The sequence below is a fragment of the Sminthopsis crassicaudata genome, chromosome 3, assembly GCF_048593235.1.
Source record: "Sminthopsis crassicaudata isolate SCR6 chromosome 3, ASM4859323v1, whole genome shotgun sequence".
Classification (NCBI taxonomy): Eukaryota; Metazoa; Chordata; class Mammalia; order Dasyuromorphia; family Dasyuridae; genus Sminthopsis; species Sminthopsis crassicaudata.
In genome coordinates, this window is record NC_133619.1 from 619733839 (window position 1) to 619856893 (window position 123055).

General features: G+C 42.9%; 1 protein-coding gene across 1 annotated transcript; it reads right to left on the reverse strand.

Annotated features, from left to right (window-relative positions):
• Window positions 1-41297: 41297 nt before the first annotated feature.
• DISP3 (dispatched RND transporter family member 3) lies at window positions 41298-116212 on the reverse strand. Its single transcript, XM_074306283.1, has 21 exons — window positions 115952-116212; window positions 80316-81393; window positions 78700-78919; window positions 75665-75801; window positions 71483-71617; window positions 68604-68764; window positions 67315-67454; window positions 63567-63715; window positions 62835-62996; window positions 62276-62437; window positions 58617-58730; window positions 56148-56284; window positions 54585-54766; window positions 51716-51846; window positions 51384-51556; window positions 48318-48444; window positions 47196-47341; window positions 44845-45004; window positions 44240-44353; window positions 43476-43642; window positions 41298-41758 (listed from the first exon to the last, which is right to left on the reverse strand). The coding sequence occupies exons 2-21, from the start codon at window positions 81388-81390 to the stop codon at window positions 41396-41398; spliced, it is 4155 nt and encodes a 1384-aa protein (XP_074162384.1). The 5' UTR covers window positions 81391-81393; window positions 115952-116212; the 3' UTR covers window positions 41298-41395.
• Between the last annotated feature and the right edge of the window lie 6843 nt (window positions 116213-123055).

Consider the following 123055-nt stretch of genomic DNA (forward strand, 5'->3'; position numbering starts at 1 on the left):
ACAAAATTAATAGGACCCTAGATTTAGAGTTGAAAGGTACCTCAGAGGCTATCAAGTTTAATTCCTTCGTTTTATAAGATGAGGAAACTGAGGCTAAGAGAGATTAAATGACTGCAAATATAGGAAGTGGCTGAATCAGGATTTGCACCCAGAGTTCCTGACTCCAGATCTTGTATGCTTTGCAGTATGCTATCCTGACATCTTTGATGACTCACTGACGCAGTGGGAACTTTACTAAAAGAAAAGGCAGCAATATTTGGTGAAAAGAATGCTGGATTTGGAGTCATAGGACCTGGTATTTGTGACCTTGGACAAGTCACTTAATTTGTCTGAAAAATGTGAGGATTGGATTAAATGACCAATCTAGACACAGGATCCTATGAATTTATAGATGAAAGGAAAGATTTCACAAATCACTAAAATATTCTTTGCAGCCCTTTTTGTGTGAGCAAAGAAACTAGAAACAAATCAGCTACCCAGCACTTTGGCTATTCATGATGGAAAATTATTGAATCCTAAGAAACTAGAAATATGAGAAACTCAGAGAAACTTCAGAATATTTGTTATGAAGTGGTATAGAGTAGGAAACCAAGATACCAGATGACTCTAATAATATAAATAAAAGCAACACAAAAAGGTGACTGAACTCAGAATAAATATTGAGGTCAATGATCGTGGATGCTTTCTGCATTGATTGATTTTTCTTGAATATTTTCCTTTACTACAAAAGGTTTTTCTTGGGGGAAGGGCTTATAGAGAAATCATCATGATATAAGAAGAGTAAAAGTATTAATGATGTCTTAAGTAACCCTTCTGTGCACAGAGACCTATGTATACCTTAGGAAAGGTAAAGGTTTTGTTAAGATACAGTCCCTGCCCTCATGGCGCTTCCAGTCTAAAATGGTAATAAAATATAAACACAGATACAATGCTAAGTAATAAGTAGGTTTGTTTATTTTTTTCATTAAGATCTGAGCCTAAAGAAATTGGAAACTGAATGGATGTCCATCAATTGGAGAATGGCTGGATAAATTGTGGTATATGAACGTTATGGAATATTATTGTTCTGTAAGAAATGACCAGCAGGATGATTTCAGAGAGGCCTGGAGAGACATAAATTGATGCTGAGTGAAATGAGCAGTACCAGGAGATCACTGTACACATCAACAAGATTAGACAAAGATCAATTCTGATGGACGTTACTCTTTTCAACAATGAGATGATTCAAGGCAGTTCTAATGATCTTGTGATGAAAAGAGTCATTTACACCCAGAGAGAGGACTGTGGGAACTGAGTATGGTTCACAACATAGCATTTTCACTCTTTTTGTTGTTGTTTTCTTGCATTTTATTTTCTTTCTCATTTTTTCCTTTTTGATTTGATTTTTCTTGTGCAGCAAGATAATTGTATAAATATATACGTATATATTGGATTTAACATTTTTAAACCATGTTTAACATATATTGGATTACTTGCTATCTAAAGGAAGGGAAGGGATGGGGAGAAGGGGAGAAATTGGAACACAGGGTTTGGCAAAGGTTAATGTTGAAAAATTATCCATGCATATCTTTTGATAATTAAAAAACTTTAATAAATAACTAAAATAAATAAAATATTCCAGATGAAAAAAAAGATCTGAGCCTAGTCATCATATTCTGTTCTATTCAATGGTGGAGTGACTAGGGTGATGGACTTTCCAGTATATCGATAGCAGGAATTGGACTCAAATCTTTTGACTTCTTGATGTGTGGTTGATTTGCCACAATCATTGTCATTATTGTCATTGTCACCACCACCACCACCACCACCACCACCACCACCATCACCAGTATGCATTTATTAAGCACCTACTGTGTGTCAGGCACTCTGTTGAGTTCTAACCTCAGGAGAGCCAAGGACAAAGACAAAAATATTGTTGCTATTTTTGAGCTCACATTCTAATGGAGGAGAGAGCTCTTTTTTAAATGGGTGAAGGAATTATGAAATAAAGTTCTACGTATGGTTGGGAAGGAAAAGCCCTCATCTGCTGGGAAATGGGGCATCAGGGAAGACTTCATGGTAGAAGTTACTTTGGATTGGGATTTTCATGCTGGGTAGTAATTCAACAAAGGGTTGAGGGGAAAGCAAGACACTTGGCAGTTAAAGGTTTCCCAAACTGCCTCCAACTTACAGGATAAAAGAAAGCAAACAAATGCAAACACATACCAAGGGGTATATATGCAAATATAAGCCAGCTTGCTATGTTCCTAAAGAAGGATGACACTAACAGCTCTTGAGTAATCCCGTATGGCTTCCTGTCTTATTCCCATTCCCATTCTCTGCAGTCTTTCTTTCTGGCTTTCTAGTGTATCAAGTAATCTTATTCCTAGGCATATCATCAAAGGGAGGCAGCAAGGTACAGTGATGTTAGAGTAAGAAAACCTGGGCTTTAATTAGGATTTTTGATATTATATATATGTAATTATATATCTTATATGTTATATTATATATAATTATATACAATATATAATATGACATTATATTATTCTATACCTGTGTGCCTTCCAACTCCCATCACTGTGCCTTTGCAATGAATGGCCATCCCCATGCCTATAATTCCCTCCCTCCTTATCTTTGTCTCTTTGAATCTCTGATTTCCTGTACTACCCAGATAAAATGCTCCTTATAGGAGGTATCTGATCTTCCCTCCCCCCAGAACTGATGCTCCTTTCCCAAATTTCTTTATATTTACTTTGTATAAATTTCTATATGGACATGTGTTCTCTCTTGATAGAATGTAAGATCTGTGATGACAAGATTGGTCTTTGTATCCCCAGTTCTTAGCATAGTGCTCTGCACATAAAAGATGCTTAATAAATGTGTGTGTGGGTTGGTTTACAGGGAACTGTGTCTAGTCTTGATGGAGCATAAAGGACACTCCCACAGCCTCATCTTAGTTTGGTCATTTATCATCTCTTATCTGAACTACTGTAATAACTTCCTAATGATCTCCTGGCCTCTATCCTTTTCTCTTTTTCCATTTTTGACAATTGTCTGGAAGGGAGGTGAAAGGTCAGAGTTATTTTGACTTGTATCTGGGTGCTGCACTGGATGGAGCACTGGGTCTGGAGCCACAAAGTCCTTTTTTTCAGTCATGTTTTACTCTTTGTGACCCCATTTGAGATTTTTCTTGGCAGAGATACTGAGTAGTTTGCATTCTTCCTCCAGATCATTTTACAGATGAGAAAACTGAAGAAAACAGGAAGAAATGACTTGTCCAAGGTCACACCTCAGAACTCATGAAGATGAGTCTTTTTGACTCTAGGCTGGCATTCTATCCCTGTACCACCTCACCGTCCTTAGGAATTTAGAGAACCTGAACTCTAATCTGGCCTCAGGCATTTGCTAGTTGTGTGACCCTAAGCAAGCACTCAACCTCTATTACACTGAGCTTTCTCAATTATAAAGCAGACATAATAATAGCACTTAGTTCCTAGGGCTGTTGTGAACATTAAATAATAAAATATTTGCACAATACATGGCACACAATAGGCACTTAATAAATGCACATTCTCTTCTATTTCCAATGAATGATTTAGAATACTCTTTCATATGGTTGTTAACAGTTCACAATTCTGTTGTGAATAATCTATTCCCATCCTTGATCTCAGTGAAATGAATTCTAAGAAACAAATGTAAAGTTTGTCATTAGGGTTCAAAGGATCATCTGCCAAAGGACAGGTGGTAGTTTCATGGCTAGAAAACAGTGCCTAAAGAAAAAAATCTAGCGTTTCAGTGGACTTTGAATAAACCAGAGGGAATATATCTTATTCCCCTCCTTGCAAGCTCAATATGAGCCAACCATGTGATCTGGTGACCCCAAATGTGAACCTTAGGTCACATTTCTTGGGACAAAGTGTCTAGGCAATAGTTTGCTGGCCCCAGAACTAGGTCATGGGTAGGAAATACAGAAAAGTAGATTTGAGCCTTATGTAAGGAGAACCTTTCTCACAATTAGGACTATGCGGAAATAGAATGGATAGCCTTGGGAAATATAGGGAGTCCTTTGCTGAAGGGTCCCCAAATGGAGCCAGATATCTACTTACTGAATAATTTGTGAGGGAGTTTCTGCTCAGATATGGGCTGGAGTAGGTGACTCCTGAGTTCCCTTCCAACTCTGAGATTCCTTGCTTTTCTTGGGGTCTCATCTTCCTCCTAAATGAGGAGGTTGGATGGGGCAACCTTCAAGGTCCCTGTCTATCCCTAAACCCTATGAACCTTTGTCAACAAAAATGACTTATAACTAGGAGGGGCTTGGGTACAACAGGAAAGGCACTGAAGCTGGAGTTAATAGGACATGCAGCCTACTTTTAATCTTGCTATGTGTAGAATCATGAACATTTCATCTCTCTAACCTCTAGTTTTCTGACTTGTAAAATGGGAGAGGTGGCCTTTAAAATGTCTTGAATTTCTATGATCCACCAATAATTTTATATTAATAAATGTTTGTGGAATTTATCTTTAAATTAATTGATAGTTGAGATTGTCTGTTTAATTGAGTATTAAGCAAGATTTGCCAGGATGGGGAGGGAGGTTATCTTTTTCTGCCTCTCTTGATCTATCTGGAGTTGACCCTTCTGAGGCTAAAAACAAGGGGGCTAGGATAGAGGCCCCTCATTGGGTATTTCATAAACAGGTGTATTTACAGGCTTTGGGGTAGGTTGGGAATCCCTTAAACAGATGCCTGGAGTCGATCTTTTACAAGAGAGAGAAGAACAGGGCTCATTTTCAACTTGTCGGAGCCCGTAAAATAAATTACAAAATAAAGCCCCTGATGACAGAATAATGAGCAATTCATTTGAAATGTAAAATAAATAGGTAAATCTCTGGGGAGTCGGCAGAATAAATGTCATCCGGATGACATTTGGTGATTAAATTAAACAGTAATGAACTCATGAGGAATGTGTTTGGGGATTGGCTTTTCTAGGTATGATGCTGCTCTAAGATGGAGGAATTGGAATTTTTCTTCTTAATGCCTTGGCCCTTGAAGGGACTTGGAGAGGCCTCCTTGGGGCTTTGATGTGGGGAAAATGAATGTCATCTGGGATGGATGTGTGTGTGTGTGTGTGTGTGTGTGTGTGTGTGTGTGTGTGTGGTGTGTTAGTTAATTATCCATACCACTCAAAGACTCAGGGAATGAGTAGAATTCATGTGAAGGGGTCATGTCCTTTTTTCCATTAAAAAAATTTCTCTACCATCTCTCATTCCATTACTACAGCTTCATTATTTTGGGTTTTCAGACTTTAGTCCCTTCCAAAAATCCTTTAAGGGATAGAATGGTGGCAGTCATCTGTTGGGGGTTTAATTGATAAAGTTGATCTTATCTAACTTCCTAATTTTACAAATGGGGAAACTGAGACTTACATAAGAAAAGTGATTTGTCCAAAGTTGAAGAGGTATAGAATAGCAAAACTGGGCCTAGTCAGCATTATCTTGCCTTAAAATTAAAGAGGCCAAAAACTTTGCCTTAGTGCCCTTCAATCTCTACTGAACTGTTTTCTCTTCCATTCTAGTGCCCATCTCTACCTCTATTCCTGTGAGGGGATCTTTTTGATAGCTAAAACCACCACTGGACCTAGGGTACTGAGATGCCCCTCTTGGCAGTAGAAACTTAGAGATTCTACCTCCCACATTACTCTTTCAAGAGTTATTTTCCTGAAATTTCCTTCAGGGTCTGAGATCTTCCGAATCTGGAACATCCAAAAACCTTTCAACCTTCTCAGTCTAAAATATTCCTCACAAGGCTCATCTCTTTCTTCCTTGGGTGAGGAAGGCCTCCATTTTGTGGAGGAGCCCAAGTCAGCCTTCATTCACCTCCTAGCTGTGTTCCTGACATTCACGGACTCTGATGCTGGGACATCCTCACCCTGAAACATCGAAACTTCCCTTTGGTCTTCTTACCCATATCCTCTTCACTCATGGCTACCTTTATCTGGCCCCTTGTTGCTTTGTTTATATATCTTCCGGGATTAGCACGATATCTGGTGCATATTAAGCACACAATAAATGCTTGTTTCTTTCCTTTCTCTTTCTACCTCCCCCAAAAGATTCACAATTCACTCCCCAAGAAACCCCCTTCCGAGATCTCTGTCCCTCTAATAAATATTGCCTCCTCAACCCCTCCTTCAAATCATCCTACCTCCCAGATGCCCATCATCCTACGATCCCTTCTCCCTCTGTTAGGAGTTTATGACCTGCTGTGTTTGGAAGCCAGAACCTTTGCCAGCTGCCACCAGAGAAATGATAATTATATTGAGGAGATGACATCTCCCTTTGGAATTTGCCCTGAATTTAAAGCCAAGGGGAGAGAGTGTAATTCAATTAAAGGGAAGCAGCAACTTCTAACGCAAGATATATAGTAATTGCCCCAGCAATCGAAGGGGGAGGAGAGCATCCCTCATGCTGCCTCATAAAATAAAACCATGTTCTCTAAGTAACTCGAACTCACAGGCTCACAGGAGTCCTTAAGCTGTACCATATTCCTGGAACCCAGATTTTGATGTCATCTCCTCCACTTAATTAACCTTGGGAAAGTTCACCAGTCTTATTCTCCTTGAAGAAGAGTGCAAAGTTCAGATCCTCATTTCAGAGACAAATGGGGTCCTTGAAGGACCTTAGACCTATTAGACACATTGTCATCCAATAGCTTGTCATTCCAGAGGTTGACATCTGTATCCCTATAAAGCATCTGCATTTGTTAGGAATTTACCTTGAATATGCTAACATATATCTCATAAGTGGGAAGAGTATGGAGTAGTGAAAGAAGGCCTGGATTTGGGGTCAGAACCTCTGGTTCTAGTCTTAGCCATGCCATTTATTAGATGTGTGAGCTTGAGCAAGTCACATAACTTGTGATAGTCTCAGTGTCCCCTTTAAAATAAGGGATCTGGACTAGATGGCTTTGGAAGATCCATTTTACTCTGACATTGGGTAATGATGCTCTGAAAATGGGATTCTAGATTTAGAGCTGACTTAGAAGTCATCATGTTTAAATTGTCATTGCATAGAGGAAACTGAGATCTACATAAGTTAAATGACTTCCCAAGGTCAACTGGTGATTCTAGATGCAATGTTCTTGCATTTGTTCTACGATTGGACTCTGGAGCAGGCTTCGCCATTAATTTGGTCTGCAAACTCCCATAGGTCATTCATCATCTTTGACTTCAGCTTCCCTACCTATAAAGTGACAATCAATACTCCCTCTCTTTCTCCCACTTTCTGTCTCTCAAGCTTGTAGTGAGACTCCAGTGACATATGGAAGGAAGAACATCGTGAAAGATAGAAAGTCAGGTGGGAGAGGGAAGATTCATAGTAGAGACAATTCTGGACTTGATACCAGAAAATTTAGGTTGAAATATGACTTTTAACCCTTCCAAGCTATGTGACCTAAATGAGTAACTTAACATCTCTTGGCTGCAGCTGATACATCAAATGGTGGTAAAAATACCTTTAGGACCAAGAATTGTACTTAGTGAAGAGATCCTATTTCCTAATTTCCCATGATTTAGTCATTTCTTCCTCAGGATCTCAACTTCTCTTTCTGCATAATGAGTATATTGATGGGGCAGGAGAGCTCTAAAATCATACCCTGCTCTGGGAGTGGCACCTGCCTGATTCTGTATGATTCAGAGAGTGAGGACAGGCTAGGTTGGATCGTCTATTCCCCGAATGATCTAGCTCAGGAAGGAGAAAAACCATAACGGAAGGGAACTGTCCTTGAATGTCCCGGCTTCTCAGGCCCATCAATTGTAGACTAGAAGAGCTTTATGTAAATAGGCACTTACCCAGCAGGGTTACTCTGTGTTTATAGACTCTGTTGCTTCAGAAACATGTCCTCCATAAAGTCACAATTAGCTGAATCCAGATTTATGAGTGCAATCTACCCGTGCCTGAATGCTACATCCTTCTTGGACTGGCTCTCCCGTGCTGTGAATGTTAGGAATTCACTAATTGGGCGGGAGTAGGGAGAAGGGATACCAGTCTGGAGTTTCCAGCTTTCTCTACTGCAGGTAGCCTTGCACATAGTAGTTGCTTAACAAATGCCTATAGGAATTTATCTGTTGAATTGAACCACCAAGGGGATTCTAACAGGTTTAGACTGACAGCTGAGGACTTTAATTTTATTGAGCTTGAATTGAGACCTGGAGAAGGGAAGTCACCTTTTCAAGGCAGCAGGAAGTAATTTGCATGTCAGGATACTTGAGTCTACAGCTGACTGTATCTCTAATTCACCAAATGACCTTGGGCCAGTTGGTCTGTCTCTCTCTGAGTTTCCATCTTGTTCGTCTGAATCCAAATCCAGTACTTTTCCCTGTAAGCCATGAGACTATACTCATGGCCCTAAGGCCATCAGCATCTTTGGGTAAATTATTTATGAACATCTTCTCCATTGCTTTATTGTGACATGAATGTGACTTTGGTTCTCAGCAGAATTCAAGGTTGGGCAGGCTCCACTAATCTGGCTAATAACTGGTGATAGACTGAATGAACACCTATTGTCTGTTCCTTGTCATTTAGGGTCCAGGCAAGCAAAGTTCAGAAGGGCTCAGCACCGGATGATTGGCCACCAGGAGATGCTTTTTGTTTTTAAAACTGTGGAGGAAAAGAAGTGAAGACAAAATGGCAGAGTAAAGACAGGGATTCACCTGAGCCTTCCCTCAAACCCAACAGATGCCTTTATGTAATGACTCTAACAAATTTTAGAGTGTCAGAACCCACAAAAAAGATAAAATGAAACAATTTTCCAATCTAAGACAGCTTAGAAGTCAGCAGAAAAAGTCTCTTGTACTTGGGTGACAGTGGAACACAGTGAAGCTTCATCAGCAGTCTCAGCCCTAGAAAACCAGGAGCAGGCTTTGGGAGCCACTCAATCAGCAGTAGCAGCGGCAGATGGCAAGGGGGTCAAACAACTGGTAAGAAGGAGATAACAGGAGGCTCTTTGCTAGGACGAGGCAGAACTCTGTGGCTTTGGCCATATTCATATATGGGCCACAGTTTTGGATCACAGATCCAAGGCAAGAAGGAGCACTAATGCATTAGAACAGAAGCAGGGACCCTCCTCACAGATCCAGGGAAGAAAACTCTCCAGATATTCTAGAACCAGAAGGTAAAATAGAAATTGAAAAAATATATATACTGTTCACCTCCTGAAAGAGATCCTAAAATGAAAACTCCTAGGAATATTATAGTCAAATATCAGAACTCCAGGTCAAGGAGAAAATGTTGCAAGCCTCCAGAAAGAAATAATTTAAGTATGGTACTGCCACAGTTGGGATAACCAAAATTTAGCACCTTCTATATTAAAGACCTGGAAGGCTTGGGAGAGTTAGGATTGCAATCAAAGATCACCTACTCCAAAAAGCTGAGTATAATCATTCAGGGGGAAAATAGATGTTCAATGAAATAGAGGATTTTCAAGCATTCCTGATGAAAAGATCAGAGAGGAATAGAAAATCTGACTTTCAGATACAAGACTAAATAAAGCATAAAAAGATAATCAGGAAAGAGAAATCACAAGGGACTTAATAAGGTAAATATGTTTACATTTCCATATGAGAATATAATACTGTAACTCATAAGAACTTTCTCATTATTAGGCAGTTAGAAAGAAAATATATACATGGGGACACATGTGGGGGTTGAATATGAAGGGATGATATCTAAAAATTAATGGTTGAGAGAGAAGAAAGGGAGGGGTAGAATGGCATAAAACTGTCTGAGATAAAAGAGGCAAGAAAAAGCTTTTACAGTTTAGGGAAAGAGATGGAAAAAAGGGGGAGTGAGTGAACCTTACTCTCCTCAGAATTGACTGGAAGAGGGAATAACACACACACACACACACACACACACACACACACACACACACACACACACAATTGGGTATAGAGACCTCTCTTACTCTACAGGAAAGTAGGCTGGAAAGATGATATGATCAGTGGGAAGACCAATAGAAGAAAGGTCATATTGGGGAAGGCGGTAGTCAGAAGGAAAACTTTTTTGAGGAGGGACAGGGCGAAAGGAGAGAAAATAAAATAAACCAGGGGGAAAATACAGTTAGCAAGAGCAAGTGTGAAAAGAATTTTGAAGCAAATTCTTCATTTCTTAAACATATTGGCAACTGAGTCAAATTTATAAAAGTAAGAATCATTCCCCAGTTGACAAATAATCAAAAGACATGAACAGTTTTCAGATGAAGTAATCTATAGTCATTAAAAAAATACTCTAGCTCACTATTGATTGAAGAAATGCAAATTTGAACAATTCTGAGGTATTACTTCATATCCATTAGATTGGCCAATAGGCCAGAAAAGGAAAATGATAAATGTTAGAGAGAATGTGGAAAAAGTGAGACAGTAATGCCTTGTTGGTGATATTGTGAACTGAGCCAACTGTTAAGTAAGAGTAATTTGGAATTATGCCCAAAGGACTATAAAATCATTCATATCCTTTGACTTCACAATCTCATCACAAAGCATGTATCCCCAAAGAGATTAAAAACAGGAAAAGGACCTATATGTACCAAAATATTTATAATAGATCTTTTTTGAGGGTGAAGAATTGAAAATTGACTGGACAAATTGTGCTGTGTAATTATGGCAGAATACTATTGTGCTATAAAAAATGGGAAGAAGGATGCTTTCAGAAAAACCTGGAAAGATTTCCACAAGTTCATGCAAACTGAATTGTACTGGGTACAAAGTAACAGCAATATTGCACAATGATCAGCTGTGAATGACTTGGCTATTCTCAGCTATACAGTGATCCAAGACAACTCTGAAGGACTTAAGATGAAAAATGCTACAAAAAAGAACTGATCGTGTCTGAATATGGATTGACATACTTTTTAAAACAATTTTTCTTGACTTTTTTTGGAGGTCTACATTTTGTTTCACAACCTGACTTTCATGGAAATGTTTTGCATGACTTCACATATATCTTCTCGTTGATGGAAATGGAATGAAGGAAGGGAGAGAATAAAAAAAAAGTAATGGAAAAAAACTATGGAGGGAAAAAGAATGCCATGGTGCAGTGGAAAGCAGGTGGGCAAACCACATCATCCTTAGGTCTCAGATGCCCTATCTGAAGAAAGAAAAAGTAAGACTAGATAACTTTAGTAAATAGAAGGTGAGTGCAGCATGGCTCAATAGGAGTTTCACTGAAAAAAGATCTAGGGGTTTTAGTAGATTGCTAACTAAAAATGATGAACAGCTAGGTTGTAGTGGCTAGAATGCTGAGCCTGGTCAGGGAGACTTGACTTCAGATTCAGGCTCAGACATTTACTAGCTGTATGACCCTGGGCAAGTCACTTCACTCTATTTGCCTCAGTTTCCTTATATATAAATTAACTAGAAAAGGAAATGATGAACCACTCTAGTGTCTTTGCCAAAAAAATCCCACAGGGTCATGAAGAGTCAGACGTGACTGAAAAACAACTGAAAAACAACAAAATGCTCAAATGAGTCACCGGTTGACTATGAAAAATTATAATTTTTTAAATTGTGAAACTCAATGATAGATTATAATAAGGCAGATAAATGGAGACAAATGGAGGTAATCATTTGACTTTGCTTTTTGCTTTAACACACTCCAATTCATCCTCAAGTAATTTTTCTTTTTTTTTTTGAGGCTGAGGTTAAGTGACTTGCCCAGGGTCCCACAGCTAGGAAGTGTTAAGTGTCTGAGACCAGATTTGAACTAGGGTCTTCTTGAATTCAGGGCTGGTGCTCTATCCACTGCACCACCTAGCTGCCCCATCAAGTGATTTTTCTAAAGCACTAATCTGGTCAAATTATTCTTTTATTTGGTAAAGTCTATGGTTTCATATTTAACATGTATTGGTCAACCTGCCATCTGGGGTTGGGGGGAAGGAGGGGAAAATTAGAACAAAAGATTTGGCAATTGTCAATGCTATAAAATTACCCATGCATTTATCTGGTAAATAAAAACTATATTTAAAAAAGCCTATGGTTTCCTACGGCCTCCAAAATTAAATATAAAGCCCTTTGTCTGATATTCCAAGCCTTTTACAACCTGGTCTCTTCCTACCCATCCAGTCTTCTTCCTATATTTTAATCCCCACCACATATTCCAGAATCCAGCTTTTCCAATCTCCTGTATATTCTTCATAAAACATTCCATATCTTGACCCTATGTCTTTCCCCAAATCTGTAATGTCCTCCCTGCTCCCGGTCAACTTCCTGACATTCTTCAAGACTCAGCTTTAAACCTTGGATTCTCAGAAGCTGTTTGAGAGACGTAATTTCTGGATAATTAATCATCTTATTAATCATGTGAGCAATAATTAATAAAAGGGGTCAGTGGTACTCTTGAATGACAAAGACAATTATGATGGTCTTTCTAGAGTATATATATATATATATATATATATATATATATATATATATATATATATATATATATATATGTATATGCCTTTGGATGAGAGGCTACTACTGGCAGGTGGTAATCAGCTCTGATTGGTTAACAATTAATGAGGAAATGATTAATTAAATGATAAATTATTGAGAGGTGGACCTGTTCTACTTCGGGGCTGCAGAACATGATGATGTCACTCATGAACAAAGAGAGATTATCTCAAGTCAGACCACCCCCAGGCTCAGGCAATCAAGCCTGAGTGGAACCCAATGGAGCAGAATTCACCTTAGATCAAATTCTTTGTAAGATTCTCTAGTTGGGTGGAGTCTCCTACCCAGGATCTAAAGGCTCGTACCACATTGTTCATGGGAACAATCTCATCCACCAACAATGTCCTTCAGAGACTGAATAACTTATAAGTTTCTGAAAAAAATTGCTGGTCCTAATTCAATAACTAATTATTACTGTAAGAGAGAAATAATAACCTCTCAGGACCTTATATGTACATAATTATTTACATATCTCCTCCTATTAGAATGTGATTACCTTGAAAACAAGGACTTTGTTTTTTACTTTCTTTTTTTACCCTTAGTGCCTACAACGGTGCTTGGAACAAAATACGAGTTTATTAAATGCTTGTTAGTTCATTGACTCATGACTGACATTTGTACTGAGGGAGAAAGTCAGAGCCTCAGCCAATGTCTGGTTCAATATTTCCACTGAGAAATGCACACAGGTGCAGAACTCTATGTGCTCCTAGGATGCTAAACAAGAAAACCTTGGGAAGAGCAGTGTTTCCAGCCCAGTAGCCTCTGATATCCCAGGAAGCAGGTCCCTTGGAGATGTAGCTTGGCGACGGCTCATACAGGTGCCACAGCTACCGGAGACCCAGAAAGAAAAGTTCTTGTCTCCAAAGTCCTTGTTGCTGTCAAATGATTCAGCATCAGAAAATGATGTGATTTTAAATGTGGAAATGACTCTAAAGAAGAGGCATTAACATCTGCTTTGCTGCTGCTCCCTAAGGATCATGGGATTTGTTTCATTTGACTTGCAAATGAAATCTTTCATATATATTGTCTTTCCCATTAGAAAGTGAGCTCCTAGAGAGTAGGGGACTGTCTTCCTTTTCTATTTGTATTCCTAGTGCTGACCCAGAGTTTGAAACATAATAAGCATTTAATAAATTCATTCGTTCATTTTCCCATTCATTCATTCATTTTTCCCCACACACTGCTTCCTATCCAGCCCCTCAAATACAATTGGCTCTTCAAACCAAAGCCCCTAACTTCACCACCTCCTGCCCCTACTCAATGCTTGTGTAAAAAGCATGGCTTTAACTATGGGAGCTACTCCCTTTTACCTTGAACAGGGATCTCCTTTCTTTCTCTTTTTGGCCTTATGGCTGCCTAGAAACGATTTCTGAACAATTCTTTTTGACACTTTACTGTGTGCCCTTGGACTAGCCACTTTGCGTTCATGGACTTCAATTTTCTCTCCTGTTTGTACTGTCAGCCAAGACCACTTGAGATGGTGTCTCTCTCCTCTCCTGGAACAAGACATTTGGAGTAGACTTGGATTGGGATAGACAGCAGGTTGGAGTAGATGTTTTATAATTGTTTCCAGTTGTTTGCCCACATGGTTTTGGAAAAACCCTTTTCTATTGACTGTGTAGCCAGAAGTGTCTTTATCTTCAAAAAGGTCCTCTTCTTCTTTGCTACTTTTTTTTCTCATTGTTTTCATCTATAATGATGTCTGGCATACAAGTGGTTTTCTAAAGTGGTGTCAAACATACAGCCTGAGAACAATATTCCCTGATTAAGATGTAATTGGGAAATATTTAACAAAATAAAATAAAATACAGATGATTTTAATATGTGATTTTCTAAAACAATATGGTGCCAAAACAACTATAAGCATATGTATACATATATTGTATTTAACATGTAGTTTAACATATTTAACATGTATTGGTCAACCTGCCATCTGGGGGAGGGCATGGGCGGAAGGAGGGGAAAAATTGGAACAAAAGGTTTTGCAATTGTTAATGCTGGAAAATTACCCATGCATATATCTGCTAAATAAAAAGCCATAATAATAAAAAACAACATGGTGCCAGCAGGTATCCTTATGCAGAGTTTAGCAGCCCCTGTTTCTATATGAGTTTGATAATGCTACTCTAAGGAGGAGTTAAGACTTAAGACCTATCCCTCTAAATCCAAATGATCCCCAAGAAATAGGGTCCTTGGACTTTTCATTCATTCTTTTCTATTCTTGGTGAAGAGGGTAGAATCTCTTACTTTGTTCCAAAATGAAAACAACAGAAATCTGGGAGTCAGAGTCTCACAGTTTTGGCAGGAATCACAGTATCAATGTTCCGAAGAACAAAGGAATCAAGTAAAGTCACTGAGCATTCATCAAGCACCTGCTATGTGTCAGGCGTTATACTAAATGCTGGGATCCTGAAGTAATCTTCTGCATCTGAGGAGAAGAAATCAGTTGGCAATAATTCTGCCTTTAGGACATGAACTTATTAATAACTAATGCAATGGAGAAACTGAGCTCAGTTATGAGCCTAATTCTGGATCACGACACCCCCAGAGAACAAAAGGGTATAGAGGGCCTCATCTCTTCAAAGTGTTTGGGGGAAATGTTTATATGTTTGTTCTTGCTCCATCTGTGAAGTAGAAATCCCTTATAAAAGCTACCTGGTGTTAAGTAACTGATTGGAACTGGGGTACAAGTCAAAGGCCTAATAATATAACTGGTGGGACTTTGAGTTAACAACATCACGGGATGAGAGCATCCTTGTTAAATATTAAATGGAGGAATTATATTAGATGGTCACTAATATTCCAGCTCTATATCTCTGGTCTCATGTAGGAAAGTTCAGGCTTGTTAGAAGGAGCAGCTTCCTAACAATCAGAGCTACTCCCAAAAAGATATACATTGCCTCAGCAGATGGTGAGCTCCCTTACACTAGAGATCTTCAGGCAAAAGCTACATGGTCACTTGTTGGGGATGCTAAAGATCCTGTGGAAGAGATTTTTATTTAGGTACAAGAGGATTGGATGGTGTTTGAGGAACTTCCCACTCTGAGATTCTATGGTCTTTTGACCTCTAAGATCCAGTTAGAAATTCATGACCCCAAGAATCCCCAAAGATCATCTACAAGGTTATACTTTCCATCATTAGGAAAAATGCCCATAATCCTTTGATTCTCAGCTCTTTGAGAAGGGTTGAATATGATTCAGCCGCTGTCAAGTTTATCTAATGCTTGTTTCCAATCTATTTGTTTTCCACATTAGACTGTCATTCATGAAAATAAGTTCCTTGAATTTACTGCTCCCAGTGTGAGACAAGTTTTTTTTTAAACTTCCAAAATCCCATCGAATGCTGACTGGGACTCAGAAAATCTGGGTTCAAACTTCCCTCAGACCCTCATTGTGTGAGTATGCAAATAAGATTACCTCCTTCAATGGCTCTTCCCTCTTCTGTAAAATGAGTGTAATAACATTTGGACGGTACAATGGATAGAGTGCAGGGCCTGGAGTCAAGGAGACTTATCTTCTTGAGTTCAGACCCAGCCTCAGACACTTACTAGCTGTGTGACCTTGGGCAAGCCACTCTATTCTGCTTCAGTTTCCTCATCTGTAAAATGAGCTGGAGAAGGAAATGATAAACTACTCCAGGATCTTTGCCAAGAAAAGCCCAAATGGGGTCATGAAAAATCAGACACGGCTGAAATGACTGAACGACAACAATAACAAAAAACATCTGTAGTTGCTCTCACAAAATCATTCTGAGACTCAAATGAAATTATGTATTGCAGGCTTTAACCCAGTATGCACACGTTACCATGGGGGAGGAATGCCCCCTCATTGCCACTGGCTTCTTTGCATTTCTTTTCAACGGTCTCCTCTCCCTCGGTCCATCCTGTGTGCTTTTGGAAAGCTAATGAAACCATATGGTTTCCTAAGACACCAGGTCTTGCCCAACCAGGACTTTTGGGCTAAGCTCACGTTGGCTTGGAGGGGAGGTGGAGGGGAAGAGGTGGGATAAAGCAAACGCCAATCACGTAGCTGGTTAGGAGGAAAATGAATGGCAGCTCCCTTATCTCTTAGAGTCCTTTTCATGCTCGAAATTCCCTGATCTTGTCCCAGATCTGCCATCGTTGGCTGCAGCTGAGCTGTCTCCCTCCTCCTCCTCCCGATAGGCAAAACATCAGCCTGTTGGCTTCAAAGTGGCCTTTCATGGAAGCAGGTGCTTCCCTAGGAACTCGAGGGGATTCTTTTGAGCAAATCACTGACTCTGAAAAAGTCCCTTCCCTTGTCTGAGCATCTGTTTCCTCATCTATAACATGGGGGGATAGGAACTGGGATACAAGATTTCTAAGGTTCCTTCCAGATTTTAACACTGTGATCAACCCTACAGAGAGTTATGTGTGTATGTATATGTGCGTATATATGTATGTGTTGTGTGAGAGAGACAGAGAGGGGGAGGGGAGGGAAGAAGAAAAAGAAGTACAGAGAAAGGAAGGGAAAGAGGGAGACAGAGATGGGAGAGGAGATACACAGAGAGAGAGAGAGAGAGAAGAGACAGACAGAGAGAGAAAGGGAGAGAGAGAGGGAAAGAGACAGACAGAGACAGAGAGACAGAGGAACAGAGAGAGACAGAGAGAAAGGAAAGCGAAAGGGAGAGGGAGAAAGAAAGGGAAAAAGGGAAAAGAGGCAGAGACAGAGAGAGAAAGGGAGAGAAAGATGAGAGAGGAAGTGAGAGAGAAAGAGACAGATAGAGGCAGAAAGACAGAGAGAAATAGAAAAAGAGATACAGAAAGGGAGAGAGAGAGGGAAAAAGAGGAAAGGAGAGAAACAGAGAGAAAGGGAGAGAGAGGGTAAGAGAGAGAAAGAGAGAGAGAAACAGAGGGAGAGGGAGGGAAGGAGAAAGAGAAGAAAGGAGGGAGGGAGGAAGGGGGGAGGGAGAGGTGGTGATGCTGGAGAGTGTTTCTTTTCTTAGGAAGGATGATTTGTTTTCCCTCCTTTCCCATGGAAAGGAACTAAACCACAGTAGTGATGATAGGGTTGGAGTAAATACAGAAAATGTGCTCAGGGCCTTCATTAGACTGCTGCTCCAGTGAATGAGGACTCCCTAGCGAGGGGAGTCAGCTCGGGACTGCTTGTCATTTACTCCCCATACACAATATTCCATTTTCCTTCTCTGTGGCTTTGCATGTGTCTGTCCTCCATACCAGGATACATGCTCTCCCTATCCCTGCCTCTTAGAATCCTTAGTGTCCTTCAATGTCCATCTCAGGTGCTCCCTCCTACGCACATTCTTTTGTGCAGACAGTCCTTATAATTTCATGGGCTTTCCTTCCAGCCATCCCTTGGGAGAAGTCAAGACAAATATTTTAATAAATATTGACGGTAAAATTGAGCATTTGTAGAGGGCTTCAAGGTATACAAAGCACTTTATGAATATTATCTCATTTAATCCTCACAACACCCCTGGGAAGTTGCTGGGAAAAAAACTGAGGCAGACAAAAATAACAATAACAACTAACATTTATATAGCACTTACTATGTTCTAATCACTTTACAATTATCATCTCCTTTGATTCTCACAACAGCCCTGGGAGGTAGTTGCTATTATTATCCCCACTTTATAGATGAGGAAACTGAGATAAACAGAGCATGTGATTTGTCTAGGGCTCTACAGCTAAGCAGTATGTGAAGCTGGATTTAATTTAAGGCTTCCTTACCCCAGGTCCAGCATTCTATCTAACTGTGCCTTCCTAAGATCTACAAAAGGGAAGTGTCTTGGCTACAGTAATAAGTAAATCATGGAGCTGAGACTCCACCTTAGGTCTTTTGACTGCAAGGGCAGTACCTAATCCACTAAATTATCTCTACAAATTATTCTCATTTGATTCTTACAACATTCTGGGGAGATATGCAGGTAATAAGGCTAAGAAGTGGCCCAGTTGAGGTTTGAATCCAGATTATCTGATTTCTAGCCTAGTGGACTTGCTTTTATATCACTGTTTGGATTTGGCAAAAACCAATGTAGCCTTCATTGTCTTTAAATCATATTAAGAGGCATTCTAAAAGGGATCTTGCTTTGCAAATGATTCCACAGAGGAGGTGAGGAACTCTCTCTAAATCACCTAGCAAGTTGGTAGCCTCCGGAATCATAATTCATGGTGTGCTCTCTGAGTTCAGAAATATCTGGGCAGGAGAAAAATCGAGGAGAGGGTAGAATAGAAGGGGAGTGAAGATGCAGAGCTGGAGGTGAATGAATCAAGTGGAGTAAAATTAAGGATGGCAGAAGCAAGTTGTATTTCTTTTTCCCTTATCCTCTTTCTTTCCCCCCTTTTTTCTTCCTTCACTCTCCCATCTCTCTTCTTTTTTCTTTCCCACACATTTCCCCCTCACTTCCATCTCTGCTCTTTTTTCTTTCCTCTATCTTCTTGTATTCTCTCCTTTTTTTCTGTCCTTGCATTCTTTCCTTCTCTCTTCCTTTTTCTGTCTCTCTACCTGCTCTCCCCTTTATCTTCTTTCACTTTCTTTCTACTGTCTTTTTCTTTTCTTTTCTCCCTTCTTAATTTCTTTTCCTTTTCTTTCTTTTCTCATAAAGAGCCTCCCTGGAAAATTGGGGTGTGCAATCACAGAGAAGGATGTAAAGACTGATGTTTTTCTGGGTATCTCTAGTGTTCCAATACTTCCCTAGATTATGTCTCTGTAGCCTGTGGAGCTGTTTGAAAAGACAAGAGCCTGTCTTGTAGATTTATATGTATGGGTGAGGTGTGATTTCCATAACAAATACATACCCATGATTCCTCTTTCCTATGAGGCACTGAAGATTCCTATGGAACACCTTCTAAATTATGACAGCCTCCTGGGTTCCCCTCCTTTTCTACATGCTAATGAGATGACAGATTCTTATTACATGCTGAATGGAGCAGCCCAGCAATGACAGAATTTGCCAGCCTTTGTGAAGGCTGGACCCAATCCATTCTGAGAGTCTGCATTGCAACTGTCAAGTCTCCATCTTTTCCAAATACCTACAAGTACCTGAGAGACTGAAAAAAGAGGCTCAGGTCAGAACAGTCCTTTGGGGTCACAGATCTGCTGTGCGGGAAACAGGGGTTTATTTGGAAATTTGGTGGGGAGATTGGAACCCTTGATCCAAAGAAAAGGATGCTGCTTTCTTGAACCCATAAAGCCTTTCCATTAAAGAAGAAAGAACTAAAAAGCTTTACAGGAGTTATCTATGTAATCCCTCTACCAGAGATAACATTAAGGATGCAGCAATGGATCAAGCATTGGCCTTTGAGTAAGGAGGACTTGAGTTCAAATCTAGCCTCAGACACTTAGTAAATGTGTGATCCTGGACAAGACACAACCCCAATTGCCTCAAAAAAGATTAAGGATGTGGGTAAGAACTAGAAAGCTTTACAAGAAGTTACTAATATGATCCTTCCACCAGAGATAACATTAAGGATGCAGCAGTGGATAAAGCACTGGCCCTGGAGTCAGGAAGACTTGAGTTCAAATCTAACCTCAGACACTTACTAAATGTGTGATCCTGGACAAGACACAACCCCAATTGCTTCAAAAAAGATTAAGAGTGTAAGTGCATGGCTCTGAGACATCTTAAATGCAGCATGTTTAAAACACCTCATGCATCATCTTCTGCAGGAAGCCTTTCTTGATCTTTCAACTGATAATGGCTATATTAAACTACTTTTTGCATATTTGAATTGATTCACTTTATATTTACAATTCAGATTTATACATTTACAATGTGATTTACAATATCATAAAGATATTGTTATGTGCATATTTATATCTATATATGTTTATGTGTAGTTCTCTCCCCAATTGTAACATAAGTTCATTATGAGTAAGGGATACTTTTTCATTCTTTGTACTTAAATTCCTAGTGCTTGGAACACAGTAGGCACTTAATAAATACTTTTTCATTGAATGATAGCATAATGTAGTGGAAAGAGCATTGGAATTAGAGTCAGAAGATCTAGATTTAAATCCCAATTTCAGATTTTTTTTAATCAATACATACAAGCTGTGTGACCTTGAACAGTCACTTATTTTTTCTGTCTTCGTTTTTTCTTCTGTAAAATGAGTGGATTGGCTTAGGTAACTTCTAAAGTTCCTTTTAGATCTGCATATTTGATTCTAAGTCACATTATTTTTCAGTCTCAGTTTCTTCATATATAAACAATGGTTATATTAACATTGTACTATTTAATTGAAGGACATTATGGGGGAAAACCTTTATAAACTTTAAAATATTATAAAAATGTGAATTCCTAAGATGAAAAGGTATAAGGCAATGTGCTCAAAAGAAGGCTTCAAGAAGAAACTCTGAGTGTCTGAGGGCAGAAGGTTCAGGTCCTGCCTCTGACATAAATTGTTTGTATAATCCTAGACAAAACCCTTAGCCAAGCAACTCTCTGAGATTCTAAGTCAGAGAACAAGTGCCTGGCTACAATCACATGGAGAGAGGAAGGGGGAGAGAGAGACAGAAACAGAGAGACAGAAAAGACACAAAGACAGAGTCAGAGAGAGACAGAGGCAGAAAGAAAGGGATGGAGGGAGGAACAGAGATAGAGAGAGAGAGAGATCACGTGATAAAAGTTCATAAAGTGTGGGGATTTTTAAAAGGTTGGTTCTATAGTTAGAGCCATGTGACCTCAGGGAAATAATTAATGAATTTCTTTGGTTCTGTTAAAAAAGAAAGAAAGAAAGAAAGAAAGAGAGAGAGAGAGAAAGAGAGGGAGGGAGGGAGAAAGAGAGGAAGGAAGGAAGGAAGGAAGGAAGGAAGGAAGGAAGGAAGGAAGGAAGGAAGGGAGGGAGGGAGGGAGGGAGGGAGGGAGGGAGGGAGGAAGGAAGGAAGGAAGGAAGAAAGAAAGAAAGAAAGAAAGAAAGAAAGAAAGAAAGAAAGAAAGAAAGAAAGAAAGAAAGAAAGGTAATTGAGTAATGACTTATGCTTTATGAATACTGGCTCCTTGTTATCCATTTCCTTTTTTTAAATGTTCTCACTGAGAGTGTATATGGATAACACTGGGCTGTATCCCCTCTGCTTAAGGCCCAATTCAATACATATGTTCTTATAGTGGATCAGTACCATCAGAAAGTATTAAGAAGTAAACAAATTCTTTAACAGGAAGCATTATTCAAATTAAGACAAATCTGAGATATCACTACACACCTGTCAGATTGGCTAGAATGACAGGGAAAGATAATGCAGAATGTTGGAGGGGATGTGGGAAAATTGGGACACTGATACATTGTTGGTGGAATTGTGAATACATCCAGCCATTCTGGAGAGTGATTTGGAACTATGGTCAAAGAATTATCAAACTGTGCATACCCTTTGACCCAGCAGTGTTGCTACTGGGTTTGTATCCCAAAGAGATTTTAAAGGAGGGCAAGTATGTGCAAGAATGTTTGTGTCAGCCCTCTTTGTAGTGGCCAGAAACTAGAAACTGAGTGGATGCCCTTCAATTGGAGAATGGCTGAATAAATTGTTGATATATGAATATTATGGAATATTACTGTTCTATACAAAATGATCAGCAGGATGATTTCAGAAAGGCCTGGAGAGATTTACATGAACTGATGCTGAGTGAAATGAGCAGGACCAGGAGATCATTATATATTTCAACAATAATACTATATTATGATCAATTCTAATGGACGTGGCCCTCTTCAAAGATGAGATGAACCAAATCCAATAGAGAAGTAATGAACTGAACCAGCTATACCCAGCGAAAGAGCTCTGGGAGATGACTACGAACCACTACATAGAATTCCCAATCCTTTTATTTTTGTCCGCCTACATTTTTTATTTCCTTTACAGGCTAATTATACACTGTTTCAAAGTCTGATTCTTTCTGTACAGCAAAATAGCTGTTTGGACATGTATACATATATTGTATTTAACTTATACTTTAATATATTTAACATATATTGGTCAACCTGCCATCTGGGGGAATGGGTGAGGGGAAGGAGGGGAAAAATTAGAACAAAAGGTTTTGCAATTGTCAATACTGAAAAATTACCTATGCATAAAATTTTTGTAAAAAAACAAAACAAGACAGGAAGCATTATCATGTCTTTAGAGCAAGAATCACAGAATCGTGGAGTCTTAGAGTTGAAAAAGAACCTCATAAATTTCATCTAATCAAGTTTTTAGCTGAACAAAAAGCTCCACTACAACAAACCTACAAAGTGATAGTCACCTTTTGCTTGAAGACCTCCTATGAGGGGAAAAGCTACCACTTCTTAAAACCTTTTATTATTTTCTGGAATAGCCCTAATTTGGGGGTTTCTCCCCTATATCAAGCCTACAAGTTACCTTCCTCCAATTGTCAATCAGCTTTCTAGTTTTGCTCTTTCGGTGTCAAACATAATAGATATAATCTTTCTTCCACATAGATGTGGAAGTTGAAGAACGCTATGAAGCTGACATCTGTCTTTTTTTTTCAAGGGGAAACTGAGGTGGGTTTGAACCCTGTCTCAGCCTACTATAGATGTGGAAATATGAGTTCAGTCAGCTTTAAGTCTTGTGGTCCTTCTGCTATTTCTAAAGGCAGTATACTGGTCACCTGGAAATTAATTTCCTGTACTGAACTAGGGTTGGAGAAGAGGAAAAGCAAAGTAAAATACTGGATTTGTTTACGGGTCATGACTGAATCACAGATTCAAAGCGGGAAGAGATTTAAGAGGGTATCTCATTCTAATCCCTCATCTTACATATGGTAAAACTTAAGGCCTAGAGAGATGTAACCACTGGCCCAAGGTCTTACAGGTGATAAATGATAGAGTCCAAATTTGAACGTCTTTTTGATCCAAATCGAGCTCTCTTTCCACTTCACCAACAGATCTTTTCGTCAGACATACATTTTTAATGCTGTCAGAATTTAATTTGTTATACAAAGCTGGAAGCAATAGAGTTTGTGTAAATAGCAAACCATGGGGAGATTGCTCTCCACAAATACGTACTGCCAACACAGTCTATTTCCACGCCATTTAATGCATGAGTCACCGTCCGTGGTTCTGAAATAAAAGAATCAGCCTGGAGGCTCTCCATCCAGGCCGGGATACCTCTGTCCGTGGTCCTGAATAGCAAATTCCTGGGGCTGCCAATCACCTGGCATTCCCACCCTACCATCCCTAATACTGTGCCCTACTGCCTCCAGGTCTTGCTGTAATGAAGGCATCTGGAAACCATCATGCAATAATATACTTCAATTTCTAATTTGACTTTCTTGGAAATACACCCTGAAGGTGTAGCTACAGCCACTTCAGTTCCTTCTTGGGAACAAAGGAAGGGGTCACGTGTGGTAGTGGAAAGAGCTAGGGGACTAGAATCAACACACCCACTATATCACCTTGGGTCTCAATTTCCTGCTCTGTGAATTGAGAGGGCTGGACTATATGTAATCCAAGTTCCTTCTAGTTCGGCTCTTTCTTTCTTTCTTTTTTTCCCCCTGGTCCCTTCCAATTCTAAAATCGATATCACATTGAGCCTATGAATGACTATTGAATGTTACTAGACACTAGTGTAATGATACCATTGATTACCTTAGTAATAAGGGGCATGGGGACCACCGCTTTCCCTGGCTAATTTTACAGAGGCCAAAGCATATCCATCTCCAGCCAATTCCCAGAAACCAGCTGCTTTTCAGGCTGGACCACAATTCAGCAATACTTAGCCCTACAACTTGCCCCTAGTCACCTATATTTCATTATTGTCTTTTCTACAAAGGGTATATCAATTTTGTTCTTCTTCAAGGGGAAAAAAAGAGGGAGGCAGTAGGTGCCTAAGGAGTGACTGATATATAATGATTTGAGGCTCAGGGATAGTGATGGCTGGTTTCAGTCAAGTAGGGCAGGAGGAGAGCTGTGGAAATGTTTACCATCAGTCTCCCGGGGTAGGGCTATCTTCATTCAAGTGGGCTTTTAGTTGTCTAGATGATCTCTGAGAGCAACTAAGCTGACCGTTTCTGCTGCAAGATTATTTTACAATGCCCATCAGCTAGCTGTCTTACCAGAGGTCACCCAGAAAGTGATTTCCAAATCTGCCCAGGCTGCAGATTCTCCTAGCTCCACAGCCATCAGCATTTTCTCACTCTATGCAGATCAATAGGACCTTCAGATGTGACCTCAAGTTCAATTATGGCTTCAATTATGGAATAAAGAGGCTGTTACAGCAAACCTACCTCTCATTAAAAACTCTGCTCTGGGGGCCTATGGGGCTGCTGCCAGGGGGAAATCATTAGCCCACTAATTGGAAATCAATTTAAAGTGCATTTGCTTAATTATATGAGCATTGTAAATTATCTATAAATTGTTAATTTAGTAGAATGTCACACCAGATTTTAGTTTTATTAATTGAATTTCCCAGGTGTGTGGATTTGGAATTGGGGAGGGATCTTTATTTTCTTTTCTCTGTCTCAAATTCTTTCTTACACTCTTGCCTTCTCTTCTTTCCCTTTCTCTTCTCAGGCTACCCATATCGTTCTTAGAACTGTTAATATATTTTTAGCCTATATCACAAGGAAGGAGGAGAGAAGTACTATATATTTATGATTTCCTCTCCTATAACTTCATTTCCTATGCTCAATCCCCATCTCCAGCCTCCCTTATAATTTCATCTCTATCTCCAACTCTGCCTTAAATCTATTTATAATTATATTCCAACAGGACCAGCCCTATTTTCAGACTTCTTCATTTCTGGATGTCCCCCATTCCACCCAGTAATCACCATGTTTGCCACATAATTCCATCCTTATAGAGTAGAAATGCCTTCAGTTTTCCTTTGTATTTCCAGTCTCATAGTTCAAATTTGTCCACAACTTTTCCTCTCTTTATTCTTCTTCCCTTTTTCTTTCATTCCTCCATTAATCTTAAAATATTACATCTTAACTCAAGAGAATATTTCTGATCTAATAATAACCTTCATTGTTATGTTGTAATATTGTTGGATAATATGATAGTGGGAAGGGAAACCATCAATATCTGGATCTAACTAATGGGTGTGTGGACAGCATATGATTGTGAAGCTCCTGGAAGAAGCATGTTTTGATTTCTTATGCTTCTAACTCTGTCTCTGGCCCTTAATTATCAAATTGTCTGCATTTCCACTCTCTGGGTCTCACTGTCCCTGTCTGCACCACACAATAATAAAAGTGGTCATTGTCAATTCCTTTTTTGGATCAGTGAGTTCAGAGTGACTAAATATAAGTGTTTTGAACATCTTCAAGGCATGAAGCCAGGTGAGTGAGTGCAGACAGTTGGCTAGGACAACTGTGAGATGACCCACGGGGAATGTGACATTGTTCTAGGTAATATTGATCAGTTTGAGGTGCTCTCCCCCATCACTGACAGGTTTGGTACCCAGGAGACTAGGATTCCCAGATTCATATTCAGGCCACAGTTGTTGCTTCTTGAAAGAACGAGAGAATTGATTAAGGATTCACTATATACTAAGCACTGTACTAAGCACTCAGGACACAAAAATCCAAGAGCAAAGTTCCTGCCCTCAAGGAGTTCATGTTCTAACAGATAAGACAACAAACAAAGGGAAGAGTAGCCAGGGAGGAGCAGTCTAGCATGGAAAGTTATGAAGATAGTGAGAAGAGCCAAAAGGGAGTAGGTTGACACTCATAATGAAAATGACCAGAAGGAAAATTCTCCAGGTCAATCCCAGAATCCTCCAATTATCAAAATCTGAATATCTGTGATCCATGAGTCAGGAAAGGAAGGGAGGTCTGGAGTAGAAAGAGCAAGTCAGAAATCTGGGTTTAAATGCTCGCTCTGCCATCCCCTGTGTGACCTGGGTCATATCACAACTTTTCTGAGCTTAGTTTTCTCCAAAATAAAATTAGGGGGATTGAATGAGATGATCTCTAAGATTTTTTTTTCTAGCTCTTAATCCAGTAAGCCTATAATTCTGGTCCAGGAATTTAGGACTAAAGACTCCTGGGAAAAGAATTCAAGTTGGAGAACAGAGAGAAAAGGATGAGTTCAAGAGATAATGTGGAGATATAAATGGCAAAATTTTGTAAATAAAGTCACATAAGCAAGTACATGGGAACAAGGACTGCATATTCTACATCAAAATTGGGGCTGGAAGAATTTTGCCTCTGGACAACTGAGATGACAGAGAATATCTTCCTTTCTTCCTTATTTTTCATCCACTTCTTTTATGTGGAAAAGTAAAGAGATGAAGATTATCTTGAATATACCATGCATGCTGATCTAGTCCAAAGTTCAATCGTTATCTTATGGATGATAGATACTCAACAAATATTATTGAATGAATGGACAAAGGGAGAAGATTTCCATTCATTCATTGATTAATATTTCATGGGGGCATATTTGATTATTTCTTTCTTAGTGAGGCAAAATGAAAATTTAAAGAAGTTAAATGTTTAGCAGATTGGAGGCTTCTGAGGTAGAAGGACCAAGATTCAAAGCGACCTCTGATATCCACTAGCTGTGTGACCCCCAGACAAGTCCCTTAATATCTTAAAGCTCCTTTTTACTTACCTAGAGCATTGGGCTTGTAGCTTCCTCTGTGGGGATAACAGTTGGATTGTGAGAAGCAAATGACATATTGTATGTAAAGTATATATATATAAATATATATTTTATATATAATATAAAGTATATATTATAAAGCCTTTATTCTTTTTAAAAAATAATATTTTTCCCCAGTTACATATTAAAATTTAAAAAAAAACATTAAAAAAGTTTTGAGTCCCAAATTGCAAGCCTTTTTGCTTTAATCATAGTTAGCTATTATTATCTGCAAATTTAAGAGTCTGCAGCTCAGGCTAGATATTTCCTAATTCCAACTGCTATTGCTTTTCCTCCTAAACTACCTTGTATCTAGCTATTTTAATACATTGGCATTTATTCACTTTATATTTATGCCATGTATACGCATATATGTCCTTATTGTCTCTACCAGGGGTTCTCAAACTACGGCCCCACCAGGTTATGGCAAATGGAGCTGAGGGGCGGAGACAGAGTGTGAGGTTTTGTTTTTATTATCGTCTGGCCCTCCAACAGTCTGAGGGACAGTGAAGTAGCCCCCTATTTAAAGTTTGAGGACCACTGATCTCTACCATTAGAATATAATTTCAGTGAGAGTAGCGATTATTTCCTTCTTTGTGCTTATATTCCAGTGCCTGGCATTCAGTAGGTGCTTAATAAATACTTCTTGATTGAGTAATTGAAAAATGCTTTCAATGGAGAGAGTAGTGGTAGTAGAGGGAAGAGCTGGTTTCTCATTTCCTGTCTCTGACTCAGGTCCTCTTGCTCCTGAAGACAAAAACGAATAGCTATATGACTCCAGCTTAATGACTACCATATATAAAAAGGCATTGGGATGTGGATATGGGAGAGTACATGGCATACAGCCAGGGGAAGGAGGCAACTCACCTCATCCAAGCATGGTCTCCTCACTGTATCTAGAGAATATTTAGAGAAAGGGGATAGCCCCTAAGGCCTGGAGAATCAACCTCCCATCCTGAAGCAGTCAAGCTATTGAAAAGTGGTCCCTCCTGATGGGTTAAGATTTTAGGGAAGCTTTAATTAGTTTCCCAAGGGTGGCATTTCCTTGAGTTCTGTGGAGATTGAATGCCAAATGGAATCTCTAGGGATGCTTAGAAGAAAGGGGAGCTGATTCTTCTCTCTCTCTCTCTCTCTCTCTCTCTCTCTCTCTCTCTCTCTCTCTCTCTCTCTCTGTCTCTGTCTCTCTGTCTCTCTCTCTCTGTCTCTGTCTCTCTGTCTCTGTCTCTCTGTCTCTCTCTCTCTGTCTCTCTCTGTCTCTCTCTGTCTCTCTCTCTGTCTCTCTCTCTGTCTTTCTCTTTCTCTTCTCTTTCTCTCTCTTTCTTCTCTCTCTCTCTGTCTGTCTCTGTCTCTCTGTCTCTCTCTCTCTGTCTGTCTCTGTCTCTCTGTCTCTCTCTCTCTGTCTCTCTCTGTCTCTCTCTCTGTCTTTCTCTTTCTCTCTCTCTCTCTCTCTCTCTCTCTCTCTGTCTCTGTCTCTGTCTCTCTGTCTCTCTCTCTGTCTCTGTCTCTCTGTCTCTCTCTGTCTCTCTCTGTCTCTCTCTCTGTCTTTCTCTTTCTCTTCTCTTTCTCTCTCTTTCTTCTCTCTCTCTCTCTCTCTCTCTCTCTCTCTCTCTCTCTCTCTCTCTCTCTCTCTCTCTCTCTCTCTCCCTGTCTCTTTCTCTTTCTCGTCTCTGTCTGTCTCTCTCTTATCCCCAACTTCTGCCTGGATCTGATATCATTGCCAGTCATGGCTGCTGGACTTTGAGAGAATTTGGCTCAGGAGTAAAGTATATGATCATAGGAAGTACCACTAAGGCCATCTCATTTTACAGATGATGGAATAAAGTGAGAAAAGTGAACAAGCTTGCTTGAGGTCAGTAAAGTGTCATGGGAATTCCTTAGGCTTCATTTATCAATCCACTACCAAGCATTTATTAAATGCTTACCATGTGCCAAACATTGAGGCAGACTTTAGGAAAACCAAGATAAAAAGGAAGTAGTTCCTGTCCTCAAGGAGATTATCTTCTTTAGGAGGAGAAATATACATATAAATACACACAAAATAAGTATAACAACTACCACCACTCCCCCCTCTCCTAGAGGGGACACTGGCAATTAGAGAGGAGGGAATCAGGAAAAACTTCCTAGGAGGTGGTACTTGAGCTGAGGTTCAAAGAAAGCTAGGGATTTTAAGGGATGGAGGTGAGGAGAAAGAGCATTCCAGGTTGCATAAAAGGACAGAAAATGGAATGTTGCATATAAGGAACACGAAAGAAGGCCACTTTAGCTGGATCATAGGAAGAGGAAAGAGAAGAGAAGGGAATTAACATTTATATGGTGACTATTATGTTCCAATCACTGTGGAATTATCTCATTTGATCCTCATAACAATCCTGGGAATAGGCACTGTTATTATCTCCATTTTCTAGTTGAGGAAACTGAGGTAAACAGAGATCAAGTAACTTGCTGTCATCTAGCTAGTAAGTGTCTGAGGCTGGATTTGAGCTCCTCTTCCTAACCTCAGGGACAGTGCTTTATCCATTTTGACATCAAGCTGCTGAAGGGAACTGATGGGGAACAAGCTTGGAGAGGTGGATTGGAGCTTTAGAGGGCAAAAGAAGTGTTTGTGTTTGATTCCCACAGAGAATAAACCTGTCTTCAGAAGCCCTGAGTGTCAGTGATTGGGGTGGAGTAGGGAGAGAACAACCAAAAAAGCAGAAGAGCAGAGTCAGACCTCATAAAAAACTTGGGTATTGTTCCTATCCCCCATAATCATGGGGACCTCAGTTTAGATCTCCCCTTCCTAGCCAGAATCACTCATGATATATTTTTAACACCCTCAAGCTCCACCTCAGATTTACTGATTCCTTACCCATCACTATTTCTGTCTTCTCACCATCCTTCTAAATGAGCAGAAGTTAGTCCATTATGGTGGAGACTGCTTCATATGTGAAATCAGGACACCTGGGTTTTGATTCTGGTCTCACCACTTCTACTTGATGGTCTATGCTCTTAGGGTTCTCCTGTTCTGATGTTCTGTATTCTCCAATTCCTCATCCCAGCTCTGGTTCTTCATTATTTCTATTTCATATGCCTTAGATCAGGGGTTCTCAAACTACGGCCTGTGGGCCAGATGCAGCCGCTGAGGACGTCTATGTGGCCTGCTGGGTTATGGCAAATGGGCTGAGGGGTGGAGACAGAGTGTGAGCTTTTGTTTGTACTGTAATCTGGCCCTCCAATAGTCTGAGGGACAGTGAACTGGCCCCCTATTTAAAAAGTTTGAGGACCACTGCCTTAGAGAGCCCAGCTCTCCATGTTTCAAGGTCACAGTTAATGATCATGAGTGCTAATGAGAGGGATGGGGGAGACCATCCCTGCAATGTATACATTTTTATGGCCTTTTGCTTCTTGTAACAAAAAATGCCCTAGGAGTAGTAGGAACTTTCTGGAGTTAAGGAGTAGTTTTGTATGTTAGAAAGCCAAGGTAGAATCCAAGTGTCTTGACTATTAATCCATTACACATGTCTACTACTATGTTATAAGATTAAGTCTCCAGACAGTTTGCCTTCAAGGAAGGCTGTAGAGCATAGAATATATGCATAGAAACCATTGTTAGAAGATGAGTTCTCTTGGTTTTGAGGTCATCATGATTGTAAGGGAGATTGTAAACCTATAGAACACACTCATGGAAAAATATGGACAATAACCTGTTTTGTTGAGATGTTGGGACATCTATGTCACCCAAATAATATTTTGTTTATCATCAGATTGTCTTCAGAATATGCACTCCCTTCAAAATCACATTTTGTCCTGATCCCAAAATACGATTCTACCATCCAAAATCGGTATAAGAACTCGGCTCTTAGAAGAGCTTTCTGGAACATACCCTCCCTTCCAGCAGACGCACTCCTTCCCACTGGAACACCTCCCTCTTCTCCTGGATGAACTCGTTTCTCTCTGCTTCTCAACAAAGAGCTGTCCTTATGTGAATTACACACCAGTACGTGTATGCCTGAGTTATATATTGGGTTTTCTTTTCTTATCTCCCTTTCCCATATTCCCCCTTGCTTGCAATAAAACTTTGCATTGAACTGATTACCATTGTTTAACATGTTATCCTCAGAACTCAAACCCATTCAGAGATTGTTTTCCTGACATCTCTGGCTGGTCTGTGAGCCCTTTCTGAATACATAAACTGGATATCCAGACAAGCACTTAACTTTTTGACAGCTGCATCCTACACTGGGGGAATATAGTACTTTGAGCTCAGCTGTGGAAATTAAGAGTCAGTGGGGGAACTCTACATCCTCCCAGGAGGGAATCCCTTATGCCAGAGGACTGTCTCAAAATAACCTCCATGAGAAAAGGCGATCTAGGAAAAGATCTATCTCTCCTTTCCTTCTTCCTCCAACACGGGACAATCACTGACCTCCATATTCTGGAACTATGCCTCAGTTGCTATGGATTAAGAGACAGATGGGGTGATTAATGATGAGCACGAACTTTCATTCTGGGGATAAAATATATTAATTAATCCAGGTATCCATTGTTTTGTTTTGTTTTGTTTTTTCATTCGCTAAGTCATTCCATTCCTTCATTTATTCGTTTACTTATCATTTATTTATTTGTGAGTTCGATCTCTGAACAGAAAGGATTTGAAGCTCTTTGTAAGACACAGCACAGCATAAAATAAGGCAACTTAAGAAAAAAAACCCAACCCCAAACAAAACCAATTAAAAAGAGCAGGGGAAGAGATGGTATCAGGTATCTGAGATGATTTAGTCATCGGGTACTGAATTTTCCTTTGGGTTTCCTGGCAGCTGAACCAGGGAGGAAAACAATAAGTTATGGAGTTCTCGTGGTCAGATAAAAGAAAGCACACAAATTCATCTGCAAAGGCAAGCTTTTTCCTGACTCTGACTTTCAGAAGGAATTTATCTGTGGGTCATATATAAAGGGATCCTGGGGAACATAATGCAGGCGATATCTGCAGAAGACAAAGGAGCATTGCTCAAGAGGTTGTGTCTGGTATCAATTCTGAAAGAAAGTGGAGGGTGTAACATTAATCTTAGCCTTGTGAAGGCATTTCTGCAGAGAGCTGAAATTACTTGGTCCAAGTTTCCTGGGCTCTACCTTAATATGAGGCAAGAGCCGAGAAACTGAGAAGGATGGCCAATTAATGTGTTCATTAGGCTGACTCTGAGATATCTTAAGAGAGCTGTGGTCAAGAGTTTGGATTTCAGTCAACTCAGGGCTCAACAACAGACATTTATGGCTGAATTCTCTGTCCGAGTCCTGAAGTGTCAATAGTCTGCGTTGCTGATTAAAAAGCAATCCATATGTCTGCAATGCCAGACGTGTGGCTGTTTTGCTGGGAAAGTCTAGGAGACTGCCTCCTACCCTTTCACAGATGGAGAGTCACCCCCCCCCCTTTGCCTAGATGTGGGCCACCGGAGAGGAGAGGAATATTTTCCTACTGAAGATCTGAATCCACTCCAAGTGCTTGGCCAAACACTTGATGGAGGTGCCAGAATTTTGCTTAAACGACAAAGAAGGGAGCGTCTCAAGCCCAAGCGTGTTGAAGAGTAGGTGTTACCAGTTGAACTACAGTGGTTCATTAGAGGGTTTCATCATGGCCTCTGTGGGATGGCTAGGATTAAGTAGGGCCTTTGGATGGGCCCACCAGGAGGAGGTATTAGTAAAATAAACCTCACTTTCTCCTCCCCCATGGTTGCCAAATGAATTGACCTGTTAGACGGGATCGTTAAGACATGTCCAATGTAACTGCTGGAGGGTGACTGCCAAATACAATGATTTGAGCTTCAGTCCAGTTGATACTAAGCTGCTTTTTCTGACAATTAGCCAACAGGCTTGCAGACATCTGCTCGGAGGCAGAGATAATAAAATCATGTACTCAGCAGAAAGGAAGATGCTCAATTTCCTGTTGGTTGTGGTGGGGTTGTGATATGGATCCATGTTGTCTAATAGCAACATGCTCCTGGAGACCCTGAGGTGGGGAAGGGAGATGATGGAGACTACAATTGTGGTGTCTCTCCCAGGAAGATGCTCGTGAGGAGCAAAAGAGATTTTGGTTGATGGCTAATCGATGGAAGGAGACTTGTGAAAAATCCGCCCCTATCTCCAGGCTTGTTAAGGAACATGACTAGTTAGAGTGTCGAATGTCAAAACTTTAGAAGTCTGACCTAGCGTATCATAGCTGGGAGGGCGCTTAGAACACAGAATATGAATTGCTCATGGGAGAGATAGTTAGGAAAAGGGGGAAGGAAGAGAAGACCTATTTTTTTGTCATTCTATCTCCAACAGTTAGCATAGTGCCTGTGCATTAACACAGTAACAGGCTCCACCTGAATGATTCTTGTTGAATGAATAAATGAGTGAGTGAGTGAATGGATCAAGTGTGAATCTTTTTCCAGCCCACCTTTCTATATTCTATCTCATGTCACTGCCCCTCACAAACTCTATGTTCTAGTGTCAGTTTTTCCCCAAACCCAGTCCCATCTTTGCCTTTGCATGAGCTGTCCCCCTTTTCTGGAATGTCCTCCTTCCTTTCCTCTAACCTCCTAGAGCTCCTGGTCCAAGGTTTACTTCTGTGCTGCCTTCTGCATGAGGATTTCCCCATTTCCTCCAAACATACCCTAAATTTATATATTCATGTTTTGTACTTACTCATCTACGTACCTGATATATTGCCAATGACTCCAACGCTGGTAGAATATAAACTCCTCGAGGGTAGAGGTTATTTTTGCCTTTAAATTTGGTGCCTGACACATTAAATATATATACACACACATTATTATTTGGTGCCTAACACATGGTGCTTAATAATTGATACTAAATATGGTTGTTGAAATAGAATTTATTTGAGAAAAAGATGGAGACAAAGGAAGAAAATAAGGTGGGAGAGAGAGAGATGAACAGTTTAATAGCTTGGGGACTATTGAAGAGTGAAGATAAGAAAAGCTGAAGAAATGATGTATACATATGTGAGAAGTAAGAAAAGGCCATTGACAACCACATGAAGTCTGATCACTCTGTCTTTTCATTCATTCATTTGCTCTTCTAATTTGTCCTTCCTTCCTTCCTTCTTTCCTCCTTCCTTCCTTCCTTCCCTCCTTTCTTCCTTTCTTTCCTCCTTCCTTCTTTCCTTCCCTTCCTCACTCCCTTCTTTCTTCCTTCTTTCCTTCCCTCCCTCCCTTCTTCCTTCTTCCTTCCTTCCTTCCTTCCTTCCTTCCTTCCTTCCTTCCTTCCTTCCTTCCTTCCTTCCTTCCTTCCTTCCTTCCTTCCTTCCTTCCTTCCTTCCTTCCTTCCTTCTTTCCATCCATCCATCCTTCCTTCCTTCCTTCCTTCCTTCCTTCCTTCTTTCTTTCTTACTTTCTTTCCTCCTTCCTTCCTTCCTTCCTTCCCCCTTCCCTCCCCATTTCTTCCTTAGTTGCTCAAAGAGAAAGATTTCCCAACACAGGTGGAAGCTTGGAGTGGGTGCTGCTTATTCCTATTAGAGATACCAGTTCCAAAAGGAGTACTTACCCCAGCATCACACAAAATATAGTAATGATGGCCAGGAGAACTTGCTCCTACAAGACCCCTTGAATTAAACTGTTTTGTAGGCAGCATGGGACAATAACACGAGCTGGCTCTGGAGGAAGCACACATGAGTTCACACTCTGTCCCTGTTACTTGTGGAGGCTTCCTGGATCCTGTAGGCTCAGACAGTCTTGAATAAATCTTTTCATCTCCCTAGGCCTCAGTTTCCTTATCTGTATAATGGGGGGGTAGTCTAGAGAGTCCCTAGAATCCCTGTGAGCTTCAGAAATATAAACGTATAGAGCCTAATGCACCCAGCTCCAGGGGACTGGGAGAGGAAAGGAAGTAAAAGGGGTTAGAGGATCCTGCCCACTAATTGTATGACTTCTTCTCTCTCTTCCCACTTAGCCCCTTGTCACTCCACCCCACTCTGTGGTAGCCTGTCAGCCTGATCCCTCCCTCCCCATTGGCAGTCCTGCCTGCTGGTAATGAATGCCATTTCATTAAGGTTGGGTGAAGATTCATTAAGACTGCAAGCTGTGCATTGGTGGTAAATAAGCATGAAGATTTTTGCCCTAGGAGTCAGTGTCTTCTTTCCAAAGGGCAGCCCTGCTCCCATTGGGGCACATTTCCTCAGAACAAATGCAGAAAATGAAGGAGGAAGCCCAGCTCGGAGCTTGGGCTTGACCTCCACAGCTGGCATTAACCCTCGGCTTCCTTTCCCTGGGAGAGCAATATAGTCTGTTTGACAAAGGATCATACATATATTCAAATCAGAGGATCATAAGTCAGAGCTGGAAGGGACCTGAGAGTTTAACTCATCCAACCCCCTCATTTTTCTTTTTTCAGAAAACCAAGAGCCTTGGTCACACACGTAGGAAGTGGCCAAGCTAGAATTTGAATCCTGATCTTGGTTTTATGCGTAGATCCTGTAAAAATCAAAGGACGATTTTTCTCTTCTGTCTCATGCTAAAATTAGAGTTCTGCTTTGGGGCTCAGACCCCAAAAGATTGAATGGCTTGCCCAAAGTTATCCAGTGTTGTAGCAGCCCGGCGCCATCTTGAAACGTCCCTGGGATTCAGTTTTTTAATCTGTCAAATGGCTAGATTCAACGGTCTCTCCCAGGCCTTCCAGATCTAGGGTTACGAGCCAATGATTTCATCATTCCAGGGGCTGTAGGCTCTAGCAGAGAATGGGCCAGATGAGTCCTGTGTTGGAACTTGGCAGCTGACGAGGCTCACCAAAAAGCTGGCTTTATTCCGGCTGAGTGCCTCCTTTTAGCTACTACTGGCTTCACCTAGAGAGAGCCCAGCCATTTCAGGGTAATCACTGAAACAACTCACCTCCCTTCCCTACTCCCTGACAAATGACTGGAGCTGGGGCAGGTTTCTGGGGAGAAGGAAACAAGGACTGGATGAGTTGAGCAGTTCTCTCCAACCGTATATTAATCAAATAGCATGCAAACTATATGCAAATGCAATGCAAATATGCCCACTATTAATGCCATGGTCTCAGGCATTTTTAAGTTTGGGATTTAGGTAGAGTTCCACTTTCCTAAGTATCTAATTTGTCACTTCAGTTTGATGGATTCCTTCATTCCTCTGTAGCCCTCCCTACTCCTGCCCCATCAATCTCCTTCCATTGCCCGAGGGATGATGGTCCAGGAGGTTGAGCTCTTCATAATACCTTTGACAGTTGGGTCTCCCTAAGCACAAATGTCTTTTCCCAGGCACCAAGTCCAAGGCCCTGGGGATTTTTAGTAGCTGGTAGCTTAGGAGGTGGACACTAGCCAATACCGGAGTCAGTTTTCAGATAAAAAATTCTTAAAAGTAACTATGACATTTTCATTTAGCAGCAATCTGGATCCAGTTCCTTCAGGGGTTTACTCTCGGGTTTCAGATAATATTGAAGAGTGAAAAGGAGATTTGGATTTGGAGGCAGAGATCCTACCTGTGGAAGTTTGGGCAAATCACTTCAACCCTTTGGGTCTGTTTTCTCATTAATAAAATGAGGTGGTGACATTCTATGATCCCTTTTAGCTCTAAACACATGTTTCTCTCTTCCTTTTATCTTCTTATAGTGGACACTAAACCTCCAGCTTGGGCGAGATAGGAAGACACAATTTCAAAAAATAAAATGAAATAAAATGAGAGGATAGAACTGGGCGGGCCCTAAAATTCCTTTCAGCTCTCTGCAAACAAACAAATTAATGAGCAAGCAAGCAAATAAAGAGAACCCTAGAGTTGGACTAGAATTTGGGGACCCCTGTTCAAATTATTCTCTTGATCTGTGACACCGGGTTTTGCGCCGTTTTATCCTTCCTTGGCTCTCCCCATTCTCCTTGAGAAATACATGGCTTGGACAAGCCTTTGAGTTTCTTTAGAATTCATCCTAAAATTCAGTGATATTTCCATTCCACGCTCCCTTTCCCCACGACTGGGAGTTGACTGTCTCTTACCCTTCCTTTCGACTCACTCCCCACCACCTCCGACTGGCTCCTTTTTTAGTCTGGGCTTTGTCCTTGGGATCATTTAATCCAGAGCTGGGAGGGACCCTAGCTCTGGTCTAGCCTCTTCCTTTGACATATGTGGAAACTGAGAGATGAAGTCACTTGTTCAAGGCCACAGGGAAAGGAGAAAGAAGGATGAAAAGGTCACAGAATTAGATGGGGGAGAAACCTTCAACCCCTTCATTTTTACAGAGCCGAAAACTAAAGTCTGATCCGGAGTGTTTTAAAATTTTTTAAAGGAACCAGCTAGCTGGTAAGGTGAATAGAGCTTGAGCCTGGAGTCAGGAAAACCTGAAGTCAAATCTGGCTTCATACACTTACTAGTTATTTGACCCCGGGCAAATCATCCCATTTACCTCAGTTTCCTTATCTGTAAAAATGAGTTGAAGAAGGAATGATAAACTACTCCAGTATCTTTGCCAAGAAAACCCCAAATGGGGTCAAGAAGAGTTGGACATGACTCAAATGACTGAACAACAAGCTTTTTTTTAAACAGGAAGGCCCAATGGGCATGGAGTGAGTTTATTTTTTCCCAGGGGCATCTCAAAGGAGCCCGGGAAGCTTCTGGCTGGAGAAGGCTGAGCTCACAGCAGGGACTGGGTGGTGACTCAGCAAAGACATTGATTGTGAAAGGAACACATCACACACACCCCCAATCTGGCCTGTTCCCTCCATCTGCCCACCACCAAGATGTTGCTGGGGAACAGGTGGGAGGATGAGTCAGTCCTGGGGGAGGCAGGAATGAGTAGGGCATTAACTGACCAATGTACTGCCTGTAGGGATCCATTTAATGAGTCACTCACATCCTTTTTTGCTCCGTCTCCTCTGTGATTGCCAGCTTAGAACTCTGCATTGGTGGGCCACAGAGGAGCTTATATGAGAAGAAAATCTTCAGGATGGTTAGTTCTAACTGTTGGGCTATCCCGGAGACCTTGTATGTTCTGCCAGCAAAGCAGCCTTCGCTGGGATGGGAATGAGGGACCGGGATGCTACAGCTTCGGTGATAGCAGTAAATCAGGAATTCCAGGATCCTAACCTTGCCTTGGACACTTATTAGCTGTCACCCTGAGCATGTAATTGAATACCCCAGGCCACGTTTTCCTTCTGTAAAATGGGGAATCATTTCATGGGGTTGCTGGGAGCACAAAGGAGCAGCCTGTAAAGTATTTTGCAAGTATCAGATGTCAGAAAGCAGGTGTCAGGAAGGTAAGAAGAGAAGGCCCACTGCAAGGTGATCCCCAAGGACACCTGCCCTCTCCCAGGTGAACATTAGTCCCATCAGCCTTCCTGCTACTCCCACCTCACCTTCTTCAGAATATTTTAGGGAGTCTGACGTTCATCCTGAAATTTCTTAGGCCATCTATAAAGTGGAGACGTGACGTGATAGCAGGTGGCTAGCTGGCATCTAAGCCAAGCTGACCTCCGACACTTAATGGCGGTGTGACTCTGGAAAGTTGCCCGAGGCGACTCAGAGGATAAATTGTGGAGAAGGTGGATTGGCAGAGGGAGTTCCCTACACATCAGTGACATCATGGATCTTGTCCCTGTCACTAAAATAGGCTTATCGATTGCTTTTCCTTCTGACATTTCTCTCACAGCTCATAAGGGAGCATAACTTTACAGATGAGGAAACTGAGACTTAGAGAGGGAAGATTACTAGCTGAACATGGCAGTCAGGATTTGAACTCAGCTTCCCTAATGCCAAACTCAATCTCTTTCCATTGTACCACACTGTCTCCCTGTGATTCACTTGTCCAGGGTCACTTAGATGGTAAGGGAGATAGCTATCTCTTGGTTATGTCTGCACAAGACCGTACCCTCCAATTCCTGTTCCCTTCAACTCCATGACTGTCATTCTCATTTGAATGAGGAGGGGAAAGGAGGAAGGCAATAAGCATTTGTTAATGCTTGCTTTGTGCCAGTTACTGGACTAAGTGCTTTACAGATATTATCTCATTTAATCCCCTCAGCTCTGTCAGGAGCTGTGATTCTGCATTCTACAGTTGAGGCAACTAAAGCAGACAGAGGGTAAGAGACTTCAGATCCCGGCTGGTAAATGTCTGAGGCTAGATTTTAATTCAGGTCATCCTGTCTCCAGGTCCCATGCTCTACTCACTGGGTCATCTAGCTGCCTCTAGGAGAGGATCTTGGGTCAGGAGTGCTAGGTCTGATGGGAGAAGAATCAGACACACACTTGAAAATAAGAATATATTGTAGCCTGACATAAGGCATTTCAACCTGAAGCCCCTTAAATGGAAGAGGCAGTACCCAGCTGCCATTTGCTAACATGACACTCTTGGGGCACAGTCTGACCATGTAATTCATTTGCTCAGTCATCTATGGGCAGCCACTGAAATAAAGTCCAGGCTCCTTTACTTACCGCTTGGGCCCTTGGAAAACTGACTCCAATCTTTCTTTGCAAGAAATTGCAAGATTTCTTTGCAATCTGCCCTCAAACAATCTGAGTACTAACCACACTAGAATACTTAATATTTTCCAGGGCATAATATTTTATCTCCCACCTCCATACCTTTGTATAGGCTGTTTACCGTGACTGGAAAATTCTTCCTTCCCACCTGATCCTCTTGGATTCCATGGGCCCTTTAAAAGCTCAGCTCAAGTGTCATCTCCTACAGGAAGCCTTTTCTGATTGCCACTTACTACTTTGAGAGTCACCCCAGAAATTACTTTGTATGGGGATAAAGAATGGATCTGTGATTTCCTAGGTATAAGGGATGCCCAAGTAAGGAAACTCTCTCTATTGATGCAATTTGTAGTCTTAAAGAGTATGGCTTAAGACAACTAAGAGGTTAAGTGATGTGCCCATAGTCTCTGTCTGTTTGTCTGTCTGTCTGTCTGTCTGTCTGTCTGTCTGTCTCTCTCTCTGTCTTTCTCTCTCTATCTTTCTCTCTGTCTCTGTCTCTGTCTCTGTCTCTCTCTCTCTGTCTCTCTCTCTCTCTCTGTCTCTGTCTCTCCCTCTTTCTTTCTTTATCTCTCTGTTTCTCTTTCTGTCTCCTCTATTTCTCTGTCTCTGTCTCTCTCTTGCATACATGTTATCACCCAATCCCTAGCCCTTTCCCCCAAAAGAAGGAGACTGTTGTGTCTATTTTCTCAGGACCTGGCACTAGCACTGGTGCTGGCATATAGTAGGTGCCTACTAAGTGCTTGTTGAATTGAACTGAACTGACTTGAATTTCTGCCATCCCATATTGCTGAAAGAGGCAATGTATAATGGAAAGAACACTGACTTGCGAGCCGGAGACCCTGGCTTTAAGTTTTGCTTCTCATCCTCACTATCAGTTTCCTGCCCTCTTCCCTTTGGCCTGGGTGGCTGAGCACTGCTTTTGCAGTTAATTATCTCCATTTAAAGAAAATGATGGAGTCATCGATGCTTAAAGTGTACTTGTTAATGATACTGGTCTGCAGTTCCATTTTGCTTTAATAAAAATCATTTGATCTGTGTGAGTGGGGGTGGGTGGGCCTTGATCTCTCCCCTGTAGTGACCACTGTTCTCTAACCCCCTCCTTCCAAAGCTATCTCAAGCTTAGGCCCTGGGGGTGGGCGCCAGAGAATGGGAGTGGAGAAAGGGCTCTGGATTCTTTTCTCGGGGAAAGGGAATTGATCCAAGGAGGATTGTGGTCAGGACTCTGGGACCATGAGACAGGGCCCTTAGGAGAGCCCGGAGAGGATGGGAAAGGGGAAGAGAGCATGCAATCCAGGAAGGGATCCTCTGGACTCGTATAATCAGGAACCCTTTAGGAAAAGGGGACAACCTGTGGTGGGGATAGAGGGGACAGTGTCTTGGGTGGGGAGTAGGGAGCCAAAAAGGATATTCCCCTTCCTGTTCCCTTATCCCTGCTGTGCTCTTTAAAAAAATAGGGAGAAGGGTGTCAGGGCCACTTCTACCCTAATGGCTCAGGAGCCTGAGGCCCTTTCCAACATCAGTGAAAGATCAAGAGTATAGCCTGAGGCACCCAGCCAGGAGAGGTCACTACTCAGGAGTGACCATCATCTGTCAACTGGGCTCCCATTTACCACTTTGTCCTCAGTTCTGTCCCTAGGCAGTGGAGGGGCCCTGTGCCCTTCCTCTGTTGTGTCTTGGACAGTGCTCAGTCTGGGGACCAAGGAAATAAAGAGTTCAGTGCCCTACTATGCAATAAAGTGCCTCCGGAGTCAAAAATCAGACTCCCTTTCCCATGCTTTCCCTTCCCCAGAGTCCCCACCCTCCCCTCTATCCCTCCCCCCACCCTGGTTTTTCCCTCAGGCAAAAAGTTTACAAAAAATGTCCCTCTTAAAAAAAATAAAGTCAGAATAAAGGAAAGAAAAGGTAGTGAACGTCCCAGGATTAGAGGTTGGTCCCACTGGGTAGGGGGATTTTGTATCCGTTTCTTAGAAGCAGAAGACAGATACCCAAGCCAAGGCTACCAGTCAAGAGTACAGCCCCAAGGGCTTTAAGGAAGGAAGTCCTGCTTCGGGTGAAGGAGCTGGGTGCCATGATACCCAGCAGGGCTGTGCTGACGGTAAGGGTGTAGAGAATGGAGACCCCTGTGTTGAGTGCGACGATCTTCCCAAATTTAGCAAAAGGGGCAATGATGCAGAAGAACAGGGGCACGGTGGCTATGACCGTGGTAACGGCACTTGAGACGATGGCCACCCCCACGTGCCGGACAGCCTCCAGCGTCCTCCACTGGCGCTGGGCACTTGGGTCCTGTCCAAAGACAAAAGAGAGATTGAGAGCGGTTTCAATCAGAAGATAACCTAGAACCTGTGGGATGCCCCAAATTCTAGGTTCATAGACTAACATAGTTAAAAGAGACCTTGGATTTATTTAATTTCATTTTATAGGTCGAAGGAAATTGAATCAGAGGTCAAATGACTTCAGGTCACACTGGCGTTAAGTTGCATGGTCAGGATTGAAAGTCTAGTTCTAGGTCTCCAAAGTCAGCATTCTTTTCACTGTAGCACATTTGGATTCCATGATGTAGATGGTGATCCTCCACAAGAAGTAAATCCTATGAATGGTGAACCAGGAAACACCTTAGTTGGGACGGCACTTAGCACTAGAATGGGCAGTGGCTGAAGGGAACTCCAGGATGGACAGCTGGGTCAGTGCCCTCTCCCACTTCACTCAACTACCCTCACCAATTCTGGAGTACCACTTAGTTGACAAAGTAATCTTCCCTGCCTTCACTCACTAAATTCCACTGGCTCCCTATTACCTTCAGAAAAAATGGTAAATGCTGGCATTTAAAACCCTTCCTACCCTTCCAGTCTTATACTTTACTCTTCTCCATAGGATCTATGATCCAGTTGTATGGCTTTCCTCATGGATGTCATCCATTTCCCATCTCCATGACTAGGATGAGCTCCTTCCCCATCTCTTTTTCCTAGCTTCCTTGATGCCTTCAAAACTCAGCTTAGCCTAGTTCAAGTGCCTTCCCTCTGTGATTTTTTTTTTTCCTTTTCTGTGTCCTCAAGGTGTCTGGCACATAGTAAATGCTTAATAAATGTTGGTTGACTAATTGCTTGCTTACATTGTTAGAGAAGTTTCCCAAATCTGATCCTATTTGTTGTCAGTCAGTCAAATAGCATTTATTAAGCTCCTGTTATATGCCAGGCACTATGTTAATCACTCAGGGCCCCCAGGTATTAGGCGGTGGGAAGCATAGAGGAAGAGTAAAGGAACCCTGTTATGATTGAAATGGAACAGAGCTTTAAAACAAAATACCAAACCAAGACAGATCCAGAACTCTTCAGAGGTCCAAACAAAACCCAGAATTCAGAATTAAAAAAGCAATGCTATTTCCCCAAGGACTCAGTGAAATTCCTCATGGAAGATATGTTTTCATTTATGTTCTCAGCCTTATGTTTTTCTTGGCTCTGTTCCCAAGTGCTCATTGCTAGGCCCTTCGAAAATATTCACCAACAAGATAATTCGTCTGCTGTTGTCTTTGAGCAATACCACCCTCCTCAGCTTTTAAACTCAATTTATGCTGCATGATGGAAATCCCAGCGGACTGGTCATCAAGACATGGGGTTCAAGGGTCAATTATACTATTTGTCAGTGTTAAGTTAGACATTTCCCTTGTATGGATTTCAGTTATCCATCTGCAAAATGGGAGTAATAATATTAGCACAACTTCTCTTTCATAATTGTTCTTGGATAAATGTTTTGTAAAGTCTGAAATACAATATAAACATATCATCATCATCATCGCTGTCCCTATTATGATTCTGGGGAGAGGGAAGCCATTAGAGTTTTGAGATCTGCTATCTTAATCCCTATTCATTAGGAAGATTGATTTAAAAGTAATCCTAGTAATCCAGAGCACTGATTCCAGCTAGTGGGTATTGGGGGATGGCACAGTGGATCCTAGGGTGAAATCTGATGCCCAATGAATGGGGTAGGGTAGGCAAGTTCTCACCTCAGCTGGGTGGAGGGGAAGGCTCTCTCCAGCCAACAGGTACCCTTCCACCAGATGTACACAGTAATCCACAGAGGAGCCAACAAGGATGGACAGAGATATGGCCTCCACAGCTCCCATCTCCCAGCCAGACCAGTACATGATGGTGACCACCAGGCAGACGATACCTGCAGAAAGAGTGAGATCATAGGCAGGAAAGAGTGGCTAAGGGGTGTTTTAAATTAAGTTTCCCTATGTACTATTGACTGGGATGGGGTCTGGCCTATTCAGGGCCAGCGTTACTGAATAGGTAAAATGGACAGGCAAGAGGTTCTCAGGGATAGATATGGCTTGAGAGGAAGGGAGGAAAAATGATGGTAATAGGAGTACAGCAAACAATTCAAAGGAGAGGCTAGAGGAAAGATTGGGCCCTTTGAGAGACAGAAACATAACAGAGCTTTAATTATCCAAGGGTTCATTAATCCTAATTACCTATCCAGAAATATCTATGAACCTATGAAAATACCTCTGAAAGCAGATAAAGGACTTTGAGCAATCCAAATAGTTTCCACAAAGTCCATTAACTTTGTAGTCATAGAAAAAAACCTGTTTACATAGTAACAGCTCAAGAACTCTTACTTTGCAAACATTTCTAATAAGTGTAGTGATTTCCCATTGAAAGGAAACTTATTAGAATCAACAAATTCAATGTAACATATTTAAAGTGCTCTGATAAGTCCCTATGGAGACCCCAGGAACTTCCTCTCCCTCCCCCATCCCCATACCTAGGATGCTCAGCAGCACAGGTAGCAGGAGCAGGATGTGGGTGGTAAACACGGCAACAGCAGCCACACAGATGAGCAATGAGAGGACTAGGCCGTATAGAGCACTCTGTACTCCTGAAATTAGGGGGGAAATGTTAATAAAAGTATCTCATCCCAGGCCACAAGTTGCAGCTATAATTTCACACTGGTCTAAGAGGTTAAAAGCCTTGTCCAACAACACACAGTTAGTAAAGACTAAATCTCAAGTCCATTTACATCTAGCCCAGCATGTGACCCAGGAAAAAAAAGTTCATTTAATAATCTGGACATAATTGTTTAGTTTCACTCCTATATATTTGGGGCTGCATTTAACATTTAGGCAAAGTCATAATGACTACTACCGTACTTAGAGAAGCCATCATGTCACCTTGGCCAGGGACGTCCAGCTGATCAGCAGCAGAACTGGGATTAAAACTGAGAAACTGATCTTCAGATGAGATCCCTCCCTCCCTCCACCAAAGCATAGCCATTCCCCCTTCAGGGTTTGAAGAGGCTGATGGGAAAATGAAGGAAAATGAAGATTGACAAAGAGCAGGTTTGAGGATTGGGAGTGGGGGGAATCTTACCTATGATTTCCATGAAGACTTGTTTCCAGTGTTCACAGGTTTGGAAGCCTCGGCGCAGGGCTGAGCCCTCTGGGGACAGCTGCAGTTGTTGCTGTAGGAAAGTCTCCCACTTGAGGTAGTCAGAGTATGTCTGGAAAGATGACTTGCCTTTGTAGGTAGTCTGCAGAAGACCAAGAGCTCTGTAACCCAAGGCTCTCTTAGACCGGCACGATTAGGGGGGTAGGCACGCCTATTATTCTCCACCCCATATGAACATGGAATCTCTTACCACCCCATGGGTCATAAATACTTATCCTTTACATCACAGTGGTTTAAGAGACAGGCACAGTAAAACACAAAATACAGGTATAAGAACATAGAATGTTAGAGGTTAGTACAGAAAATATTAGAGCTGAGAAGGGGGCTTAGAACCCAGGATGTCAGAGCTGGGAGGGCCCTTAAACATAAAATGACAAAACATTTTAGAGATTTAGAACATAAAACATAGAACATAGAGAACTTAGAACATAGGATCATCAGTTTTAGAGCCTAAAGCAGCCATAGAGATCATTTAGGTCAATCCCCAGATTTCACTGAGGAGGAAAACTGAGGCTCAGATTCTTGACATAACCTTAGCTTTTCTTCCAGCAAACCAATTGTTCCTGGCATCTCAACCCATGACTTTGTATCAATTTATTAACTTCCTTGCTATTCTCTGACTCAATCTACCTCTAGTAACCATTTCTTTGACTGCAAAGGACTCATCTGCTCCTCTACCAAGAATGTTTCTTGGAATCTCCCTGCCCCAGATAGATCCAGAGGGATTTTCAAGCCACTCCCAAACTCTGTATATCTAATGGCTATCAACCTGGAAGGGACCTTAAAATATTCAAGGCTAAAACACAGAATGAGGACCGAGGTCTCTCAACTTTGCCAGCAACTTGGACATGATCTTAGGCAAATCCTTTCTCTTTCTTGTAAGACAGCAAGAGTTCTATGACTTTGTTTTCTTCTTTGTAAAAATAAGCAAGTGAATTATACATCCCTTGCAGTCCCAGTCATCACATTTAATATTCTAAGGCCCCTTCCCAGCTCTGACATCCCAGGTTCTAAGGGCCCTCCCAGCTCTGACCTCCTAGATTCTAAGGGCCCTCCCAGCTCTGACCTCCTGTGTTCTAAAGGCCCTCCCAGCTCTGACATCCTGGGTTCTAAGGGCCCTCCCAGCTCTGACCTCCCGGGTTCTAAGGGCCCTCCCAGCTCTGACCTCCTAGATTCTAAGGGCCCTCCCAGCTCTGACCTCCTGTGTTCTAAGGGTCCTCCCAGCTCTGACATCCTGGGTTCTAAGGGCCCTCCCAGCTCTGACTCCCTGGGTTCTAAGGGCCCTCCCAGTTCTGACCTCCTAGATTCTAAGGGTCCTCCCAGCTCTGACCTCCCGGGTTCTAAGGGCCCTCCCAGCTCTGACCTCCTGTGTTCTAAGGGACCTCCTAGCTCTGACCTCCCGGGTTCTAAGGGCCCTCCCAGCTCTGACCTCCTGTGTTCTAAGGGTCCTCCCAGCTCTGACCTCCTGTGTTCTAAGGGACCTCCTAGCTCTGACCTCCCGGGTTCTAAGGGCCCTCCCAGCTCTGACCTCCTGTGTTCTAAGGGTCCTCCCAGCTCTGACCTCCTGGGTTCTAAGGGCCCTCCCAGCTCTGACCTCCTGTGTTCTAAGGGACCTCCTAGCTCTGACCTCCCGGGTTCTAAGGGCCCTCCCAGCTCTGACCTCCTGGGTTCTAAGGGCCCTCCCAGCTCTGACCTCCTGGGTTCTAAGGGCCCTCCCAGCTCTGACCTCCTGGGTTCTAAGGGCCCTCCCAGCTCTGACCTCCTAGATTCTAAGGGCCCTCCCAGCTCTGACCTCCCAGGTTCTAAGGGCCCTCCCAGCTCTGACATTCTGGATTCTAAGGGCCCTCCCATCTCTGACATCCCAGGTTCTAAGGGCCCTCCCAGCTCTGACCTCCTGGATTCTAAGGTTCCTCCCAGCTCTGACCTCCTAGATTCTAAGGGCCCTCCCAGCTCTGACATCCTGGGTTCTAAGATCCCTTCCAGCTCTGACCTCCTGGGTTCTAAGGGCCCTCCCAGTTCTGACATCCCACATTCTAAGGGCCCTCCCAGCTCTGACATTCTATATTCTAAGACCTCTCCCATCTCTGACATCCCGTGTTCTCAGAGTCCTCCAGGCTAGCAGGTCCTGCTCACTTAACCAAAGGACTCAGGGATTGGTCCTGCCATGGGGCAGCAAAAGAGAAGGGACAGTTTGCTGTGATTACAGGTTGCTCTCCAACATCCAGGAGTTGGTGCATGGATTATCAAAACCTCCATACTTCCCACTCCCTCACCGACTCGAAGGCCATGGAGATCCACTGTACTTTGCCCTCTCGCACGCCCACAGCCCCATGGGACAACTGCCCAGGGAGTAGGTTGGGCTCAGGAAGATTCTTGCACTCGGGGTGTAACATCTGTAGAAAGGTGGAGATGCTATAACCTAGAGAGAGAAGAAAGGAGACACCTCAGGAAACATCGAGACCATTGTACTAAGTGGGTGCAGCCCAGGAACGGCTTCTACCTCTGAGGGTCTGGGGGGAGGCCTCTCTTCCCCTACCCCTTATGTCCCAGGGACATGCTCCAAACACCTCTTCTTGTCATCCTCTTGGGAAATGTCTTCCATAGGATGTCTTACCATTCCATGGAGGAAGGGAGTTTCTTATTTCTTAGAATTACAGCATAGCGAATGGGAAGGGGCCTTAGGACATAAAATACCAGAACTGGGAGGGGTCTTGGGGCATAGAATGTTATTGCTGGGACCTTGGAACATGGAACTTAGAGGGACTTTAGAACATAGAATGTTAGAACTGGGAGGGACCTTAGATGATATCAGAGCTAGGAAGGACTTTAGAACAGGGAATATCAGAACTGGGAGGGCTCTTAGAATACAGGATGGTAGAGCTGAGAGGAGCAGCCTTAGAGTGTGGAATTTATAGCTGAGAGGGGAGAGGACCTTAGAACATGAAATGTCAGAATTTAGAGGGACTTTAGAACATAGAATGTTAGAACACAGGATGTCAGAGCCGTGGGAGGAGAGACATGGAAATTCAGAGACTGAGGATGACTTCAGGATCATGGAGCGTCCAACCCTATCATTTTATAGATGAGGGTCATAAGATCCCAGATCTAGAACTGGAAGGAATCTTGGAGGCCTTCTAGTCCCAATACTTCATTTTAGAAATTAGGACAATGAGATCCAGCAATTTTAAAGTTAAGTGATTTAGATCACACAGGTAACAAGCATCAAAGTCAAGATTTGGAAGTTGGTTCCCTGGAGATAGTTAGGCCCACCGAGGGATACAATCTGCTCAGTCACCCATAAATTACTGCAGGGCCAGGACCCCCTTACTGACTTTGATAATACTGTCCTTCTCCCCATCCTCATCCTGCAGGTCCAGGCCCGAGTCTTCACTCACCTGAGGGGAGGCACTGGGCCCCACCTGGCTTGACCAGCTCCGAGTTGTCCGCGATGGCTTTGCACAGTCGGCAGAGGTGCCCAATCTCTTTGAAGAGGTCAAAGCTGTCATCGTAGATAACGCTGCCCTTTCACAAGGAGACAGAAGCCAGCCAGGACCAATCACATGGGGCCAGACCAAATATTCTAACCATCAGGGGGCTTAGCCCTACTCCTTCCAAGAAGCCTACATTGACTGTTCCTGTCCTCCCAGTAACTTTCTCCGATCACCTAAGGGACTCACAAGATCACAGAATTTAGAGCTCGGTAAAGGCCCAGAGGTCATGGAGTGAGTCCGGCTCTTTCATGTTACAGATGAGGACAATACAAAGTCTGGATCCGAACCCAGATCCTTTGTCATTGAATGCTGCTCTCTTTCTATTGATCCTTGCTGACCCCAATGTGAGCTGGCCCTTACTCCCAGACTTTATCATGATTTCATGTGTCTGAATCTTATAAATTGGAGGCCCGACCATATCTTTCCTCTCTCTCCCTTCTCCTTCACCCACGCACTGGTCCATTGACCAGTATCCTAGATGAACAATAGACCCTCTACAAAAACTTAGAAGTCAATTAATTCAACTTGACCTGGTCCTTCCTGGAAATCCCTGGAGGTCAGTCAGTCAACAAGAATTATTTAAGTGCCTCTCATGTGTTAGGTACCACGCTACATGCTGGAGTGCAAAGAAAGGCAGAAACATGGTCCCTGCCCTCAGGGAGCTTACTGTCTAATGAGGGCGACATTTAGGGACACATATGGGGTAAGTGGAAAGAAAGAGGGACTGTTGTATTGCAAAGAGGGAGCTGCTCTTATGTGTGCTCAGGATCACTTGTGTTAATTGTGGCACCTCCCCCTCCACGCCACAGCTCATCCAGAAGCCTCATGTTCTTCCTGGAGTCCAGTACCCTCCGCCCATACTGCTTCTCCCTCTGCCTGAATGGCTCTTGCCAGAGCTTTCATTTCAGGAGGACATCCAGGCCAGCTTCATCCCATCTCCAGAGCTCCTTCTAAGCTGCCTTTATCACCTCCCTTTGCCCCATTTATGCTTCCTCTTGTGCATCATCTTCCCTTCCCACTTCCCTCACTAGAATGGAAGCTTCTTGAGGGCGAGACTGCCTTTTTTTCTGCTTGTATTTGTGTTCCCATTGCAAAGCACAAAGTCTGGAGTGTAGTAAAATGCTTGTAATGAATGCTCGGTGACCGACTGGGCTGCCCCTCTCTTCCCATTATCTCAGGGCGAAGGATGGGTGACAAAGCCCATACATCTCATTTCTGTCGCAATTTGCGAAGTGGTTTTCTTACAAGACAAATCATGCTTGCCTTTATTCTGGCGGCCCCTCTGTTCCTGCAAAGCTCTCCTTCTTTCCTCACTTCCCACTCCCAGAATGCCTTGTTTCCTTAAAAGTACGGCATTGACATATTAGAAACCTCTCTGGATTCTTCCCAGAGGTCAGTGCTCTGCCCCCTGACTTTATATTTACTCTGCATGTATATACTTATGTATTACCTGCTGCTTCCTGTGGGAGTTTGTCTCTTATTTTATCTTTTTTATTTATTTACTTGTTATCTCCTTCATTAAAATAGAAAGTAAGTCAGGCACATGGTTTTGTGGGATTTTTTTTGTATCCTCAGCATTAGGGAAGTGTCTGATACATGGTAATTGCTTATTAAATGCTTGTTGATTGAGGGATGGTTTGCCAACTTTCTTGATAAACCCAGCTGTTACTGCCGCACTTTTAATGTATATTTTGAATTTATCTCCCCAGCCTATATTCCAAAGAGATCTTAAGGGAGGGAAGGGACCCGCATGTGCAAAATTGTTTGTGGCAGCCCTTTTAGTAGAGGCAGGAAACTGGAAATTGAATGGATGCCCATCAATTGGAGAATGGTTGAATAAATTGTGGTATATGAATATTATGGAATATTTTTGTTCTATAAGAACCAATTAGCAGGATGAATACATAGAGGCCTGGAGAGACTTATATGAACTGATGCTGAGTTAAATGAGCAGGAGATCATTGTATATGGTAACAGCAAGATTATACGATGAGCAATTCTGATGGATGTGGCTCTTTCCAACAATGAGAGGATTCAGATCAATTCTAATGAGAACTACCTACACCCAGAGAGAGGACTGTGGGAACTGAGGATGCCTCATAACATAGCATTTTCACTTTCTGTTGTTGTTTACTTGCATTTTGTTTTCTTTCTCAATTTTTTCCCTTCTTGGTCTGATTTTTCTTGTGCAACAAGATAATTGTATAAATATGTATACATATAGTGGATTTAACATATACTTTAACATATTTAACATGTATTAGATTACTTGCTCTCTAGGGGAGGGGGGTGGAGGGAAGGAGGGAAAATTTGGAACATAAGGTTTTGCAAGGGTCAATATTGAAAAATTGCCCATGCATATGTTTTATAAATAAAAAGCTTTAGTCAAAAAATTGTCATCAAAAAAAAAGGATTTATTTCCCTGCATGCATCTTATTTTCCTCCAGTAATGTAAGCTCCTTGAGAGAAAGGCTATCTTCATTTTTTAACTTTGTACATCCACAAAAACAGGCACTTAATAAAGGCTCGTTTGAGGGATTGCTTTTGCCAGATAGATCATAAGCTCCTTGAGGACAGGGGATCTTTCATGTCACCTTTGATCTCCCAGATCTAGCAGAATGCCCGGCATTTTTGCTGAATGTGTTAGTTGACAATTTCTCTTTGTACAGGTGAGACAGCAAGAGCTGGTATGGTGGATCATGAGTCCAAGGACGTGATTTCAGATGCTGCCTCGGCTATTCCACTCTGAGAGCTTGGGTAAAATGCTAATGTGGCTCAATTCCTTCAGCTCTAAAATGGGTGTATTAGAGTGAACGACCTTTAAGGTCATCTCTAGGTCTAAAATTCCTAGATTCTCGAATTCAGTGCCCTTTTTACTATGTGATGCTGTTCTCAAGTTCCTGGAGCCACCTGTTCCCCGTTCCCCTTAACCAAAATATATGACCTCTGTCAGGTGGAGGGGCTGTGTACCATGTCTCCAATGACGTGGTTGTCCGAGTTCCTGGTACGGTTGACTCCAAGGATGCCAAAGACCACGAAGACCATTGCTCCTGTGTCCACCAGTGGGCGCACGGCAGGCTTTCCACAGCCAGTGTTCACACAGGGGTTGAAGCCTGAGGTTGCCGAGAGCCGGATCTTGGGGGCTGCCAGAGAGAAGGATGGAGAGGAAAATAATTGGCACAATGGGCTTCAGGATGCTTTCTGGGGGGAAAGTGATACTGTATCAGCCCCTCTCCAAAAAAACAAAAACAAAACCAAAAATCACACCACCGTTTCACCCTGTTGGACCGTCTAGAGCTCACCTTTCTCACTGGGTACATAGAGGAAGCCTTTGTTGGGGCCATCCGGGCTAGAGCTGAGAAGGCAGCCTGGAGGTGCCGCACATACACGCCCATGAAAGGGTGGCTTGTGGGACTGGGCAAAGTACAACTTCCTGCAAGGGCAAGAGAGTCAAGAGTGTTGATGAGAGAAGGTAAGCACTGAGATACTGGGCAGAGCATTTCATAGAGAAGACCTTAGCAGGACAGCACAGGAGGGATCACCCAGAGAATTTAAAAATACCTGAAAGGTTTTGTCATCTGAGAAGGAATCCTAGGGAGACAATGTGACCTAATGGTAAGAGCTTTCACCATCTTTGAAATCTTTTAAAAAAAAAAGCCATCTAGCTCAAAAAAACAACCTAGCTTTTGGCTGTAAATTGTGGCTCTGCATCCTGTAATTTGTGTGACCTTGGGAGCAAATCACTTAATCTGTCTAACCTTCGGTACCCTCAAGCATAAAATGAGGGGGTTGGTCTGGTTGACCCTAAAGGTCTTTCCAGCTCTTACATTCTAAATAGATGATTAAGTGCTAAAGTTTAAATGTGGCCTGAAGCCCACGTATGTGTGGGGAGGAGGGGAAGGAGACTGATAAAATCCTGAGCTGGTGCTAGGCTTATTATTGTTTCTAATTTCCCACATTCATATAATTAACATACTTCTATAACTCTTGAGGTTCATAAGGCTTTTTCTTCACAACAATCCCTTAAGGTAGACAATAAATTATTACTGACCCCATTTTATAGATGAAGAAACTGAGACTCAGGGTTGAAGTGACAAACCTCTGTTTGGAACCAGAATTTAAACCTAGAACTGTTGATTTTCAAGTCCAGAATCTTCACCTTCACAGCACAATGCCTCTCTAGTTCTCTTTCATTTCTTCCTACCCAAGTCCCTTGACCTCCTCACCCAAGATGCTTCAAGCAAAATAGGGCATTCTGTTGCCATAGCATCCATCCCCCTGCTTCCAGAAAGCACCGTGGGCCAGGCTGGTACTCTGCCCACACTGGTATCTAATATTCACTGGAGTGGAACGATTTCCATAGAGTGAGCATCCATCGTCTGGTTAAACCCCAGGGAGGGGATGAGGATTTGGAAGGGGAGACAATGCTGACAATTACAGCAATGATGATGTCATCCCCAGCATCCCAACGGCTGGTGGATTGAAGATTCTTGTAGCCTACAGAGATGAGCTCACCTCTCAATACTCTTATTCTATTACAAAAAGCCAAATTTTATCCTCCTCTGCAAAGGTCCAAAGAGAATTAGACACAAAAGGATAATAATAGGGTCATGGACCATTACTCACAGGGTCATAGATTATTTGGAGCTGGAATAGATCTCAGAGGACAGTCAGTTCAACCCCCCCTCATTTTTTTTTATTGTTCTTCAGTCATTTCAGTTATGTCCGACTTCATGATTCCATTTGGGGTTTTCTTGGCAGATATACTTCTCTAGCTCGTTTGACAAATGAAGAAACTGAGGCAAACAGGTGAGGTGACTTGGCAAGGGAGACACAGCTAAAAAGTGTCTGAGGCCAGATTTGAACTCATGAAGATGAGACTTCCTAACTCTAGACCAAGGACTCTATCCGCTATGGTGCCCCCTAGTTGTCTTCATCTTACACATATGGAAACTGAGATTTAGGGAAATTAAGTGATTTGCTTAAACATCAGGGGGTAGGATCTGAATCCATGATTTCTGACTCTATTTTACCTTCCTAAATTAGGAGGAAAAGAAGAGAAAACACTAATATTTCTCTTTCTTTGATGGTCTGCTGTGTTTTCATTGGTATTATCTATCAATGCAACTTAGCTTTTGCTCTGTAGCTAATTGTCTTAGAGACCTATCTGGGGCACTCAGTGATTTAATGATTAGCCCAGAGTCCTGCAGTCAATAAATATCAGTACTGGGATTTGAACCAAGAGCTTGCTCTCTCCAAGGCCAGCTTGGTTCCATCATTTCCAGCAGCTCCATAACAACAGATGACTTTGAGTAAAGCTGATTGACATGAGCAATAGGGAACCTTTCCCGTGTTTGCGAACACAGAGATGTGAATGATGATGGTAATAATGTTTTGGTGCCTGTCAATAATGATAGCAATAACTGACAGTCATATAGTACTCTAAGATTTGCCAAGCATTTTATATACATTATCTCATTGAAGCTTCACAACAACTCATGCGGTAAGTTCTTTTATGATCTCCATTTTTATAGATGAAAACCCAAAAGGTAAACCGAGGCTCTGAGGTTCAGGTACTGTGGCGTTGCGGAGAAGATGCTAAATTAGAAGCAGAGGATCTGGATTCCAATTCTGGCTCTGCTCTAGGTAGACACTTATGTGACTTTAGGCAAGTCTTTAAGCCTCTTTGTGCCTCAGTTCCCTTATTTGTAAAATGAGGGTGTTGAAATAGATGACCTCTGAAGTCTATAACTCCCTGCTATAAATCTATGACTATGTGATCCTAAATGATTTATCCAAGGTCAGAAAGCTAGCAAGTATCTCTTGAGCTGGGAATTGAGACTAGGTCATTGAATTATAGATTTAAGGGACCTTATGGAAGTCATCATTTTAATTCCAACTTTTTATAGATGAGGAAACTGAGGCACAGGGAGATTGTAGGGTTGATCATATCACTATTGAAATCATGTTTTTTCTGACTCTTAAGTACAGCATCTCTCCATCACAATCCCCAGTTTAGCTCAGAAGTGCCATCAGGGTCCTCGATCCCAGGATCTTTGACATTAATAGCCCGGCCCGGTGCCCCTCCAACTATCCCAGTCTTCACGGAGGGCTCAGCAGACTGGGAGAGATCCCGGCCCATCGGCAACACTGAGGCCTTTGTCATATTACCGGGTTCGCTGCTGTTCCTTGGCTGCCACATAAAAGCTGAAGTCAAACTTCCAGCCCCTCTTAGCATCGCAGGCCAGAGACGTCATCATCCATTTCCGGAGGCTCGTCTGCTGGAGCAGCCCTACTGTAGACATACAAGCGGTCAGCTTCTTGGTGAAGTTACCGTAAGGCACTCTATATACCTAAGCAGTGAATTAACAAAAACAAGACACGTAACTCCAGGGGCCATCCCAGCCCCGGCCCCTTCCCCCTCTCGGCCTCTGTAATCCGTCTTTCCATTGCCCACTAGACATCCTTTCCTATAGGTTTCCAAGATCCCTCCCAAATGACTTTTCATCTATTTTATATTTATTTCAATGTATACATCTTGTTTTCCTCCAATAGAATATAGGCTTCTTGAGGGCAGGGGATGTTTGTTTTTTCTCTCTATTCCCCTGATGTGAGGAAATGCTTCCTGGATCCTCCAAGACCTCGGGACCCCCTGCCCCATCTCAGCCCAGCATAAAGTCCCCAATTTTTGGTAAATTCAAATGGGGCCATTGCTTTGAGGAGAAAGAAAGCAAACAGAGAAGACAGGGCTGTAATTCCCTAATATGGGCAGGCAGTGAGGGAGATGGCAATATAATTAGTTCCATTAATTCTTCTCTAATCTTTTGACAAAAGTAGAAAACTAGAGCACAATTGAAATTTATAGTATTTTCATGTTTGAAAAGAGATTTGCATTCAGCTTCTTGTCTGAGCCTCCAAATAGCCCTGGGAGATAAGTACCTCCAAGTATTCTCCCCATTGTACAGATGAGGGAACAAGGGTTCAGAGAAATGCAATGATTGACCCATGACCACACAGCTAATAAAGACCAAAAGGGAAATTTGGATTCCAAGGCCACTACTCATATAACCCATGATGAAATGTCATCTCTTAAGACCAATTAGATGGGGAAATCAGGAGAGAGAAGATTTGAGTCTTGAGTCTGGGCTCAACTGAAATCTGAGGCTTTTCTGGACCTCAGTTTCCTCATCTGTAAGATGGGGATGATGATAATCATTGCCCTGCCTTTCTCAGAGATATCCTGAGGAACCATTGGGATTATGTTGACTGAAAGGACAAGGAAAGAAAAACCTAATTTATAATTTTTAGAGGCAGTGAGGGTTAAGTGACTTGCCCAAGGTCACACAGCAATAAGTATCTGAGACTAAATTTGCACTCAGATTCTCCTGACTCTAGGACTACTGCACCCCCCGGTATAATTTGTAATTATTATAAAATGAGGTCCTAAAAGGATAAAATCCAACTATATTCCCCCAAGGGGTTGGATCATTCATCTAAAACAAGAAGAGACCTCGGAGATCACCAAGTTTAACTCTCTCACTTGCAGGTAAAGAAACTGAGGGCCCAAGATCACATCAATGTCAAGCAGCAAAACTAGGGTTTGAATTCAGGTCTCTTAATTCCATATTCCAGCTCTTGCCACCGCACCACAAGAGGGCAGTACAGCGGATAAATGTGCTCAGTAGTTTAGCTTGAGCTCAGCAGTCCAGGACACCCAGACTGAGAAGGACTCACCTGGAAGGAGGGCACCTCCCCATCCCCAGGGGACACCGTCTGCCATGGCGCAGGGAGGCTGGCGTTGAGAGAAAACCTGTAGATGGCTGGTCTGCCCTTGCTCTTGGCCTTGGAAACATAAACGGTGCCCTGGGGTTCTGAGGGACATAGAAGAGAAGGGTTAGGAAAAGAAGGCATTTGTGGACATTCCCTCCCTCCAATCCCTGTATTTTTGACCTTTGATGCCAGGAGGGTCTCTCAACCTTATTCAAAGGACTTCAGATTTAGAGGTGAGAGTGCCCCAGCCACCACATTGATTCCCCTCCCGCCTCTGCACTTGACTCCAGACTTTTCCACCTTAATTAATTCCATTAATTCTTCTCTAACTTTTGACAAAAGTAGACAAGCTCCTAAACTGTAAGCTTCCTGAGAGTAGGGACTTGGTCATATTTGACTTCACTATCCCCAAGGCAGAGGCCAGGACCTTCATAGATGAAGGTTTTGCTGCAAGTCACAAAATTTAGAAAGAAGCCCGGGAATCGTCTCGTTCAGCCCTTTCGTCCTGCAGTGGACTTGGACAAGAGCTCCTGTTTCGTTTTTGGTTTTGTGTCACCAGTTCTAACGTGACTCTTTGTACATAGCAGATGTTTCATAAATGCTTGTGGACTTAATTGATGTGGGAAGGAGAAAATAACTCGTAAGGTCATACGGGAAGTAAACCATAAGAGATGAAATTCAAACACAGGTCCTGGGTCCTTTAATGTCAGATACAATGCCATTTCTATTATGTTATGTTGTAATGATTTTGTCCTGGGACCATTTATAACCTTTGTTTGTATCTCCCTCAAGTGTTTATTCTGTATGATAACAACAACTTACATTTAGCTATATGTATAATGCCTTAGGGTTGACAAAGTTTTTTTGTTTTCTGAGGCAATTGGGGTTAAGTGACTTGCCCAGGGTCTCACAGTCAGGAAGTGTTAAGTGTCTGAGGTCAAATTTGAACTCAGATGCTCCTGACTTCAGGACTATCTACTGCACCCACTAGCTGCCTGATTACAAAGTTCTTTAGGCAACTATGTACCTTAACCCCCTACTACTAAGAAGGTAGGACTGATATCTAATCTAATTTGGAAAAAAAAATATCTCCCTTCCCCTAGGAGTGCTCTACAAAGTGGGTGTTTTTTTTAATTTTTTAATTTTACAGATTAAATCAAATTAATAAATGTATTAAGCTGTGCTCATGATTCGGTGAGAATGTCCTTACTTTTAATGCACCAGCTATCCTTTAGGCTCATCTAGGTCAGTGCATCTGCCTGAGGCTGGAGTTGATCAGAGTGTTTTTGAAGATGCTCTTATGTGGTGAGAGCCCAGGACTGTTTTCCCAGCTCCTGTCTCAGGTTGTCAGGGCTTGGCTTTCCCCACACCAGTAAGATTATTTTCCCACTGGGAAAATTAATTGCCCTGAGCTCTAGGAACCTCGGTCTGCTCAGATTCACACCAATACTGTTTGGAGGTAACAGGTTCCTCCTGTGCTGAAAAATCTAACCATCTAACCCAACATCCTCAATTACAAAAGAGGAAACTATGGTTTAGACCAGTGAAGTGACTTCTCCAAAGTTACAGAAGCAATAAGTGGCAGAGGTAGGATTTGAATCCAGTTCCTCAGACTCCAAGAATAGCACTGGCTTTGTTGTACCGGGTGCATGGGCCTGCTGATCAATCTGGTGCTACCCCACTTTTCCAGCCTTATCTCACATTATTCCTTTCCATCACCCCATCAAGCAGCATTTGTTTATTAAGCCTCTTATATTATCGATTTTTACTATCTTACATTTAAGCGGCCATCCCAAGAACATTTAGGGTTGGTGCTCTGTCCTCAAGGATTTAATATACGTTCTACTGGAGGAGGATTCTTTTCTTTTTACACAGAAACTGTATTTTTCCTATCAACTTGGCTTTGTTTTTACTGTTTCTCCTAGCTGAAATGTCCTTTCTGTCTCTTTACCCACTGAACACCTACTATCTTTTAAAAACTCAATTCAAAAGCCTCCTCTTCCAAGAAGCTTTCTCGGATCCTCCCAGATATTCATGGCTGCCATGAATCTCCAGCAATGCTTAATCCCACCTTTTTGGTATAGCTAGCATGTGATTATGGTGCATTGTGGTTAACCAGATTTGGGGTTTATTCCCTTAGCAGTCAGTAAGCCACATGAAGACAGTGAATCTGTCTTTTCTAAATTTTGACTCTTCTCTAGCACTGAGCATGGTTCTATAATTACAGAACGAGCATGAAGTAAAACATTTTTAAATAATGAAAGAATGAATGAATGAAAGGAGGTGAAAGGAAAGAAGGAGGGAGGGAAAAATGGGGGGGAGAGAGGAAGGATGGGGGTGGGAGAAATGGAGGGAGAGAGGAAGACAGACCCAATAAGCTCTCTATTTCTTTCCCCCTCCAATTCTCCTTCCCCTAGATCCTCCCATACTGACCCTGTTGGGTGGCTTCACTCCGGCTACCCCAGGCAGGTCCAGAACCCCTTTTCTTCTTCTCCAGAGATGTCCGGATGTTGTTCTGAAGGCTATGGGGCTTTTCCTGAAACAGACCTGTCCCCCAAGCTGAGTCAGGGAGGGAAAGACTCATCTCACCTGGAGGGAAGGGATGGAGTGGGGCAGAATGGGACTACATCAAGGGAGCCTCAGGAGAATGCTCGAGGAGAAATCTTGGGTCACTATGTCCCACTGTAAGGTCAGGAATCTGAAAACAGTCATACCGAGCTGAAATATAGTCAGGGTGTGAGCAAGTGAGACCTGAGGATATGAGAAGGAAGAGCCCTGAGGATTTCAGCTTCCTCTCCAATTCCACTAAAGCCACAGTGCCAGATTTAAAATCACATTATCAGCATGTCAGAGCTGGGAGGGCCCTTAGAACCCAGGATGTCAGAGCTGGAAGGGCCTTTAGAACCCAGGAGGTCAGAGCTGGGAGGGCCCTTAGAACCCGGGAGGTCAGAGCTGGGAGGGCCCTTAGAACCCAGGAGGTCAGAGCTGGGAGGGCCCTTAGAACCCAGGAGGTCAGAGCTGGAAGGGCCCTTAGAACCCAGGAGGTCAGAGCTGGGAGGGCCCTTAGAACCCAGGATGTCAGAGCTGGGAGGGCCCTTAGAACCCAGGAGGTCAGAGCTGGGAAGGCCCTTAGAACCCAGGAGGTCAGAGCTGGAAGGGCCCTTAGAACCCAGGAGGTCAGAGCCGGGAGGGCCCTTAGAACCCAGGAGGTCAGAGCCGGGAGGGCCCTTAGAACCCAGGAGGTCAGAGCTGGGAGGGCCCTTAGAACCCAGGAGGTCAGAGCCGGGAGGGCCCTTAGAACCCAGGAGGTCAGAGCCGGGAGGGCCCTTAGAACCCAGGAGGTCAGAGCCGGGAGGGCCCTTAGAACCCAGGAGGTCAGAGCCGGGAGGGCCCTTAGAACCCAGGAGGTCAGAGCCGGGAGGGCCCTTAGAACCCAGGAGGTCAGAGCCGGGAGGGCCCTTAGAACCCAGGAGGTCAGAGCCGGGAGGGCCCTTAGAACCCAGGAGGTCAGAGCCGGGAGGGCCCTTAGAACCCAGGAGGTCAGAGCCGGGAGGGCCCTTAGAACCCAGGAGGTCAGAGCCGGGAGGGCCCTTAGAACCCAGGAGGTCAGAGCCGGGAGGGCCCTTAGAACCCAGGAGGTCAGAGCCGGGAGGGCCCTTAGAACCCAGGAGGTCAGAGCTGGAAGGGCCCTTAGAACCCAGGAGGTCAGAGCTGGGAGGGCCCTTAGAACCCAGGAGGTCAGAGCTGGGAGGGCCCTTAGAACCCAGGGTGTCAGAGCTGGGAGGGCCCTTAGAACCCAGGAGGTCAGAGCTGGGAGGGCCCTTAGAACCCAGGAGGTCAGAGCTGGGAGGGCCCTTAGAACCCAGGAGGTCAGAGCTGGGAGGGCCCTTAGAACCCAGGGTGTCAGAGCTAGGAGGGCCCTTAGAACACAGCATGTCAGAGCTAGGAGGGCCCTTAGAACCCAGGAGGTCAGAGCTGGGAGGGCCCTTAGAACCCAGGGTGTCAGAGCTGGGAGGGCCCTTAGAACCCGGGAGGTCAGAGCTGGGAGAGCCCTTAGAACACTGGAGGTCAGAGCTGGGAAGGCCCTTAGAACCCAGGATGTCAGAGCTGGGAAGGCCCTTAGAACACAGGAGGTCAGAGCTGGGAGAGGGCTTAGAACACAGAATATCAGAATTGGAAGGAGTCTCAGAAATCCAATCAAAAATTTTCATTTTATAGAAGAAATAATCAAAGAATTGAGAAGGAAACATCATAAGCTGAGTTAGTAGAAAAGGCTGGACTAGAATCTTTCTCTTCACTTCCAGTTTTAGGCTCTCTTATCCTTCACACACACACACACACACACACACACACACACACACACACACACACACACACACACAGTGCTTCCTTGAAATAGTCTAGTATAAAGCTGAAAGGAACCTCAGAGAACACTCCCTTCATTTACAGATGAGGAAACTGAAGCCCAAGGAGGTGAAGAGATTTACCCAGTAGTCAGAAAGGACATGTCAGAGGTGAGACTCGAACTCAGAAGTTTGGACTACAACTTTTACCTCCTAAATTCCCAGTAAATACTCTAGTCCCCTAACAATGTGAATTTAAAGCTAGTGTCTGGTATTCCCTCATTGATCTAAGCAAGCCACTTCCTGTCCCTGGAAGTTTCCTTCTCTGAAAGGGAGGAGGGTGGACTCCATGGGCTCTGAAGTCCCTTGCAGCTCTGCATCTGGGGTCTTCTGAATAGTGAATACAAGGAAGATGGGGGGAGCTCTGCAGAGAAGCAGAGGCAGCATTTGATATTTAGCATCCAGAAACCTAAATCCTACTAATTGTAACAGACACACATGATGCATTCAGGGGTTTGCAAGTTTTCACACACTATTTCACTGGAGCTTCCTAATAATCCTCTGAAGCAAAGACTCCCATTTTGAGTAAGACAATTGGGGTTGAACGACTTGTCCAGAATAAGTGTCTATGTTTGGATTCGCACTCAGGTCCTACTGTCTCCAAGGTCAGTGATCTATTCACTGCTCCACCTTGGTGCCCTGCCCCCGTTCTACAGATGAAAATATTGAGATCAAAGTTGCTGCTTCAAAGTCACACAGTAGGGATCAAACTGCCATCTTCCTACCACACTGTCTCTCTCCCGGCCCTAGGCCTATTCCTGGCAAGCAACATTTTGTTAGCATTTTGTCCAGCTTTGACATAAGAGCTCGTGCCGCTTCTGACGTCTCTTGTGAGAACGCAAGCAATGGCTGGAATTAAGTCTAATCCCCGGGAGCTAGCTGGATGTCTGAAGGCATCAGGGACTCCCTGAACACTGACAGCAATTAAAAAGGTGGTTCTCTCAGGCTGGTGTTCCAAAGCACTTGGAATGGTGCTTCCCTAATGTGTGAAGACCAGGTTAATCTGAGCAAAGCCATCATTAAAATGAGGGTCATTTTAATGACAGTTAGATTTCCTCTTGAGCCTTCTAAGCCCTTGGGGAACTGTGTGATATTGCAGAAGTACCCTAACCTGAGCTTCAATGTCCTCCCCCACAAAATGAGGGAGTTGGGCTATAAGGAGCGATAACATGCTGGCATTCTACAACCAGCTCTAGTAGAGACTCTCGGGCTTCTATCACTGATGGAGAAGTGGAGACTCCCAGAGAGGCAGGGCCCCCCATCTGGCCCATCTCTGCCCCCGATTTGCCATTAAAGAAACTGGCAGAATGGTAATGGCGGAGTGAGAATCTGAATTCAGGTTCTTTGTGACTTACTCAACGTCCATGAAGACTCCAACCCAAGTACCCGGTCCTGTTGGCTCACGGATTGTATTATAATAGTAATTATTGTCATTGATAATAATATTTACACAAAGATCTGTCATTTGTAAGGCACTTTTTGGTTTATAAAGCATTTTTTCACTGTCAAACCTATGAGGTGGCCAGCATTCCCATTTTGCAGAAATGAAATCTGAGGTTCAGGGAAGGATAACTGTTTTCTGGGTAGTTACATCAGAGCTAGGACCCTGGCAGGAAGCTTGTACAAAAGATACAGCAGGAAGGCCCAGATGACCATGTTCTTCTGCCCCAGGCCTCCTAGTATTCTCACCTGAACAGGTGACACACGAGATGCCTTCAGCACTTAGGTTGTACTTGAGGTCCAGCAGCACCTGGATATTGGTGTCCGGTCGGAAAAGGAGGGGTGCTCGGCTGGCCGGCCGGAGCCGGCTAGCGAAATAGAGGGACAGGATGAGGACAGTGACAAAGAGCCCTGCAACGAGAGGCCATCTTAGGAGGTAGGTCTGGGCCCCACGTTCCCTCCTATCCTTGGAGAGCCTCATCTTCCACCACCCTAAAGGGACTGGGAAGGGGTCCTGAAGGCAGTCCTGTAGAGAGCGGCTTACTCCAGCCCGAGGGCAGACCGTCTGGGACAAAGAGCTGAGTTTACTGGGTGAAGCTTTCCCAGAAGCTCTGAGTGACTGGTGCCATTTTGTATGACATGTAAGTGAGTAGGGCAGAGAGTGGAAGTGGGAAAAAATGTCAATTACCCTACAGTCTAGGGGACCAAAATCCAAAGAGTCAATGGGATCCCCTACTGACCCACCTGTGAACTAGACTTAAGTGTGATGGAGGGAGCTCAGAAGGAGCAGGGCAGGGGCCCTGCTTACCCACAATGACCCAGCGGCTCTTCACGGCTGACCACAGTACCCAGTGGTGGAGAAGTTCTTGCAGCTGAGTGATGAGCTGGCCTCGGCTGCTCTTCTCCAGGGGAAGCTGTAGGTTCTCAGGGAGCACAGACACAAGGGGGACATCCCCCATCTCCAGGGTGACTGATGAAGCAAAGGAGACAGCTTTCTCTGAATGAAAGCCATGAGGAAAGGGGGAGGGATCATACCTGCAGAGCACTTGGGCAACAGGGCAGAATGTCTAGGGATTCCTCTCTATCTTAAAGGAACAGCCTGGGTAGAGGTCATGCCCCTGGTTTCTAAGCATGTATCCTTCTGCCTATGGGTGGGATCCCAAAAGAAGGGATAGCTTCTCTGAATGAAAGCCATGAGGAAAGGGGGAAGGGTCATACCTGCAGAGCACCTGGGCAACAGGGCAGAATGTCTAGGGATTCTTCTCTGATCTTAGAGGAACAGCCCAGGTAGAGGTCGTGCCCCTGGTTTCTAAGAATATACCCTTCTGCCTGTGGGTTAGAGTCCCAAGAGAAGGGGAATGTTTCACTGCAGCCTCCCAGCATGACTGATGGAGATTCCAAATAATCTGATAGTCTTTCCGGGTCCCAAGGAGTCATCTTATTCAATTTCCTGCTGCCACATAAATCAGTTCAGAAACTAGGATATCTGTTGAAGAAGAGGGTAGGGAAGGCAGCAAGGGACTGGGGAGAGGTATCTCACCTGGCTCCTCCTCCACATTCAACAGTGGGATATCATCATCCAGGTAGGGCATAGGACCCTGGGCTGGGCCGACCCCTGCTGGCTCCGGATTGATGAACAGGCCATTGGAGAGATGGAATGAGCTCTTCCGGACACATTTCTGGTGGCAGCTATGAAGGAAAGACCCGTATGGTCACTCTGTTCCCTGTGGGCTCGGGGAGGGCTGGGTCGAGATCCACCTCAGCCATCACACTGGGCTTTTTCTTAGCTTTCTCAGCACAGATTCTCACTAAAACTAAGTACTCATGGTAGAGCTGGGAATTGATCCAGCCATTCTGAATAGCAATTTAGAACCATGCCCAGAATGTTACCAAGTCATGCATATAATGTGATAGCAGCTATATCATTACTAGACCTATACCATAAAGAAATCAAAGAAGGAGGAAAGATAAAAAAATATTTATAGTACCTTTTTATGGTGACAAAGAACTAGAATCTAAGGAGGAGCCCGTCGATTAGGGAATGGCTGAACAAATTATAATGGAATGGAAGAGAACTGTGTTGTAAGAAATCAAATTTGGAATGAATGAAAGTTTCAGGGGAAATTGAAAAGACCTCTATGAACTGATGCACAGTGAAGTGAGCAGAACCAAGAGAACAATTAACTCAATGACAACAATGTCATAGAGAAAATGACTTGGAAGACTTTATAATCTGAGAAATCACGAGATGAAACATGTCACCTATCTCCTGCCAGAGAGACCATGGCTTTCAAATGCAGAATGAAATATAACTTTATGGATAAGGTCAAGGTGGGAACTTATTTGTTTATTTTTTTAATTATTTGATTGAGGGGTAGTGGGAGAGAGGAATAATAAATTCTTGTGAAATAAATTTTACAAAATAAACAAAGCCCATCTCAAAGAAAGTGAAGAATGAGCAATGGATCAGGATAAAGGAGGCCTGAGTCTCTTCTGGCCTTCTGATCCCCATCACTAGCTCTACCCTTAATCACTTACATTTGGTGTGATCTTGGGCAGGTCACCTCAACCTGCCTGAGTTTCAGCTTCCTCAGATGAGAAGAAATTTGAGCAAGGGGGCAGCTAAATGATGCAACAGATAGAGCACCAGCACTGAAGTCAGAAGGACCTGAATTCAAATCTGACCTCAGACACATAGCAACACTTCCTGGCTGTTACCCTGGGCAAGTCACTTATTCCCCGATTGCCTCATGAAAATTAAAAAAAATAAGATATTTGGGCAAAATAATCTCCAAGATACCTTCTAATTCTGATAATCTCTATTCTACAGTCCTTCCCAGGTCAACATCCTTGTTCTAAGGGCCCTCCCAGCTCTGACATCCCGGGTTCTAAGGGCCCTCCCAGCTCTGACCTCCTGGGTTCTAAGGGCCCTCCCAGCTCTGACATCCCGGGTTCTAAGGGCCCTCCCAGCTCTGACCTCCCGGGTTCTAAGGGCCCTCCCAGCTCTGACCTCCTGGGTTCTAAGGGCCCTCCCAGCTCTGACATCCTGGGTTCTAAGGGCCTTCCCAGCTCTGACCTCCTGGGTTCTAAGGGCCCTCCCAGCTCTGACCTCCTGGGTTCTAAGGGCCCTCCCGGCTCTGACATCCTGGGTTCTAAGGGCCCTCCCAGCTCTGACCTCCTGTGTTCTAAAGCCCCTCCAAGCTCTGATATTTTATATTCTAAGGGCGTTCCTAGTTCTGATATCCTGTGTTTTAATGCTCGCTCTCAATTCTGACATACCATGCTCTAACACTCCTCCCAGCTCTAACATTCCATCTTCTAAGAGCCCTCCCAGCTCTGACATCCCATGTTCTAAGGGCCCTCCTAGCTCTGATATGCTGTGTTCTAATGCCCCCTCCCAGCTCTGACATCCCATGTTCTAAGGGCCCTCCTAGCTCTGATATCCTGTGTTCTAATGCCCCCTCCCAGCTCTGACATTCTATGTTCTAAGGACTTTCTCTCCTAGTTCTGACATTCTATATGCTAAGGTTCTTCCCAGGCTTTATGATTTATGAGTTAGCTGGCCTTTGTGTCCACTGCCTTACTTCTCTTGGGCTCAGTCAAAGCTTCCTTTCCATGGCAAATTGAGAAAACACTCTTGTGCTGTAAGAAATCAAACCAACAAGACTTGCCCTAGGGTTTCTCATTTTTTGCATCTTTTCTGATGCTTTATATTTATTCTCATAATATAGGCAGGTTGTAAATTAGATTGTAAACTCCCTGAGGGCAGGGACTATTCAGTTTTTGCCTTTGTATTCCTAGTACTTGGCACAATGCCTGGCACATGGGGAATGCCCAACAAATATTTTTTGATGCCCAAGATCCAACAGGTTTTATGTGTCCCCCAAGGCAAATGAACACGGGGTGGGCACACAGCTGGGGCTTTGTAAAAGCTTCATTAAAATGCCCAGACAGAGTCAGAGATGCAGCAAATCCATCAAAAGGGGAGAACACTTGTGGTTATTTGAAGAAGTGGGTGTCCTCGTACCTTCCAGTCCATTAACATTTATTAAGACTTATCTTGCGTAAGGCACTGGGAATACAAAACGAAAATAAATAATCTCTTCCCTTGAAAAGCTTATATTCATGTAGACATGATACAATATCATATGTACATTTATAAGTAAATACAAAATGCAAATGTAAAATACAATGTTGTTGAAATAAATACAAGGTTACTAATTTCAAGAAGCAGAGACATCTAACATCTGGGCAGCCCTAGAGAGGTCACATATAGGGAGAGGCAAATGAAAGGGCTTTGAAAAATATAGGGCTTCTGCAAAGTGGAGAATGCACTCTGGTTAGGAAAGGCTGCCTGCACAAAGGCATGGAGGCAGGGGACAGACAGCAGTCTAGTTTGATGAGAAGAAAGTGTGACATATATTGTATCTAGGATATACCATAACATATTTAACATGTATAAGACTGCCTGCCATCTAGGGGAGGGGGTGGAGGGTGGGAAGGGAAAAGTCGGAACAGAAGTGAGTGCAAGGGATAATAGTGTAAAAAAAATACCCATGCATATGTTCTGTTGATAAAAAAAGTTATAATAAAATTATTTTAAAAATAAAAAAAAATCAAAGAAGAAGAAGAAAGAAGAGGAAGAGGAAGAAGAGGAAGAAGAAGAAGAAGAAAAAGAAGAAGGAGGAGGAGGAGGAGGAGGAGGAGGAGGAGGAGGAGGAGGAGAAGAAGAAGAAGAAGAAGAAGAAGAAGAAGAAGAAGAAGAAGAAGAAGAAGAAGAAGAAGAAGAAGAAGAAGAAGAAGAAGAAGAAGAAGAAGAAGAAGAAGAAGAAGAAGAAGAAGAAGAAGAAGAAGAAGAAGAAGAAGAAGAAGAAGAAGAAGAAGAAGAAGAAAGAGGAGGATGAGGAGCAGGAGAAGGAGAAGAAGAAGAAAGTGTGAGTGAAAGCCTCCAGGGAATACTATAGTGCACAGAGCACAGAGACTAGAGTTAGGAAGACTTGAGTTCAAATATAGCCCCAGATACTTCTAGTTGAATTGATCTTTATTTCTCTCTGTCTCATTTTCCTTACCTGTAAAATGGGGATAATACTAGCACCTACCTCCAAAAGTAGTGAAAAATAAATGAGATAATAATTGTGAAATACTTAGCTTCGTGCCTGGCACATAGTAGGCACTCTATAAATGTCGTCATCATCATCATCATCATCATCATCATCATCATCATCATCATCATCATCATCATCATCACTGTTGTTCAGTTTCATTGTTGCTGTTCACCATGAGCTCACCTTGTCTGGCAGGAGCTCTCCAGTGGGGCTACGTAGAGGTTCCAGATTCCCAGGGCAGCAGGCATGGTGAAGAGCACCGCCAGCCAACAGCAGGACACAATGAGGGACATGAACAAGCCAAAATCATGAACGGCTGGGATCTGCAATGAGAAGGGGGACCACTTAGACTTCAGTCTTAGGGAGGCTCCCTCTTCATTCAAACCTGCCCCTAAATAGAAGGTAGGCAGTCAAAGGGCAGAATCCTCTGATGTGGAACATCTTCTGCAGTCCCGCAGCCCAGCCTCCAGCTCCCCTCCCTTTGGCAGACTGGGTCTCGGTACTGAGACCCAGCATTCTCAGCAACTGGGAGGGCAACAAGTCCAACCCAACAAAGTTGACAAAGTCAAGCAGTCACCTCCAAGAAAAGGGACCCCCCTCCCCAGCCTCCAGGACAGCCAATTCCTGTTTCAAATGCCTTTAATCATTAGGAAGGGTTTTTCTACCTGACATTAAGTGTAATCTGTCTCTCTACAACTTCCATCCATTCCTCATTTTTCTGTTCTCTAGAGTCAATCAAAATGAAGCTAATCCCCCATTCTCACAAGAGCCCTTCAGATAATTGAAGAAAGTGATCGTGTTTCTTCTAAGTCTTCTCTCTTTTGGACCAAATATGAATGACTCCCCCAAAAGATCCTCATATGGGCAGTGCTGGTGACCTTCTCCACACTCTTCAGCTTATCCATAATGACTTATAAAATGTGGCTTCCAGAACTGAGTCCAAAGTTCCAGACTCATTCTGAGCAGGGTAAAGTACAGCAAGACTATCACCTCTCTATGTCCTGGATGCTCTGTCTTTCTGAATCATAATAGTTAAGGGTGTCCTTGGCTATATCCTAACAACAATCATGCATATGGAGCTACATCATGCCAGTGTAGCCCAGATACCCTTGGCCCTAGAAGAAATGTGATAAAATGGTCTAGCAAGATAAAAATAGAGAAAGAAGGCAAAGTAAATTTCATAGAAACTAGAGGCAAGGTGGGGAATAGAATGTTCAAAGACTAAACAGTGGGAATGTAAACAGTGGGAATGTTGGCTCCTATAGCTAGTGGGGAGGTCAGGGTGGATACGGAGAAGAGGGAAGGTCAATTTAGGGGGCCATGGATGACACACCCACAAATATAAGGAAGTCCAGGATCTCAGCAGATCCTAATGGTAGAGATGGCTTTCAGAGTTCAGGGAGGGTGTGTGAATGCTCAGTCTAGGGCATAGTCTAAGGGTTTCTATCCGGGGAGGAGCATAGGCCACTCACCTGGGAGAAGATGTTGGCTGCATAGGCAGCAGCAGTGGTCAGAGAAGTGAAGAAAGTGGCTTTGCCCGCCGTCTGGATGGTGTGGATCATACGTAGTTGTGGATCCTCCAGGTGGGTGGCCTGGCGGTAGGTGTTGATGAAGACAAAAACATCATCCACACCTACAGGAGGTAGTCCAGGCAAGGCAGGGATTAGAGGCACTTTTATTTATACATATATACATATATATATGTATATATATATACATATATATGTATATATGTACATATACAATACATATATAATATATATAATTTTAAAAAATAGATATTGTTTTATGAATCTTGTTGGGAGAGGAAAATCAGAGCAAAAGGGAAAAACCATAGAAGAGGGGAAAAAACAAACAAAAAAGACGTGAACATAGCATGAGTTAATTTCCATTCAATCTCCTTAGTTCTTTTTCTGGATACAGATGGCATTTTTTGTCCAAAGACTATTGGAATTGCTTTGGATCATTGAACCACTGAGAAGAACCAAGTCTTTCACAGTTGATCATTGTACATTCTTGCTGTTATTGTGTACAGTGTATTCCTGGTCCTGCTTGTTTCATTCAGCATCAATTCATGTAAATCTTTCCAGGCTTTTCTAAAATCACCTTGTTTATCATTTTTTTTATAGAACAATAATATTCCATTATCTTCATATACCACAACTTATCCAGTCTTTCCTCATTTGGTAAGCATTTACTCATTTTCCAATTCTTTGCTACTACAACAGGAGCTGCTACAAATTTTTTTTTTTGCATATGTGGGTCCTTTTCCCTCCTTTATGATTTCCTTAAGATACAGACCCAGTAATGGCACTGCTTTTATAGCCCTTTGGGATAGTTCCAGATTGATCTCCAAAATGGTTGGATCATTTCACAACTCCATCAAAAATGCACTAGTGTCCCAGTTTTCCCACATTCCCTCCAACATTTATCATTATCTTTTCCTGTCATCTTAATCAATCTGTAAGATGGTATCTTAAGAGTTGTTTTAATTTGCATTTCTCTAGTGATTTAGAGCATTTTTTCATATAATTATAGATGTTTTTTATTTCTTCATCTGAAAATTGTCTGCTCATATCTTTTGAGCATTTATCAATCGAGGAATGATTTGTACTCTTATAAGTTTGACACAATTCTTTACATATTTTAGAAACAAGACCTTTATCAGAAACATTTGATTCTTTTCCAGCTTTGGACTTCCTTTTTAATCTTGTTTCTTTTGGTTTTGTTTGTGTAAAACCTTTTTAACTTAATATAATCAAATCTGTCCATTTTGACTTTCATAATGTTCTCTAGTTCTTCTTTATTCATAAATTCTTCCTTTCTCCAAAGTTCTGATAGGTAAATTATCTCTTGCTCTTCTAATTTGTTTATGGTATCATCCTTTATGCCCAAATTATGTACCCATTTTGACATTATTTTGGTATGGGGTGTGAGATTTGGATCTATGCTGAGTTTCAGACATCTTATTTTCCATTTTTCCCAGCAATTTTTGTCAAATCGTTTAGTTCTTATTCCAGAAGCTGGATTTTGGACTATAGGCCTTGATTATTGTGTCATGTACATCTAATTTATTCCACTGATCTACCATTGCATTTCTTAGCAGTATCAAATGATTTTGATGACCGCTGATTTACAATATAGTTTTAGATTTGGTATTGCTCAACCACCAGCCTTTGTATTTTTTTTCATTAATTCCCTTGATATTCTTCACCTTTTGTTCTTCCATATGAATTTTGATGTTATTTTTTCTAGTTCAATAAAATAATTTTTGGCAGTTTGATTGGTATGGCACTGAATAAGTAGACAAATTAAGGCAGAATTGTCATTTTTATTATATCAGTTTGGCCTACTCATGAGCAATTAATTTTCTCCAGTTGTTTAGATCTGACTTTATTTGAGAAGTAATTGTATTCATATAGTTCTTGGGTTTGTCTTGGCAGGTATTTTATTTTGTCTACAGTTATTTTAAATGGAATTTTTCTTTCTATCTCTTGCTGATGGGTTTTGTCAGCAATATATAGAAATGTTGATGATTCGTGTGGGTTTATTTTATATCCTGCAACTTTGCTAAAGCTGTGAATTATTTTGAGTAGTTTTCGGACAATTTTCTAGGATTCGCTAAGTATTTCTTCATATCATCTCCAATAGTTTTATTTTTTCATTGCCTATTCTAATTCCTTTAAATTATTTTTCTTTTCTTATTGCTAAAGCCAATGGCTGTTGCAATCTCTTTGCTTATATTTTATTAAACATTTTTGAATCAATATTCATTAGGGAGATTGATCTGTAATTTTCTTTCTCTATTTTGTCTCTTCCTGGTTTAGGTATCAGTGTCATATTTGTGTCATAGAAGAAATTTAGCAGGTCTCCTTCTTTACCTACTTTTCCAAGTAGTTTACAAGCATAGGAATTAATTGTTCTTTAAATGTTTGGTAGAATTAATTTGTGGATCCATCTGGCCCTGGAGATTTTTTCTAGGTAGTTCATTAATGGCTTGTTCAATTTCTTTTTCTAAAGTGGGATTCCATCCACACCTATCGGTGGCAGTCTAGGCAAGACAGGGGTTAGTGGCACTCTGGAAGAAAAGACATTTGCCTCAGTTGACAGAATTGGGAAGCCTGGGAACATTAGGTTCATCTTTACATTTACACCTTGATCTGATTTGGGCTTTTAGGACTGTTCTCTACCATTAAAACCATAATCACCTAATTTACCCAGCATGTTCCTGCTTCTGTCTGATAAAGATGCAAGGAGAAGACAGCATCAGACCCTACATTTCCTACCCAGCAGTTCACAGAAAGAAGTGCAATGGATATGAAGTCATCCACAACAGCCTGAGCCAACTCACCTATACCCACGATGACAAAAGCAGCCACCCCATTGAGGATGCCCAGGTACTGGATTCCAAAAACAACATGGTAGAGGAACAAGGCAACCAGGCAGCTCAGGCCAATGCTGGCGATTCCAAAGAAAGACAGGAACACTGTATGACAAGGCAGAGAAGAAGAGGTGGGGTGATATTTCTTAGCAAAAGAAAGGAGGACTAACTACTGGGCAGATTCTCAACCCACTATGTTTCCATGGGCACCAAAGATAAGATGTTAACTTACAGAGAGCTGATCCCAACTAAATATGGATCATAAAACATCTGAGTGTGAAGGAAATATAACCAACCATTGATTATTCCTCTAGTAGAGTAATAGCCCAAATAATCCCACACCCATCTTAGTTAGACTATATTAGTCAATGCATTATTATTATTATTATTATTATATTTTTCATCATTCCTAATGGGAAACAGATAGAAACAGCCCTGGTAACAAGTCCCTAACTTGCTATTATTCTGATTTTTAATTTAATGTTCTATGGACTAGATTGACAAAAGATTGCTTTCTGTACCTCAATATGAGTTTTAGGAATATAAACTCATCTCCATTCATGGCTTTCAGATATTCAATAATTCTTAAATTATCTCTCCTTAATTTCTTTTCTTCTTTGAGTGTATTCTTTTCTCAATACATAGTTAGGGCCAATGTTCTTGACCACTCCTCTTCACCTTGGATTTGAGACCTGGCACTGGATTGTGAGTGGCAGGTGTTCCTACATTCAGCTTGCTCAGAAATCCCTGGAGATCTCTTTTCTGTTTTTTCCTGAGTAATGCAACATTCCCCAACATAGTACTCTGTCAAAACCCATCTCCAGTGTCTGTAGCCTCTCTGTCTGTCTCCCTAAGCTAAATTAGTCTGAAAAAAAATAATTTGCTGTGACTTCTTGGCTTTTCCAATCAGAATTCAATCTGAGGCATTCTCTAGATCTTTGCTGAAGATGGAGAGAACTAGATTCTAATGCTTCCTCTCATTCTGCCATCTTGGCTTTGCCCTGCAAGCTCATTTCTATTGGCTTCCTGATTTTATCCTTGATAGCAGACAGGATGATCAAGAGAACATGCACTCATGCTGTTCTCAGAAGGTCCTGATTTGTTCTTCGAGGTCTCTATATTTTTAAAACTTCTCATTGTAAGTAGCTTGGGAATTATGAGAATTTGGTATGGCACACTTATTAAAAATGCTGCACTTAAGTTTTTATGGATCAATGTTCTATCTGGCCAATTGGGGGCAACATATCAGTCTGTGATAATGGCACGGTTCCAGTCCAGTTTATTGGCTGAGTTCTGTTTAGTGGCTGAATTAAAGCTATTTTGAGGTTTATATTTATAGTTCAAAGCTTTGTCATCTGTTTGTCTGTGAAAGATATCGAGCTTTTGTTTTATAATTCTAGGTACCTGCTCATGCCTCGCAAGGTTTTTGTTAAGTGCTAAATGTTTACAGCCTCAGTGATGTGTTATAGTTTCTATTGTTTCCCTGCATCAATTGCATCAATCTACATTGATCAGTATGCCTGATCAGTATGCTTCTTAGAGATAATCCTTCTGTAATTTCTACTGCCAGTGGACTGTTCCTGAATTGCTATCATAAGCTTCTCTAGTTCCACAAACAAATCCGCGTGACTCAGTCATTTGTTCCACGCTTCTTTGGTGACACATTGTTGGCTGAGTTCATGCAGATGTTGCCCGTGGAGGGCCTGTTGATTCCACTCTTGGATCTTAGCCATTTCCCAGTCTCCATCTGGAGGTGAGCTGCTCTCAGTAACATCTGACAAATCCAATGGGAGGTACCTTTTATCAGCCTTCAGGATTGCCTGGTGAACAGATAGCTGTTTGTTCCACAAGAGTTTCTGCAGGCTTATTCTTTCAAAAAACCTATTTATCATGGGCTCTGAGTGACTATCAATCCTCTTTCTCCTTTTTTTGGCAAGAAACGGTTTATCTTTCTATAGTTGGCTTAGGGTGATAAGCTCTGTGTTTTGCTAATACTGTATGGATTTTTATTAGGATACTTTTATCATTAGCATTATTACCACTATCCTTCATATTATAATTTGATCCAGATTCATAACTGCACTGTTAGAGAGAACTTAGGATGAGGAATACAGATGAACAACTATTCTTCACTGTTACAGAGAGGATTGGGCCACTGAAAGATTAAATGACTTACAAATAAGTGTCAAAGATTGGACTTAAACCCAGGTCCTGTTGATGATAGGGTTGGATTTCTACATAATACACCATCTATAGTGTCATCAGTAATCATTACTCATTGTTTTGTTATGTCATCATAATTCCCTTTTTATAACAGTATGATTTAGTAGGTAACTAAGCAGCACAGTGAGTAGAACACTATGATAGAAGTGGATAGAACAGTGATTAAAGTCAGGAAGACCTGAATTCAAATTGGGCCTCAGACCCATACTTACTAGCTGTGGGATCCTGTGCAAGTCACTTGACTTCTGTTTGCCTGAGTTTCTTATTTGTAAAATGAGTATAATAGTAGTACCTACCTCCCCGGGCTGTTGTGATGATCAAATGAGAAAATAATTATGAAATGCTTGATACGGAACCTGGCACACAGTAAGCACTAAATAAGTGTTAATTATTATTATTATTGTTGTTAATTATTTTTATTATTATTATCATCAACATCATCATCAAAGGTTTAAAGGCAATGCTCTACAAACCTTAGGGGAAGTACCCAATATCACAAAGCACCTTCTTCTCAGGTAGGTAATGAAAATATTATTATCTTTACTTTTTTTACAAAAGGAAATTCAAATCTAGATCTTCCTATGACTTTCCTGCATGCTACACTGCTTCTCAATTGAGATATCCATTAAGTTTGGGGGTAATAACATCTGATTTGGACTGCAGTTCAATCGCAGTCTACCAGGGCCCCAGGTATATGGGAACCTGGAGAAAGTATGAGAGTAGAAAAGTGTCCACAGATAATCTACACGGTGAATAATCCCAAAGCAGATAATGAACAGTTCCTGGAAAGTGATATGGGAATGGAATAACAAATGGTCTATGAGATCTCAAATGGCACAGTGGATAGAGAGGGCCGAGACGGGGGTCTGGAAGATCTCAATTCAAACATGGCCTCAGATATTAGCTGTGTGATCATAGACACGTCGTTTTATCTAAGTGCCCTTAAACATTATTAAGTCAGAAAATTTGCCGGAACTGGAAGGTTTCATTTTTTAAGACATAGAATGTCAGGGATCTCAGAACTTAGAATTTTAAATCTGGAAAGAAATTCAGAACATAGGATGGCAGAGCTAGAAGGAACTCTGTAGTCATAGACTGTAGGAGCTGGAAGGGTCTTTACTTAAAACATAAAATGGCAGAATTTTAGGGCTGGAAAGGACTTTAGAACCATCTCACTTCACAGAGGCTCTGGGATTTGGGCAGAAGGAGTGAAGTGATGAGGAGAAATCTTTAAAATAACTCATGTTTCTCAAGTACTTTAAGATTTGTGAAGTGTTTTCTTGTACCTTCACAAAATAGGTAATGGCAGACAGCATGATTATCTATATTTTACAGATGAGGAACTTGGGCAATCTGGCCAGTGCTCACACAGCAGGGAAGGGGCCAGAAAATCTGGGATTTGAACCTCAATTTGCTCCAAGTGAAATATTCTTTTTGTTATAACATGCTGGTTCTCTTAACGTTTTTGAGAAGTCATGGGGAACAATCATATTCTTCCCTGTTGGAGTCCCCATTAGAGACAGAATCTCCATACAGTTTTTTTATTTATTTTTATTTCATTATTTATTTATCATTTATAATAATAATGATTTAAATATATCATCTAGTTTAACCCTCAAATGTGTATAGTAGGTGTTATTATTCTCATTTGACAAATGAGGAAAATTGGGCATTAATATGGTAATTTGCCCAGGATCATTGAGCTAATATGTGTCAAAAGTGAAATTGGAACTCAGATTTTCCTGACTTCAAACCCAATATCCTATCTTCCATGCCGTGTTGCCGGCCCAATTATTTGATCCATTTCAGTTATCGATGAAAGGAGATTAAATCCAGAAGTAAGTAAACTTTGTAGATCAGAAGGGATGTTCTGTTACTTGTGACCAGATGGTGGAAGGGGAAGGGGAGGTGGGTAAAGGTAAATTCTACCTGAGCAGGAGGTGAGGATGTAGACCAGGGCAGCAATGCAGCTGCTGCTGATGAAGGCCAGGAGCATGTCATTGTTGAAGGTCCTTCGTACCTCATAGTCAAAAAGATCTGTGCCTCCATACAGGACTTGGACTTTGCTGGAGGGGGAAAAGAAAGCAGAACTTGGAACCAACTGACCATCATTACATGGAAGAGCTCAACCAGTTATCCTCCATCACAGAGAACCAGGGAATCGCCCCCTTCTTCACAAGCCATAGCCACCCCACACCTTCCTCTTCCTTCTCCTCCAGCTCCCCATTCCCCTTTCTTTCTACTTTTGGAATTTTAATCAAATTAACTGCCATTGTTCCTGGAAAGGATGTGCCGATCTAGTCTTTATGACTCCAACAACTGTATAACTTTCAAACTATAATGCCCCATCTTGGTCACCATCCCCTATGCATGTTGCCTTTCCTTTTACAATGTAATCTCCTTGAGAAGAAAAACTGTTTCCACTTTTTTACTTGTATCTTTAGAACTTAGGACAGTGCTCAGAACATAGCAAGTGCTCAGTAAATGCATTTCCCTTCCTTCCTTCCTTCTTTCATTTCTTCTTTCTTTCCTTCTTTCCTACCTTCCTTTTATCTTCTCCTCCCTCCTTCCTATCTTCTCCTCTTCTTTCCATCTTTTCTTCCCTTCCTTCATTCTAAACTCCCTCCCTCCTTCCTTTCTTCCTTTCATTTATGAGGGCCACAGATTTAGATTGGACATTGATCTCTCCCTTATATATTTTTCCCTTATGATTTAACCATAGAAAAACTTTTTTCCCAAACTGAATTCTCCCCATCCGACATCTACTGATTCGCACACCTTAACTAGCTTATGAACAACAACAGCAATAAAAAATTCAGGGCACTTTTAGACAGATAGCAAAGTTTGTGGATTTGTCTAGGCTGTTCTCCGTATCTGGGAAAACCTCTCACATTTTTCTGCCTCTAAATAATCTTCATTTTCTTCAGGCCCAATTCAAGGTGCTGCCTTTTCCAGGAAGCCTTCCCTGATCCCCTTCATTAGAAGCCATCTCTTTTTCCTTGAATCTCTCAGACCTCTTTATCTGAGTTCACCTTTACCCCCTCTTCATGCACTCACTGCTCATGTCACAGTTAGTTGCATGTGGCTTGTTTTCCCACATTGCAGTGTAAGCTCACTGAGATCAAGGACTTTGTCATATTCATTTTTATATCTCCATAGTACGAAGCACAGAACCTTATATTTAATAGATGCTTAATCAGTATTTGATGAATGGATGAAGTTTTGAATCACTGCTCACTGCTTCCCTACATTAGCATGAAATGTGAAGAATTAATTATAATTTTCCATCATCCAGAAAAATAGGGTAAATAGACATTTCAAATACAGGGGTGAAGATACCCCAGAAAACCTTAGATAGGAGCTCCCTGAGACCAATGGGCCTGTAGCTATACCTTTTGGACGTTTGGGAAGCAGAAGAGCTTTGTCCCCTGATAAAGCCTTTTATGTACCATCCTAGGAAGGGGATCAGAAAGTGTTTCACTCATTCAATCAATCAATAAACACATTAACTGTCTATAATGTGCAAGAGAACACAGGGAAAAATCCAAAACAATCCTTGCTCTCTGGGGGTTTATATTCTCCTGGGATTCTGGATGTAGAGCTGCAGGTACTTTAAAGATCAGTTAGTCCATCCCTCTCACTTTATATATGAGAAACAGAGTCCCAGAGAAGGAAAATGAAGGCTTCCGATGGACATTAAACTGCACAGCTGGATTTAGAACCCAGGACTGCTCACTCTTATGCAAACACTCTTCCTCCTATCCCTCCTATCTCCTAATAACAGGATAGATGAAGAGGTATTAGTGAGTGAAGATGATGAGAATAAAGAAGAGGAAGTCATGGAGGTAAGGGAATGGGCTAGATCATAGGACCATAAGTCCTATGGAAAGGACCCCAAAAGTCATCCATTTCCATCCCCTTTTACTTTAGAGATGAGCAGACAGAGAGCCAGAGAGATCAAATATGTAAGGTCATCTGGATAGCAGGTAGATTTGAACCCAGAACCCGTGACCCCAGATCTATTGGGGCCACATGAGCCATCCCTTCTGGTTTACTGCTTCTAACGGCCCTGAAAAGGAAGAGAGGATATGGGGTGGGATGAGGCACTTCTGAGCTATCCTAGAAACTCTAGGGAAAAATGAAGGGAAAGGAGAAAAGAAGGAGGAGGGAGAAGATCCAGTAAATTATCTCCCTTGTCTTCCCCTTGTCTATGGATGGACATTAATGGAGTTCTTGTGTCTGTAAACAATCCAGTAACCTCCACGGCCAATTCTACCTGGAATCTTAATCATTGCTGGTTCTAAGAGGGAGTGACAGGGGCCTGGCCTGGACCCATCCAGAGCCTCCGTTGTGTGATTTAGCAGTCCCAGCAGAGGTCTTTCTGGATAATTAAAGCACACAACAGTAATCCACCACACTCATTCATTCATTCCTGCTGTCAGGCCGGCCTTTCTCCTTACCCTAGCTGAGGATGCCATTCCTGACATTTCCATCCCTGGGGCCATCTTGCGGTTACCCAGAGACAGAAGGGAGGGCAATGGAGCTGATACCCGAGATCCTAAAAAAAAGTGATGTTTGTGGTGGGGGGTGGGAGTGAGGGTTCAAGGTTCTTTGTGGTCTGCTGTCTTCAGTTGTCAGTCAATAACTAATTTCTAGTCACTTATTAGGTACCAGGTACAATGCTAAACACTGGCAGTACTATCACCCCACTCCATATACTTTCTCCCACTTCAGGGCTGTTAGAAGCAAGGATGGTCCATGTGGCCAAGACCGGATTTGTCTCAGGAGGTAGCACTCCATTCCAACCCCCAATGAGACTTGGTATTCATGTTCAGGTATGGGTTCACGACCTCTGAGTCCCTTCCAGCCTTGCTGATAGCAGGGACTAGAATCTCTTCCCTGGGGTCCCAGCATCCTCCACATTCCTTCTCCCACCCCTAGATCCCTAGGATAGCACCTCTCACCTTGTAGACTGCTTGGCTAACATAGCGACGTAGGTGACCACGAAGCTCTGAAACTTGGTCCTCTGTTCTTCCCAGCGGTCTTCCACAGAATAGTAATTGGGAAGAGGGGCTCCAAACAGGATCTCACTTCGGAGGAGGGAGCTCTTTAGGTTCTCAGCTGACAGACCCTCATCCACGTACCAGTAGAATTCTGGGTGAGTCATGGCCAGCTCTAGGGAACCTGGAAGAACAGGGAGACATATGAAGCTAGGACTTGCCCCAGACCTCTCTTCCTCTGCCTTTGGACTTTACTCAGGATTGTGGTACAGGGCTAAAAACCCTCACTGTGGAGTCAGAGGACCTGTCTCTGAGGCACATCGTGTGACTTTTAGCAAATCATATGATCTCCATGGACCTCAGTTTCCTCATCTGTAAAATTGGAGGATTGGCCCAGCTGGCCTCTGTACCTATGACCCTCTCTCTGCCCTGGCTATACCAGGGACTAACTTGCTATTGGCCCCATGGTGTCCCTCATCTTCTCTGTGGGTCATGCAGATGGAGGGACTTCTAGTGCTTTAGAGATTGGTCCAGTCCCTTCATTTTGTAGGGGAGAAAACTCAGATCCAGATGGGAAGTGATTTGTCCAAGGTCACACAATTAGTAGTCAACCTGTTTCTCGTCTCCTCAGACATAGACTCTACCACTGGCTTAGTCTAATGATCCCTCCAAGTCCCAGACCCTCTCCCTCCCCACTTTCTCTCTCCCTCCTTTTCTTTGTTTCTTTTTTCCCACTTTTCTTTCTCCTTATCTCTTTTTCCCTTTCTTTCTCTCTCTTCCTGTCTCTGTTTTTCTCTCTGTTTCTCTCCCTCCTTCCCCATTCCTTTTCTCTCTCCTTTTTCTCTCCTTTTTTCTCTCTGTCTCTGTCTCTTCTTTACCCATCTCTTTCATCCCCCTTTTTTCCTCTCTTTATACATCTCTCCCTCTTTCCTCCCCACTCTTGCCCATAGAGGGATGGTTTAAGGATGACCAGATCTTTAGGATGTCACCTCCAAAATCCAGGGAGTGTCCCTCCATGTATTCACAAGCACTTGGAATCAGATGACTACCTAGAATTCTTTAATCCAACCCAACCTCTTCCCTTTTAAGTTAAAGACTGTTCTGGATTTGGAGTAAAAACAATTGGGCTCAAATCTGGGCTCATACACCCATAATTTTGGACAAATTACTTCATCTAACCTGAACACACACTATTGTGTGTCTCTGGGCCAGTCACATAGCTATTTAGTACTTCAGGCAACTTTCTAAGATTCTAAATTTCAAGGAACTGCTCTCCCTGCCTTGGTAGAGTAACTACCTGCCCCTGAGGGAGGTTCCCACACTGATGAAGTCTAGGTCCATTTAACAACAACAACAGCAATCCCATAAAATATTTCTTGGGATAAGAACCATATATGTTCTTTCCTGGGGCTTCAGACTCTACCACACCCACCCCCTGCCTCCAGTCCCCCCCCCTTTAGTTCTTACTCCTCCTTCCCCATCTCCTCCCTTCCCTATCTTTTAGCTCCCATGGACCATCCCCGTCTCCAGTGCTTCTTGCAGTTCCCTTCCTGCTTCTCACATCTTAAAAGGTTCCTTACCTCGAATGTCTGCAAGGTCCTGGCCCATCCCATCGTAGTAGATTTTGCCCCCTCTCTCTGTGGGGAAGAAGTAGGTCATCAAAGAGCTGGGTGGGGAACAGTAAGAGTAGGAGCCCAGAGGCAGATCCTTGAGGACCTCATGAGGCTTCCAACAGAACTCCCGGAAGCCAGGATGGTCCATAATCTTTCTTTCAATCTCATGGATGGTGACCAGCCGCTCTGTGGTGAAGATGTTCCTCTCTGTATCACCCCGGGCCAGAAAGATGAGCTCAATACGCCAGTGAGCGTGGGTCTGGGTATTGGCACTCACATAAGCCCGAGAGTAGTCCCAGTGAGAGGTGCCCCTCCGGAGTCTCCCACTCTGATTGGACAGGGACACCCCAAGGGGTATGGGATCAGGAGGCCGTCTTTGGTCTGGTGCGAATCTCAAGGCGCCTGGAGCGTCACTCCGATGGCATCCGCTCTGATTGGTGGCGACTTCCTTCTGGGGTCCTGCGTTCCGATCGGCCACCAGGCTCTCCTGCCAGATTTGGTGTCCAGGGCGATGGGACGCGGGGATTGCCCTTCGGAGACGGGCGGCGGGTCGGGAGCTGTTTGCAAGATGGAGCTGCTGCAGCTGCTCAGAGATGAGTCGCTGTAGGGTCTCCGAAGTGAAGTCGGCCAAGTCGCGCCGATTGCGACCCCAGGAACCAAACTGGGACTTCAGGGCCAGGGCCAGGGCGTCAAAGCGTTGGGACGCTTCGTGGTTGCGGATCTCAAAGGCATTGTATGAGATATCGATGTCCAGGGCTGGGTAATGCAAAAACATGATGGCTGCTAGCGCCGTCGGGATGGCACAGCCGAGGAAGAGGACGAGCCCTGCGCAATATGGGTTGGTGAAGGCCCAGCCCAAGATGTTCCAGAACCCAGAGGCTGGGGGCAAGGTGTGTGGGACGCTGGAACTCCAGCAGCATTGCCTCCTCATCCCGGGACCCGGCTCTTGCTTCTGGGATCCCACAGGGGTTTCTCCTTCTGCCTCCTCTTCTTCCTCATCCAGCCAAGCCTCTTGCAATAGTGGATCGTCCTCCATGTCCATGGTCTGTACAAACGAGAAGTGAGATTGGAGGAAGATCTGAAATTGGGACTAGTGGCTGGCTAGCTAACTAAAGAGATACCAAAGTCTCCAGCATCTTTCCTGGACACTGGGCACTGCCCTTCTACCCACCCCCTTCTCAGGAAAATGAACAATAAGAACACATTTACCTCTCTGGCCCCACTTTACTCGTCTGTAAAGTGAGAAGGTTGGACTTTTCCATCTCTAAGATCCCTTCTGCCTTAAAATCTTTAACCTTAGGATCCTCAGTTCCCAAAAATAGCTTTCTTCTCCCAAAGCCCTTTGCCCACTTTGAATTACTGTGATATAGCAAACATACTCAAAAATGGATCTGAAGTCAAAATATGTGAGTTTGAATCCAAGTCTTGTATCTGCGAGTCTGAGATGTCAGAGTTGGGAAAGACCTCAGGGGACTGTGAGTGCAACCCATAGAATCTCCACTGGTCTATCTCATGAGAAGTAATCCAGGTTCTACTTGAGGATCTTCGGGGAAGGGGAATGATGGCTCTTCTCTAGCTGGACAGCTTGTTCTACTTACACATGTTGTTTATTCAATCATGTCTAACTCTTTGTGACCCCATTTGGAGTCTTCTTGGCAGAGATGTTGGAGTGGTTTGCCATTTCCTTCTCCAGCTCATTCTATAGATTGGGAAACTGAGGCAAAGAGTGACTTGCTTAGTGTCACAAAGCTAGGAAATGTCTGAGGCTAGATTTGAACTCATGATGATGAGTTTCCTGACGTCGGTACCCATAGTGCTCTATGCATTATGGCACTCCCTAGCTTCCACCATTTTCTACTTCTTATACAGGTCTAATTATTAGAAAGTTTTTCATTTAAATTGCCCTCTTTGCAACTTGGACTAATTCCTGGTTCTGCCTCCTGGAGTCAAGCAAAGAAGCTCTGATCCTTCCACATAACAAATCTGAAGAAGTCACCTTATCTTCTCAAAGTTCTCCTTAGAATGAGCCTCCTGTGGCATGAATATAAGGCCCTTCACTGAACTCCCCTGAACACACAACTTTGGATTCTTTTGACAAGGGCCGACGACAGTGGATGAGGGATCTTGGGATCTCTGGAGAGCCATTCACACTTTGGAAATCAGCAAATGCTGCAGATCAGAGTTTGGCTTATTGTTGTATTGATTATTCAGATTTAGGAAAGAGATAGAGAAAATGATGAAACTTAAAATTGTGTCACGGGCACGTTGGTTTTCTGAGACTCTTAAATATGTCTAGCACACATTGGGTCTATTGTCTTTTTATTCCTAGAAGCTAGCCCCGACTTAATTCAACGCATGATCACATGATATCTATGTCTATATCTCATGTTACACTCATGAGGACCATTTCCAGTCATCCCAATGTATATCTAGCCACTGGACCCAGATGGTTCTGGTGACTTTGCACAGCCCTCCCTCACTTAAAACCAATTCCCATATCATGGAGTCACCTCCCTGATTCTTTGAGAATAAAGGACGAACAACAACTTTTGAGTCATAGTGAGCTTGTGTCCCACAAGACTCCCAGATCTTTCTCAGTCCAAACTGAGCCATCTTATACTCGAGAGGCTAGCTCTTGAACCCATGGTAAAAAATAATCCCTGTTAGATTTCATCTTACTAGATTCAGTCCAGTGTTTTGTCTTTTTTTTTTTTTTTCTATTGAGATTGCCTTGGATGCTGACTGTCTCCCAGTGTGTCAGCTCTCTATCCCTCCTGGCTTGCCTTCTATTTCTCTACTGCAGAACAAGGGGCTTATGTTCCTTCTTCATCTAGATCTCTGATGGCTCTATTTCCAGGTTCTATGATCTCTTTTGATCCTTCAGCAGCTGTATGAGTTCCTCTAGGAGTCAGGCAGGAAAGTACAAGGGGAGCAAAGAGGGCACGGGTGAGCAGGCCCCCAGAGGGAGAAAGGAGAGGAGAACAGAGAGCAGCAACATTGGATCCCCCCAATTTACCAGGGCTAATTCAGAATCTACCCAGGGACCACTGGGCATCCAGGGCCCTGCTCTCCCCCACCCAGCCTGCCCTTCTTTTGGATGAAAATGAGCCATTATCGAGTTAGAGTGTGAGGCAGCGAGATGAGGAAGCTAATTACACCAGACCTGACTAATTAATGCTGACTTTCCGATTAAAATTCTCCAGTGTGCTTCATTTCAATTAGATGTTCCCTTTCTAGGGAAAGGAGGCAGCTGATGGGGAGCGTGTGGGGAGAGTCAAAGAAACGAAGAAAGGGCTTAAGAAGGAGAGAGAAAGATTAAGGACTTAAGAGGGGAAGAGAGGAAAGGCAAGACTGAGAAAGGGAGAGAGGATTTGAGTGGAGGAGATGAGAAAGCTTGAAAGAAGGATGGAGAATAAGAAAGACATGAATAGGCAGAGTGGAAGAGAGTCTGAGAGGAAGGGCACATGAGAGGTTAGAGAATTTTTGGCAAGAGAGAGAGAAAGAAAGATTTCAAGACACTGAGAAGGGGGAGAGAAAGGGAGAACGAGAGAGATGGAGTGACAGAGGCCCAGAGAGAAAAGGAAAAGTAGGAAGGGAGAGAGAGAAAGAGAGAGAAACAGAGAGGGACAGATACAGAGAGGAGAAGAGAGACAAAGAGAGAATAAAAGGAGAGGGGAGACAGAAACAGAGAGTGGAGAGAGAGACAGAGATGAGGAGGAGAAACATATAAAGAGACAGAGACAGACAAAGACAGAGACAGAGAGAAAGACAAAGACAAAAACAGAGATAGAGATAGAGAGATAGAGGCAAAGAAACAGAAAGAAGAGAGGAGGGACAGAGATAACAAAAGAGGCCAGGAGAGACAGAAACAGAGAACCAGAGAGAAAGAGAGAGAAGAGAAAATATGGAGTCAGAGACAAACAAAGACACAGAGAGATAGAGAGAAACAGAGAAAGAAAGACAGAGAGAGAGAGGGAAGAAAGACAGAGAGAAATAGAGACAGTGAGACAGAGAGAGAGCTAGAGATGGAGGCATAGAAACAGAGACACAGAGGAGAGGAGAGACAGAGAGAAGAAAAGAGAGGAGAGACAGAGACAAAGACAGAGAGAGAGGAGAGAAGGAAAGAGAGGAACAGAGACAGAGACACAAAGAGAGACAGAAACAGAGACACACAGACAGAAAAAAACAGAGAGAGAGAGACAGAGAGAGACAGAGGCAGAAAGAATTGAATTGGCAGAGTAGAAAGACACAGGAGATGAAAGGAAAGAAGGGAAGAGGAGAGGAGACGAGAGATAGAGAATGTAAAAACCCACCAAATGAGCAGAAAACTTGAAAGGAGAGGACTGGAAGGAGAAAGGAAAAGATTTCTGTAATATACAATATTCCTATGGACAAAATCATTAATCTTCATATTTAATACCTTTAGGCAAGGCTTTCAAGGAGGAGGTTAACTGTTGGGAAACCCCCTTGCTAGTCTAAATATTCTTAATAGTCTAAAAAGCCGCCTCTTTCAAAGCAGCCCCTTGCTCTCCTTGTGGGGGAAATCAAACGTGTTGGGGGGTAGCTACATGACAAATGCTGCCCAGACCACAGTGGTTAGACACATCCTTGGGAGGAGGGGGCACGGGAAGGAGGAGGAAACCACTTCCCTAACCAGCATCCTCCACAGGCTCCAGCAGGGGCTTGTAGTCCTTTGGTCTGTCTTGCTTCACTGGATGACAGTGGAGGTTCCCTACCCCAGCTTTCTACTCACCTGTCTAGTTGGGACCTTTGCACCTCCCAGCACCATGTTCCTTGGTATCAATATATGCAATAAAACTCATAGGTGTATAAAGTTTTATGGTTAAACCCAATCAATCAGCAGGCCTTTATTAAGCACCTACTGTGTCCCTCTCAAGTGGGTACTATGTACCAAGGTACATGTGTGTGCAGTAAAACTAATAGGTGTATAAAGTTTTATGGTTAAACCCAATCAATCAGCAGGCCTTTATTAATCACCTACTGTGTCTCTCTCAGGTGGGTACCATGTATCAAGGTACTATGTGTGTGCAGTAAAATTCATAGTTGTGTAAAGTTTTATGGTTAAATCTAATCATCAGCAGGCCTTTATTAAACACCTACTGTGTCCCTCTCTCCATTAGATACTCAAGATATAAAGACAAAAATTATTCGGTCATTGTTCTCCTCAAGGCACTTACAGTTTATTGGGAGAAAATACACATATTCATAAGTAGAAAACTGATAACAGTAATTTGAAAGGATTACAAGTATTTCTCAGCCTCGGTTTCCTCATCTGTAAAATGATGATAACAATAATATCTCTCCAACAAAGCTCTGTGAGAATCAAGTGAGATAACATAAAGCACTTTGTAAAGCTTAGAGTGTTATATAAATACTATTATTATTATTATTATTATTATTATTATTATTATTATTATTATTATTATTATTATTATTATTTCAGTTAGGAAAGGTATTGAGCTGAGCCTTGAAAGGAGCTCAGGATTCTAAGAGGCAGAGGTGAGGGAGAACGCACCAAACATGGAGGACAGCTGAAGCAAAGGGATGAAGATGGAAGGTGGAACATTGTGTGCAAGAAACAGCAGAAGGACCAATCTGTCTGGACCAAAGAGCACATGAAGGGGAATTGTGTATAGTTAACGCAGAAAGGAAGGGAGGAGCCATGTTGTAGAGAGCTTTACCTTCCAAACAGGAAATTTTATTCAATCCTATAACTACTAGGAAGCTACTGGAGTTTATTGAGCAGAGGAGGGACATGATCAGATGTGGAACACTCTAGCATTTGTAAGGACAATGCATTGGAGTGAGGGAGAGATCTGAGCCAGGGAGACCTTTTCATTCTAACAACAATCTTACAAGGTCAATGGGAAAGATGTCATTGCCCTAATTTTATGAATAACTCCTCCTCCTCTCCCTCCCCTGTCTTCCCCCTCCTCCTCCTCCTCCCTTTTTTCTTCTTCCTCCCTTTCCTCTTTTTCCTTCTCCTCCTTCTCTTCTTCTTCCTCCTCCTCCCCTTCTTCTTTCTCTTTCTCCTTTTCTCTTCTTTCTATTCCTCCTCTTCTTCTTCTTCTTCTTCCTCTTCCTCTTGTCATTATTCTTCTCCTCCTTCTCTTCTTCCTTTCTTTTTTCCTCCCCTTCCCCTCTCCCTCCATTTTGTCTTTCTCTCCTCCCCCCTCTTCCATCTTCCTCCTCCTTCCACTTTTAAACTGACACCAAAATTGCCCTTTGTTAGTAAAGTACTTCTCATAACATTATATTTATCCTCACAACAATCATGTCAACAACCCATAGGTATTTTTATCCCCATTCTGTGGATGAAGAAACTGAAAAGAGATAACAGCTAGTGTCAGTCAGAAGTGGGATTAGAACTCAGGCCTCTCTTTACTATGCGTCTAGCAGTCTATTACATCATTCTGAATCTCTTACAGATAAAGAAACTGAGGTGTTAAAGCTTTATTTCACCTAAGAGAAGTAGCAGAAATACTATTGAGCTTAGCGTTAAGAAGACCTGAATTCAAATCCTACTTCAGAGACATATTAGGTTGTGTGATCTGGATAAGCCACTTAACCTTTCTCAGCCTCAGTTTCCTCATCTGTAAAATAGGCTGTTGTGAAAATCAATTGAGATAATATAAAACACTTCACAAAACTTAAAGTATAATATAAATGCTATTATTATGATGATTTCAATTAGGTGTTCTTCTAGGGAAGGGAGAAAGAAAACTGCTGAAAAAGAGAAGCGGGAAGAAGAGATGGGTTTATAGAATGTAGATTGGAAGATACTTCAGAATCCATCCAATCCAGTCATTTTTAAACAGTTGAGATAACTGGGATTCAAATGATGAAGTGATGGGACCAAAAAATTCAAACCCAGATCCTATTCTCGCTATTACATTAAAGATCATGGAGGTAATACATATCAGGGCTAAAACCTATTTCTTCTGACTCCTGCTTCTGAGTTTAGGCAGAAGTTGGTCAAATATGTCAGACTGCAGAAAATAGGAAGAAGTTGTGGAAACTTCATCCTGGCAGTAGTGGATTATTAGGAACCTGGAGTAGATATGGTAGCAGGATGGGGGCAAGGGGATAAAATCCAGGTTTTTATGGGTACTTTTCCCCACCCCTCCCATCACTGCCTTTCTCTTCCCAAGGTCCTCTGAACATTGGCTCCAATATTCTGCTTTCCAATCCCCCCTTCAAACAGCAGCAAACTTTCTATCTTCCTTGGGTCTACCATGGCCTTGTTGAGCAACCAAGGGAGAAACCCACACTCCTATTCATCTTTTAGCAAAGCCCTCTCTTTCTTAGGACATTGAACTCAGAAGGAAATCAGTAGGAAACCCACTTCAAATGTTTGCTAGTTGTGTGACCAATGACAAGTCAACTCATGGCACCCCATTATATTATGTTTCTAGCATGGGCCTTAGTACTGTTGGCTTCCATACTAAATTACTGTAATGATTAAATGAGAATTATGTGTTTTGAAAATCTTAAAGTACTATGTAAAAGCTATCAATTATTATTAGTAGAATACATATAGTAGTTGTTTATTATAATATTTGTTGAATAATAATAGTAATAACTAGCATTTATATAGTGCTTTAATGTTTGGAAAGCACTTTAAAAAGGTATCTTATTTTTTGTTCACAAGAGCCCTAGAAAATAAATGCTAGTTATTAGTTTCCTATTTTAAGATCAGGAAACTGAGGCATTAACTTGCACAAAATCAAACAGATAATAAATATGTAAGACAGGATTTGAGGAGCAGCAAAGTGGCGCAGTGGATAGAGTACCAGCCTTGAATTCAGGAGGACCCGAGTTCAAATCTGGTCTCAGACACTTCCTAGCTGTGTGACTCTGGGCAAGTCACTTAACCCCAGTCTCAGGAAAAAAAATACAGGATTTGAATTCAGGAATTTCTGATTCCAATGCTCTAGCCACTATGCTATATTCTATAGTGCTATTTAAAGCTTGTGAAGCATTTAACATACACTGTTTCACCCCCATGGGGACTAATAAAGGTATTATTTTTCTTTTACAGATCCTCATAGATTCAGAGAAGTTACCTGCCCAGAAGCAAACAAATAGTAGGTGGCAGAGGCAGGATTTGAATCCTCATCTTCTTGTCTACACTCTTTGAACTTGAAACTCTATACTGCTTAATGAAATCATAGAAGCAAATTATAACACACATTGATTCATACGTGAAAATTTCCAAAGCACTCTTTTTATAACAACCTTGTGATAATGCAAATGCTATTATTAACACTTTACAGATGAGGAAACTGAGGCTGAGAGAGGTAAGCTAAAGCTGACATTTGAACCTGTAGGGTTTTTGACACTAACTCCAGTCCCATTATACTGTGCTTCTTATTTCATTCTATATGGGAAGCCATGGGGATCTTGGGGCTTAGGGAGGAGTTGTGGGGAGACTCCCCCAAAGGAAAAAACACACCAAAAGAAGATGAGGTCATATTTTAAAAGCAGAGTCCTGGGCCCAGACAACCCCATTTGTGTTTAGGCTTCCTGGCCCAGCAGGCAAGACACACCACAGAGAGGCTGGTTTGTTTTTCTTGCTCTTAAAATGACAAGAATTGATTAGTGTAATGCAGCAACAGAGGGACCCAAACAGGACTAAGTGATGCCTGCTGCTGTGTGTTTAAACACTGAGGCTGAAAGCAATTGGGGATTACTTGAAAAGAGGGGTGGGCTCGAGAAGCAGAGGAGATTTTGAGGGGGGCAGAGAAAGAACAGCGCTCCCTTAGATTCTGCTCTTACCAGCCAATTTTTCCCTCCCCTCAGACTCTCTGAGGTATGTAGCATTGAACAGGGTCAGCACTTGGTAGCTTTGTGACTTTAGGCAAAGTGCTCCTAATACTTCAGTTTCTCTATCTGTAAAATTAATATAATCACCCTGATCCTGCATATCCAATTATTTTGAGGGTTTCACAAATCTCAGAGCAGGAGAAACAGAGTTGTTCTAGGTTAATAAAAAGAACACTGGATTTTGCATGAGGAGATCTGCCACTCTTGGGAGAGTGAACCCCAGGTTTGTGGGGAAGGAGTCTTGCTGTTACTTTGCTTGCTCTTAAACTTCAATAAAGGCTTTTGCTTTGAGCTAATTGTGCCCTCCGGCTGACTATTGGAAAGTGAACACATAGGTGGGGGTTTATGAGCTGCAGCTTTAAGGGAATCAGAAGCACAGAACCTGGGGTAGTTCTCTCCTGTGTAGTGTAGGACTCATCCTGTGAGGTGTTTCCTCACCTGGAAAATGAGAAGATGACATATTGGGGAATGGCTGCATAAACAGTAGGATGTGTACATAATGGAAAACTATATACCAGGAACCCAAAGAAACACAGGGCAATCTGTATGAAGCGATGAAGGGTAAAAAACTATAATAATAAACTAGAAAAATAATATACAAAAGGACAACATCAATAAATTGAGGCAGGTAGGTAGGTGGTGCAGTGGATAAAGTGTTGGACCCAGAATCAGGTAGATCTGAGTTCAAATTCAGCCTTGGACACTAGTAATAGCAGTGGGATTTTGAGCAAGTGACTAAATCTCTTTCTGCCTCAGTTTCTCCATCTGTAAAATGAGGGGATTAAACTCCGTGGCTTCTCAGATCCCTTCCAACTCTAAATTTATCATTCTAAAATTGACTAAAAGCACTTTTCTTTGTTACAAGAGTGAGTAATTTCCAGAAACGACTTGCGTAGAAACAAAACTACATCACTAAAACTTATTTTTAAAGTGATTTTTAAAAGAGAGTGGGCTGGAATAAATCTTTCCAACAGAAGATCTTTAAACTGCCTCTTTGATCTTTGTCTATTTCCAATACTCTTCCCTAGGTTTTAGAATGGTCTGGTGGGGGATGGAGGAGGTGATCTTTGGAGATCGCTCCAGGCTCAATAATTCAGAAGATGAGCAGATGGATTTCAGGTTGGGAAGACAACCAGGTAGGTGGGAAGTCCTGCAGCCTTTATAAAACCAAGGCTCTGTTTAGATGGTCATTCTCTTGAACAGAGACCTTCAGAACAGTTCTTCATTCCCACCCTGCTTCTAGCTCCTCAGCTGGCCCTGTTTACAAGTTTCTACTTCTCTAAAAGGAAAAAATTACTGAATCCCTCATCTGCCCCACCTTCCCTGGCCAGACTATTAAAATGCAATCAGCAAAATCACATTAGGCATGCAGATTCTAACTTAAAATACATATCTACACACACACACACACACACACACACACACACACACACACACACACTCAAGTAATTTAACAGTAATTAAGAGCTAATCACCAGCATCTAAGAAGCAAAAGCTGCTATCTCTTGGTTTAGCTTTGGTCCTAGGGAAATGTATTTCATGAAGTCACAGAATCTCTTTATTAGATAAAAGCTCAGAAGTCATTTAATTCATTGCATATCTAACCAGGTATCCCTTTTACAATATCTTTGACCATTTCTTGAAGACTTCTAATGATGGGGAACTCACTACCTTACCTCATGTAAATCTCTTTACCATTGGCTTGGGAATCTCAAGATACACTAATTTGAGTTGACAACAACTGTTTTTGTATGAAAGAGCTCCTTTTAGGTCAGAGACTTCTGCCGGCAGAGGATGTTGCTTCTATTTCAAATTTCTTGGAAATGTTTCTACATTTTTTTGTGTGAATTTTCTCTGTGAGGCTAGTGAACTAAGGTCCCAAGAGAGGTTAGGTTGGGAGATAGGATCGTGCAAAAGGAAGGACACAATTCTGTTATCTCTGTGACCCTGAAAAATCATTTAACTTCTCTTTGTTTCACTTTCCTCATATGTCACATGAGGGGGTTGTCCTGGATGATCTCTAATCTATGATCATTTGGTGTACAAGCTGCCCAGCAGGTGGAGAGATTAATTTAGAAATTCTCAGCCCATCAGACCATTTCACATGTCTCTATCCTAAATCACAGGACAGCAGAGCTGGAAGGGTTTCTGGAAGCCACCTATTCTAACCCATATTCAAATGATAATTCCTTGTAGTGGCCATCCAGCTTTTGTCTGACAATCTCCAGTGATGGAGAACATGCCCTGTCTTTTGAAGCAGCCCATTAAACTCTGGATATCTCTCATTGTTGAGAAGTTATTCCCGATATTATCAAAATTTGCAAAATTACGCCCATTGATCTCAGACCTCTTCATTGGAGGAGTATTTGTATGAGCAGTGATGATGCAAAGGGTCACTTCTCTAAGTCTGCCTCATCCTGGGTATAGCCACTGGCATGGAAAATCCTGCCATCATCCCCAACTGTTTTCCATGCAATGATCTCGAAGCACTGTTTCAAGCAAAGTACTGGCTCTGGAGTCAGAATCCTGCCTCTGAAAATTTATACCTCTATGACCTTAGACAAGTCATTTAGCCTATGGTCCAATGATTCCATCGTGTGCCTACAGGCTGGAGGAACATTAAGAAACTCATGATAAAGACGGAGTGAGGTCATGCTAATCACAGTCTGAATCAGTGAAAAAGCTAAGGAGGAAAAAGGCAATTTCAGAACCCTGGCCAGCAGCCAGCCAGCTCTGAAAACTAGGATACCTAACCTGGAAAGCCAGACTTCACAAAAAATGTGGTGTTTTTAAGTTCATGTTTCTTGTGAGGACATTTGTTTACTGTACTACAGCTCCAGTCTGCTCTCCTGAGGACCCTGCACCAGAGGGATCCAAATCAGCAACTCAGCAGGAGGAATCTCTTAGTGTCCAAATGGCACTATCCAAAGGAAATCAGAGAAGGGATGTGAATGGGGCTGTACACCAGGCTTCAATATGGAAGAAATTAGGGTTAACTTATTCAGGTGCTTCTGGAATCACCGGCCTATCCCCCTCAGACACAAAGGCACAAAACTTCAGGAGGGGACTTCCCGGGCACCAAATTAGCGCATGAGCAAAAATCCCAGGAAGAAGTCAGTAAGGGAGCCAGAAACCCCATCTTACCAGCATTAGAACTGGAAAGAACCTTTTATCCTAACAACTCTCATTTATCGACTGTTTTAAGATTTATGAGATAACCTTGTGACACAGAGGATGCAAAGATGACCATCTCTGTTTTCCTGATAATAAAATTAAGAGAGATTAAGTACTTCCCCATGACCACATAACCAGAAATATTGGAACTCAAACCCAAATATCCGGACCACAGAGCTCCTTCTACAATCTCTTTTATTGTTGTTGTTATTTGGTCATTTTTTCTTCATAACTCTATCTGGAATTTTCTTGGCAAAGATACTGAAATGGTTTGCCATTTTTTTTTTCTCCAGGCCATTTTACAGATGAGAAAACTGAGGCAAACAGGGTTAAGTGACTTGCATAAGCTACCAAGTACCTGAGACTAGATTTGAAGAGGATCTTAAAAGGTAGACAGTCCAAGGTGGCATGTAGAACTGGACATGGGAAGTCAGATGCTTAGAACATTGAAGATCATCTCTGAAGGGATCCATAGGATTTAGAATGTTATAATCAAAGGATCTTAACAGTGGGATCTAAAAACTGCAGCTTGAGATCCATGCAGCCCCTTTTTTTTAATCTCATATTTTTTCCTTTTTATTTTTCAAATAAGGTTTTATTGTCTTTAAAACCTTGGAATATGGGAAGTCAGAACCCAATAAGATCTTAGAACACTGTAGGTCATATCTGAAAGAAACCTTAGAAGAAAACAATGCCAGAGCTGGAGAGGATTTTGGAAGCATTGTCATAGGAGCTGGGAGGGACCTTAGAACATAATGTCAGAATTGAGAGGAACTGGAAAGCAAATATCAGGGTTGGAACATAGAATATTCAAGCTGCAAGGCATTTCCTAGCACATGCGGTCCAACCCCCTCATTGTACTAATGAAAAGTCTAGATGAGATCTCAAAGACATGGGAGCCCTTGGAGGGATTTGGGGAGGAAACAGATGAAGGAGGCTAGCTTCCCAGTGCTGACAGCTGGTGAAGAGACTGTGGGCCTCTGACTTGTAAGCCTAACAGCTCAATAAATACCAGACAAACAAGCATTTTGAGGGTCAATATGTCAAGCAAGTCCATTTTCCAACCAGGGCAATGGCAACCCAAACAACAACAAAAATAACCAATGCCCACGATCCTGTTCTGCATGCTTTGTGCTCAATTCATTTCTCTGAAGAATACACGAGTATCTGCTTTATCCTTCCAATACTGGGAAGAAGATTTCACAGGATCAGGGGAGATTTAGAGCTGAAAGGGATACTAGCGCATCTAGATTCCATAAATGAGGATATTGAAACTGCAGGTCACACAGACAATTGAGGGAAATAACTGAATTCGGTCTTCTAATAAGGAATTGAATCCTCTTTCTGCTAGACCAGATTCCAATTTCCCTCAGAGTGGACAAGACTTGGGACCAAAGGATAGAAGAAACTCTGAGAAGTCACTGAGTCCAAGCTCTAGTTTGTAGATAAGCGTAATATATTATGTGATTGAATGAGAAGAGCGTTGAATTTAGTATCAGATGTTGTGGGTTTTAAGTTCTGCATCTTATTAGTTGGGTAAATTCAGGCAAGTAATTTAACCCCTGTGTCTCAGTTTGCTTATCTGAAAATTTAGAGGGTTGGACCAGATGATATCTAAGGTCATCTAGAATCCTACAACTCAAACCCAAGACTTTCCATTATAAAACCAATGTGCCTTCCATTATATTACCCAACTACCCTAATCTCTATGGACCTTGAGTACCCACCCTCTCAAATTAGGGTTTAGACTGGACAATCTCTAGGACTCCTTCTAGTGTAATATTCTTAGATTTTGTTTTTCCAAATCTATAGTAGATAAGAGAGCAGTGAATAGAGAACTGGATCTGGAGTCAGGAAGATCCATTTTTTCGAGTTCAAATCCAGCCTTAGACACTCACTAGCTGTGTAACCTCAGGTAAGTCACTCCACCCTGCTTGTCTCGGTTTTCTTAACCTGTCAAATGAGCTGGAAAAGGAAATGGCCAACAAATCCAATATTTTGGTCAAGAAAATCCTAAATAGTCATAAAGGGTTGAACATGACTGAAAGTTACTGAATAATAATGAAGGGGAGGTTTAGCTTGGCAAGATTTGGGAGCACATGGACTCTTCAAGTGTTTGAAGGGCTGACATCTAGAAGAGGGTTTTGACTTGTTTTGTCTGGTCTCAGAGAATGAAAGTAGGACCAGTGGGCGAAAGTTGCTGAGAGGCAGATGTGAGCTCAATGAAAGTAAAACATTTCCAAGCAAATAGAGATGTCTCAAGGTAGAATGCACTGTCTTGGGAAAAATTAGATTTCCATCACCAGACACTTTCAAGAGGTGATTCAGGGGGCAGCTCCTTCTACAGAATGTAGGAGGAAAGGAGGAAAAGGACTATTTTATGCTTCAAATGCAAGTAGTAGGAAATTAATATGTGCTCATTGGTTGGTTGAAGTAGTGAAAAAAGGTATGGGCTGGGCAAGATGATTTCTAAGTTTTTTCCTGACTCTTAAGATTTTATGAATGAACCTCCCCCCCCCCCCAGGTCATCATATTCCTGATTACTATATGATGCTAGATAACAATTAGATCTGTCTCTAATTACTAAGGACTACTTTGGAATCAAGCTAGGACGACCTTCCCATTGTAGAGATCCAGGTACAATCCCAAAAGGCCAGCCCCTATGGACATTTTCCAGTGGTTCATGTCATTATTATTTATATACTTCTCTTTTAAAAGGAAATTCACATTTCTTCACCAGCTATTTCTTTTTTTTCCCAAAGGCTTACAAGTAATTTTCCTATGAGGGAGCTTCATCTTGTGGGCAAGTTGTTTCAGATGGTTTGAGACAGATCTTTAATTTGGGGGAAGAGGGGGAATCTGCTAAGACCTTAATCACTTAACAAGGACATACTAGAATTAGAATTTGAATCCCATCAATCATCAAGCATTTATTATGCTCTCACTGTATGCTAGGCATTATATGAAATGCTGGGGATAGAAAAAATTCAAAACAGTCCCTGCCCTCGAGGAATCTCCTTTTTAGGGAGATACACAAGATACTTACAGAACAGATGCAAGGAAATCTTGGAGAGGCTAGCAGATGGGGCCTCCTGAAAAAGATGACTTAGGGCAGAGATTTCCAAGAAGCTGAGGGTTCTAAAAGGCAAGAATCGGTAGTGGGGAAGCATTTGGGCATGAGGAGCAGATAATGCAAAGGCAAGAACCGGAGCAACATGGGTGAGGCATAAATAGGAAGTAGACCAGTGTGGCTGGTCCATGGAGAATAATATATAACAAGACCGGAAAGAGAGAAAGAGCAAGATCTGTGAAGAGCTCTATTGTGCTAGGTGCTAGTGATGAAAGCACAGAGCTAGGGTCCTTTCCAGTGAACCACACTGCTTCCGAGCAAAGTCAGGTAACTTCAACTGGCTTTGTGAAGTGGAGCCCTGGGTTTAATCATTCTGGTCCATAAAGCAGAGGAGGCCCAGCCTAGGCCCGGTAGAGCGATCAGGCCAGGCAGCCAGCACTCTAAATGAGCCCACAGATTGCTTGGTTAATAAAAAATAAAAAAAATAAAAAAAGATCCCTAGAATATATGACCAATAACTATGGCTATAAAAGCCAAATTGGATTCCTTCCTGGAAGATGAGCTCTGGGCCCCATCTCTCTCCTCCCACTGAGGATTAACAGATATGTAAAACATTGCTGCACCAAGACTGCTCTGGCCAAGCCTATCTATGAGCAGAGATGGTGGGGAAAGGAACAAGCCTCTGAGTCTGGAATGGCTTCAAGTTCTAGACTGGTTTCAGGCCACTACCTCTGTGTCACCCTGGCCAATTCACTTCTGGTCTAGTTTTAACTTTTATATGAAAGGGGTGGACCAGAGAGTCTCCAAAAGCACCTCCGGTGTTCAAAGGGCCCTCCCAGCCCAAAACATTGTGTGTTCTAAAGACCTTCTGAACCCTGCTATTCTCTGTTCTAAAAGTTCTGCTAGTTCTGACATCCTGTATTCTAAGGACCCTCCCAGCCCAAACATTCTGTGTTCTAAAGACCTTCTGAGCCCTGCTATTCTCTGTTCTAAAAGTTCTGCTAGTTCTGACATCCTGTATTCTAAGGACCCTCCCAGCCCAAACATTCTGTGTTCTAAAGACCTTCTGAACCCTGCTATTCTCTGTTCTAAAAGTTCTGCTAGTTCTGACATCCTGTATTCTAAGGACCCTCCCAGCCCAAACATTCTGTGTTCTAAAGACCTTCTGAGCCCTGCCAGTCTCTGTTCTAAAAGTTCCACTAATGCTGACATTCTGTGTTCTGAAAGTTCTAGATCCGACATCCTGTGTTCTAAGGCCCCTTTCAGCTCTGACATTCTGTGTCCTAAGGGCTCTGACATTGTGCGTTCTAAAAAAAATCCTTCTAATCCTCTTTTTCTTCTAAAGCCCCTTTCAGTTCTAATATTCCATGTTCCAAAAGCTCTTGAAGTTCCAGTATTCTATCTTATAAATCTCTTTCCGGTACTGACATTATTCTGTTTTAAAACAAAAGTCCCTCCCAGCTCTCTGGCATGCTTTGTTCTAAGATCCCCTTCCAGCTCTGCCCTTGTATGACCCTGAGGTTCTAGAACAAGCATCAGCCCTCTGCCTCCATAGATTTGCTTCAGGACTGCTCCTGACTAGAAAGGACACTGATATGGAGGAAGGGTGGTGTCGGTGGGATGCTGAACTGGGAATGACGTCTGGGTAATCAGAGTTGGAGATGGCACCATCCTGCTGCCCTTTCAGAGCCTGGACACCTGCTGCCCAAACCATCCAAGCAGAAACTGCATTAAAACCTCCACACGGCTCAATAAGCAGAGACTTTCATTGTAGCCAAGAAGTAAAGGGGGGGCTCCTCACGGCTGGCATTCCAGAGATTTAGCCCAGTGTGTACATGTGTCTGGAAGAGCTTGGGACAGAAGAGTGCTGGGAAGGAAAGGCTAGTTCCACACTGACTTGAGCTGGAAACATCAAGGCAGAGCATGAGGCTGATGGCAGCCTCTGAAGCCTCTTGAGCTCAGATCAGAAACAATGAAGAAGCCTAGGAGGCCTGGGAGCAGAAAGGGAAAGAGAGGTATCCCCTCTCCATCAGTCACTGAAGGAATTATTTCAGCAGGATGTGCAATGACTCCTTCGGAGAATAATGGCCTGGGGACTCAGATCACTAGTTCCTAATCCCAGCTCTGCCACTAACTCACTTTGAGACAAGGCAAGTAGACAGGATCATGAATCTTAGTTTCCTCATCTGTAAAATGGGAACAGTAGCTCCTGGCCCATCTACATCATGAAGATATTGTAAGGATCAAGTGAGATAAGTCAGGAGGAAAGATTTTGAAACCTAAGTAGCTTTTTTATTTTGTTTTGTTTTAAAAACTGGGTCTCTTTATTTTACCAAGGTTGGATGAAAGCTTTGACCTCCTTTATTTTGAAACTGGATGACTCTAAAGGGGATGGTTTTCCCTTTACAGGCAATTCAGTGGTCCCCGCTCCCAGCACCTCACCATATAAAGTCTGAACTTAGTGCAGATGAGGTTAGAACTCCTGAGCTCAAGAGATCCATCAGCTTCAGCCTCATCCTACCTGGGATTTACAAGCATGGGTTTTTCCAGGCCCAGGCCAGTGAAAACTAGGAAATATTAAATAGACTAGATGAAGTTGTCTTCTTAGGAATACTAATATCTTGAGATATCTTTGAGATGCAAATAAAATTCAGATGGAGAGAAGAGACAAAGGGGTTGAGATGGGATTCATAGGAGAATTCACAAAAGAGAACAAGAAGAATAAAAGGAAAAGAAATATATGGAAGAAGAGACTGTGACGAGAAGGAGACAATAATGGGGAAGGAAGAGAAGGAATGATATAGAAAGGATGAAGGCAGAGAAAATGGTGATAGGAGAAGAGAGAGATAGAGACAATACATGTGTTAAGGGTGGAAGGAGGTTTACTACCTGTGTAACTCTGGAGCAACCAGGGAGCACCATAGTGCACAGAGCACCAGGCCTGAAGTCAGAAAGCTCACCTTCCTGAGTTCAAATCCAGCCTCGGATACTTACTGGCTGTGTGACCCTAGGCAAGTCACTTCTCCCTGCTTGCCTCAGTTTCCTCATCCGTCAAATGAGTTGGAGAAGAGAATGGCCAACCCCTTTGGTATCTTTCCCAATAAAGAGTTGGATATGACTGAAAGTGATTAAACTTTTAGCCATGAAAGCTAAAGTGAAACAGTCCCTACCCTCAAGGAGCTTACATTCTGGTGGTGGAGACAAGACGGATGCGCATGTATATGGGTAGATACAAAAGCCATAAAAAGAAGGGAATCTTGGAGGACAAGATATTGGCAGTTGAGGAGACCAAGAAAGGTCTCATGGAGAAGATGGCATTGGAGCTAAGTCTTAAAGGAAGTGAGGAAAGGAAGATGGAAGAAGACATTAGACATATCATAATTTTGCTTCATTTATCCTCATGAGAAAGGTGGGGGGATGCTTCAAGTAGGAAGAAGGTAGGCTGACTAGACTAATCCTACACAAAGTGATTGGAGAAAATTGTTGGAGAATCCATTTGTCATTCCTACTTCTGATCTCTAAGCTTAGTCCTACCAGCTCTGAGCTGGAAATAGAGTATTTTCTAACTAAAAGAACCGGTTCCCTACCTTAGCTGGTTCACGCAGAGGAAGGAGGATGGGTAAAAAACGTTTATCACTTGGCTAAGGAGAAAAGGAAAGGATGAGCAATCCAGGTCATGACAGTGAAGGGTATGGATAAGCTACCCTTGGTCCGCATTAGCCTAACAGTGGATGGAGATTGGCCCAGTTGCCTGTCATAATGATGACGATGATGATAAAGCTTGACAGCTATGAACTTCAGAGACCCAGTGGCAAATCTTGAAACAATTCCACTCCAATTCTTACTTTCAGAGTAGGGATAAAAGCCAAAAAGTACTCAAGATATAAAAAAATCTTATTGCAGTTCAAAGTCAATTTGGAGACCTTCACCCCATCCTCAGTCTCAGGGTAATAGAATCATGTGTTTGGGAGCCTGAGAGAATAGCTGCACACTTAGTCCTTTGCACGTGGAAATCCTGTCCCATCTGGGGAACTATTGGTGAGTCAGAATCAGAGTGTCAGATGAAGGAAGGCTCTTAGAACAGAAAAGGCCAAAGTGGAAACATAGCATAGAATGTGAGCAATAGAAGGAGCCTTAGAAAACAGATCTGAACTGATGCTGAGTGATATGAGCAGAACCGGGAGATCACTATAACTTCAACAATGATACTGTATGAGGATGTATTCTGATGGAAGTGTGTATCTTCAACATAGAGAAGAGCTAACTCAGTTCCAATTGATCAATGATGGACAGAATCAGCTACACCCAGAAAAGGAACACTGTGTAAACTGTGAGCATTTTTTGTTTTTCTTCCCTGGTTATTTTTACTTTGTGAATCCAATTCTTCCTGTGCAACAAGAAATTCGGTTCTATACACATATATCTAGGATATACTATAACACATTTAACATGTATGGGAATGCCTGCCATCTAGGGGAGGGGGTGGAGGGAAGGAGGGAAAATTTGGAACAGAAGTGAGTGCAAGGGATAATGTAAAAAATTACCCATGCATATGTAGTCAAAAAAGTTATAATTATAAAATTAATTTAAAAAAAAGAAAAACAAACAAAAAGAAAACAGATCTGAATGGGGAGTGGTCTTCAACCAGCCTATTAGATTTGGAAAAGACATTAGAAAATATCTAGTCAATACCATAGTACAGGGAAGGAAACTGAGATTCAGAGAAGGAGCTAATTTGCTCCAGAACTCGAGTCCTTCCCAGACTTGTATGTCATCTTCCCACGTAAGGTCATAGATGCACATCAGAAGCGACGATACTTGCTTCCACAGCCACACGCCCTCCCCTAAGCTGCAGAGGCCTCTGGGGGCCTATGGAACCGGACTGGCAGAGATCAGGGGAGAGAAGGGCCAGGGTGTCAGCAGAGAGCACCGGGGGCCTAGGAGAGGGAGCCAAACCCTTGATTGCCTGGGCGGGGGACAGCCTGAATCTCCAGCAACATCAGTCAGCCCTTTATGGGCAGGACTGCGACTCCTTTACAACTCAGCTATAAAGCTGGGCTGGGAGCTGGAACTCATCGAGCCAGGAGCCGGTGATTTGAAAGCCGATTGAAAATGGGGAGAGGGAGGGAGAAGGCTGGCAGTGGAAGGGGGACATTTCAAGGTTTGGGTTGTTTGTCATCTTGGAGGAGGGAGCCAGGCTGCCTGTTCAGAAGTCTAGCTTCACTCATTCTCCGAGCTCGGGGCTCCCTCCCCATCTCCCACCTCACCACACAGGCTTGTTCCATCACTCAGGCTAGAGCCCCTGGAAAGCCCACTGCCCCAGTCTTCCTGGCTGGTGGAAGGGAGATAAGCTACTGGGCAAAGAGGAAGATGGGTAAAGGAAGGGAGCGATGGGGAAGAGGAAGAAAAGTTGGGGGAGGAAGTGAGAAGGGGAGGGAAAGCCCAGGATGTTTTGCAAATAGCCTCCATGGAGAGAGAAATCATCCACTTAATCTAGGGGGAAAGGGGGAGGAGAAAGCAAATTGATTCCTATTAAAATATCACTAAAGACAAAGCTGGCAGGAAACAGCTTTCTGCCACACAAAAGGAAGCCATACATTTGACAATACCTTTTATCTAGAGATCTTCAGGCTCATCTCTGGCTTTAATTAATGACTCTGGCCCTGGGAGTTTGGGAAGGAAACACTGGGAGTTCCCTCTACCTCTTCCCTCCTACCCCAACTGGAAAGATCCTTTAGGCTTCTTAAATGGAGACAAATTAAACTAAGGTTGAGAGAGATCAGCACCCCCCCATCACTCCCCACTCCAACCTCCCACCCTCAATCCCTTTCTTCTCCAACACAAAGGAACACCTGGTTGCAAGGTATTATTTTAATGGGAAAATTTCTCTTGAAATTGGGCACTTTCTGGTCAGCATGCTAGAGCAGCCCTGGCTACCCTTTTCAGTGCTCTCTTAAACCCAATGATTGAGTCATAGAACATGGAATGGCAGTGCTTGGAGAAGACTTTGGGACCCAGAGATTGTCAGATCTGGGGGGACCTTTAGAACATAGAACTGAAGTCACCTTAGAACACAGAATGTCAGAAGAGAACTGGGGCATGGAATGTCAGAGACTGCAGTACAGAACCTCAGAGTTGGGAGGAGACTTAGAATATATATTAGAACTAGAAAAAGCTTTGGAACAGGGAATGTCAGAGCTAGAAAGAGAACTTGGAACATGAAATATTGGTACTGGAGAGACTTCGGACTCTTGTAGTCCAACCCATTCCCCTTTTTTTTTGAGAATAGCAAAAATGGCCTTCAAGGTTCACACAGCTACTAAGTGTCTGAGGGCAGATGGGAACTCGGGAAGATGAGTCTTCCTCACTCCAGGCCTGACACTTTATCCACTGCCTATCAGGGCAGCTATGGCGGTGTATTAGATAGAGTTCTAGACCTCCAGTCAGCAAGACTCATCTTCCTGAGTTCCCATCTGGACTCATTTACTAGCTGGGTGACCCTGGGTAAGGCATTTCACCCGGGTGCCTCAGCTTCCTCCTCTGTAAAATGAATTGCAGAAGGAAATGACCAACCGCTCCAGGATCTTTGCCAAGAAAACCCCAAATGGGATTATGAAGAATCAGACATGACTGAAAACAACATGGCTGAAATGAAACGATTTAACCCCATGCATGATGGAGGTTAGGGAGAGAGGTAGGGCCAGAACCCAGGTGTCAGATTCAGTCCATTATCCCAGGCTGCCAACAGGGATAGGGGAGAGGATGCTGAGGGCACAGGTCAGGCAACCAGTGAGGAGACATAGGTCTGGCTGTTACAGCTGGTGCTGAGACTGCTGGCAAAGACAGCAGCCAAGAGAATGGAGTAATTAGCTTCCCTGCCTCCCAACACCTGTACCCCCCTCCCCGCTCCTCACTCCCTACATCTGCTCAGTAGACACTGCATGCAGACATTGCCCTTTCCTGGCAGAGTGCTGGGAGCCCTCTTGCCTGCCTGCCCGTTTCTGTCCTTCTATTTCAGCACCCCATCCCCAGATGTAGTCCTGTTCTCCCAAAGCAGGGATGTGGACTTGGCCCTTTTCCTGCCTCCTACCAGAGCATAACTCTGATTTCAGGGCAGAGAGATAAAGGAAGGGAAGAGGGGGAAGGGCAGTATAGGCAAGAATAGGATTCTTCTATCATGTTACTAGTAGCTCCAGCCCCGGCTCCATCACTGTTTGTTTGTTTTTTTTTTTTTTGTTTTTTTTTTTTTTTTTGTTTTGTAACTGTTAAGTGACTTGCCCAGGGTCACACAGCTAGGAAGGGTTAAGTGTCTGAGACAGATTTGAACTCTGGTCCTCCTGAATTCAAGGCTGGTGCTCTATCCACTGTGCCACCTAGCTGCCCCCCATCACTGGTTTTTAGTGTTAACAATTTAAAGGGTTTTTTTAGGGTTTTTTTGCTGAGGCAATTGGGGTTAAGTGACTTGCCCAGGGTCACACAGCTAGAAAATGTTAAGTGTCAGAGGTCGGATTTGAACTCAGATCCTCCTGACTTCAGGGATGGTGCTCTCTCTGCTGCGCTACCTAGCTGCCCCTAAAGTTATTTTTAAAAAACATTTTTCCACCCTGACTTCCCACCTATGGTTTACTGGGCCAGGTCCATAAGATTCAGTCAGCCCAGGGGGCTGCAGGGAAGTGGAAGGGATGGGGATGACTATGAAGGTGATTCACCAATACCTGTACAATGTGCTTGCTAAATAATATGCTCTTCTCCTATCTCACAGTAAATCACTACAGATCTCTAGGTCATTGTCCTCCTAGAAGATCTGAAAGCGGTCTGGAATACACCTGTTCTTGGTGCTCTTTTTCTCTTCTTCCTCACCTTCTTTCTTAAAATTCCCATCCATCTTCTAGACCCCAAATCAAATGGCACTCTTTCCAGGAAACCTTTCCTGACTCCTACCAAGCTAGCAGTAATGGCTTTCCCCAAAAATTTCCCATAGCACATTGCACTTACATAATACCATATATTACAGTCAACTGGGATGATGTTCTAACCCTCTACTAGACTACAAAGTGAGGCTGTGCTGGAGCCAGGAGCCGAATGTGAAATTTCTAACTAAGGTCTTGACACTCAGAAGTTGGCAAATGTTATAAATCAGAGTTTTATTTATCATTTTGTCAATTGTCTAGAATTAAGAAATTGGTGAAGATGAAGAATATAGATTAAATTTAAAAGTATGTCCCACAGGCATCCCTCTGCCGGCAAGAGTCAGTTGGAAGCAGCATTCACTGGCTGAGCACAAGCCTCATGAGGGTAAAGCTTTATCTGACCTTGACACCTCCCTCTGGACCTGATCCTGAGCTCTGTACATGTTAGTATTTGGGGGGTTATGTCACTGCTTTTTTGGCCCACATTTTTCTCATGCACTAAGCTGAATGGCCTGGATGATTGACATCTGTCTGACAATTCATCCTTTCTGATTGTCTTTCTAAGGGGATGGAGGGGGTGAGTGTTGCACTCCAACCATCAACATCCCATTGATTCTTCTTCCTTCATCTCAAAGTTGGGAATCTGGTGTGGGGGTGAAGGCTATAGTCTCTGTCTCTCTCTTTCTATTTCCTTGTCAGTCTCTGTTTCTGTCTGTCTTTCTCCTAAGTCTCTCTTCCTGTCTCTTCCTCCCTATCTTTCTCTGTCTTTCTCCTTCCTATGTTTCTATTTTTCTGTTTCTCTGTCTCTATTTCTCCCTCTTTTTCTCCTTTCTATGTCCCTTATCTCTCTCTTTGTCATTCTCTGTCTCCCCCCTTTCTTTTTCTCCTTCCTTTCTCTTTTTCTCCATCTTCATCTGTCTCTCCATCTCTGTGTCTATATGTCTCAGTTTGTCTCTTCTTCCTCTGTCTCTGCATCTCTCTGAATGTTTTTCTCTCTCTCCTTTCTGTCTCTTATCTCTCTATCTTTGTCATTCTCTGTCTCCCCCCTTTCTTTTTCTCCTTCCTTTCTCTTTTTCTCCATCTCCATCTCTGTCTCTCTCTCTCTCTCTCTCAGTTTCTGTCTCTCCATCTCTCTGAATGTTTCTCTCTATCTCCTTTCTGTCTCTTATCTCTCTATCTTTGTCATTCTCTGTCTCCCCCCTTTCTTTTTCTCCTTCCTTTCTCTTTTTCTCCATCTCCATCTCTGTCTCTCTCTCTCTCTCAGTTTCTGTCTCTGCATCTCTCTGAATGTTTTCCTCTCTCTCCTTTCTGTCTCTTATCTCTCTATCTTTGTCATTCTCTGTCTCCCCCCTTTCTTTTTCTCCTTCCTTTCTCTTTTTCTCCATCTCCATCTCTGTGTCTCTCTCTCAGTTTCTGTCTCTCCATCTCTCTGAATGTTTCTCTCTATCTCCTTTCTCTGTCTCTCTCCATGTGCCCCCTTCCCATCTGCCTCCTCTCAAACTCCTCTCTTTGTGTCTCTGTCCCTCCCACTTGCAGATTGTACGTATTCCCCCAGTCAACTGTAAACCCCTTGAGGACAGGGGCTTTTTTCACATGGGCTTCGGAGTACTTAATTACCAGCTGACAAATGCTTCTGTCAATGGGGCAAACATGTGCCGGCATTTCCCAGCATGACAAATCCGTGCCGAACACCAGTTGTACCAGCTGCTTAAAAGGGGGGTGGGGGAAGAATACTCTGCCCCCTCCCTGCACTGATTCCCATCTGCAGTCCGATTCCTCTCCAGCTCAGCCTAACATCTGAAAGAGAAACCAAACCTAAGATATCATTGGAGTGAAGCCCCAAGAAAGAAACCTTTAATCTTCTAAAGAATTCCTTTCATTTGCCAGTTTCTCACGTGATCCTGATCAAGAGAAAAACAAGTCCCAGCTGTGTCTACACCATAACAAATCATTGCAGTGAAAAAGACAAAACATCTGCAGGAAAAGCCTTAAGTACAAGTCAATCAGCCAGATGTTTGCCTTAGAGAACACTAGACACCCGGATGCTCAGAGGCAGTCAGGTAACTCACAAAATTCTTTTATCAATTTCTGTCCAGATGTTCTCAATTTTTATTCATAACCCCATCATCTTGGGGTCCAGCTTCACAATATGGAAAGTCTATCAGCTTGATCTCTTCCCAGAATCTGCACCCTAATCTAGCATCTCCAAACCTTTGCCGGAGCCATCTGTCCCCTACGCCTGAAATGCCCTCTCTGCTCATTCTGCTCTTTAGAATACCCAGAATTCCTAGAAACAGCGTAGATACCATATAGGAAGGCTTTCCTTTCCTTTCTTCTAAAAACATCATCTTTATTCATTCGCTCATCTTCTCCTTCTCTTTGGTAAGCTCTTTAAAGGCAGAGCTGGGTTTATTGTTTGGTTTTGTTGGTCTTTGTATTTTCAGTGCCTAGAACAGGGCTTTGAACAAAATCAGTGCTTATTAAATGCATGTCAGATTCGATCAATGACCAGTTCAGTCACCGAATCGGGACAAAATAGAAAACCGGCAATCATGAGTTAGTCAGATCAGAAGAATGAGATAGGATTCAGGCATCTATCTGGCAGGAAGCCTAGGTCAGCTATTTATTATCTGGCACGATTTTGAATTTTCCACTCTCTGGGTCTCAGTTTTTCCACTCTAAAAGATGAAAGATTTCAAACTAGATGGCATCTAAGATATCTTTTAGCTCTAACACTATATAACTTACTCTTTGATCCAGGTGCGAGGAAGAAGCACAAATATGGGGTTTAATGGTCTGCATATTCCTAATAAACTTATTTGTATCCTGAAGTGCAATCATCTGTAGTGATGTTTTATTTTCTTCCTAGATTATAAGCTCCCTGAAGGCAGGAGCTGTACTATCTCCAATTGTATATCTCCTACAGAGCCCAGAATTGTGCTTACTAGACTCATGAAAAGGTAGTTAGGTGGAGCCATAGTTCACAGAAAGCTGTGAAAACTCATCTTCCTGGGTTCAAATCTGACCTCAGACATTGGTTGTTTCACCCTGGGCAAGTCACTTCACCCTCTTTGCCTCAGTTTCTTCATCTGTCAAATGAGGTAGAGAAGGAAATGGCAAGCAGTTATAATATCTTTGCCAAGAAAACTCCAAATAGGGATACAAAGTGTTAGACATGACTGAAAAATGACAGAAAATGATTATAGGTCTAGGATGTTTTTCCCTATTATGAGCCACCTGTTGGACCCACAGAGCAAGTACATCCAGAATGAGCCAAGAGGGTGGAAGGGGACACTTTATTGGTCCAAAAGCTTCTCAGCCCCAAGCTTAAAGGGAGATCTATTTGAAAGAAAAAAAAATAAGACTGGTAAATAATGAAAAACTGGTATACACTTGAAGCAATGAAATACTGGCTGAAGTACTGGATAGAGTGCCAGACTTGGAGGATATATTCAATTCCTATCTCTGACACTTACCAGTTCAGTTGTATGACCCTAGTCACTTAATGTCTAGGAAGACTCTTTAGGATTTAGTTATTAAATCAAAAATGCATCTCCATCGGTGTAGATAGTGGGAATTCCTCTTGTGATAAAATCGCATATCCAGGTATTTGTGTATTTTTTTCAACATGCACTAAATTAGAGGCCACGCTCTAAAGGGACAGGATTGGACTCAAGGATTTCCAGGGTCTCTTCCATTTCTTAACACTGAATTACCTGACTTCTATGATCTAGGATTGGGGGAAATTGCATCTCATATTCAGGCCAACTTAAATCTTGCATACTTCTCAGTATCTCTTAATCTTCCAGTCAAGGAGGGAATCCAAGCATATACCCAGTGGCTCTAGAAAACCCCATTTTCCAGAAGTGGTCAAGACCTGAGACATATTCACCCTCCCTAGAGGAGAGAAAATAAAAACATTTTCTTTCCTTAATGGGAACCACTTGCAGTTTGCCCATAATTTCCCCTCTATTAACGAGGTTTGGCAAAGTGTGTAAACTCCTTGTGCCAGCTTGAGCCTGATGCCTTAAGGCAGATGGCTGGGAGTAAATGTGCCTTCCCCACATATCTCCTCCACCCCACCCTCAAATTCCCCCTCAGAGAAACTGCAAGGACAACAAGGACTCCCGGGGTCCCCTTGAATGGCAGTTCCCTGGGCAGATTTCCTCCTATCACCTGTATGGGCTCAGTTTGAGCTACTTCATGCAATTCCAGTTCAACCCCAAATTGACCTGAATATGAGATGCGATTTCCCCCCAATCCTAGATCATAGAAGTCAGATAATTCAGTGTTAAGAAATGGAAGAGACCCTGAAAACCCTTTAGTCCAATCCTCTCCCTTTATAGTGTGGCCTCTAATTGGAATGATTTTTAGTGCATTTTCTTGTATCTTTTTCCCCACTCCAATCCAAGAATTTTGCCCCTTTTCTATTTCCAGGATACAGGTTAGGCCAGAGATTAGAGAACTTAGAACGAGAAGAAGACTTAGAAATTATCTGGTATAACCTTTCATTTTACACAAGGGGAAACTGAAGATCACTGAGTATATGTGATTTGTCTGAGGTCCTAAGACAACTATGTAGCAGCCGATAACAGAACTGGGCTTTATCTCAAGATCTGTTCTCTGCCATATGTTTTCTCTATTTCCAATGGGGCATTGGGAGACCTATTAAAGGTAGCAGCACTCCCTTTCTAGTGTTAAAATCTCTCTTCCAAGTTCATTTGGACTGTCCTCCATTCAGGCTGACATGGCTCCTACTGGCCTTCCAACCCAGTTTAAAAATCCCAACCTAGGTGACATCTTTGTTCATTCTAGCCAGAAATGCTCATTTTCTCCTCTGATTTCCAGTATCACTATCTCTGTACATTCAAATGACCCTTGTCAAATAATGCTTTGATTCATTGATTGTATACAGAAAAACCCTGGGTTCAAATTCTGTATTTTGGGCACTCATTAGCTGTGTGATCTTGGACAAGTCACTTTATTTACCGTCAGTTTCCTCATCTGTGAAACAGGGATAATAATAGCTGTAATGCTCAAATAAGAGAGCCCATGGAAAGTGATGGAGTACAATGGAAAGTGATGGAGTACACTGTGAACCTGAATTTATCTCCAAACCTTCACTATATTCTACCTAATGATCTTGGCTCTGTTCCTTAAGTTTCAGTTTCTTCATCTGTAAATAACCTCTAAGATTTCCTTTAGCTCTAGACCTTCTAGGGTTCTTCACCTAAGATATATAAGCTTTTTTCATTGATAATTGTATTTTAATGTAGTAGAATTCTATTTTATTTTGTATTTTCTTTAATGCATTTTAAGATCTCCTGCAAAGAAGGTCTACAGGTTTCCCTGGAGCACCAGAGGGGATCATGATATAAAAAAAGATCATGAACCCCTCCCTTCGGTCTCTAATCCAATGTTTTACAAACAATAAATCCCCATATTCTTATTACCACCATTCCTTACTCTCTCCCTTGTACCCTACAGTAGACTAAAAGCTTCCTAGTATCAAGGACAGATTTTCCCCTTTATATCTCCAGGGCTTAGCACAGTGCCTAGGACATAACGAGTATTTAATAAAGACTGATTGGATTGAACTTAGTTTTATACATGTCATATGCCCCCACCTCCTTCAACCTCTCCAAAGCTAAGTTTTCTTACCTATAAAATGAATGGATTGGATTTTATTATCATTCAATGATTTTCAGTCATATCTGACTCTTTGTGACACTTTGTGGCATTTTCTTAGCAAAGACACTAGAGTGGTTGGCCATTTCCTTCTCCAGGTTCATTTTACAGATAAGGAAACTGAGGCAAACAGAGCAAAATGGTCACACAGCTAAGAAATGTCTGAGACCAGAGTTGAACTCAGGCCTTTCTGACTCTGTTGAGCTGTTGCCAATGGGGTGATTTCAATTTGCTTCACACTCCCATGATTCCTACCCCAACAATAGAATGTAAGCTTAATGAGGCAGGGATGTTTGGATTTGAATCTTTATCCTCATATATAGTATGTTGATTGAATTTAGTGGCAGATAATCAATATTTGTTGACTAGGATTGAACGGCCCTTTGTCCAGAACTCATCTCCTCTAGGGAGGATGAAGAACCCAAGGCCCAGAGTATAGGATGCTGGAACCAAATCCCACTGCACTCTAGGGCCTCAGTTATCTACTCCTCTAAAGAGCTAAGGGACAAACACTCTTGCCAAGACAAGAAAAAGGGCTCCTATTCCCTGGAAGGCTGGGGAAGCTGAGCCTCTTCTGATGAGGATGATTCTTAGGAAACCCACCTGATAAATCAAACATACCAATCCAGGGAACTCCATAAATATTCATCAAATGGCTGAATAAGGGAATACCTGTCTAGCCCTTCACTCTGCTCGGATATCTGGCCTCTTTCCCCGGGGGGAGGAGCACAGGGAAGAATACCCCCCACACCCTTTCCATTCCTCTCTTCTCATTCTGTATGAATAGCAGAATGATTATTTGCTCGGCTGCTTTAAACAGATTTTAAAAAAAGCAGTTTCTTCCCTCCCCGTCTTGGTCCTGAAGCACATTCCCTCTTGAAAACAAAGAGTCAGTGTAGGGATCTTGCCCTGCTTCTCTCCCAGGAAACGTGGCTCCCGTGGGTGGGATCCACTGACCCTGCTTCCTTCCAGGGTAACAGCAGTGCTCAGGAGGCATCTTTCTGCCTGACTCAGCCCATACTGGGAAGTAGGTTCTGGGAGCTTGGATCATAGCATGGTAGATGGGGGAGGGACATTGCCCTCCTTCCCCCAGGAAAGGACTGATCTTCTGACCTCTGCCAGGCAACTGGCAAACGAGCCCGAGCTGACTCCCTGTGAAATGGCACTTGAAGAAAACATGCATATTTGGGAGTTGTTGCATGTTTCTCTTTCGAACGGATGCTATTCTCTTTATTTCTTTTCCCTGACAAACCCTGCCTATGCTTTAGCGCCTCAGAATCCAGACCAGGAGGCTATTTTGACAGATTCTGACACCTCCCCTGGCAGGCAAAATACTCCGATTAGAGGAGGGGGAGAGAGGAAGAAGAGTTTTCAGATGACAAGTCCTTCTCTTTGATCCTGAGACTTGGGTCTTTAGGACAACCGGACAGCTTCAGCCTTTCAGGAAAACACTTTGTATATAATAAGCCTTTAAATGCAATAGCAATGTCAGAAATTTCTGTTATGACAGTATCCCCATATGCAGAGGGTGGAGGGTCCAGAAAGGAAGGCAAGAGGAATCCCAGCTATATTCTCCAGTATAGGAAGGTGAGTCAGTCTTGCAAATCAGTCTCCCAGTTTCTGTAGAGGTAACCTCTGACCTCTGAGAGGAAAGGAGAGCTTCACAATATCATGGGTCCAAATAATCCTTGGCAATTTACTAAACTCTAATAAGAATAGTATACAATGATTTAAGATTTTCAAAACCTTATTTCATTATTATTTATTATCTCATTTGATCCTCTCAAGAATCTATGATATAAATGCTATTATTATCCCCAGTTTACAGATGAAAAAAACTGAGGCTGAAAGAGGTAAACTGACTTGGCAAGAGTCATGCAGTGACCTCGGTTCTCTAAGGTTGGATTTAAAGTCAAAACCTCTTGATGCCAAATTTAACACCCTTTCCACTGTCCAACATTATTTCTAGATAGAAGTTCTTCACTTCTTTTATATCATGGATTGCTTTGGAAATCTGCAGAAGGCTCTAGATCTCTTATCAGAATGTTCTCAAATACATACAGTAAGATACAGAGGATTAGACAGGAAGTCGATTGTATTGACACAAAAATGTAATTTTTGGAGTTTTTTAATGTTATTTTTAAATTTAAGTTTACAGATTCCCTGAAATCATGGCTTTAGATTGTGTGTTTATTAGGGGGAGGAAAAGAAGAGGAAAAAAAGGGCAATGGCCTTTGAGACAGGATTCAAGACTTCATGCTCTTTAAAGTCAGAGCTGTTATCCTGCTTCTACCTGGGAAGCTTCCTTTGGGCACAAACACTGGGCCACTTAACTACCTATGAGACCTAGGTATGCCGCTTCATTTCTCTTCTTACTTTCCTCATTTGTAAAAATGAAAAGGTTGGACTCCATGGCCTCCAAGGTCCCCTTCCCAACATTAAATCAAAACCCTCTGAGATAAATTGGGGAAGGGAGGGAGAAATATGAGTAGTCACCACTTGCCCCCCTACTAAAGGCTTAGATCCTTCACACAGTAGTCTCTTAACTGTTTGTTAAACTGAATTGTTTATTTAATTGTTTAGTCTCCCCTGAATGCCAAAACATCCTATTCTCCCCCCCAAAAAAAATCCTACCCCCATCTCTGGTATTAATCACATGCCAATCAGGATTTAAACTGGGCAGGAAACAAATCAGCATCTTAGGAAATGGTCAGAACACAGATCCTAGGAGTAGAGAAGTAGATATGGCTTTAAGTGCCATATGGTTTATTTCCCCCATTTTACAAATGTGGAAATTGAATCTTATAAGTGCTAAATGATAATCTGCTATTTCTGTCCATTGAGGCACAGGGGAGTCATTGTCTGGGCTATAGTACAAGCCCGAATCTGTCTTTGATGGGATTCAAAAGTCAGGATACTTAGGTTCAAATCCCTGATCATTCATAGATATTATCAGTGTGACCTTGGGCCTCAGTTTCCTTATATGTGACAGGGATAGCCAGATGGATTCTAGTTCTAAATCAATGTTCCCTTAAATATAACTTTCCTAGTTTCCTATTTCCTCACATATAATGCAGAACTATATTTTCTTATACCAAGGGAGTATCAATAGTGGTAAAAAGTCCTAAGGCCTTTGCAGATTCACTGGGGTAGAATCCAATTCTTCACCCCAAGATTGAGTTCCACCCTTAAGCTAGGAACCATCTGCAAAGCTCTAAGAAGCAGAATATCCCTGAGAGGAGCCTTGAGAAATCACAAAATCCAGTCTCTTCCTTTTCCAGATGAGAAAGCTGAGACCCTCAGAGGGGATGTTCCCCCCAAGGTTAGTGTGAAAGCCCAAATTATAACCCAGATTTCCTGATTTACAATCAAGCAGCATTATTAGAGGTGACATTTGTAGCTAGGTTTCTGGTTTTGGAAGATAAGGAAAGATGAGATGGGGTTGTAAGCAAGGGACAAGGTGGGCTGAGGGAAGCAGAGTATTTGATAACATGTTTAAAAAACAAACAAACAAACAAAAAAACCTAAGCACAAAATCCTAATCCTAGGAGGGATGTTACTCACTGAAATTCCAGGCACCTCCCAACCCCGGGTTTCCTCCCTACAATGAGGGTGGAAATTCAGCTTCTCAGTATCTGGGATGACTTATTCATCTAAAGCGATCTCCTAGTAGGCAGGGAATGTCAGCTGTGGGTTTCATACCACCCCATATCCCATGCTTCTCAGGGGGAACTGGAGCTGCTGCTGAGAGTGTGTTAAGTGGGCTGGTGAAAGGTGGGGAGGGTGGAAACAGGATGTGTCACTTAAATTAAGAGAAACTCCCCTTATGATCCCAAGCTTGGGAACAGAGGCAAGGAAGCCTGGAATAAGAATGGCCCTGTCCCTCATAAGTCAAAGATAGGCAGAGAGAGAGAGAGACAGAGACAGAGAGGGACAGACAGACAGACTACAGAGACAGAGAGAGAAACACACAGACAGAGACAGACAGACAGAGATAGAGAGAGACACACAGAGAAACACACACACACAGACAGAGAGAGAGGGAGGAAGGGAAGGAGAGAGACAGACAGAGAGACACAGAGAGACAGAGACAGAGAGACACAGAAAGAAACACAGAGGAATAAGAATATATAAAGGGAAAAGATTGCAGGGGGAAATGTAGAAAGAAGTGGAGGAGATTTTTAGGGGAGAGACAGAGACATGGACACAAAAGAGACAGAGGAGAATGAAGGGATGCTGATTTTAACACGAGGTTATTTGGAGGTGGATGGAGGTTTAAGAAGGGATAAGAGATAGATGCTAATAAGAATGGAGAAAGAGAATGTAGAAAAGGAAGCACTAAGTTCAAATTTAATCTGGCACAGCAATGTGGGAGATAGCCTAACAGTAAGTAGGAGCCACAGCAGCCCCATAGTCACCCAGATTGAGCTTTGTTCTCTAAGTGGCCTTAATGCTGGAAAAGTAGAGGCAGAGGGGACTCCTGACTCTCTCCTCCTCCTCTCTCTCTCTCTCTCTCTCTCTCTCTCTCTCTCTCTCCTCTTTGTCTCTCTGTGGTCTGTCTTTGTGTATGTCTCTGTCTGTCTCTGTCTCTCTGTCTCACTCTCTCTATCTCTCTCTCTGTCTCCTGTCTCCTTCTCTCTCTCTGTCTCTCTGTCTCTCTGTCCTCTCTCTCTGTCTCTCTGTCTCTCTCTGTCTCTCTGTCTCTCTGTCCTCTGTCTCTCTCTGTCTATCTCTGTCTCTCTCTCTCTCTGTCTCTCTCTGTCTCTCTCTGTCTCTCTCTCTCTCTCTGTCTCTCTCTCTGTCCTCTCTCTCTCTCTGTCTCTCTCTCTCTGTCTCTGACTCTCTGTCTCTGTCTCTCTCTGTCTCTCTGTCTCTGTCTCTGTCTCTGCTCTCTCTCTCCTCTCTGTCTCTCTCTCGTCTCTCTCTCTCTCTCTGTCTCTCTCTCGTCTCTCTCTCTCTCTCTCTCTCTGTCTCCTTCTCTCTCTCTGTCTCTCTGTCTCTCTGTCTCTCTGTCTCTCTCTCTGTCTCTCTGTCTCTCTCTGTCTCTCTGTCTCTCTGTCTCTGTCCTCTCTCTGTCTCTCTCTCTGTCTCTCTCTCTCTCTGTCTCTCTCTGTCTCTCTCTCTGTCTCTCTCTCTGTCTCTCTCTCTCTCTCTCTGTCTCTCTGTCTCTCTCTCTCTGTCTCTCTCTCTCTCTCTCTCTCTCTCTCTCTCTCTCTCTGTCTCTCTCTCTCTCTCTCTCTCTCTCTCTGTCTCTCTCTGTCTCTCTCTCTCTGTCTCTCTCTCTCTCTCTCTCTCTCTCTCTCTCTCTCTCTGTCTCTCTCTCTCTCTGTCTCTCTCTCTGTCTCTGTCCTCTATCTCTCTCTATCTGTCTCTCTCTGTCTCTCTCTCTCTCTCTGTCTCTCTCTGTCTCTCTCTCTCTCTCTCTCTCTCTCTCTCTCTCTCTCTCTCTCTCTCTCTCTCTGTCTCTCTCTCTCTCTGTCTTCTCTCTCTCTCTCTCTCATCTGACACAATGCTCTTCCTCCATTCCCACCGCCTCCTCAGATAAGGAGCCGGCCCCTGACCAGAAGCCAGGTACAACACGATCCGCGCACACGCGTGTATGTCGGGGGAGGCAGGTGCGGGCAGGAGAGAGGCCCCGAACACACATGCGCTCCAGGCACTTGGATGTGCATGTGAGTGAATGGGTTTCTCGGAGAACATGCATGAATCCGCTGATCAGTCTTCCACCCTCACCGTGGCTCCCTCCGGCCGTGTAGCCATCCCCACGCCCCTCGCCGCCGTGCAAGTTAAAGCCGGAGTTGGGGTCGGGAGGCGGGGCCTGGCGTTCAGCAGCCGAGACCCCTCTAAGGTCCCTGCAGTCACGGCTTCCCCGGACCTGTCCGAGGTGCTGAAACCTTGGAAGGACAAACGCTTGTCTCGGGAGGGGGCACGAGCTGAGGGGGCAGAGCCTCGGAAGCCCACCTGCCATTAGCCGGAGGGGGCGAGTTCGTTTCCCGGGGGACTTTGGAAAAGTTCTTTGCGCTGCAGTGTTGGCACCAACCTGATAACACTGCGCTCTCCCCCTCCCCTTGTCCCCATGAAGCTCAGCCTTTTTGTTCTCCGCTCCTTTTGCCCCCACCCCCGCGGGCCCAGGATCCATTTCACTGACTGACACCCCACCCCACGAAAGGGAAGGGAGGGGGAAGATGGTTTACTGGGGCAGAGCCCGGGAAGCTCCTTCTGGGCATCCTTCCGCGCCAGCTCGCGTTTCAGGCTCCCACCTCCTCCAGCTCAGCTCCAATCTCGGCCTCCGCGGGCCACTAAGACGAGGGGACTAGAGCCGAGGAGCTTGGGTCCCTTCTAGCTCCGACGTGCCGTAAGCTCAGGACTGGATAGATCCCTTCTGTTAGTGGTCTCTCTCGAATCCCCCCCCCCGTCCCACCTTTAAAGCTGGGGAGTGTGCATGGGGGGGGGGAAGGCGGCAAGAAGAGCTGTAAATCTTATTAACCCTTTCCATTCTTCCCCCTCCCACCTTCTACAATACCCCCTGCTGCCCCGAGCCTCTAGAGCTCCTCGGTCCGCTCAACTTTTACCCAACCGCGCGATAAGATGGAAGAGGGGGCGGGAAGGACAGATCCAAAAGGGGCTGCCATTGGCACCTCTTCTGAAAACTAAGTAATCCGTCCGTCCTCCCGAAGCCTCGGCCTCGGAGATCGTAGGTCCCGCAGAATAGGAGAGGAGAGGTCCGCTGGGTATCCGGCCTCTTTAGCGCTGGGACCCTAGTTCGCCCCCCCCCCCCCGCCCCACTGTCGGCCAGGCGGCAGAGAGAGTCTGGCATCTGGGCAGGCGGGCGCTGAGCCGCGTGGCCCGCCGGCCGCCGCGTGCCCAGCCTGCCCCTCTCGCCCTGTCCCGCCACCCTCAGCTGCCCCACTCACCTCTGGCTGAACCGTCGGGCGCCCGGGCGCGCCCGGCCCCGCGGGCCACAGCCCCCAGAGGCGCGCCGTGTCCAGGGCGCACCCGGAGGCTGGGACGCTGCGGCCACTTGGAGCTGCTCCCCTCCCCCAGAAGCCGCGGGCGGTCACGGAGCCCGCAGACTTCCTCTGAGCCACAGGCCGGCTCGGGGCCCCCAGCTCGGGCTTGGGACTCGGGCTGCTGGGGCGCACCGGCCGCCCCTCGCGGCTGAGCTGGACTCCGGCCCGGGGGCTGCGCAGCGCAGCCAAGCCGGCCGGCTCGGCCAGCCAGCCAGCGAGCTAAGCGAAGGAGAGAGCGAGCAGCAGCAGCCCCACTGAAGCCGCCGCCGCCGCCTTTTATCCGCCGCCCGCCTTTGTTTGGGTCCCGGCTTCTACCATCCGCCGTGGGGATGTGGGGGGGGCGGACTCCCCAGCTTCGCCGTATCCCCGGTGGGCCCCTTCCAGCCACTCTTCCCCCCCTGCCTCCGTGGCCGGCCCGGGGCCTCGGTTGTGCCGCCGCGCGGCGAGATGCGGAACCAGAAGCTCCGCGCAGCTGCTCCTGCTCCTTCCCCTGCAGGAGCCCGAGCGGTGGTACAGCCGGACTCTATATATTGGGCAGGCGGAGGCTACAAAGGGGAGGATGTTTTGGGGAGGCTGCCGCGGGGCGGCGAGTTTGGGGAGCAGAGCAGCGACCTCTGGGGTCCGTTCCCGTCTCTGCAAAGGGCAAAAGCCCATGGTACCCCCTCCCCCGTTTCTTATCGGTTTCCCACTTACCTCAAGAGTCTTCCAATTCAGAACTGAAAAGAATTATAAAAATCAGTCCCTTAGTTTATAACTGAGGAAATCAGTCCCTTAGTTTATAACTGAGGAAACTGAAGCCCCAAAGTGTAAGTGCCTTGCCAGAGTTTTACAGGAATTAAGTATAAGAGGCAAGATTTGAATCCAGATATTTGAGGCAAGATTTGAACCTAGATATTTGAACTCCAGCACTGGAGCACATCCATACCACCTTCCCTTTCCCTGTCCCTGGAGAACACCCAAGCAGGTTGTCCTCTTGGCCACTGGCAAGTCACCAGCCTCCTGGGCACTTCCGAGGGCATTCCCTGGCCTCCGTTGCCAAACCCAGGTTCTTGGCACCCCCTCCACAGCCTGCCCTCATTTGGTGGCATTCCTGCCTCCTCCATTGGGAGCCTGTCACGCTCTTTCAGAGTCATGCCAGCCCTAGAAAACCGGGAGATCCTCCAATTCCAGCACACTCTGATGTCCCACAGGCCAGAATGACTCCTCCCCCCAGTCTGCCCTAGGCCCCAGCCAGCTGGAGGAACACGCAGGGAGAGGGGGCTCAGGAAGCATCTACCAGTAGGTGGTGCCAGATCATTCCAGGGTCTGTAAGCTTGTCCGGTTTTCTCAGAAAATCACTTCATACTCAGGCTTCACCTAGCATGATGAATGCTGTTTTGACAAGTTGGCTGGGGAGAAGAAGGGAAAGAAAAAGGAGGGGGAAGTCCCATGGAGAGAAACTTGCCCTGACAATTACTGGGTGATAGGATGCTAATGAAGGGATGGGGTGGGGTGGTGCAGAAGAAGAACAGGAAGGAATCTCAGAATCAAAATTCTAGAGCTGGATAGGCCTCTCCTAAAGTGGTTTGTCTGAGGAAATGCTGTATTTATTTTATTTATAATAATAGCTAGTCTGTGTATGGCACTTTTAGGTTGGCAAAGAACTTGTCTCATTTGATCTTCATAACAATCCTCCTCTCCCATTTTATAGATGAGGAAACCAAGGCAGAAAGAGAGTAAGTGACTAATCTAGTGTCATAGAATAAGTGTCCAATCTAGATTTGAATTCAGATCTTCCTGACTCGATATCCAATATTCTATACTCTGTGCCACCTTTATTCAATAAAATGTTGTATTCTTCTCATTAGAACATAAACTCCATTAGAGCAGGAACCATCATGCTTTTATATTTTTACCCAGAATGCCTAGCTCCAATGTTTAGCTTAATAGTAGGCACTTAATAAATGCTTGCTGGTTAATTGATATCACTCTGTCATATTTTCCTCACCAAGAACCCTATTGTGTAGTAAATAGTGCAAGTTTAATTATCATCACTCTGCAGATAAGAAAATTGAGGTTCAAAGACCCTAAATGACTTGCTGACTGGTCATAATCCTAGCTGTTCTCCATTTGGTATTTATTCAAAGCATTTATTGAACAGATGAGTTTTCTCAGAGCCACAGGCTCTATTATGAAGATGAACCTGCATGAGACACAGTCTCTGCCCTCAAAGAGCTCAATTTGGAAAATAAAACACAGAATCTTAGAGTTAAGTGATGTCTAGAATTTTCCAAAGTCCAGAAGTATCTGAACAAAGATCTAGTCTCTACTTGGTAAAAAGATACCTATTAGAGCCTATGATAGCAGCCTATTCTATTTTTGGACAGCTCTAATTGTTAAGATGTTTTCCCTAAAAGAGCCTAAATCTGAGCTGCCATTTCCACTGTAATGGTTTTTTCCAAGTTCTGACCATTTGGGCAAAATAAAACCTATAATCCCTTTTCTATATGACCATCTTTCAAGCCCTAAAAGACAGCTCTTACATCCTTTATACATACCACCACTAACAGCAATAATTCAAGCTTTTTTCCTTGAAGCCTAATCTTTCAAGCAATCATATTGTATGACCCGGTCCTGCGGCCCCTTACTTTCCCTCCTCTGGACATGCTTCAGTTTGTCAATCTTTCCCAAAATGTGATCAGCCCATTATAGTACTAAAGGTCTGTACAACACTACTATTAGGTCCCTAATTGTAGACACTAAGACAGAATAGAATGTAAAGTGGAAGGAGTGCTAACTCAGGTCAAGAGACCTGGATTCAAACTCTGCCTTCAAAGTTTCTGTGTCATCTTGCCAAAGTACTTATATCTCCCTGAATCTCAATATCCTTTATAAAACTGAAGGCTTCTAGGTCCCTTCCAGCTCTGTCTGTAATTCTAAGATCACATTAAGATATTTTGGGGATGGGTACTTTGTCACATCATTAAGTCTTATCTAGTCCATTAAAACTCCAGATCTTTTTTCAACCAAACCATTGTTTCTTCATCTATAATTTTGGTGAGATGAGTTTTTGAACCAAAGGTAGACTTTACATTAAGTTTTGTTGTATTGGATTTGATCTATTGTTCTAGCCTGTTGAGATCTTTTTTGTAATCTGACCAGGCATTCAGTTTGCTATCTATCTTTTGTCTCTCAAAGCTTTATGTCATCTGCTAATTTGGAAACTATTATTTTTAGCAAATGTTTTTATGGATGCTTCAGTGAATTCTTTCATCTTTGTCTTGAACAAAGACATACATAAGTAAAATGAAATCAACACTATCTTCTGTTGTATAACTGTCATTCCATATAGTGTAGATTATATTATATTCCATATAGGTAGATTATAATCTACCACTTCACTGCCAGCAAAAGTAAGGCATGCTTTATACCAGGCCACCAAAATAAAAACTGATTTAAGTTCTAATAGTTTCAATGGTATTTTCCATCATATTATTAAAGCTATTGCTTGAAATTGCCCTACTGATTTGATAAGACATAATTCTCTGTCTTAAATTGATGTTAAGGATGAAAATGTTGGGTTTGACACCTGGCTCTTACTCCTGTATGATGCTTGGGCAAATAATTTAAGCTCTCTAGACCTCTCAGTTTTTTGTCTGTAAAATGGAGCTGAACTAGATGATAACTAGAATCCTGTCTTGAACAGCATAGGATCAAGGACAGGTCCCCATGGACCCTCACTATAGAACTCCCAACTTGACTCTGATTCTTTGAGTCTAGTCAATTCACCTGTCCAGAATTGTTGTTGTTCAATCATTTTTTAAAAAATCATCTCCAACTCTTTGCGGTTACATTTGGGGCTTTCTTGGCAAAGATACTGGAGTAGTTTGCCAATTTTTTCTCCAGCTCATTTGATAGATAAGGAAACTGATGCAAACAGGGTAAAGTGACTTTCCAGGGTCATACAACTAGTAAGATTTAAACTTACAAAGATTAGTTTTCCTAACAGCACTTTATCCACTGTACCAGCTACTGGCCCCAAATTCATATACCAATATATAATAATCTCTTCCCCTGATCAACAGAGACACTGCAGCACTAGATACTCTATTTAAAACTCTTTCAAAATCCAAATATATGATCTCCATGACATTCTCTTAATTGGTTAAGACTTGCCATTAACTGTGTAATCTTGAGCAACTTAATCTCTCTGTGCCTCAGTTTCTGCACCTATAAATTAGCTTTCTGTTAAACCCATTAAAGAGAAAAGGATGGATACTTAATACATATTTGAAGCCCTCTTGTTCTTTGAAAAATATATTGGGGGGGGGCAACTAGGTGGCAAAGTGGATAGAGAACCAGCCCTGAAGTCAGGAGGACCTAAGTTCCAATCTGGCCTCAGACACTTAATACTTTCTAGCTATGTGACCTTTGGCAAGTCACTTAACCCCAATTGCCTCAGAAAAAAAACTAGATAGATAGATAGATAGATAGATAGATAGATAGATAGATAGATATAGATATAGATATGATATTATGTATGTGTGTATGTATATATATGGAGTCCAAGGCAAATGATATTCAGCATAAGATTTCCACATCTGTCACTCAGTTCCCATTCTTTTTTTTACTTTTCTTTCAGCCCCCTCCCTCCTCCAAAGGAGGAGCCCCTTCTGGGGTCAGCAAAGAAAATATGTGAATTATTATTCATATGCAAAATAGTTTGCAAACCTCAAAAGCCTTGTATAAATTTAGCAACTACCATTATTATTAGCAACAAATGCTAGCAACTGTGAGGAAGCTGTGCTTTTATTATTTTTTAAAATGTTTATTGATGCTTCTCTCTCTCTCTTTTAAACATTAACTATCATTTCTCAGTTATCCTCCTTTCCTCTTCCTACTAAATACCCCTGTTAAATAAGTCCAATCAAGCAAAACAAATCAACACATTGTCCAAGTCTGACAATATATGCTTCATCCCCTACCTCCGGTCCATCACTGTCTCTACCAAGATGGACGAGCCATGTTTTAGCAACGGCTATCAGTCATGATTGTACACTCCATTGATCAGTGTTCTGAAGCCTTTTGTAGTCGTTTCCCTTTACATTATTGTAGCAATTGTGCAGACTGTTCTCAGGGTTCTGCTGAGTTGGCTCAGCTTCCCAAGTTTTTCTAAATTCTGACAGATTTGTCATTTCTTAATGACCTAATACTCTTCCATTACATTCATATTCTACAATTTGTTTCGGGCCCTCTCCAATCAGTGGCGGATGTTTTCCTTCCAGATTTTTTCCTCCCACAAAAAGAGCCACTATAAATACATTTACATGGATGGAACCTTTCTTTCTGTCTTTGACCTTCCCCTGATATATGCTTAGTAGTGCTATTGCTGTGTTAAAAAAAAAAAAAAAAAAAGATAATTCCCAACTATACCAGAAAGGTACACCAATTCATACCTCCATAAAGAGTACATTAGCATGGCTGTCTTTGGAAGTGAGCCTTTTAGAAAGCAGATGAACAGCTCTTTATTCATAAAAGTTTTCAAGGCCCCAGAGGCCAAGGCTGTTCTTTCTCTCTCATGGGCAAATTAAACTGTGGAGAATTAAAGGAGGAAATTTAGAAGGAACCAGAGTATTTCTTACATCTCCCTGTAAACATTTGGGGCACTGAGGTTGGCGCTGGGGCAGACGAATATCAATAATAACTCTAGCATGTAGATAGTTTTAGTGTTTACAAAGCACTTTACCATCCATTATCTCTTATCTTCACATCAGCCTTGGGAAGGAGATACTAGATCATTTAGAAACGTAGTTCTGCCTTTGCTCACATCTGAGGCAGTCTATCTACTAGACCAGTGATATCAAACTAAATAAAAATGAGGGCCACTCAAATAAAAATAAGGAACCCTATGGGTTGCATATTTACTAAGAAAACTACATATTAACATTATCTAGGTTCTGTTATATTTTTCTTTCTTTTGCTATATATTTCTCAGATTTTAATGATACCAGGTCCAGAATGTTTCTAAGGGTTTGACCATCTGTATTACAAGATGTAAACCTCTCATATGAGGATCATGGAAAAAATAAGGAGCTCTTTTATCTCAAATACTCATCCTTTGATTGATAGGTCTCTTGGCTGTGTAAACTCTGAGAGAGGCCACTTCAGAACCTCTACACGCTGGTCCTTTTCTGAATAAACACAGACCCATGTAGGTGCAGAATAGACCATTCCCAGTGACTCCTGGCAGTGGAAAAGTCATTCTGTTTTGTAGAATGCTTCCAAATGCATGATTTCAGTGGTTGCTCACCATGCATCTGTGAAGTAGGAAGAACAGGGATCGTTAGTCCCATTCTTTAAATGAGAAAACTGAGGCTCAGTGAGTCACCTGCCCATGATTTCCCATTAAATCAGTGGCAGAGCTAACAACTTAGCTGGGATCTCCTGATTTCCCTTGTTCCGTCCTAAAATATATATTATATTAATATGACATATTACAATGCACAGTCAGCTCCCTCCAGACCTAGAAGCTCACCAGTAGTTCCAGACCAACCCCTTCATGGAGGTGGGGGTGGGGTAGGCTGGGGAATAAATGCCTTTTAGTTTTCATGGCAAATAGATTTTGAGGACTCCATCCAGGTTTAAAATATTTGGTAGCTCAGTGACATACTAGATAGAGCCCTGGCCCAGAAGTGAGGAAATCAAATCCAGCCTCAGATATTTATTGCCCAGAATGCTTCCGGGCAAGTCATTTAACTTCTCTTTTCTCAACTGTGAAATGGAGATAGTAACAGTACCAACCCTTCAGGGCTATTGTGAGGATGAACCGAGATAATATTTGTAGAGTGCTTCACACAGTATAATATTTATTCTCTCTCCCTTCCCCCATTCTCAATGATTTTATTTGTCATTGTATCTTAGATATTGAAATGAATAGGGTGTTAGGGCTAGAAATCCAAAAATCTGAGTTCAAATTCTGCCTCAGATAATTACTAGATGGATAAGCCTTCAAGTTTCAGTTTCTTCATC

Bases quoted from the DNA above. Each gene is read 5' to 3' on its own strand.
- DISP3 (XM_074306283.1), bottom strand. From the start codon at position 81,390: ATGGACATGGAGGACGATCCACTATTGCAAGAGGCTTGGCTGGATGAG. The intron at 48,445-51,383 runs GTACACAGCCCC...TCCTTGTGAAAG, and splicing joins ACCACGTCATTGGAGACATG to GGCAGCGTTATCTACGATGA. The intron at 45,005-47,195 runs GTGAGGGAGTGG...GGTCTTCTGCAG, and splicing joins TCTCCATGGCCTTCGAGTCG to ACTACCTACAAAGGCAAGTC.